The 136,019-nt window shown below is 33.5% G+C and overlaps 6 protein-coding genes and 1 pseudogene across 12 annotated transcripts; 5 read left to right on the top strand and 2 right to left on the bottom strand.

Moving 5' to 3' along the window:
* Nucleotides 1–11,555, bottom strand: part of LOC134263794 (ATP-binding cassette sub-family C member 5-like) — a 22,810-nt pseudogene extending 11,255 nt beyond the window's left edge.
* A 4,027-nt stretch (nt 11,556–15,582) lies between these two features.
* Nucleotides 15,583–25,227, top strand: LOC134263793 (uncharacterized oxidoreductase YrbE-like). 2 transcript variants are annotated; one of them, XM_062746176.1, is made up of 8 exons: nt 15,583–15,627; nt 17,552–17,808; nt 18,114–18,184; nt 18,267–18,375; nt 18,845–18,972; nt 21,741–21,979; nt 23,626–23,791; nt 24,466–25,227. In XM_062746176.1, exons 1-8 carry the CDS (start codon nt 15,601–15,603, stop codon nt 24,567–24,569), a joined length of 1,101 nt encoding a protein of 366 aa, XP_062602160.1. In that variant the 5' UTR covers nt 15,583–15,600; the 3' UTR covers nt 24,570–25,227. The 2 variants fall into 2 exon arrangements, with proteins under 2 accessions (XP_062602160.1, XP_062602159.1); XM_062746175.1 differs by having other exon boundaries at nt 15,610–15,727.
* Nucleotides 25,228–36,035: 10,808 nt separating this feature from the next.
* Nucleotides 36,036–68,346, top strand: LOC134263791 (ATP-binding cassette sub-family C member 5-like). The gene is given in 31 exon segments (XM_062746174.1): nt 36,036–36,153; nt 36,381–36,494; nt 38,982–39,140; nt 39,988–40,135; nt 40,276–40,423; nt 42,226–42,311; nt 43,415–43,588; nt 44,921–44,983; nt 46,471–46,555; nt 46,738–46,886; nt 48,147–48,254; nt 50,794–50,947; nt 51,728–51,846; nt 51,954–52,025; nt 52,356–52,480; nt 54,911–54,983; nt 55,414–55,617; nt 55,748–55,898; nt 57,511–57,729; nt 58,027–58,214; nt 60,700–60,843; nt 60,944–61,073; nt 61,349–61,631; nt 62,294–62,474; nt 63,184–63,273; nt 63,746–63,935; nt 64,240–64,399; nt 64,852–64,930; nt 65,624–65,737; nt 66,005–66,169; nt 66,412–68,346. Coding segments are annotated over 31 exon segments (4,257 nt in total). The 5' UTR covers nt 36,036–36,064; the 3' UTR covers nt 66,505–68,346.
* Nucleotides 68,347–71,281: 2,935 nt separating this feature from the next.
* LOC134263790 (uncharacterized) lies at nt 71,282–77,773 on the bottom strand. Its single transcript, XM_062746173.1, has 8 exons — nt 77,546–77,773; nt 76,328–76,475; nt 75,134–75,457; nt 74,184–74,376; nt 73,208–73,347; nt 72,906–73,067; nt 72,190–72,321; nt 71,282–71,923 (listed from the first exon to the last, which is right to left on the bottom strand). The coding sequence occupies exons 2-8, from the start codon at nt 76,443–76,445 to the stop codon at nt 71,574–71,576; spliced, it is 1,419 nt and encodes a 472-aa protein (XP_062602157.1). The 5' UTR covers nt 76,446–76,475; nt 77,546–77,773; the 3' UTR covers nt 71,282–71,573.
* A 3,638-nt stretch (nt 77,774–81,411) lies between these two features.
* LOC134263789 (methanethiol oxidase-like) lies at nt 81,412–98,215 on the top strand. Of its 6 annotated transcripts, none has more exons than XM_062746170.1 (11): nt 81,412–81,442; nt 93,082–93,251; nt 95,072–95,257; nt 95,391–95,511; nt 95,607–95,783; nt 96,091–96,272; nt 96,359–96,437; nt 96,605–96,726; nt 96,999–97,064; nt 97,189–97,334; nt 97,721–98,215. In XM_062746170.1, exons 1-11 carry the CDS (start codon nt 81,427–81,429, stop codon nt 97,908–97,910), a joined length of 1,455 nt encoding a protein of 484 aa, XP_062602154.1. In that variant the 5' UTR covers nt 81,412–81,426; the 3' UTR covers nt 97,911–98,215. The 6 variants fall into 6 exon arrangements, with proteins under 6 accessions (XP_062602154.1, XP_062602153.1, XP_062602152.1 ...); XM_062746169.1 differs by having other exon boundaries at nt 93,079–93,251; XM_062746168.1 differs by lacking the exon at nt 81,412–81,442 and adding an exon at nt 85,078–85,200.
* Nucleotides 98,216–103,551: 5,336 nt separating this feature from the next.
* Nucleotides 103,552–107,638, top strand: LOC134263786 (uncharacterized). Its single transcript, XM_062746163.1, has 7 exons — nt 103,552–104,013; nt 104,176–104,369; nt 105,012–105,120; nt 105,802–106,087; nt 106,762–106,916; nt 107,180–107,279; nt 107,365–107,638. The coding sequence occupies exons 1-7, from the start codon at nt 103,732–103,734 to the stop codon at nt 107,541–107,543; spliced, it is 1,305 nt and encodes a 434-aa protein (XP_062602147.1). The 5' UTR covers nt 103,552–103,731; the 3' UTR covers nt 107,544–107,638.
* Nucleotides 107,639–111,943: 4,305 nt separating this feature from the next.
* LOC134263788 (uncharacterized) lies at nt 111,944–122,696 on the top strand. The gene is made up of 7 exons (XM_062746166.1): nt 111,944–112,329; nt 118,248–118,450; nt 118,670–118,778; nt 118,935–119,211; nt 119,354–119,508; nt 121,567–121,666; nt 121,946–122,696. Exons 1-7 carry the CDS (start codon nt 112,105–112,107, stop codon nt 122,149–122,151), a joined length of 1,275 nt encoding a protein of 424 aa, XP_062602150.1. The 5' UTR covers nt 111,944–112,104; the 3' UTR covers nt 122,152–122,696.
* Nucleotides 122,697–136,019: the final 13,323 nt, after the last annotated feature.

The following is a 136,019-nucleotide window of genomic DNA, read 5'->3' as shown; positions in this document are numbered from 1 at the left end:
CCATGGGCCTTGACAGTAACCTGGGTATAAAAAGCATTTTAATAAAACTTAATTAAGAGCAACCTAAGAGTAATATTTAGGTTAATTTGGGTGTGAAAAATTTATTGTAAAAACAAATTTCAGTTTTTTTTTTTTTTTTTGGAAAACTTCTAGATGTTCTCTTTAACCAAATAAAAATTTTAATACCCAAGAATAATTTATACTTTTCAGAAAAGTGGTCTCAGTTTTGTCTCACTTTGGAGGATATTGATGTGGCTGGGGTTAGTAAGAACAATTAAATAGGGTCTGGTCATAATTCAAGAATTTTGAAAGATCATCCCCCCTCCATAATATTATGCGTTTTGAATTATTTCCAGCCTATCCCTACGCTGGTACAGTAACCCTGTACACTGGGTTGGAAAATTTCATAATTTTAGTAGAGGGATTACTGCTCATTACAATTATGCAAAAGGACTGTCTGCTAAATATCTTGACATAAAGTGGAAGATATTTTTGATTTTTGGCTGATCTTGCCATATCTTTGGAGGGGGAAGAAGAGTCAACGCTGCATAAAATTAAAAAAAAAAATTATAGACAAGACAAAAAAACCCGCATAGGTCACCTGAGTGATTTAATTTACATAGGAATCTTTACATCTACAGGTGTTCATTACACGTGCCTACCTGAGCTGCTGAGAGGGGGTTCCCCGTCATGACATGGGCTGTAATGACAAACACAGAGGCCATGACGGGGACCATAGGGGCCACTGAGGTACTGATACTGTTGATGTACGCCGCCTTCTCCAGCACTTTTCTCTCCTGACTTCTGATTCCTACAAGAGTATAGGGATCTACACGTATATCAGAATTAATGTTCATTAACTTAATAGCTTCTGTAACCACTGCATCGAAGGAATCTCTTGGACAGTACTGCACATAAACCATATAATCAACTAAGACCTATAAATCCTTAAAATTAATTGCAGCCTTTGATTTATGCACTGTCCATATCCATTGTTCATTGATATAAAAAGGTTTTTACTATAAAATGTAAAGTCACAGACAGTATTGTGGCATGTATATACTTTATATCTACAAAATGCAGTGAATCTCTGGTCATATGATTTTATTTTCTTCAATATTTATCACTTTTTAAGTCAACATGTATTGATAATTGGGTAAATATAAACATCTCAATATTTCATTGAATTCAGCATGGCCATATACATGTAAGAAAAAATGGTGAGACTTCATTGAAATTTTGACAAACCTGCAATGGTTTTGGCAAATGATTTTTCCCAGGCATACATCTTAATCAATTTGATACAATTCAGTAATTCTGTCATCATCCTCACCTAGATAGTTAAACAAATATTCAGCCATGCATGTAATTATTAAACAAATTCCTTTTCTCTTAATTAAACATATATTTATTTAAATGACGGAATTAAAATTATTAAGAAAATTACCAATTCATTGTAAAAGAGGCTTTGCTGTTATGTAGGTATGACACTTTGGAGAGTTTTCAGATACATAGAGAACAGTTAATGAAGTATTCCTGCTTACTCGCTTATCTGTGATGACAATTCCTTTCCTCCTAAAACGGGCTGTGAATTTGCTAATGAAAGCCTGTAATATCACAATCACAAATGAAAACTGAGCTGATATTAAATACAGTTGAACTTCGGTATCTCGAACTCAGATATCTCGAATACCATGGATATGTCAAAGTGATTTTGAAGTCCCAAAAACATAATTATTCTTTAAGTATTTCACCTTGGATATCTCGAATCCTCGGATATCTCGAAGTTTTTTTCTCAGTCCCATTAGGTTCGAGATAACGAAGTTTGACTGTACATGTATCAATGTTGATTTTTACTGGCCTTCAAAACGACCTCATTTTCACTTAAAATGTACAATTCAGATTGGGCAAAAGTATAGATTTCAGTCTATACAGGTGTCCTTAAATTCTTTATATAATGGCAGCTATTTTTTTTTCAGAAAAAATTACCATAAATGGATAAAACATGAGGTATGTAACACTGCCCACAAAAGCCCATGGACCAATCAGGAATGCTGTGTAGATAATTCCATACAATAAAATGACTGGTCCACCAATCAGGAGAGGGCCAATAGCGAAGGCGTCGTACAGTCTCTGTCCATCATTACTACAGATGTTCACAAGCTGAAACAGGTACAGAAGAAGATACACTCAATATCAATTTTTACAAAACATGTCTTATAAGGGAGTAATTTTTATGATACCAAATAGCAGTACATATGAATGTACATGTTAGAAACTTAAAAATCATTCTTAGATTAGGTAATCAAGTTTATTTCAAGATCATATAGTTGCTAAATTAATCCGAATTAAAAAAAAAAAAAAGAGCTAAGAAATGATCTACTCTACAGTTGTGTAAAAAATAAAACAACATATACATGTATTTGCACACATTAAATGTTTGATTGCCACTTACTTCACCAACTGTTTTGTCTTTTAAGCCACGAAGTCGAAGTATTTTTCCATACAGCATGCTCAATACAGCTCCTCTCATGCGTAAACCTACAAAGAGTGATTTCAATGAGTGCAAAAAGGAGAATAAAGTGTCAATATTATAGAGTAGAAAAATCTAGCAAGGTCTTTAACTGATTCTACGTTTTCAAATGTTAAAACAGCAACTTCTTGTGTTTAAAAAATCTATTTTTTAAATTACAGTCACAAATACAGGGGGTCACTTTGAGAAGGGCAGAAGGGGTAAGAATCTAAAATTAGATTTCTTTGACTTATGACATACAAACCTGTAGTATAATTAGTCACCCAGCCAAGGGCAAAAAACATGGAACGACAGAATTCCATAGCAGCCATTAGAATCACCAGGCCGATTCCAAAGCCAATGTCATTGTTACCAGCTGAAAGGTCATCTAAAATCCTCCTCAACACAAAGGCCTGGCACAACAAAGGAATTCAGTAATAGATTATATATGCCAAATGTAATGTAAATCATGAAAAGATAACAATAGAAAATTTACGATTTTAACAATGCATTTCTACTTAAAGTTCATACCGGTGCAGCAAAACTAAAGGTCATAGAAATGATGAAGGTCATCCCCCCAAAAATAACTCTGGTCCTTCCAGCTCTCATCAAAGTCCTGGCAAAAGATGCTTTTTCTGGACCCTTTGTCTTCAGTTCATTCTTCCATATTCTCTCAAGTCTATAAAATTTATAGCGGAGTAACCAGTATAAAAAAAAGTCATAAAGAATTCTAAAAAAAATTTCAGTGACCTTGATTTGCAAGGCACTTTATATAACAATATTGTGTGATATTGCTACATTTGATTTAATTTTTTTCCTATCAAAAATCTTTATGTAAACCAAAACAATACTTCAAAGTATTTATTAAGTATACTTTATAGATTTTTTTATGTTCATTAAATCTTTTCTTTCATTGATTTTTACCAGATGTCCATTAAAAAAAATCTTTTTTGCCTTTTCACCCAGAGATGACTGCAAAATTATTTGTGAAAATTTCTGCAAAACACAGAAAAAGTCTTGGGTGATTCAAGAATTCTTATATCATAAATTACATTGAGAAAAATTAAGCTTTCAAGTTTTGTGTGTGTGTATGTGTGTGTTCACTTCAAAATCGTTAGCAAGCCTCAACCTTTCTGCATTAATTTCTGCCCGGTTGACGTCGGGACACCTCATGTGTTGTAAAAATTCTGTTCCTTTTCTGTTAACTTTCCACATGATTGGAGTCAGCCATGCATAGGTCAACAGTGAAAAGAAGCCAGCAGTTGCTTCTGGTAACTCATCCTTAGGCCTACAGAGTAAGTGTAAACAATTACATTTCCAGACATAGGCATCTTTTACGATAATAATTTTATTTCCATCAGATTATGACTTCATAAATCAAATTTGCCCATTTAAGCTTTTGCATCTTTAACTTTGAGCATATAGAAACAAATAACACAATAAACATATGATTTCCTGCATACTTTAAAATAACAAATCGCAGTATTTGACAACACATGCACAAATGGATTATATGAACATGTAAATAATTATTCATTGCAATCAAGATATTCTTACTTATTCTATATAGGACTGGAAGATGACAATTCACGTTTCACATAAATGTATTCTTAACAGAATGGAGAGGGGGATCCATTAACTCACGTTTTCTGAAATCTGATAGGTATCAAAGACTTCATGGCTTGTTTGTATCTCCCTCTCCTACGTGGGTAACGGATATCCAGCCCTGAGGTGGCCTGACACTCCACATCTAAAAGTCTGAAATCAAAATCATCTTTATCAGGCATAGTCTATATTACATACAGAAAATGTATTACCTATAAAAATAACATCAGTGATGGTGAAATATTTGTATTCCACAAAAGAAACTAACATGTGAAATAGCCAAGGAAGTATTTTTCCTGTTATATATAAAAACTTACTCCTCAATTTCTTCTTCATCCTCATCCACTCCCTGATTTCCAATAGGATCCTCCTCTGATATCAGTGGATCATCTGGCTTCGACATCTTTTTTAACTGATATGCCAAGGTCGGTATTTATGTATCTTTATAATATTCTGTAAATACAGAAGTAAAAATAGAAAAATATTACTATTAACATATATCATTAAAAAGGAAAGCAGGTGATAAACCTACAAAAATTATCAGCATAATTATCATTTGAAATTCTTAACAGTTCAAGGCCCCAGGAATGCATGCTCATCTTTTCAATAAGTAGAGAAATGTAAAGAGAAGTCACAAGTTATTAAACAAGGTCAGTCAACAACCCGATTTGTCTTTTAGAAATACATGCATGCAACCATCAAATTCCAAGGACAAAATTACATACATGTATCATAATCAAAGCTTGTAACTTAATAACTTTGTAAACATCATCAACTCACATGCTAATATGGTACAAAGCTGAATAATTATACATGTATCAAACAAAAATACATAGCTGGAAAATGAAATTTGTTCGAATCACAATAATTGCTGCTTCATAGTTCAAAAGTTCTCATTTTTGACCCCTAGAGTATAATGCTCCAAGCAATCTTAAATGCACATTACAAATAATTTGGGTAATATCCTAATCTCTTCAGAAGATTTTTTGGCAAACAAACCTTTTCTAGAATCTTTTCTTTAAACCAATCTCTAATATCAGTCTGGGTCCAGTTTGACAATGCTGCCTTATCATGGGTTCTTCAAATATTCCCTAAAATTTCAAACAGGTTAAGCACACGACTTGAGGCCAGTCTTAGTATAAGCACATAGGCCTCCAGTGCTTGTAAACTGCTATCTTCCTATCTTTAAAAAAAAAAAAAAAACTTACCAAATACAGTATCTTGTTTCATTCTGCTTCTTGTGTTGTGATGTATGGCCCTGGACACCTTATAATTTTATTTCATCAAACCCTAGCTGGATATCTGGGGAAAAGAAGTTCAATTCTATAAATTACACATGTACATGTAACTCAGACACCATACATGTATATACCTACAAACATGACAACTGAAAGATTTAAAAATTATCCTAGTTGTGCAGTTCCAACATAATCTATTTAATTATTTACACATCAGCTGTTGTGCACTGTATACATGTGAATACATACATTATCATTGCATGTCATTCTCTTTTAGATTTCTTAATATGAAACATTTTTTTTTAGTTCACAAACTTGTCAATGAACAATAAACCCTGGGGAATAATAATACATTGTATAGATAGATAGACGGTCTTAAACTTTACTGGGGAAAATTAATGCTCGACAATTTTTCAGCTTCTGTGCTTGTTTTTGTGTGATTGAATGAAATGATAAAATAGTTGGAACATAAATATCAGTTCTAAAATTTCACAAAGACATAACCTGATATCTTCCCAGGCACTATGACATGAATCAGAAAAAAAATGCCTGGGTGAATTCGTGCACATGTACGTCTTGTTTACAAAATCTAGAGAAAGAATTCTTAGGTGACCCTACCTTTAAGCAGTTCAAATTGTAATGCCAAGCATACACAAATAAAACCCTCCAGTACCTTATCATGAACATGTAACCTTTTATTATCTCTGACCAACAAAGTTGGATAGAAATAAGAATTTTTATCAAAGTTTTTAAAAACAGCTAAATTGACATCTATTTAGGTCCTCTCTGAATTCCAACAATTTCATATATATATATTTTTTTTAATAAACAAGCAGATATTCTGAAATATAATACATATCACAATATGTAAATAATTAGACTGAATTTTCGCTTTGGCAATTCTTTACCTTTCTGCACTATTATGAACTGCGAGCACTTATTCAAGAAAATGACAAAAGGCTTTACAAGGTATAGTCATTTAAAATGGACAAACATGTCACATAAAAGTGACATCCACAACATATAGACCCCCCTGGTCCTATGTATAGACCTAAGGCATTTATCCCTCTGCTTTAGGTCTATGTTCTATATACCGGGGTAAGTACAAAGGTCATTGGAACTCTCAGTGTTTTGCTAGATCCTTGACTAATGTACCACATGGAAAATCAAGCACTGAAATATTTAAACATTCTGCCTTTCTTGTTGTTATTTTTTTTTTATAGGGTAGTCTGATTATGTAAGGAAAAGTTACTGGACTTGAAAGTGCTTAAAATAGCTAAAACACTGCAGTATCAGGATTACTGGACTTGAAAGTGCTTAATCATGTTATTTATATGGTGCACTAAAACAACCTGTTAGGCCAAAAGAAAATATACTCAGGATTACTGGTATTTTGAGATTTTCAAAACTCACATATAGCATGTAATAACAAGAAAATGATATGTTAACAGTTTACAAAGCAAGTTTGTTAATCAAGATTTATAAAGTAAAAGTATCCTGTACACTTGTGATGTATTATTTCTGTAAATATCGTTGGTCGACTTCAGTATTTTAGAAAAATAGTTACCCAAAAAATAAAAATGTAGTAAAAACTTTTAGGGTCGGAGGGTAAAATGTAGGGTAGGTCAGGTGACAGGAAACAAGAGTATTTTTTATTTTGGCCTTACTAATTGAAGCAGGGTTAACATGGTTAATGCTTTTAGTACAGTGTATTCATATTTTCACAGATATATGATAAAAGCTGGAATAATTTTAGGGTAATACTTAACATGTTTGTAGGGCCTATAATTAATATTAATGAATTAAACAAATCCAGGTCACATTTTCTCCATGGATCAGACTAAGTGACAGAACTCGATCTAGACAGTTTTAAACTTGCTGTTTAAGGAAGAGACTATTTGCTTTTTGAAGTACAAGTATAAGAATTTGATTTTTTGCTGAATCAATGTTTACCAGAATTAAATATGTTGCTGAAAAAATCATACATGGAGAATGCGAAAAATCTGATTTTATTGTTGTTCAAACTTTGCACATCTTGAATTCATTGGGCACTTAACTTCTCCAAAGGCAGAATATACCTCAAACAAAGGATTTACAGAATGGTTGGCTTTGACATTAACATCTGACCTCTCACTCCACATTAAGATACTTCTTTAGGTATTATCAAGTTGATCGAGCCAATTTAGAGAAGGAAATATTCTCTGGACAATGACGTCACACACAGAAGCTCTTCTGACCTTGAACTTTTTAGCTGAAACTTTGATGAAGGTCACTACACACCTTTTACCCAAGTCACTCTGGTGAACCATGAACCAGTTTAAGGCTCAGAATACGTCCCTGATCAGAATATCACTCAAAGACTATTTTTGATAAACAGGTCTAGGAGTTTCATAGAAGCACAATTAAAACATTTTTTAAATCATTTTATTTTTAAGCTTTGAGATTTTTATTTTATGACACTAAAGTTTTGAATTAAAGTGCTGAACTTAAATTACTACATGTGTATTGACAATTTTCAGTTGGACTTTAGCTGTTAAATCCAGGAAATGCTATAATAATAAAAGTGAGCAAAGTTTATACAAATTTATGTAGGCATTGTCATCTCTTGTTGATTCATATATGTATTTTATGCATAAACTATTTATTATTTGGATGTATTATGCAATAAACTTAAAGAGATTATTAGATTATTTATGATCATGTTGATTAATTCTACCCATTGATGTCATAGTATATTTAACCATTTAATATCTTGTGTATTTTCACAATAAAAAAAGTAGAAATCAAACAGAAAAACTGGTAAATAAAAAGTACAAATTATAGAACATATATTTTTCATCCAATATATATATCACAGGAAGAAATTGATATTACCGGTATACAAATAACAATTTGATATTTGATGAAGGAAATAATATCATATAATTATGTGACACACATAGTACACTGTTTCTGTAAAAAGCAACTAATGAAATTCAAATTTATATATTGTTTTGTTTTTTTATTTGTTTTCTTTTAAAGTGTTTTGTAAGCTGTGAGTAATTGCAATGATGCTTTTTTCTGTTTAGTGTTTATACTATATCTTCTGACTGTATAACTATATTTGATTTGTGTTAGATGCCATTTTTGTTCTTCCGGTGCATGAAAACAAAAAGAAGACAAATTCTAAATGAATTTATAATACAAAATGTTGCCCCTCAAGCCTGGATCCAGTATGATACTGTGTGACACTGTCTACTGATGAAAACCCTGTACACATCCTGGAAATCAACACCAGACCCATAATTTTAAAGTTGTGGAAACTAGACTGGGACAAATTGTTTCTAGTTGGGGGATCTTAATCATTAGCCCCCTATCCCCTCTCTTATCAAAATGACCAGGATTTTTAGAAAAATTTCTAGGAAGAAAATATTGGCTCTGGCGATAAAACTTAGTTGAACTAACTGTGCATCTCTGATTCACTTTTTCACAATTAATTCAATATGACTTATTTAATTTGTCAAACTTCATCTACTTGTTAAATGTGCAAGCCTTGATCATAACTATCTATTTAACCCAACTAATAAGTGAAGTAAGATCAATATTGTACATTTTTTAAATTCCTTGATCTAAAATTACAAGCTCTCTATAAGTGAGAGAGCCATTAAAGGACCATGGCTGATACACACAGATATAGACCCTATAGTCAGGAAGTAGTGCACAAAAGTCACACTGTAAAACTGACCTGAAGTTCAATAATAGTGTACAGATACAGTAGTTGTTTCTACTTTGTGTCTATTCTCTAATGAGAAGTTGATGGTTTGTTTTAATACACCCTCCCTCCCTAAAAGTGAGCTTTAATGAGCCATCAACTTATCATAGAGAACACAAATACTTTGTGTCAATAATCTAAATTTTTAGTTCATTCCATGTGTATAAAATTAATATCTTATAAAGATATATAATACTACCAGTATTGGCTATACGTTTACAGGAAGCATATATCATATCAGCCTGCACAGCTGGTGGAGCAAAACCCTATTCACAACCATTCACATCACCAGTAAACAAAACTATTTCTTTAACTGCGATTCAGTTTTGAAAGGTCACATCAAAGTTCATTTTCTGAGTATGCTTTACTCACATTGGTCAATATTTTAATGAGATATTCTCTTGTCTTCATCGCCAGAAATGGAAGAGAATAGTTATGGTATGCCATGATGGCTCAATTTCTGTTATGTTTAAACTATCTCTACTTTGGATTCTTTTTTAAATTATCCATATCATGAATACGTGTACTTAATAGTAACTGTAAACATTTATTTTCGATTTTTTGTTGTTGTCTTTTTAAATTAAAAAGGAAAAATGTGAAAAGTTGCATCGAAATAGCCAAATAAAGCTACTGAGGTAGCTAAATAAAGCTACGGTAGGTAATTCTAGCTACATATCTAAATGAAGTTATTCAACTAACTGATTATGCTGGACATGTTATCAGGTCTGGTACAATCACTAGATTTAGCTACGTAGCTTGATTTACCTAAATAGCTTTATTTACCTACCTGAGGTAGCTTTATTTAGCTACCAAATCAATTTATTTCTATAAAAAAGCATTTTTCTCAGGGTGTGTGGAAAATATCCTTTTGATGCAGTGATCATTTTCAACTTTGAACTCATCTGAAAACAATTCAGGAAAAAATCATTCTTGAATAAATGTCTTTCTGCGCAACTGCAATCAAAGTTCTGAAAGTTTTGGGGCTATGTATGACCATACATGTTAACTCTCCCGATTTAGGCGGGAGTCTACCGCTTTTTCATTCCATCTCCCGCCTACCGATTTAATGCAGAAATCTTTTTCTACAAAAGCTTCGTCTAAAGTATTTTTGGTTCGCTTTATCCATTTTTGAAGCCACTCTCATAAAATCTCGCTAGATATCGCGTGATTTGACTCGGAATCATACAAACGCTTTTTTTGTACTTAGATTTCAAGCACGGATTTGACAACGACAACAACACAAGACTACCAGTGATTACATTGGTTACGATAAATTAATCAACATCCCTGCCATGAAAAAGGAGATACAGCTTTTAAGAATTAGATGAAAACATTTGACATCGTTTTTAAAAGCACAGAAGCTCACAACTTTATCAATAAAGTCAATAGAAATCACTCGATTGACCAAGCCATGTTGCACATCTCTACTTTCGTTTTCGATCATCGCGGGAAATCTGATTTATATAACGAAAGATAGGAACTTGTTTTAGATCTAGATTAAACCATTTTATCATTTGTTTTGTTTAAAAACTGAATGAATATTTTGAATTATTGCTTCTAGGCTAAATCAGCAAAGATCACTCTTCACAAGGCTAAGTAAAGTACCAGATGAGCATGAAAAATATTTGAATTTGTACATGTCAAACTTAAGGTGTTTCTGTCTTCTTCTTTGCTGTTGATATTTAAGATTAATTAGTGTAGGTACCTGATTTCATTTAAGGCTTATAATATACATGTATATTACATGAAAGATATCGATAATCCAAGCGTTAAACAACACGCGCGCAATGCTACCGCTTTTGAGGTCTGAATCTCCCTCTTTTTCATCACAATAGGTTAACATGTATGGTATGACAGTTAGAACAGTTACTCCTTGAATGAAATGAAAAAGAAGTCCAGTTCCGTTTAACACGATAATAGGTCAGTAATCATTCAGCACAATGTGAAGTAATCATACTCAGTCATGCCTCACCGCACGCATGAGAAAGAAGACAGTAATCAAACAATGGAATTACATGTTTTGCTCTAAATTGTCCAAACGCAGCAATGTTTAAACTATCTCTGCTTTGGATTGTTTTTATAAGCCTCCCTAGTATGAATATCAATAGTCTCTTAATTGCGATTTTTTGTCTCTTTTAAATAAAAAATAAAATTTTGAAAAGTTACATTGAAATAGCTAAATAAAGCTACCTGAGGTAGGTAAATAAAGCTACGTAGGTAATTCTACCTACGTAGCTAAATCTAGTGATTGCACTGGACCTGGTTATATAAAGAAGTCAAAGGTTTTGTGCCCACCTTTAATCTTCAAAATAATCTATCCATTATGTAACTTCTTCTAAATTGTAGCAAATACTAAAGACTATTATCATTTCTTCTTACAACTATTTAAAAAATACTCTAAATACATGAAAATGAAACTGAAAATTACAAACTTTACCTTTGGGGTTAGGGACCTTCTACATTACATACGGAAACATTCACATGTCGCTAATTTTCAAACTTTCCGAAAGGAGATCATTTTCCCGGAAAAAAATTAAGTTAAAAATTCGATTTTGATGGATGATTCGATTAGAATTTATTAGTTATTGTTGAATATCTTTTATATGCACAAATAATTAGTTGAAATTTCTTGTATTTAAGAATGAGTTTTATCAATTCATATAAAAATCGTCGCCCAAGGGCGCCTTGTACATGCATACCTGTCACTCTCATGACTTTGTTCCAATTTTCGACACATACATTGCATCACAATGTAAACAAGACAAACTGATAAATCATGCTTCAAAGTATATCATTTTTACAAGTCTGTTATGTTCTCGGAGTGGTAAATGTTTTATTACAATTTGAATTTATAAAGACTACTTTAATTGATTAATTTAAAAAATAGAAACATCAATGATAAAATTTTTCATATATCACGAGCTTTTTATGAAAAAAGTGCTGATTATTTAGAAATGATGTAATTAATAAAGTAAGCAATCAAAATTTGGGAGAAATGATGAAAAGAGGAGTTAGAGGATTGATCAAAATCGACGAGCAAAATATGTCTCGTGCGAAAATGATGAAAGTAAAAGTGACAAGATTTTTCTAGATACATTGTATTTCATGAAGAAAAAAAATTCCTCAGTTTGCAATAAAAGTTGAATAAAATGGCAAAAAATCAAAAGCAAGGTCTAAAAATGATAATATCCAATTTTCCACACGAGTTTTTTTAGATTATAACCAAAGTACACGTAAAAAAAAAATCTTTATTCAGGTAGGCCTATCTTTTATAGGCCTAATTTATAAATCATAGAAATTCTGCCAAAAGAATTTTTCGAAGAAAAGTTCTGTCTGTCATATTTTTCTCATACCTTTCAATCAATTCATGTTAAAGTCATGTAAGTGATAATTATATTTTATATTATTTCTAGATACTAAATTCACAGATCGAATATGACCGATTGAATAGTGATGTACATATATACATTGGCGGATATATTTATTTTTTGCCAAATGGAGAAAGAGAGAAAGAAGGGGGATAAAACGTTTCCCGAGAATAAGTATTTGTACGTCTAACTTAAATATGTATTGAACAGATGGATTCTCAACATTTAGTTTTTCCATTCAACTATTACTTTTTATGAGTGAATGGTAGAAAATATTCTACTTATTTTTATATATCTAATATATGATATGTAACATGCGAGGTTAAATTTGATATTAGATTCCCGCGATCTTAATTTGACTGTGTTGGCTATATACAAGAAGGTGCCGTTTTTTAAAACTAAATCTTATGAAGGAACTAAAATTTAATTCATTGTTTTATACCCAACCCAAAAAGGATTTTCAAATTCTTTAAGAAAATTCATTCTACTCTTCGGAAATGCTACAAATCCATTCAATTTTAAGGCTTCAGTAGTTTTTTAAATGTGTTTAATTTTTTTTTATACGGACTGGGGGTACCTTTTCAAAGAAAAAAGGACGTAGAACATATATATATATTTTTCCATTGTGTGTGTGAATCTTTGCCTGAGAGTGTGTAAAGGGGGGGGGAGGGTTAGAGGGAGACACCCCTGGAACCCCCCTTTCAAAAATTGCTGGATCCGCCCCTGTATATATATATTTAATTTGAACTGTTGAAGATAAAGTTCTACATGTAACTATATATGTAGTCATTTTACCATCGTTGCTAACAAGAGCTATGAGCAAACTCCGGACAATGGCTTGATAACATATGGTTTATTAAACCTATATATATTTTTAGTCACGAAGAGGGGGGTGGGGTGGGGATGACTCCCTTTAAGTCCGAGGGTGTTCAAATTATTTCCTCAAGGGCATCCACTTCTAAGTACTAGTAAGTCAAGAACTCTGATGCTTAAAATCTTTTTGAGCAACAATTTTCATTTCTTGCATCCCAGTATGATTCAAGGTTCAAATTTAGAGTTTTAAAAAAGGTCTTGCAAAAATATGACATCTCTACCGCCGTAAAAATGCAAAACTAGACACATTTTTCGAGAAAAATCGATGGGTGGATCTAGAGGGAGCCCTCCCCCTTGGAATTTGAAAAGTTTTTAAATGCATATACTAATCCAACTAAAAGTGACCTTGGGCATATCATGACCCCAGGGGCTAGGATGGGGCCTCAATGGGGTATCAAAGTTTAACATAGGAATACATATATAGGAAAAATCATTAAAATTTTTCTTCTCAAGAACAACTAAGCCAGGAAAGATGGAAGCATCCTCATGTAGTTTAGATTCAAGTTTGTTCAAAGCAGGACCCCCGGGGGAAGGGTGGGGCCACGTTGGGGTATCAAAGTTTTACATAGGAATACATAGGGAAAATCTTTGAAAATGTTCTTCTCAAGAATCACTAAGCCAGGAAAGACGAAACTCATGTGGAAGCATCCTCATGTAGTGTAATATTAATGCTTCAAGTTTGTTCAAATCAGGACCTCCGGGGGAAGGGTGGGAACACAGTGAGGTATCAAAGTTTTACATAGGAATACTGTGACATAGGGAAAATCTTTAAAAATGTTCTTCTCAAGAACCACTATGCCAGGAAAGATGAAACTCATGTAGAAGCATCCTCTGGTTGTGCAGATATGTTTGTTCAAATCATGACCCCGTAGGGTAGGGTGGGGCCACAATTGGGTATCAAACTTGAACATAGGAATACAAAGGAAAAACCTTTAAAAATCTTCTTCTCTAAAACAGCAAAGCCATGATTGGTCATGGATATATGGAAGCATCCTCTGATAGTGTAGATTCAAGTCTGTTCAAATCATGACCTTTGGGGTCAGGATGGGGGGCACAATGGGGGATCAAAGTTTAACATAGGAATACATTATACGTGTATAGGAAGAATCTTTAAGAATCTTTTTCTCAAGAAAAGCAAAGCCATGATATGGAAGCATGCTCTGGTAGTGTAGATTTAAATTTTTCAAATCATGACTCCTGGGACAAGGGTGGGGATATTATGGTTGATTAAGTAGGATTACATAGAAAAAAATCCTTTAAAAGTCTTCTTCTCAAGAACAGCAAATTAAGCTGTAATTGTCCATAATTATATGGAAGCATCCTTGTGTAGTGTAGATTAAAGTTTACGTAGGAATACATGGGAAAAATCGTTAAAATTCTCCACAAGACTTGAAGAAGAACAAATTAAGCCGTGATTGATCATGAATATATATTTATTATTCCAGATTAGGGCCCTTGTGGGGCATATTACATACATGATTATTAAACAGATCATATATATAATAGTTATTAACAAGGTGTGATATAATAGTATAGTATTCAGCATATTAATATAAAAGCATCAAAAAAGATAATGTAGAATTAAATTTGTTCAAATCATGACCAGTCAGGAGAATAGAGGACCCATTAAAGTGGTTCATAACAAAGGAACGTATTTTTTACTATTGAAAATGTTTATTGAAAGGCAGGTACCCCCCCCCTTTATACTACGGTAAAGCGATGTAAGGGAAATGTAGATTAATTGTAAGCCAAACAAATCATGCAAATTGGTACTGAAAGAAGTTGGCCTTGAAAAAAAGTTGGCCTCTACACCCTCCCCCCTTTATTTGCCTGTCAACTTTTTCAGGTACAAGAAAAAAATTCTCTGGCTCCCCCTTTCAAAAACGATGCTACGTCACCGCATTATTAAGAGAGAAAAAAAAACAATTTATTACGATTTCATCTCATACTAGTGACATTATAAATAGAGTCTATTTATATAAATGTACAGTAAAGTTTTTTTTATATGTAACGAACTGATAACAGCTGCACGGGCAGTGGAAGTTAATGTAATTTTTTTTTTATACATGCACTTACTATATTTACATTAACTTCCAGTGCCCGGGGAGAAATGTATGGAAAACGCAATAATACATTGTAACAAACAAAACATTAATCTCAGCGGGATAGTCCCTACGACATCTCGCAGAGATTAACAAAACATGGATCCGCCCAAGTATTTCATCACTCTAACAGTCCAAGAAGTAGGTCTTCATGTTCCAACTGAATGATAGATCAGAGGTAAATTTTGCTTTGGCGTCGCAAACAGTTACTCATAATGATTAGAAGACTATCATTAAGCACAGTAAGCAAGGAGGCTGGCTTATCGCGCAAGATAAGGGTAAGTTCATTGATCCTCAATGTGTGACAGAGATTCAGCGACTTAACTCGAATCAGGAAAATTATTCCTTTTCTTGACTTGTTTTATCAGTTATTGGTTGGCGTGACACAGTGATAACCGTGTTGAATTAGGGCAAAATCTCCTCGATTTCAAATATATAACGATGAGACAATATCTTTCATGCAGACCACTGGATATCATACATCATTAGGCCTACATGTAGATATTTTGGATAATCACGCAAAAATGCCTCTTGAATAGTGTTGAAGGATAAACATTGGATATCATATATAGGAGGGAAATGTAAACAAACCAATCTTTGATAGGTCATTGACCTGACAGTTATGGATTAAAAAAAAAGAATTATACTACTAATAATAAAAATATACATGCATTCATACAAGGTAAAATTTTTAAAAAGGCAACCTAGAGCCTGTATTTTTTTCTTTATTGTCACAATTACAGATAGCTCATAATTATACTTTTTTCATCCTCGCTATGCCAGGGATCCTCAGAGTTATTATATTGCCATACTGACTCTGAGGTCATCTCTGGCTGTTTATTCATATAAACTTCTATTTTGACAATAATTTTTAGCTCACCTGAGTTTAAGGCCCAAAGACAGAGGGGGCTTCAGGTGCTATAGTCACTGCACAAAAAAGTAAAATGACAAGCATCCCAATTTTTTATTGGTGCCAAAAGTCACAGTATGTACATATATAGAAATACATTGTACCCAAAATTTAATGCATGATAAAATTATTTAGTTTTGTAATTACATGTAACTTACAATGAAGTGCATTTAGAAGTGCATGATAAAATCGATCTGTTTGGATGGAAAGAAATATTTATCATTGTTAATTCCTAAGACATATATCCCAGTACTCTTTAAATGCAACTATAGCAGCATGAGTTACACTGATTAGAAATGGAGATTTTAAGAGTTAAAAAAAAATAGAGGGAAGGAGTCCCTCGCTTCTGTACTACACTATAGACCCTTTTCTTATGATGTATATTGCCTAGGAGTTATTCCCCTTAGCTGCCATCTTGTAGGGCAATTAGTAAGTTTTTTCTCTGTTTACCTCTCTTTCAAAAACCTAGCAACACAAGCCAATTTTAAAAAGTCATAAAAATGACGCATTTGATCTAACTAAACTGCTTTAATAGAAGAAATATCTATTCTTAAGCAAAATAAGGGATTAAATGCTTAAAATATTTGTACAGAATTATTTGTATTGACAAAATTCAAAAATTTCGACTAAATCAATTGATTGTGTGTTTTTTCTTATTAAAAAACAGAGGCTGTAACAAATGTGAATTTACCTCTTTTGAGCAACCAATTTTAAACACGCATGCAAGAAATTATGAAAAATAGTCTTAAAATTATTTTTACTGTAACAAATGTATATTCATAAGAAAAATAGTGTTATCTAGCTTTACCTCAGTAACCAGTATAACAAATTGAACTTAGTTGAATAATGATTAAATGGATCTGGAAATGTTGACCTACAATATGGAGGCCATGGGGAATAACTCTTGCTTAAATCACCTCAATGGAAAACACTATTGTGGTACAAAGATCAAAGTAAGATTTAAATAGGTTGTAGGGATTGATTTCATACCAGAAGTTTGACAATCAGAATGAAAATGTTCATTATGATTGGTACATATTTAAGGTCTAAAAATTCTGATTTCCTAAATCGGAAGACCTTTCTGATTTTCATGTTTCCTATGATAATTATTCTCTTTTAAGTACAGAGATTCCTTAGAAACTACTATATATAAACCCATTTCAAGGATTTTTTTTTCTTTTTCAATCTTAAGGAATGCCAAAATTCTCTATTCTCTACTGTGGTGGAAAAAACTAACAAGAAACGTCGCCTGAATGTTGGAGTTCTGGGAGCAGGGCGCATTGCCACTTCTGTCCATATCCCCAATATTCTCAGGGACAGGAGATACAATATAAACTGGATCATTGAGGAGAGTGACCAGCAAACTCAAAAATGCCAAGAAGAGCTCTTTATTCAGGATATACCATTCTTCAAGGCCATAGAGAGAAAGCGATTACTAGCTGATAAAGGGTGACCATTAGAAAGGAATTTTCTTCTTTGTAGATCTTTTTCACATGTGGTCTTTATTTTTGTCCACATTCTAAGAAAAAATCCTGCTGTTGAAAAAGCAACCAACTAAATTTGATATGATTAATGATGATTTTGGCATTGCTTAATTACAATAAATTTAATGTTTAAAGACAAATATTTTTGAAGACTAAAGCATGAAGAGAGAAACAATGTTATAGCAGTTTTAAAATTTTCAAGTGCACTGTAATTTACATATTTTAAAAGTTATTTAATTTGAAATCTGAAACAATCTTGTATATTTCCAGATTAGATGCCATTTTTATATTTAGTCCAACAGCAACCCATGCAGAATTCATTTGTGATGGCCTAAAAGAAGGTTTGTGGAACATTCAATTTTAACACATTTCTTAAAATTCAAATGGATGTGTGAAAATTAAAAGATAATATTTTTTTGACAGGTAAATCAGTCATGGTGGAAAAGCCAACTGCAGAGTCTTACACTGACATTAAGACCTGCTATGAAACAGCAGAAAAATATGGGGCAGTTCTCCTAACATCTTTTCAAAGGTTACAAAATAATTAGGGTTAAAGTGTTACATTGTAATATATACATGATATAGAAAAAATTTAAAAATCTTCTTCTCAAGAACCACAGGGGCAGAAAAGCTAAGACTTATGTAGAAGCATCATTGGGTGTAGATTCTAAATTCATTTGGTCAAATTATGACCCCCAGGGTAGGGCAGAGCCACAGTAGGTATTACAAAGGGGGGAATCTGGTAAAGAACAAAGTTACTCAGGTGAGGGATGTGGCCCATAGGCCTCTTGATTAAATATGTCTGTTAGTTAATAATCAAAGTGACTTATCTCTTTACATGTATTAAATTATGTCCATGAAACAATGATAAGGAAAAAATGGAATGTAATATATATAGACTTGAAATGCATATATATATATATATTTTTTCTTACTTATCAGTAAAACAACTTTAATGACCTTTTAACATTTACTGCAATAGACCTTTCTATCATTTTCAGGAGATTTGATTCAGCTTTTTCTGAACTAAAAGAAACAGCCCTGAGTGGACGTTTGGGGGAGCTGCAGTTAATTAGACTCACCTCTCGAGATAATCCTAAACCCTCATACGAATTCCTGTCTAATGCTGGTTAGAAGTTTGTCCTTATTTCATCTCACCTGAGTAAAAAGGCTGAAGTGAGCTTTTATGATTGCATGTCTAAATTGTCAATATATTTTTTATGAATACCGGTATGTCTGAGGCATATAGAGTTTGTTCTGTCCATCTTCTGTCTGTCCTTCCGGCCTGCTTTGTGTTCAGCTCAGTTTCAAAGAAACTGTTCAAGATATTTTTATTAGACTTCAGATGCTGATACATATTGATGAGAGCTATTCAACTGCATCAACATTTTTCTAATCCTTGACATTTACTTTGACCTTGAACTCACTTTTCTTGAATAAGTGTTTAGCTTAGTTTAAATGAAAGCATTCAAGATAGTATTAATAAACTTTATACGCTGATACTTGTTGATGAGAGCTATTCAACTGTATCAACATTTTTTTACCTTGACCCTTCCTTTTACCATTGCTTCATTTTTAGCTCACCTCAACAAAGTTGGGGGAGCTTATGTGATACCCTCGGTGTGGGTGTCGGCGTTCCAGGTTAAGGTTAAGTTTTTTGGAGCAGTTTTCTTTTGAAGTATACTTCTATGTCCTATATTGATTAGACATGCATGGAAGATGCTTCTAGTGTGTTTCATTGTACCATTCAAGGTTTCAGATGCTGCAATTTCAGCAAAGGAATGACCAGCTTAATGTTTTTTGAGCAGGTTAACATTTTTGCTGCAGTTTTTGGTGTAGGTCTCATTTCCAAGTAACTATAAGCCCTATGTTGACCAAACTTGCATTGATGATACATCTTAGGATGCACACTACCAGACATGCTTCGGATGCTGAATCTGACCTACATTTTCCGCATGAGTGAACAGGTTAATGTTTTTGGTGCAGGTCTCATTTACAAGTAACTATGAGCACTATTATGACCAAACTTGCATGGATGATGCATACTACCAGATTTGCTTCGGATGCTGAATCTGACCTACATTTTCTGGTTGAGTGAACAAGTTAAAGTTTTTGGGGCAGGTTTCATTTACAAGATACTATGAGCCCTTTTACAACTAAACTAGCATGGATGATACATCTTTGGATGCATTCTACCAGACTTGCTTCGGATGCTGAATCTGACCTACATTTTCTGGATGAGTGAACAGGTTAAAGTGTTTGGTGCAGGTTTCATTTCCAAGTTACTATGAGCCCTATAATGACTAAGCTTGCATGGATGATAAATTAAGGATGCATACTACCAGGCTGGCATCGGATGCTGAATCTGACCTACATTTTCTGGATGAGTGAACAAGTTAAAGTTTTTGGTGCAGGTTTCATTTCCAAGTAACTATGAGCTCTTTAATGACCAAATTTGCATGGATGATACATCTAAGGATGCATTCTACCAGGCTGGCTTTGGATGCAGAATCTGACCTACCCGGTACATTTTCCGCATGAGTGAACAGGTTAACATTTTTGGTGCAGGTCTCATTTCCAAGTAACTATGAGCCCTATGTTGAGCAACTTGCATGGATGATACATCTTAGGATGCACACTAATGGACTTGCTTCGAATTCTGAATTCGACATACAGTTTCCAGATAATTGACTAGGTAAAAGTTATGGGTGCAGGTCTATTACCAAGAAACTCTAAGGCTTATATAAACCAAACTTGCAAAAATGATGCATCAAGGGATGAAAACTCTCAAACTTGCTTCAGATGCTGGATTTTAATTACATTTTCATGACGAAGAACTAGGTTAAAGTTTTTATATAGATCTATTCCAAAGTATCAGATCAAAATTGCAAAAATTTTGCATTTTTGGATGTACATTTTTTGTTGGTTAATTGTGTGACTTTGTCTAACTTAAAGACAACATTCGTTGAGGTGAGCTCTGTAATCTCTGATTACCTATGTTTCTCTTCTTCTTTAATGAGAATATTTAGCTAAGTTTTAAAGAAACCATTCAAGATAGTGTTATCAAACTTCATATGCTAATACACATTAATGAAAGCTATTCAACTGCGTCAATTTTTATTTTCCTTTGACATATTTTCTTGACATCACCTTGACCTCACTTTTCTTTTAATTTGCAGTTCGCTTAGTTTTAAAGAAATCATTTAAGATATTTTATGTAAGCTTTTGCACTTGCACATAATTTGGTGAGAATTTAAATCATATTTATCCAATTTCTTAGATTATAATTTCAGTTTTAAAGAAACTATTCAAGACATTCTGATCAAACTTCATACAATTAAATGTGTACAAATTTTCAGGTTGCATTACTGATATACCCTTGGTGGGGCATTCATGTCCTATGGGCATATTTCTAATTTTGGTTTGATTTTCACAAATTGACTTATTCTTTAGAGTCTTTTACCCAAACCTTTGGGGAAAAATATTTGGCATAAATATTCGTGAACATAAAAATGGATTCAGATGACATAAGCCTCTTTTAAATTACCTGCCCCCCCCCTTTCCCGTTGCCAAAGAGATGCTGTATCAGTGGAAATTTTAGCGAGATGCAAATTTAGCGATTTCTACCTAAAATCTGGTATTTTATTTTTAGCGATAAGTTATTTTAGCGATTTTAAAATAATAACTAAAGAAACTTATACAAATAATACGCAATTAATTTTTAGTGATATTCAATTGCACCATCGCTAATAATGCCAAAATTAAATCCTCGCTAAAAATTCTACTTATACGGTAATATATTTCATAGATCTTTTTAAAAAATTTTTGCAATTATATGTTCTGAACTCCAAACTTTTACCTATAAGTAATGTAATTAAATCTGTTGCTTATATTTAGACAGCACTGGTTGTAACCTGATTTCTGACATGGCCGTACATGACGTTGACATGATGGTTTGGTTAACATCCTGTTCTAAGCCAAGATCAGTGTTTGTCATGACACATATCCGAGACGAGATGCTTCAGAAGATTAAGGAGCCTGATGCTGGGGTCATTTGTGTAAAGTTTGAAAATGGAATGATTGCCACCATTGATGTGTTCAGAGAGTGTGTATACGGCTACGATATCAGAGCTGAGGTATGTTTATAGAGTGTTTATAGGGCTATGATATCAGAGCTGAGGTTAGTTTAGAGAGTGTGTATATGGTTATGACATCAGAGCTGAGGTATGTTCAGAGAGTGTGTATATATGTATGGCAAGCCAAATTCACAGAAATGAGCTATAAACATAGTTTCACAGTTGATAAACTAGGTTTATCGACTGTAAACTATAGTTTACAAACCATGAACAATAGTTAACAATTCGTTAACTTATATATCTGTAAAACTATATTTAACAGTTGTTAACTATAGTTTGAATTCATCTTAGTTTATCTGTCTGTAATAAAACGTTAATAATAGATTTTGTTGATAATCATAGATACATGTCTGTAAACTATAATTTACAACCGTGAACTATATAGTTAAGAGTTGTTAATCATAGTTTCACAAATCGTGAAACTATATTTATCAGATCATTAACTAAAGAGTTGTAAACCATAGTTTACAAATTGTGAAACTGTATTTATCAGATAATCTATGTTTTGCAATCGCAAATGATTGTTTTCAGTGTTAAGTATAGTTTACGATTCTGAAACATAGATTATCACGTTAACTAATGGTTTACATATGTTAAATATAGATTAACGTTGTTAACTATAGTTTACAGTCCGTAAACTATAGTTTAGCAATTGAATGAGTTTATGACTGTGAAACTATGTTTAGCTCATTTTTGTGAATTTGGCGTTACGATATCAGAGCTGAGGTATGTTTAGAGAGTGTGTATATGGCTATGACAACATTCGTTGAGGTGAGCTCTGTTATAACCTCTGATTACCTAATGTTTGTTCTATCCATCCATTTGTTTATTTAGGCCATAATAAATAAATTGCTAGATTCTCATCTGAATTTTTTTAAAAATCGAGGCGGGCGGGCGGCTTTTATTTTTATATTTTTTATTTTTTCAATTTTGTAGATTTTTTATTGACCTGGTCAATCGGTGTAATTTTATCTACAATACCCGAATAAAAGTCAAAGTAAAGGTTCAATTATCTGATTCTCTTACTTCACATCTTCACCAATCTTTTTCAACCAATGACCCCTGTTCAAAATATATATGCATGTATTACACCGTCTTTTCAGCTGTCAAAATCATGTTGACTTTCGCGGGATTAAAAACGAAAGTAGAATGGTAGATGAATACCGATCCCGATCAGAATTAAGATGAAGAAAAACAGAAATAAAAAAAATCGAGGCGGGGGTATAAAATCGGGGCGGGCGGGGATGAGAATCTAGGAATATTTTTATTATGGCCTTATCTATTTGTCCTCAAAAACTTTTAACTTGTCGGGTCTTGCCCGAAACTGAAACTGTGGCTTTCATATTTGATTTGTATATTTCTTGTGACAAGACCTACCTTTTAGTACCAACATATTTGACTCTTGACCTTGAAGTTTGACCCATTTTTAAAAAAGTTTACTAAATTTTTATCTTGGCTATAACTAGGGCTTTCATTTCCTTGTAACAAGACTTTCTTTAGATTTCAACATTTATGCACTCTTTTCCTTGGAATTTGACTCACATTTGAGAAACATGAACCTCCACCATGAAACACATCTTGTTTTCATCCATATGAAATATATTATTGCAGAGATTTATTTTACTGCTATATTTAATTTTTTGTAGTTATTTGGTACAAAGGGAATGGCAATGGCCGACAACCCTCGGAGGTCCTCATTCTGTGTGGATTATTTAGAGGGCTCAAATATGCCCCCGCTACATTACTCCTTCCCCCAGAGATTTGAGAAAGCTTTTGCAACTGCTGTGTCCCATTTCTATAGCTGTCTTGCAGGTAGTTATGAATTCATCCCTTATCCAGCTAAGTGATTTTCATTCTCTGTGGTTTTGAAAATCATTATAAACTTGTTTACATGAATAATGAATTACATTTATGATGAATCAGAATTGTTCATGTTCCTTTAGTCTTTACTATAAGTATGTTTTACTGAAACAGTTTCTGTAAAAACTCTTGAGATAATCATAGGTAACCATAATGGCTGATTATGTCTTTTAATATTCCATTTCCAGGGAAACAAATTACAATTGTTTATTAGAAAATAATAATCCCTGTGTCTTTGAGTTGGAAGGGGGGTCCTTAATATTTAAAAAAAAAACTTCTTAAATCCAGTAAAAAAGATGTACTTGTGTTTGTGATGATCTTCTTGATCTTTCGTTTGGACCATGTGTATTATATGGTACAATGTGTTGATTTAGTTAGAATAGGGAAGTGAATGAGATTTGCATTTTATTCCTAAAATACAAAATTTATAGACATTGGCCAAGTTTTAAAAAGACTAAGATCTACTATAATAGCTTTTGTATATAATTAAACCTTAACACTGACAAATTTGTACTTGTGATGTTAGACAATATTAATGGCATGTGTTATTGTATCCATGTATATGAGAACTCAGAATTTCACAATGAAATGCTTTAATTAACTAAGGTGCTGTTGAATACTTTTAGGTGAAGTTAAACCTCTTATAACAAAAGAAGAATGCTTAATGGTGTCCCAGATCATAGATAAAGCAGTGGAGTCTTACCAAACAGGACAAGTGGTGAACTTCTGAGTGGTACCAAACAGGACAAGTGGTGAACTTCTGAGTGGTACCAAACAGGACAAGTGGTGAACTTCTGAGTGGTACCAAACAGGACAAGTGGTGAACTTCTGAGTGGTACCAAACAGGACAAGTGGTGAACTTCTGAGTGGTACCAGTGGGACAAGTGGTAAATTTCTGAGTGGTACCAAACAGGACAAGTGGTAAACTTCTGAGTGTCCCGGAATACTAGTCTTGTGTTCTGACATATTATTATAATATTTTTTTTTCTAAATGTCATATTGTTGTGGTTGTCCAAGATAGAGTTCTTTAGCAGTGAGAAACTGTTTACACTGTATCTCATGTTGACATGTTACATGTAGCAGAGTCCAGAGCTAATTAGATAACATATTAGTGGTACAGAGAATGTAGTAACAAATTATTAAAGTACTTTATATTTACATTGGGGCATATATATAATTGAAAAGGAGCTGTATATGTATTGAAAATATCATAATGTCTTCCATTAATTTGTATAAGTGAGATGTTTGAAATGAAATTCCCTTGCAAACTATGCATTAGCCCTTGTTTTTTTTTCATGAATCCAATAACCATGATATTTAAAAATGACAATATGTATGTTTTATGGGCATAATATTTTTTCCCAGTGAGGTCATCTGTACATTTTTTTTATAAATGTCCTCAAACTGGTAATCTATTGGTGGTTGTACAAAAAAGTTCTTAGATTTTAGTATTTTTTGTTATACCTGGTGTTCGTGATAAAACATGTTTATTAGGGCCCCGCAAGGATTTGCGGGTGCCCTATAGTAATCACTCTGTCCGTCCGTCTGTCCGTCTGTCTGTCTGTCTGTCTGTCCGTCTGTCACTCTTCCGTCCACAAATTTTCTGTTTTTTTCTAATAACTTTTTTTATGGTTGCCCAGTCAAGTTCAAATTTGGTATGATAGTTCAGTAGGCAGAAATACATATTTTGATGCTAAGTTTGGTTCTCTATGTCTTCTGGTTTGGAGATGGGGTGGTGGGGTAGATTCCTTAACTATGCATAAGAATGAATGGGCAACTTTTTTTTATGGTTGCCCAATCAAGTACAAATTTGGTATGTTAGTTCAGTAGGCAGAAATACATATTTTGATGCTAAGTTTGGTTCTCTATGTCCCCTGGTTTGGAGCTGGGGTGGTGGGGTAGATTCCTTAACTTTATTTACGAAAGCATTGGCAAAGAGAGATAACTGCTGAAGATGTTCCCATTGTAAATTGAATGCTGCTATGAGTCCCTTGGGATTAATTAGCTTTCCTCCTGAAGAAAATCCAGAGCATTACCTTTATCTGTGAAATTGAGATGAATTACCACCTCTGTCTGCAAATGAAGTTTGTTTTGAAGTTAAGTCAATTTGGAATGCTATGAACACTCTGAAATGTGGATTTAAATATAATTTTTTATAATTTATTTTTGTTTTATAGTTATGATTTCATTGAATTCTAATAACAAGAAATAGATTAAAGAAGATTTTTTGATTTACTTTTTTCACTTTATGTTAATTCAAGAATATTATTAATTTTTAGGATAGTTGTATAAAACAGGACAAATACTGAAAAAGTTCTTATTGTAACTTAAGGATGAATAACACAAACAAACTTTTTTCAGAAATCAGCATTATTTCTCATAGATTTACATTTAAATTGACAACCTGAACCTGTTTACCAAGTTAGATTCTAAATTATATCAGATTTTGTGATAAGGTTAAAAAATTGTCAAAAATTTCATGGAATTATATAGACATAAAATCTACATGTTGCAGAGGAAAACCTGCGATTTCTTTATATTTCAGATTTATTATTTATGTCATTTCAAAGAAAATCATTCAAAAAATATATATAAAGTACATTATATTTTGTTTGTGGCATATATATAAGAAGAAAATGATGAGAGAGTATAATTAATCCCTTGAATTAATATCATAATGCTGCCAAAATTAATTTTCTATAAGTGTCACTTTAAGATTAATGAAAACCTTTGCAAACTGCTGTTTTAAGCCTTCATGATATTTTTTCATTGAATCCATTTTATAAACATAAGCTTCATAATTGTTTAAATATACATTCAATTTTAAGTTGTTTTATGGGCTAATGTAAATACAAGGATATTATTTTCAGGTTTTTGAATATTCAGGAATTATCTTGAAATTTTAAGAATACAGTTGCTGGTTGTATTCAAAAAATTTTTAGATTTTAGTATTTTTTAATTCTACCCCATGGCGGGGCCCTCAATGCTGACTGGTCAGTTTTCTAGTTTTGTATAATATATAACCAGAGTATATTTTATTACCACAGAACTTTACATGATAAAAAATTATTAAATAATGTGATTGTTATAATACATGTATGATTCTTTATTTTACCTCCATTATTGGAGATCTGAAAGTGTATAGTTTTTAGTCTATTGACTCTATTCCTTTCTCTGTGAGTGTCTGCAAAATTAACTTTGGCCATAACTTTTGAACAGACGGTTTTAAGGATTTCATATTTCATTTGCATCCCTTAATTGTAACATTGTCTTTCTTTTTTTTTTTACCTCACACATGCAGTTTAGAATTCATTATGTTTGACCAACATGTACTTAAGTAAAACTTTATCTTTTGAATGGTTGGTGCAACTGGGCTTTCATATTTCACTTATGTATTCTTTGGACATCACCTTCTTTGGTCACCACACTTTTAACCTGACAGCCTTAAGTTTGACCTACTTTTGAAACACTTACTTTTGCCATGAGCTGCCATATGAGGGCATCAGTTTTTCACAAACACATTCTTGTTTTCATAGTGCTTTTACCGGTATTTACTCTAAACATACATACATGTAAATGAATTATGAAATAAATCTATTCTGTATTACTAAGTCTTCATATTCAAAATTTGAACTTGTACCTGGACTTAGGATTTTGTGTGCAGCAGTCTCAAATTCCTTTCTAGTTCACCTTTAAGTTAAGGTTATATAGGGAGTTTCAGTTAAGGAGTGTCACCAGGTCTATGTTCAAGCAACAAAAGCCATACCTGCATTAAACCCATGTTCAATCTGGGAATGTTCACTACCAGATATACCAAAAATAATACTGCTTTATAACACAAGGTTCGTGCAAAATCAAATCCACACAAATTAATCTAAAGTTAAAATTCTTACAAAAGGGTATACCTATAATTTCAGAAGGAGAGACTATATATAGATTTGTTTTTTGAGCAAGTTTTTTCCTGTTGGACGATCCCTCTAGGGATTTGAGACTTTGCCTAACTTATACCTAACAAGATGCCTTAAGGGGGGACCTATGTCGTTCTACGTCAAGGCAGCGTTATGTGACGTCACAATAGAGACGTTTGTTTTTACCTGTTGACTTTTGCAACTGTGATATAGGCATAACATTGTTGATAATCAATTACGTACAAAATTTACAAATAGGAAAATTTATTCAATATTAATCACAGTTTTATTTGATTTATGGAGTTTGTTAATATTAGAATTCTCTTCATTTGGTTGATAATTCATAGCAATTTCTGTTGTGAAAAAATACCCCGATAATATGCTGATATAATAGTGCAAAAAAGAGATAAAATTCAGGAAAGAAAGCGGCTTAAATCAGGGGAAAATGTTTAATTTTATAATTACCATTAATCGATTTTCTGGAGAAAACTAAGAAAAAAATTAAGAAATGTACTTGTACGGGTGTATATTTGCTCATTGATTTATATAGTACATGTAGATTTTATTGTATAAAGTCATTCCTAGGTTCTAATAGGCATTGTTTGTTGACGGGGAAATGGGGGGGGGGGGGAGAGAGAAACAGAATGAATGGAATGTAGAAAAAAAATTATCTATTTAAATTGTTTCTAATCAAAACAAAATACTCTTTTTCCGCAAAATAGTTTTATATTCAGGTATTTGTCAGTGCTTACTTACCCTTTTTTAGTGCAGAAAGGTCAATATTTATGACACAAGAGTACAAAAATAAAAGGAAACGTCATATTTCTCGTTTATTTTATCATAAAGGTATACTTTTTTCTTTGTTGAAATAAAGAGACGAATCATTTCTTTCAAAAAACATGAATTACAAAATTTTCACACAAAGACTTTTTAAGATATTACCTGTTATGCATGTCGGAATTGTAAAAAATACGACAAGAAAAATTGGGTAATACTTACATTGTGCTCCATTATAATTTTTCATGCGAGATGGATTTCAATGAATTTGCCTCCATTTTAAAGATACAAGTCATATAAATTAAATAAGTGCTGATTTTGAATATGATTTGACATTTTTGGTTCTTTTTAGCGCATATTTGGGGAAGAACAATAATGACTGAAAATAATCTATTTTTAGCATTTCACACTGTTTTGGCACGTGCTCCCGTGTAAAAATAAGCATATAAAGGTATTGTTTTTAATACCTAAAAATTAAGAGCAAGTGGTCTGGAAGGAAATATCAAAATTTCGAAAATTTCACACAAAGACTTTTCAGACATAGGTCCCCCCTTAATGTAAATTTGTTTTTACTCATGCATGTTTGATGTGATGATCCCCAAGTCAAAGTGGAAGGCAGTTCTTTAGCAGTTTTTTAACCTTAACAGTTCAGTGCTTTAGCAGTTCTTAGACAGTTTACTAGCCTTCTCCTTTTGGTGGAAGAAGGTTTTTGTCATACTGATCATTAGGCAGTTTTCAAGTAGCAGTCCACAATTTAAGCAGTACTTAGCCAGTTCATTAGCAGTAACTTAGCAGTTGCTTAGCAGTTTCCTAATAGCAGTATCTTAGCAGTCAATAGGAAGGTTAAGGAGAACTGCTTAAAAACTGCTAAACAACTGCTAAAGGTGTTTCCTTTCGTTTGCGCTACTTATATGGAAATGACTCTGAGTGACCTACATATAAATTTGAAAATTTATTAACTGCTTTATAAAAACCGGTAAAAAAAATGCTATAAGCACTATTCTTGTCTACTTATAAGAAGATAACACCACCCATATATGGTACATAATATATGAATACAAAAATGCATATAATTTTATGATGCTTCCAGGGTGATTTATTGAAAAAATAACATCACATATGGGAATTTAACTTAATTAGTATTGAGATTTAGATCAGGTATGAATTGTAAATAAGTCATTTCATTAAGTCCATTTTCGTGCATAAACGAGTGGCAACTTTAGAGCTTTGTTAATACAGTGGACTAATCTACAGATCCCTCTATCGGTAGCTTAAATTTATCTGCAAATATTTTGAATTTATATTAAGTACAAAGAATTAAAATACAAACTAGATTATACATTTTATTATTTAATAGTTATCCAAAATGAGAGAGGGGATGACTATAAATATATCACAAGCCCTCACACTTACCATATTTTCTGAAGCATACTTTACTGCCAACAAATCTTTTAAAAATTTTCCTATCACCCAATTCCATTGTTGCTATATGCATGTATGACCAGATTTTTATAATAATGATCTCCCATCTCATGGAAATTAATTCAGATACACTTAATTGTCACTAAATATTATGTTCACATCCAATCCAATGTGGTGATCACAGATAATTGTATTTTCCAAAGCCTATTTTACTTCTTCACTGTATGGGTATAAATATATATAATATTCCAGACCATCACAAACATCTTCACAATTTGTAATTTTGAACTGATGTGGAAAAGGCGCACAAATCTTGACTGGCTTTCCTCATTGGATACAACCCTTTCGTTTCAAGCAACCAAGGGGGACACAGCAGGTTGTTAATGTAACTAGAGGACTGGATTTGCAAGTTGATGGGATAAAGATTAGAAGCTCATATGCACTTGCTTTTTATAATATGAAGCCTCAATTTATTATAAACTATTGTATCATTTCTAGTAAGATTTTTAGGATATATTTTTTTCTTTTTAATTTTATTTTCTGTATAAGAAACTCCTGCCTGGCCCCCACCTATTTGTGATGTTATCATCAGGAAGCATTAACAGTAACACATGGGCAGTAATGATAGTAGACTACACTAAGAACATAAAGGCTAGTGAAAGTTAGGACCACCAAGAGTGAAAAAGTGTTGTATTACTTCTTGTAAGTCGAAATGAATTAGTTGCACTTTTAGCAGTTTTGAGAAACTGCTTGTTTGACTGCTTGAGTTTGTTCAATACTGAACTGCTTACACAAATTCTTAGCAGTTTTTTAACCAGTCTGTAAGCAGTTTTAAGGAATGCTAAGACTAAGACTGTTAAGAACTGCCTAAAAACTGCCAAAAAATTGCCAGACTGCCTAATAACTGTTTATAAACTGCTAAAATAAGCAGTTCACTTTGACTTGGGCGATGCCTGTATGTAGTTTGTTATTAGCTCCTTTGTGGTTCACTTAAAGAGATTTCAGCCAATTTCAACCAAGCTTTGCACAAAGTATCCTTGGGTATAGAGAATTCAAGATTGGCTAAACCTGCTTAAAAGGGTATAAATTAAGAGAAATTAATAAAATTGTTGAAATGGCCAAAGTTAAATTTTCAATATTTAAAGGTTTAAGTATTTACCATTTGTAATTGTGAGAGTTGTGGCCCTTGGTACATGTAAACTCAGGTGACCTATTGGTATCCGTTTCTTGTCGTGGAGCGTCAACATCCATCATGTGTTAACATTTGAACAATTTTAACTTCTTCTCTGCAACCGCTCAACCATATTCAACGCACAAAGCATCTATGGGTAAAGGGGAACAAAAATTGTGATATTTCATAGGCCCTGCCCCCTGGGACTTGAGGGTTGGGGCCAAAACCACTAAATTTAATGCAATATTTAAACATTTTCTCCTTTGCTCGGCTGGACATTAAGCAGTCAGATTGTTGGCATGATTGTAATCAGCATTGAGTCCTCTACCAAAATTATGAATTTCATAGCCACAAGGTCAGGGGTTCTGGTGTTAGGGTGGGGCTCTAGCTATTGATTATAACTGAAAACTGCATAAATTCTTTGAAAATCTTCTTCTCTGCTCCTGGGTATTAAACAAACTAACCAAGTACATGTACATATAGTTATAATGAGCATGGAAGAATGCCTCTTCTAAAATTGTGAATTTCATGGCCCCTGGGTCAGTGGTTCTGTTGGTAGGGTGGGGCTCTATTGATTATATGGTGAAAATACAAAAATTTTTTGAAAAATCTTCTCTTCTCTTCCTTGGTATTAAACCAATGAACTATGTACATGTACACAGTAATGATGAGGAAGGATGCTTCTTTCAATTTGTGAATTTCAGGGCCCCTGGGTCAGGGGTTCTGGTGTTAGGGTGGGGCTCTAATGATAAAAAGTGAAAATGCATGAATTCTATGAAAATCTTTTCCTTTGCTCCTGGGTATTATATGCCAATGATCTAAGTACATATTTATGATGAAGAAAGGTGCCTCTTCCAAAATGGTTAATTTCAGGGCCCCTGGGTCAGGGATATGGGGGTTAGTTGGTTTCATAGTCTGAAAATATATTAATGCTTTGAAATCTGCTTTGAAATTGGGTATTAATCAACATTTATGATCAAATAAAATTTATGATAAAATTTTGAAATACGTGGCCCCAAGCTCAGTGGTTCCTGTGGGGTGGGGTGCACAACTGGTTGTTATAAAGTGGAAATGCATTTCACGGTTTACTAAATTTAACCCTTGCATATAAAGACTGAAAAAAACGAATTCTGAAATATTGGAATGTCATTCTTAGAAATCCAGAATGCACAATTTTATTTAATTCTCAACCAATCATATTTATTGTTTACAGCAAACACAAGAACGTAGGTGACGAGATAATCAGGTCTCACCTAAAATGAACATCATGATTTATGTCTGTGACCCCTGATGAGGCTATACTTAACAGCGAAACACTCTACAACTACTTAACTACTTGCATAATTCAAATTTATCTGCTCTATGCAAAAAAAAAATATATATATCTACTATAAGTGTGGTTTGGGGTGTCAGGTCCTAATAAATCTCTTACAAGTTTGGTTGATTGATGTCGCTAATTTTCATACTCTGATCTACCTCTGGGTATTAAGTAGTCAAAGTAAGCATGCTAAGTGTCTAATTATGATAAACAATGGTGCCTCTTTCAAAATTATGAATTTCATGGCCTTTGGATTAAAACGTAAACCAAAATTCAATTGTTGGAAAGCTGTTACGTGATACTCAGGTGATCTATAAGGCCCGTGAGCCTCTTGTTTATATTAATACATAATGAGTCAAAAGCATGTATTTCTTTCAAGATATCTGTATCATGGAGCGAAAGATTTATGAAAAAAATTATTATAGCAAAGATATGACAACTAAACTGAACTGTAAAGCATAAATGGCGGAAAACTTGAAAGGTTGTATCTACCGTTTCGTTGTTTTCGTGTATGTCAAGGTCACGACAATTTTATTTTTAGTTCAAACTTGAAAGTATCAAAATATGTAAATATTCAAATGGAGCATGCAAACGTGAGGAATATGTTCTAACAACTTTTTAAAAAATTTTTGTATCAAAAATTCTTGGTCTATTTACATTCATTCATAGGTACTTGAGACCACGGTGACCATGGTAACTTATTCAACTTTTCTGCGCACGCGTACAATAGATAGGAAGAAGTAAAGCAATATTTTCGTGCTGGGGCATACTGAAATTATTTTTACTTATATTTTTCTCCATTAAAGTTGAATTTTTAGGTTCTTAGTTAAATTTGTAATTTTCTGAAACCTAATACATTTGGGAATTGAACAAAATTTAAAAAATTCTACGTTTGTTAACTTTTCCCTTTGTGTCTCACGATGTCTCTTTAAAGTAAATTATAGGAAATTTAATCATATTAACGGTAATAAAAGTTGTCTTTATTGTTAGTGTGATCAAAGGTTCATTTGTCAAGTTCCTGCCTTTACAATATGGAAACTTGATCTATTTGATACCATAGTGATACCTTGTGAAAAATTTATAGAGAAAAATGCAATAAACTGTACTCTATTTAAAAAAGATTACTGGATGTTCCCCAAATGCAGAAGCAGGTCCTTTGACGTTCAACAAACATTTACCCCCTACCCATAATAATGATCTTTGCAATCTGCTTAAATGTAACATTGTTTAAGGAATCACTGTTCAGTTAGTGTAGTATGCCAGGGCATCAACTATAGTAGGAAACATAGGATAATTTGCATAACAGGCGAAGCCCGTTATGCAATACATCCCATGTTTCCCCATTGATACATCCTGGCATACTATATTAACTAGACAGTGATTCATTATATTTCCATTTCATTGTGAATAAAATTGTGCATTTACATTTTAAATATGTAGACACAGAATTTAAATTACACGAGAACTTCACTGCCAATTTCAATAGTCCTCGGCCACTGACGTCAAACGCAAAGGCAGTCTCACGAGATTTACCTGCATATTTGGCCTCCTTAGCGTCAGACACAGAGACAGATGCGCATTATGAGATTTGCATGCATATTAGGCCTCTTTAGCTCCTGACCTATCGACCTGCCTAATTTACATTCCGGTAGAATTAGCAAGAAATCAACTCTGCTAACTTTCAAAGAGTTGTCACAGAGAGAAAAATTAGAAATGGAAATATAAGTAAATCAATTTTAATTTGATTGATATTTATTTCATCTCAGTTGTTAAATATCATTTGAGAAAAATCTGAATTCACATATCTTGAAATTGCCAGAATATACCATTATCCCAGAATATCTTTAGTGCATAATGTAATGTGTTTTGAAATATCTTACTAATATGTACATGTTGCACTTTAGAAAATACGAATCTCATGAAGATTAATAAATTCTACAAGATAAATGCAGTATTGGATGTTTTGATTTCGGTATACCTGTGATGAATATCAATCAACTTTAATATTAAGTGCATGCACTATTTGAAGTCGTCTCATATTCAACTTGGACAGGGGCTTGATGTACATGTTCATATTTTATATCTTAACTTCTTTAAATCATACACGTTAAAATTACATCTTTCTTGTATTTTTGGATTTGGGCTCCCCACTTTTAAGTTTGTGACTACGCCTTTGAATATATATAATTCTTTATTCAATAACTTTAAGCCGTAGGCTCTTCAGTAAACAAAGACAAATGGCGAGATCTATCTAGAGACTGCGGGGTGGCTTTAGGCTTTAAAAAATCAAGGACTAACCCCCCCCCCCTCCACACGAAAGAGGTTTTTGACCTTAAGAAAAGAGTTTATTTTTTTTTTGCTTGTCAAAAAGCTTCTGAATTTGATTTTTTTTTGTCTGGGGTGGAACCCCTAGAAAAAATCCTGGATCCGCGTCTGGAGTGACTACTTAATGATATGCGTCTGTTTCTGGGTCAATATTTCGTCAGAATCTATGGCGGACGGTTAATGCGATATTAAGGTAGGTTGCGAATTTTCTTTTGTCATCAGTTTTAGTACATAATTTGGATGATTCGAGTGGTTGTTTTGAGCACATTTGATTTTAACGTCAGTTGCGTCATAAAAGCGAATATTCTTCTAAGAATCACTTTACATATAGAATCTAGTCCTTACGAACCGTGGAAAGTACAATAATGTTATTAAGTGCGTTACGAGTTCATCAAGGGGTCATCATGATAACAAAGGGAAGACCATTAACATAAGGGGACTTGTGATGAATTTTATAAAAAGATAATTTATGAAATATAAATGAAATGTACAACCAAAAATAAATCGAGTAAAGTCACATAAAACACAAGTGACGCTCACACAACATAATTTTAACGACCTTCACTCAAACTTCAAACACATTGCGTAATTATCATGCACACGTAAGTCACATGCATATAAGTCACAGGGTTGACACGAATTCCTTCAATATTTATTGAGTGAAAATTTCTTCTTTTGCTGTCTAAACATTAATTGTAAGATAAATGAATATGTTAAAAATAAATATAAAAAAAATCTTTTTATAAAATTAAATTCTATTACATTATAATGAAATTTTGTAAGGTTTACTTCTAGTATGTGACAATCCTTCGATCCATCTTCGAGAAAGACTCTGTCCAAAGAGTGTACAAATTATATTATCCGACCCTTTGTAAAGAAATTATCTCGGTAAAATTGGTTTAAAAACGTTGTTATCCATATATTTTAATAGTAAAGAGTAGAAGTAGTACAAAAAAACTATATATTCTGCGTTTACAGTAATATACTACTCTAGTAATAATTATCACCTAGGTAAACATAAGAATTGCTGGGAATTAAATTGGGTCGATATGTGATCAAATTTTCCGAGAAGGCCTTAGACCTTCACAGGATTTGATCACGTTACCAACCCAGATTCTTAGTGAAGTTTTTTAAAACTTGTTGTTTACTTCTTAAAGGATATTTATGCTGATCATCTTTGTAAGTTAATCAACTTCTTTCTTTTTTAATGATGGATAGTTAAATCTCTACTTTTTCTGCTGTGTTATAGAGTATTATGAAGATATATACATGTAAATACTGACCTTGACACATTAGTTAAAAAGATGCCGAAGTCAGATGATCCATTGATATCAGAGGAGGATCCTTTTGGAAATCAGGGGGTGGATGAGGAGGAAGAGGAGGAAATTGAGGAGTAATACATAAATAAATATACATATGTATATTTTGTAATTGTTTGAAGATCTATTAAAAGGCAAAAATTAAGCGCTTAAAATTAACTAAAATGATTATTCGAGTCATGATAAAATATCTTGATTTTTTTTTCATTGGATAATTACTATATGATTGTATGCACAGGCAATATTTGAACAGAACTTGTTTAGTAGACTACACCTGATGCAGAATTGTGCTTGATTTCAGACTTCTAGATGTGGAGTGCCAGGCCACCTCAGGGCTGGATATCCGTTACCCCCGCAGGAGAGGGAGATACAAACAAGCCATGAAGTCTTTGATACCTATCAGATTTCAGAAAACGTGAGATAATACATCTTCTGTGAAAAGTATATAACTTTATATGAAATGTCATTAACAACTCTATATGAATTAAGAGAAAGAAATCTTGAAGAATGATTATGTACAAGTTTTTATAAGATATTTGTGTATGTGTTGTTATTTTCTTAGAGTCATTATTTTAAAGATTGCAGGAAATCAGCCGATATTTTCTGAGGGCTACAATTCCACAGCATGTTCGTAGTTGTGCAAATATATTTTATGCCCCCTTCGGAAAAGAGAGGGCATATTGCGGCTACAATTCCACAGCATGTTCGTAGTTGTGCAAATATATTTTATGCCCCCTTCGGAAAAGAGAGGGCATATTGCTTTAATGCCTGCTGTCTGTCGGTCGGACTGTTTGTCTGTCTGTCAGCCCTCCAAGTTTCCATTCATTTTCTTCACAACCGTTGCTCAAAATGAAATTTGGTATACAGTAACAGATATATCATAAGTCATCATAAGAGTATCTAGGACAAGTTCTGTTTTGGGTACGATCGATTGCGAGGCAATTTTGACAGAGTTATGCCCCTTGGACATAGAAAAATTCCAATTATTTGCAGTTTCCGTTCATTTTCTTCACAGCTGATGCTCATATATACTGAAATGAAATTGACATATGCCTTCAAATTTATCATAAGAATATATAGGTCAAGTTCTGTTTTGGGTACGATAGCGTTATGCCTCTAAACGGACTTAGACAAATTCCAATTATTTGCAGCTTCCGTTCATTTTCTTGACAGAGGTTCGTATACAGATTCATCATGAGAATATCAGGACCAAGTTTTGTTTTGGGTACCATTGAGCAGTTCGGGACAGAGTTATGCCCTTGGACTTAGAAAAATTCCTATTATTTTGGGGGAGGAGGGGGGCGGGCAGGCACTTGTTTCGTATACCTGATACCCCGTACTTATTTTTACGTAGTAAAAATAAGTCGGGGATGCCCTTTTTACGGAACAAGCCTGTGGGGGGTGGGGGAGCAAAAGTGTTTTACACACATCTCTTGTTTAAATACTGGTGACTGCAGGCAAAATAAATTGTTTTTACACTCAATTTACTTTTTAAAAGACAAATTTTTAATTCACTGTCACATAGTTCGTTAAACGCAAAAACCTGATACTGATTTGCCTAAAATAACTTTGCTTGTTTTCCAGTCGAATCGATCTCATCAGAAGCCATCAGACAGGTCTCGCGTGATGCACTGAGATTTTGTGCTTGAAATTTAGAAAAACTTAACGAAGCAAATGTTGGGGTTACTAAATGATTGTGCTGTATGACATCAAAAACATTGATAAATAAAACTATTCCATGTGACATTTTTTTCGTAAACATCTATATTTATGCCTAAAGTAAGGTAATTTCTTTAGAGATCCGCTCCCTATAGATCCCTGCATGTAATCTCATTGGCTGTCCAAAAATAAAATCGATCAAGGTCAGTAAACATGGCGGATAAATTCAAGTGGTGATGTTGACATACGCAAAAAATAACCGATAAATGGATTGTTCTGAGTATTTTTGGAGTGATATATGTCTTACACAACTACATTTTTGGAGCATTGGTAAGAAATGTGTGTGGGAGTAAATCACTCCCAGCTTTACTTGCACCATTACCAGTCTTTGATTACGGAGATGCAAAGGAGTTGAAGCGGCCACACTCTCCCCCCACTCCTCCAAAGGAAGAGGGCTATATTATTGCAGCTATTTGTTTCTATGCCCAGGGTTAAAGACGCAAAGTAGCTAAAATAAAATCTCAGCGAGATGTCGTGGGGACTAAAAATTTTCGTCTGATCATGCTGACATTCACTAGGCCTACAGCGATGTCGTAGTGGACGTCAGGCCAAAATTTTTAGTCCCTAAATTCTCAGTGCTTAATTAAAGAAAAATAAGCAAATGTAGTTTCATTTTTCACACAAAAATGAAATTATTTATTAAAATATATAGTATGCCAGGGCATCAAAACCTAAATAAACAAATCATATCGCTCGGCAGGGTCTGTTTCCCACTATCGTTGATGCCCTGACATACTATACTAACTAGACACTGATTCCTTATATTTCCATTTCATTGTAAAATAAGATTGTTGATTGAGACTTTAAAAATGTAGACATAGATTTGAATTACATGACTCCCATGCGAATTTCATTAGTCTTCAAACCCACTGATGTCAAACACAAAGGCAACCGCAGGAGATTTACATGCATATTTGACCTGTGATTATTGCAGCGTCATGCCACAGAAAGACGCAAAGTAGCTAAAATAAAATCTCAGCGAGGTGCCGGATGCATAATTTTGGCCTCCCTACGTTCACTACAACGATGTCGACCTGCCTAATTTACATATCGGTAGAATTATCTGAAATAACTCAAATTAACTTTCAAAGGGTTATCATCGGAGAAAAAAAAATTATTTGTAACATAAACAGATAAAAGATGCCTCTGTCTGGAAATGTAATTTTTTTTACTTACTCTGTAGGCATAAGGATGAGTTACCAGAGGCAACTGCTGGCTTCTTTTCACTGTTGACCTATGCATGGCTGACTCCAATCATGTGGAAAATTAAAAGAAAAGGAACAGAATTTTTACAACACATGAGGTGTCCTGACGTCAACCGAGCAGAAATTAATGCAGAAAGGTATACTAGAGGCTTGTGAATGATTTTCTAGTTCATGCAAAAGCTCAAAGCTTTTTCAAGATATCATGTGGAAGCAAAAATATTACAGACAGACAGAAATACAGCTAGACAGAGGGATGGACAGACAGACCGAAATTAATATCCTCTACTTTGGGGGGAGGGGGGGGGGGGCAAAAATGGAATAAGATTTGAAAACCTAGCTAATGCAAGAGTGTGCTGGGAAAAGCTGAAAAATGTCTCTGGCACACTTTCTCTGTGAAGTTGACTCATTTATTTTCTGTGCAGAAAAATTAGATTTAAGCAATGGCATATTGTAGCAACACAACATAACCATTAAACACAACACTTGATGCATGAATTCAAAAAATTCTCCACTTTCAAACAAAACACACATTGACAGACGTTACCTGATTCAAATCTAGATTTTCGTAATACTTGTTTGCAAACCTGATCTATAATAATTATGTCATTTTAACATAAAAAGAGAGATTTTGAAAGTATAAGGTTAAGCATTCAACTTATTGTCAACTTAGTGAAAAGCAGTCAATTGATAGTCAACTGACCATTTTATGCAAATCAGTTGACAGTCAGCTTTTCAGAAAAGCATTCAACTGCTAGTGGTCAACTGTTTTCAAGTATTCAGTTGATGACTAGGCTTGACTACTACATGTAGATGATGGTCAACTAGACATTTTGGTATGGGGTATGAATTTTTTTTAAAGGCAAAAAATATAATCATAGTGGTGTGATATGGAGTGCCTTAGCAAATGGAGGTCACTGAAAAATTGTTAGAATTCTTTGTGGAATTTTTTTTTTAATATTAATGACTCCACTCTAAATTGTATAGGCTTGAGAGAATATGGAAGAGTGAATTGAAGAAAAAAGGTCCAGAAAAAGCATCATTTGGACAGGCTTTGTTGAAAGCTGGAAGGACCAGAGTTATTTTTGGAGGGATGACCTTCATCATTTCTATGACCTTCAGTTTTGCTGCACCGGTATGAACTTTTAAGTAAAGCATGCAATGTCAAGATGGAAAATTTCTATTTGTTATTTAATCATTAACAAACTTTTTCATGATTTACATTAATTACTTTTGGAGTTCATAATTTATTACTGAATTCCTTTGTTGTGCCAGGCCTTTGTGTTGAGGAGGATTTTAGATGACCTTTCAGCTGGTAACAGTGATATTGGCTTTGGAATCGGCCTGGTGATTCTCATGGCTGCCATGGAATTCTGTCGTTCCATGTTTTTAGCTCTTGGCTGGGTTATTAATTATACTACAGGTATGTGTCAGGACACAGAAAACAAATTTTTAGATTCACACCCCACCCTCCCTTTTTAGAGTGACCCCCTGCATTTGTTTCAGTGGTTTTAAATTTGAAATTATAAAAGCACCAGAAAAAAAAAAAGAAATTCAGTCAGCTTAAAAAATGTCAGAACATGTGTACAAGCCTTTTGGAGGTAATTTTGTAAATATAATTATTTAAAAGTGGAAAAATGATTTATATACATTTACATGTACATTACGGGGGTTGTCCAAAAAGTTTGTGGACAAGGGCATTTTTGTCAAAATGAATGGTTCAAAATATAATTATTATATACCAAAATATAAGTTTTAAAAATCGAAGCCGGAATAGTTGTTTTTTATTGTTTAAACTTCATATTTTTGAAAAAAATTGCTGTCATTAAAGGTCACTGATAGTTAGATACACTTTATATCGATTTTTGATTTTGATGAACAGGGTTAAGTTTCTGTGAAATACTTACACCTCCTACAGTTTTGGTCTGATTTATAAACCTTTAAATAAAGTATTGTGATTAAAATGATTATTTTCTTTATAAAACTAATCAAAGCTTAATAAAAATTAAATGTATCACAAATAAAGTGATTATCATAATTTTCTGATACCTTTAGTATCACTTATTATATAGACAGTGAGAATATTAAATTTCAAAAACTGCTACACCTCCTAAGTTTTGTCTGATTCAATAAATTGCACACAAGTAGACTACACTAAGACATTCTGACCATCCAAATGGGACAGCATCCATTTATATAATTTTTGTTCAGTATGGTTGAACCGACGTCAGACACAAAATATTTATTCAAATAACTTGAGATCATTGTCCTCGAATATATTTTGTCCATTGATTTGTAATTAGTGTACTGCATACAGGGAAATTTTCGCTCTTGTTTTATTTTCGCCCCTTTCGCCTTAACCTCAATTGGGCAAATTTAAAGTGGCGCGAATTCAAAGAATACAGTATCATTTCTTAAACAAAAAGTATTTCTGGATGAATTTAAGAAGGTATCTCCATTTCATTACTAAATTGATAAGAATACTTTAAAAATAAAATAAAATCACACACAAAAAGTCCTTTCTTTTCCAGTTAAATTTAAAAATTGAATTTATATAGCCTTATAATTGTTATCATTGGGATCAGTTAGAGTTCTTGCTTAAGGTCTTCCTGCTCTATACAGTTGAAATCCACTTGTGACACTGCTCTTTCGTTTGAGCACTACATTATTTTTCAGGAAAGGAGAGTTGCAAATTTCATTGAAAACGGTATTTGTTATGTCCAGATACTCCTGCCTGTGCCTCTGTTGAGGAAAGAATTAGAAAATTTCATTAATTTATTTTCATATTTAGAAATAATCATTCTGGTACCTCTGAGAATCGATTCTGGTACCCTCACCATGATAGTGAGATGCTTATCTCACAAAGCCATCGAAGCCGTTAACAGGTGGAGAATTTAATTAATATATCACTAATTCACTTGCCCTAAAATTCGCTCTCTCTCTCTCTCTCTCTATTTAATACTACTAATATATATATATATATATATATATATATATATATATATATATATATATATTTACTGTGTAATTTTATATATTTTTAAATTATGTATTGACAAACAATAATAACAAGCATTTAAAACAGTGGATTTTAAGCGGGTTAATAATACTCGTAGCACATCATGAATCCATTACTTTTAAGGAATGGAGCGCTACTTGTACATTAACCCTTACATATTGACACTTTGTTCTCCTGTTTCCATTCATTGAAATCACTCTTTGTAGGTATACGTATGAGAGGAGCTGTACTGAGCATGCTGTATGGAAAAATATTACGTCTTCGTGGTTTAAAAGACAAAACAGTTGGTGAAGTATGTTGTAATCAAACACTCAACATTCATGTTTCCAAGTATTTGTTTCTTTTTTTGTTTTGAAAACAACCATAGAGTAATATTTTCTTAACTCTTATATTTTTTAGGTAAACTCAGGTGTCCTATTGCTATCCATTTTCATCTGTCGTCGTGCATCGTCCTTCGTGTGTTAACATTTGAACATTTTCAGCTTCTTCTCTGCAACCACTCAACCAATTTCAACCAAATTTGGCATAAAGCATTTATCTATGAAGGGGAACAAACATTATGAATTTTATGGTCCTTGCCCCCCTGGGGCCTGAGGGGTGGGGCAAAAACCACTAAATTTAATGCAATCTTTAAAAATCTTCTTCTTTACTCCTGGACATCAAGCAGTCAAACTATTGGCATGATTGTAGTCAGCATTGAGTCCTCAACCAAAATTGTGAAATTCATGGTCAGGGTTTCTAGTGCTAGGGCGGGGTTCTGGCTTCAGGGGGGGCTCTAATGATTTCCATGCCCCCTGGGTCAGGGGGGGGGGGCTGAAAACAATCTAATGCTTTGAAATCTGCTCTTTGGTATTAATCAACCATTAATGATGAAATAAAATTTATGATAAAATTTCCAAAATTTTGAAATATGTGGCCCAGGGTCAGTGGTTCCTGTGGGGTGGGGTGCACAACTGATGGTTGTAAAGTGGAAATGCATTTTCTCTTTGTTACTCTGATCTACCTCTGGGTATTAAGTAACCAAAGTAAGCATGCTAAGTGTATAATTATGATAAGCCTTGAATGGTGCCTCTTTCAAAATTTTGAATTTCATGGCTTTTGGTTTAAAACACGAATCAAATTCAATTGCTGGATAGTTGTTACATGATACTCAGGTGACCTATAAGGTCCATGGGCCTCTTGTTTTTTGTTTAGAATCTGATTAATTTAGCAACTATATGACATTTACATAAAGCTTGATTATTAATCCAAAAATGCTTTCTATAACTTTCTTATCCATGTACATTCATATGAACTGATTCTTTTTTTATAATCACAAAAATACTGATTCCTGAAAAGGTATACATATACGTGTGTTATGAATTTTGAATATAACTCTTTCTGTACCTGTTTTAGCTTGTCAACATCTGTAGCAATGACGGACAGAGACTGTACGACGCCTTTATCACTGGTCCTCTTTTGATTGGTGCACCATTAATTTTATTGGGTGGAATTATCTACACGGCATTCCTGATTGGTCCATGGGCTTTTGTGGGCAGTGTTACATACATCATGTTTTATCCATTTATGGTAACTAAATTACATTTTCTGAAAATATTTTAATAGGTGGCATTATCAATGCCTTTCTGAGGAAAAATGTGTATGCTTGAAATCTATATTTTTTGGCCATTTTTATATATCAAAATGTGAAATGTACATTTTAAGTTAAAATGACACACAAGTGTACACTAAGATCATAATTCTGTATATCGGTTTTTGATTTCATAACGGTGTTGCACTAAAAATAGAATTTTTTAATGAAAATCCTGCTTTCCTACAGTTTTGGTCAATTTCAATAAGACTTGGTATACAAATAGATTATACTAAGATACATAATTCTGTGCATCGGTTTTGATTTCAATGAACGGTGTTGCCATTGTTACTAAAAATAGAAAAAATTTTGAAAATCATTCAAAATGCTTCTCCTCCTACAGTTTTAATCTGATTTCAATATAACTTGGCACACAAGTAGACTACACAAAGATTTTCTATGTATCGGTAAATTGTTGCCGTGGTTACTAAAAATAGAAAAAATTGTGAAAATCATTCAAAATGCTACTCCTCCTACAGTTTAAATCTGATTTCAGTATAACTTGGCACACAAGTAGACTACATTAAGATACATAATTCTGTAAAGCGGTTTTTGATTTCGATGAACGGTGCTGTCATTGTTACTAAAAATAGAAATTATAAAAAAAATACTTTCAAAATGCTACTGTTTTGGTCTGATTTTATTATAACTTGGCACACAAGTAGACTACACTAAGATACATAATTCTGTATATTGGTTTTTGATTTCAAAGAATAGTTTTGCCGTTGTTACTAAATGTAGAAAATTCTTTGAAAAACATTCAGAATGCTACTCCTCCTACAGTTTAAATCTGATTTCAATATAACTTGGCACACAAGTAGACTACACTAAGATACATAATTCTGTGTATAGGTTTTTGTTTCAATTAATGGTGTTGCTGTTGTTACTTAAAAAAGAAATTTCTTTGAAATAAATTTAAAATGCTACTCCTCCTTCAGTTTTGGTCTGATTTCAATATAACTTGGCACACAAGTAGACTACACTAAGATACATAATTCTGTATATCGGTTTTTGTCATTATTCTATTTATTGCTTTTGTAAAGTTTTATATCCCAACTGCTACTTTTCTCTTTCTTTATTATAAGTACAAACCAGTAGAGCTTCAGTCTCGACAGAGACTTCTGGTTATATATCAAAATGTGAAATGTACATTTTAAGTTAAAATGATGTCAAAGATCACCAGTATTTATAAGCAAGCCTGTTTTGGCAAGGCCAGTAAAAATTAACATTGATGTTTGATATTAGTGCAGTATTTAATTGTGATATTTCAGGCTTTTATTGGTAAATTTACAGCTCATTATAGGAGAAAAGGAATTGTCATTACAGATAAGCGAGTAAGCATGAATACTTCATTAACTGTTCTCTATGTATCTGAAAACTCTCCAAAGTTATCATATCTACAGTGGCCCCTTTATTGAATTCATAGAATTGAAAATTTTCTTACTAATTTTAGCTCTTTCATTTAAAAAAATATGTCTAATAGGAGGAAAAAAGCTGTTTGATAATAACATGCATAGCTGAATATTTGTAAGCTCACCTGAGCCAAAGGCTCATGTGAGGTTTTCTGATCGAGATTTGTCTGTTGTCTGTCGTTGTTGTCAAAAACTTCACATTTTCATCATCTTCTCAAGAATCACTGAGCCAATTTCAAGCAAACTTGCCACAAAGCATCCTTAGGTAAAGGGGATTTAAGTTTGTTCAATGAAGGACCACACCCTGTTTCACGAGGAGATAATTCAGAAATAGTAAAATTTTGATGGTGTCTTAAAAATCCTCTTCTCAAAAATCACCAGGCCAAAAAATCTCTAACTTAAAGTAAACCTTCTATGCATAGTATAGATTCTAATTTATTCAATCCATGACCCAGGGGTGGGGTGGGGCAACAATGGGAGATAAAAGTTTTACACAGAAATAAATAGAAAAAATTCTTTAAAAATCTTCTTCTCAAGAACAGCATAGCCATGATTAGTCATATTGACATTGAAGCATCATCAGGTAATATTTACATTTCCAATGTCTTTGTCCGAGATAAAATTACCAAATGTAAATGTACTTTAAAATGTATTGGCGCGGTTCTGTGCAGGGCGGGACAAACAGCTAGACAGAAGCTGGGCTTGGAGCATGTGGATTTGCGGAATCAAAGCATGTAAATATAAGGAATAACTGTCAGAATTTTCAATTTCATGAAGATGATCAATCGATTGGCTTGCGTGATAATTTTATGCATAAACGCCTTCGGCGTTTATGCAAATTATCACACAAGCCAATCGATTGATCACTTCATGAAATCGAAAAATAAGACAGTTATTCCTTAAGTGTATGTAAGTTTGTTTGAATAATGACCTGCAGGGGTAAGGTGAGGGCACAATGGGGGGTCAAAGTTTTATATAGCTATATATAGGAACTATTTTCAAAAAGGTACCCTTCTATAAAAATAGTGATCTGACCTATAGGGCTGGGACTACAGGTTTAAATTGTCTTTACAAAAAGCTTATCCATTTACATTGACCCTCCAGGGTTAGTAAGGAGGAGCCACAACGGGAGATCAAATTTTTTAAAGGAATATATATAGGGAAAAAAATTTTCAAAAGAAAATCTTTAAAAATCTGATGATATAGAACAACAAAGCCATATTTAAAACTGTTAAATTGAAATGAAATCTTCCTCAATTTGTGTTAAATTTAAATTTGCCATCAACCCCCCCCCCCTCCCCCCACCCTAAACTTTCCAATGCTGAAATGTTTTGCACTTTTTCATATAAAATGTGCTCAGGTGAGCGATGTAGCCCTGTAGCCCATCGGCCTCTTGTTTAACTTTTTAGGTGAGGATGATGACAGAATTACTAAATTGTATCAAATTAATTAAGATGTATGCTTGGGAAAAGTCATTTGCCAAAACCATTGCAGGTAATCAAGATTTCAATGAAATCTCACAGTTTTTCAGAGGGTTCAATGAAATTTTGAACTGTTTATTGTCATCAAACTATCTGTACTTGTTGACTAAAAAGTGAAAATTTTTGTTTATAATAATTCATTGTTTAAAGAACATTGATTTTGATATTCTTGTATACAGAGATCCCTACTTGTAGGTATCAGGAGTCGGGAGAGAAAAGTGCTGGAGAAGGCAGCGTACATCAACAGTATCAGTACCTCAGTGGCCCCTATGGTCCCCGTCATGGCCTCTGTGTTTGTCATTACGGCCCATGTCATGACAGGGAATCCCCTCTCAGCAGCTCAGGTAGGCACATGGAAAAAACAGGAAGCTAATCAGGGGCCTGTTTTACAAAAGAACTTATGACTAAGACCAAAAATTAATACTGCATATAACTCACTTATATTCAATATTTTGAGAATGATTTTTGTTTTTTCAAAAAGGAATATAGGAATTAAAGATATTTTAAATCTAGCAATTTTAAACAAAATCATTAATTCTGCAAAATTTTACAATCAACTGAAGTTTTTGGTCTTAGTTTTAAGTTCTTTTGTAAAATGGGCCCCTTACTACAATAATAAAAGGACCAATTCAAAGTATCATAACATAAAAAAAAAGAATTGTTTCAAATACTGTAGAAGTACATTTTTCCGCGTGGTATTAATTTACGCTATGTACGCGATCACAAATTTTCCGCGGAAATTTGTCCAAGCGTACTTAATGTAAGGCATATAATGACAATCTAAAAAGTCCACGTAATTTTTTACCCGCGGATTAAAAGAAGAAATTGTTTCAAATAGCCAATTGAACTACATAATTCCCTTAGGCACATGTCTCTGCACTTGGAAAAAAAAATATCCTTGCCAAATGGTCATGAAGCCTGGGCCACATGACATTTTTTATCGTTTTTGTCTGTCTCGTGTTGTCCATAAACTTTTTCAATGCAAATTTCACCCTCCTTCCTCCTCCAGTGAAAGGCACGATTGATCATACATCGCATGGAAATACATGTATCTTGCATATTAAGCCTTGTGCTAAAATTCTGATATTCTTTAGCCCAAGGTACAGGGTTTTGTCCCCAGCTTAGAGATAGCCTAGAAATGTTAATTCAAAATACATAAAATACAGGAATAAAGAAAATCTTTTGAAGACCTTCATCCATTACCAGACCCAACATAATTGCACTTACACCCCCTTTTCCCATTATATCCTTGAAGGTTATAGTAAGGCAAGGCTGAGGTCACCATACTGAAAGTATGAATTCCTCTGGGGCAGTCATTTTTTAGCACCAATAAAAACTTGCACATGACTCTTAGGTTGCTCTCGAAGTCTTCAGATGTATGGAAATGCTTTTATACTCAGGTGACTTTCAAGGTCCATAGGCCTTTTTGTTATGATTCTATAATGTATATTTCTTTACTTGATACACGTTTGAGGAGTGGAATGAACAAACACATGGATTTGATTGGATTTGATTTGATTGTTTATAGGTATGTTTGTACACTATCGTTTGAAAGTTTCAGTTTATTTATTGCATTAATATGAAGTTTTAATGTAATGTTTTAGGCCTTTACAATGATAGCAGTGTTTAATGCAATGAGATTATCTCTGGGGAACATTCCTTGTGCTGTCAAGGCTTTAGCTGATGCTTATGTATCCATGAAGAGGTTCAAGGTAAAAACAGAATAGTAACTATAAAAAAAATACTGTAAATGTATTATATTTAGCGTGTACAATATTTGGCAGAAATTGACTTTTTAATAAGTTAGCATAGATTTGATTTAGCACAATTCTTCATACCTTTATTTAAATGTATATGTGCAAGACATTTAGCTTTGTACTTGATTTAGCGGTTGCTGTGTTCTGCCAAAGCCGCTAAAAAAAATACACAGCCAAATGTAATACGTTTACAGTATTTCACCTGTCCAGGTGCATCGCACAACTTCACTCTGCAATCTGTATGTCTTGGAATAAAAATCTTCCATTTAAAGATTATATGGGAGGTTTTTTTCGCCACGAGATATTAACTTCTGAAGAATTATGCTTCCATAATTTTTAATCTGCCACAGAAATAAAATTTGTTTAAAAGATTCCTTGTAATATCAAACATTACCTTTCATGTGAAAATACAGCATTGTAAGGGAGAATGTGTGCTTTGACAACTGAATTGCATGGCTGCTGGCAGGCTGAGTAACCCAGAAACAAGAAGCCTTTAAAAAATTTAAACAACTTCATTCCACTATATTCTAGCTAGCTCTTTTCTTTTTGGTTTTGTTTTGGTAGCTATTATCAACAAATTAAAACCAGTTTTAAACCACATGGCTCAGCTAGTCAAGCAATTGTCTGAAGTCAAAGTTTGTTCTGAAAGGGTTAAAGTACTTCATTTAATTCTGACAGTAACGATAGCCTAAAAGTTCGAAAAAAAGCCAGAATTGATGATAAACATACCGGGGAGTGGTAATACAAGGTTGCTGTAGGGAAGTAAGCTACAACATCAGTATATCTGCATATTTCAGCACAAATGTGCATTCATAGCTATTAACTGATATCATGAAATTTAGGTCATTGACTTTAGAAAATTTATTTTCATGTAGTTAAGTTATTTCCAATAGGCTTATCTGAACACTTCTAATGCTTGCCAGTTCTTCATCCATAATTCATTGCTAAAAACATATACTAATGAATCCAGAAAATGCAAAATTTTGATCATATTACATGTACTAATTTCCTTCCACATACTCCTATATCAAATACATTAAGTTACATATTTGTCATAGACTCATATTTGTCTAGACTTCTAGCTGTTTGCTAGTTGACTGTATCATCATCAATGTAATGTACAGTTGAACTTTGTTATCTAAAACACTGTTAGATCGGATACCAGTCCTCAGGATCATGAAAGATCTTAAGCTTAAGACAAAAACTTTATCTTGTATTGAAATGTTGTAGTATTCAGATAGTCCAAAATGAAAACAGCAATTCGGAGATGCAATTAATTAAATAATACAATATAAGTTCAACACTGTTGAACTTTGTTATCTAAAACACTGTTAGATCGGATACCAGTCCTCAGGATCATGAAAGATCTTAAGCTTAAGACAAAAACTTTATCTTGTATTGAAATGTTGTAGAATTCAGATAGACCAAAATGAAAATATATTGTATTATTTAATTAATTGCACCTCCGAATTGCTGTTATCCGCAAATATAGAAATTTCATTGACTATTGATAAATATAACCCTCCAATTTTGACTGTCCAAGCAGTGCCTTATTATTTTGAATTGACCATAAAAGATATTCCAGTTACAAAATTTTTAAATTTTGTGTATAAAATGTTTATTAATTATTGACAGAGTATAATCAATATTTAGCTTAATTTATGTTGCCATTAAATTGTTGGAAAGCAATATTTTTATTTTTATTGATATATAACAGATTGTTGTAAGCAGTAATTTTATTTTCGTTTTTTGCTTTATGAATAGGAGATTCATTCCCAGATTAACAATAAAGTTTGCCATAGTGATAAAAAACATTTTTATTGTTGTCTAAGGGCTTCACAGAAAACAGTTAATTTTTCCACATTTTTTCTAGTACAAATGTTAAATTTTGACTTAATTGAGCCATCGGAAAATCACACACATTTGGGACTGGGATTTTCATGTGATGCAAAGTGGAAATCTGGCAGTCTTACTTAAAAAAGCACTTTGTTCAAACAATTTTTTTAACCCTCCTTATTTTGTATTTTCAGAAAAGGAGTATCTTTATTGAAGTTCAAATTTGCAAGTTAGTGAGAGTGAACTCATCAAGTTTTTATATGATGAACAAAGTTTGACTATATTTAGTTTACCATTTTATTTAGCTGGTAAGAGATAACCCTCCAATTTTGACTGTCCACATTTAGCCTGAGTGCCTTATTATTTTGAGATTGATCATTCAAAAGATATTCCAATTACAAAATTTAAATGTAAATTTTGTGTAATAAAAGCAATATTTAGTGTTATTTAAGTTGCAATATGACAGAGTATAAGAAACAATATTTAGCTTAATTTATGTTGCCATGTAATAAATTGTTGGAAAGCAATATTTTTATTTTTATTGATATATAACAGATTGTTGTAAGCAGTAATTTTATTTTCGTTTTTTGCTTTATGACATATGTTGTTTTTTTTTCCTTTTCTATCTTTACTCATGTCTTCTTTTGATGTGTCTGAGGATATATAAACCTGTTACTATATGTGTATTAATTAACCACACACTTCCCAGATTAACAATCCAAAGTTTGCCATAGTGATAAAGAAGGCGTGTTTTGCCTGGGACCCAGAAGTCTCGGTACAGAGTCTTGGACTACTGGATGTCCAGATCACAGGTAAGGGCTTATAAATGTAAGACCATTAACAATTATTGCTGTCAGTAAATTTTATTAGACTAAGAGCAGGAATTAAAACTTCACTAAAAGATTTTAATTAAGTGTTAATTGATTCTTTTGCTTTTTTGCATGACAGTCCTTTAAATGCTAATGACAAACAACTAGAATTTAAGATTTCTAAATACACTTGATGCACTAAACTACATTTTCCAAAACTCAGTTGAACTTTCATGAGGTTTTCTCATCACTTTAATACACTGTTATCTCAAATATAATAAATTTGTCAACAAGAACTTCCAGTCACTTCTTTTTGTAATTTTTGCTGCAAGTTGTACTCCATTTTCAGAAAAGCTGACTGTATATCAGGGTATATTTTTCCTCAATACTTTGCAATATCATAATTTTAGATCCATTTGCTTACCTATATTGTTTTGGTATTTTTGGTATCATGCCCTTTAGATGTGTGACATATATTGTGAAACTTCCAAACTTTAGCCCCATTTTAAATTCTCCCAGTCATAGTTCTGTTTAATAAATTATACTGTATTCTTTGCATTCACCCCGTTTTAAATTCGCAAAATAACGAAGGTCGGGCGAAAGGGGCGAAAATAAAACGGGGGCGAAATTTTCGAGGCATACAGTAAATTCTCAATATCTCAAATCCTTGATGAGATTTTCCTCGGTCCCATCGAGTTCAGGATAACAAGTTCTGACTGTAGTAAAGTACATTCCATCCGATTTTTTGCTAGAAGGTGCTATGACCATTTGTGTAATTTTCAGTGCCTAATGGAAAACATGTGATTAAAGATGAAGAAAAAGAAGGCCTAAATAAGAACACAGAGGGGGATGAATTTGTAGCTCCTCCCACCCTCCTAGCTATTGATCTGACACTAGAAAAGGTACGGGAAGCAATGCAAGGGACATAACTCTTACAATAGACATTGAAAGTAAAAATTGATATAATAGTTACAGGGTAATATTAATTTGATGATTTTTTTTTTGACAGGGTAAGCTGATAGGAGTTTGTGGGAGTGTAGGATCAGGGAAGAGCTCCTTAATATCAGCCATATTAGGAAGGGTAAGTTTAGATTTTGTGTAGGATCAGAGAAGAGCTCCATTAAATATCAGCCATATTAGGAAGGGTAAGTTCTTATTTTGTGTAGGATCAGAGAAGAGCTCCTTAATATCAGCCATATTAGGAAGGGTAAGTTCAGATTTTTTATATGTATAAAATCAGGGAAGAACAAATTGATACTGACCATATTAGAAGAAGGTTATTTTTCAAAAATGTTGACAGTTTTCAAGCATCAGATGAAGACTGACAATTTTAATAAATGTTTTAGAACATTGGATCAAACATGAAATTTCTTTATAGAAAAGATGATTTAAATTTTCTTTTCCACTATAGATGGTGAAAACCTCAGGTAAAGTGGCAGTAGGGGGAAGTATAGCCTATGTCTCTCAACAGCCCTGGATACTGAATGCCACCATCAGGGAGAACATCCTGTTTGGGGAGATGTACCACGAAGACAGGTCAGTGTCACAGAAACTAGGACTGATAAGACAATAGATATCAATGTCACAGAAGCTAGGACTGATAAGACAACGGATATCAATGTCACAGAAGCTAGGACTGATAAGACAATAGATATCAATGTCACAGAAGCTAGGACTGATAAGACAACAGATATCAATGTCACAGAAACTAGGACTGATAAGACAACAGATATCAATGTCACAGAAGCTAGGACTGATAAGACAACGGATATCAATGTCACAGAAGCTAGGACTGATAAGACAATAGATATCAATGTCACAGAAGCTAGGACTGATAAGATAACAGATATCAATGTCACAGAAGCTGACTGATAAGACAATAGATATCAATATTATACTTTCATGTAAATTACTTGAATCTGATTCGTCGAGAAACATTTGATAAAAAACACTACTACCCGCTGAATAATGAAGCCACGCCCTCCTGCGTAGCAACAGTCAACATTGCTTGATGACGGGTGGTATTACAAAAAATAGCGACTGCGCGGAATTTATGCGAGCACGGTTAACTGTAATATGTATTTGTACAAAACATTCTGTATAATATAATAAATATTGCATGTAGTTGAGTGTAACATTAAAAATTTTCACCCCTCGAAATTCATTATCAACCTTAGTTGCGCCTCGGTTGACAATGGTTTTCTTGGGGTGAAAATTTTCAATGTTACACTCAACTACATGCAATATTTATATAATGTCACAGAAGCTGACTGATAAGACAACAGATATCAATGTCACAGAAGCTAGGACTGATAAGACAACAGATATCAATGTCACAGAAGCTAGGACTGATAAGACAATAGATATCAATGTCACAGAAGCTAGGACTGATAAGACAATAAATATCAATGTCACAGAAGCTAGGACTGATAAGACAACAGATATCAATGTCACAGAAGCTAGGACTGATAAGACAATAGATATCAATGTCACAGAAGCTATCACTGATAAGACAATAGATATCAGTGTCACAGAAGCTATCACTGATAAGACAACAGATATCAGTGTCACAGAAGCTAGGACTGATAAGACAACAGATATCAATGTCACAGAAGCTATCACTGATAAGACAATAGATATCAGTGTCACAGAAGCTATCACTGATAAGACAACAGATATCAGTGTCACAGAAGCTAGGACTGATAAGACAACAGATATCAATGTCACAGAAGCTAGGACTGATAAGACAACAGATATCAATGTCACAGAAGCTGACTGATAAGACAATAGATATCAATGTCACAGAAGCTAGGACTGATAAGACAATAGATATCAATGTCACAGAAGCTAGGACTGATAAGACAATAGATATCAATGTCACAGAAGCTGACTGATAAGAAAACAGATATCAATGTCACAGAAGCTAGGACTGATAAGACAATAGATATCAATGTCACAGAAGCTAGGACTGATAAGACAATAGATATCAATGTCACAGAAGCTAGGACTGATAAGACAATAGATATCAATGTCACAGAAGCTGACTGATAAGACAATAGATATCAATGTCACAGAAGCTGACTGATAAGACAATAGATATCAATGTCACAGAAGCTAGGACTGATAAGACAATAAATATCAATGTCACAGAAGCTAGATAAGACAACATATATAAATCTCACAGAAGCTGACTGATATCAATGTCACAGAAACTAGGACTGATAAGACAACAGATATCAATGTCACAGAAGCTAGGACTGATAAGACAACAGATATCAATGTCACAGAAGCTAGGACTGATAAGACAATAGATATCAATGTCACAGAAGCTAGTGATAAGACAATAAATATCAATGTCACAGAAGCTAGGACTGATAAGACAACAGATATCAATGTCACAGAAACTAGGACTGATAAGACAACAGATATCAATGTCACAGAAGCTAGGACTGATAAGACAATAGATATCAATGTCACAGAAGCTGACTGATAAGACAATAGATATCAATGTCACAGAAGCTATCACTGATAAGACAATAAATATCAATGTCACAGAAGCTGACTGATAAGACAATAGATACCAATGTCACAGAAGCTGACTGATAAGACAACAGATATCAATGTCACAGAAGCTGACTGATAAGACAATAAATATCAATGTCACAGAAGCTGACTGATAAGACAACAGATATCAATGTCACAGAAGCTGACTGATAAGACAATAGATATCAATGTCACAGAAGCTGACTGATAAGACAACAGATATCAATGTCACAGAAGCTGACTGATAAGACAACAGATATCAATGTCACAGAAGCTGACTGATAAGACAATAGATATCAATGTCACAGAAGCTAGGACTGATAAGATAACAGATATCAATGTCACAGAAACCAGGACTGATAAGACAACAGATATCAATATATAGGGACATGTATCTGGTGTTATTTTATTGTTGTTTTGTAGATACAATGCCACCATTGAAGCATGTTGTCTACAGGAGGACCTGGAAACCTTTGTATCTGGAGATGAAACAGAGGTATATCAGCATTGTAAATATAATTAAATCTTACTTAAAATGTATATTTATATGTCCTTATTTAGATCTCCTTTTTTAAATACAAAATAATCAGTTTGCCAGTCACATATCTGTAGAAATTATGCTCCAGCTGCTTGCTTGCTTTCATTCTCTGCATTTACAGATATATTGAGATTCACATGACCACACAGATAAATGCATGAAATAAGATGCCCCAAGGAACCTGCAACATTTTAGAAAAGATATGAGACTGTGTAGGAGCTGAGGTGCATTGCATCTAAGTAACTGAGAGGCCTTAGGAATCTGTTTCTCTATCTTGTTTCTCTGTATACATATCTGCTACTGCATTAAATGGCTTATTTTCCTTAGGGTTTCAAAACAAGATCTAAATTTTGTTGTATGCATTAAGTTTTATGTTTGTAAAATACAGATTGGTGAGCGTGGTATTAATATGAGTGGTGGACAGAAACAGAGATTGTCTCTGGCCAGGGCCCTGTATGCTGATAAAGACATTTATCTAATGGATGATCCCCTCTCAGCAGTAGATATACACGTGGGCAGACACATCTTCACAGAGTGTCTCCTCAAAGCACTGAAAAATAAAACTGTCCTGTTTGTTACACATCAACTTCAGGTATGTAAAGACATGTATGTAAAGCATGTCTTTACAAGTATTCATGTGAATAAGTGAATTTTAATTTTTGCTTTAATCAGGTACCGCTACCTGAGTTTTTTTTAAAAATATCTCTGTTTTCCACTTATAGTACCTGAGTTCCTGTGATGGGATCATTGTCATCAAGGATGGGATGATCACAGAGCAAGGAAAACATGAGGATCTGATGAAACAAGAGGGGGAGTACTCCAGCCTCATCAACAGATACTACAAACAAAAGGAGGAGGAGGAAAAGGTGGAAGGTGAGTCAACAGGTATTACAAACAAAAGGTGAAGGTTAGTCAACAGGTACTACAAACAAAAGGTGAAGGTAAGTCAACAGGTACTACAAACAAAAGGTGAAGGTAAGTCAACAGGTACTACAAACAAAAGGTGTAGGTAAGTCAACAGGTACTACAAACAAAAGGTGAAGGTAAGTCAACAGGTACTACAAACAAAAAAAGGTGAAGGTGAGTCAACAGGTACTACAAACAGAAGGAGGAGGAGGAAAAGGTGGAAGGTGAGTCAAGAGGTATTGCAAACAAAAGGTGAAGGTACAAACAAAACAAAAGGTGAAGGTAAGTCAACAGGTACTACAAACAAAAGGTGTAGGTAAGTCATCAGGTACTACAAACAAAAGAAGGTGAAGGAGAGTCAACAGGTACTACAAACAAAAGGTGAAGGTAAGTCAACAGGTACTACAAACAAAATGTGAATGTGAGTCAACAGGTACTACAAACAAAAGAAGGTGAAGGTGAGTCAACAGGTACTACAAACAAAAGGTGAAGGTGAGTCAACAGGTACTACAAAAAAAAGAATGAGGTGGGTCAACAGGTACTACAAACAAAAGGTGAAGGTGACTCAACAGGTACTACAAAAAAAGGTGAAGGTGAATCAACAGGTACTACAAACAAAATGTGAATGTGATTCAACAGGTACTTCAAACAAAGGGTGAAGGTGAGTCAACAGGTACTACAAACAAAAGGTGAAGGTAAGTCAACAGGTACTACAAACAAAAGGTGAAGGTAAGTCAACAGGTACTACAAACAAAAGGTGAAGGTAAGTCAACAGGTACTACAAACAAAAGGTGAAGGTGATTCAACAGGTACTACAAACAAAAGGTGAAGGTAAGTCAACAGGTACTGCAAACAAAAGGTAAAGGTGAGTCAACAGGTATTACAAACAAAAGGTAGAAGGTGAGTCAACAGGTACTACAAACGAAAGGTGAAGGTGAGTCAACAGGTACTACATACAAAAGGTGAAGGTGAGTTAACAGGTACTACATACAAAATGTGAATGTGAGTCAACAGGTGCTACAAACAAAAGGTGAAGGTGAGTCAACAGGTACTACAAACAAAAGGTGGAGGTGAGTTAACAGGTACTACATACAAAATGTGAATGTGAGTCAACAGGTGCAAAAGAAAGGTGAAGGTGAGTCAACAGGTACTACAAAAAAAAGGTGAAGGTGAGTCAACAGGTACTACATACAAAATGTGAATGTGAGTCAACAGGTGCTACAAACAAAAGGTGAAGGTGAGTCAACAGGTAGTACATACAAAAGTAGTGATCCTTGTCAGCAAATGATCAAAAATAAACCAAAAGAAAAACTGCCTTTAAGTAAATTTTTTTTTTTATTTAATATACTGAAAGGTCTAAGAATCAAGATATTTATAATGTTTATGTACTGGAGTATTTAATTTGACTATATTTGTCATTTTTCTAGTAGTTGAAGTACACTTTTCTTCAGAAAGTTAAATACAATATGATATAGAATAGCCATCATCATTTGAATTTTGTAATTATACATATTTTGCATTTCAATATTAAACTGTGTCTTTTCATGTCATGGCTTTAATTATCAAATTTACTTTGAAGACCCAACATCACCTTCAAGCCTCAAGGAAAAGCCACCATTGCATAATGGGAACTGTTATAATAACCGTAACAGGACATCCTCTGTGAAATCTGGGGAATCCGAGCTGTCCATGAGTCCAAAGTCACAGTCAGGGGTACTGGACTCAGGGGGTAGAGATCCCCCAGGGGTGGATAAACAGGTGTCTGTCATCAGCAACACACAGGAGGAGAAAACAAACAGTAAGATCAGGGCATTTTACCCGATAATTATATTTTGCTTCTACTATATCTTTAATGCATGAAATACTTTCTTTGTTTTAATGTACAAAAAGAATTGTGACATTGAATCATCACTTCCTAGTGTCAATGTAATGGTACTGTCAGATACATGTATGTAGATACATTCATGCACAAAAATGTACATGTGATAGATAATAAATCTATGAAAAATATAAATTCATAATTTGTTTTCAGTTGATGTAATTTAAAAAAAAAAAATTCTGATCATAAATTGTTTCTTGTTTACCTTCCTTTCAGAGGGAAAACTGATTGTAGCAGAGGAAACTAGAAAAGGGAAAGTGAATTTCCATACTTATGGCACCTACATGAAGGCAGCGGGGGGATTTATTGTGTGTTTTGTTGTTCTGTTGGTCTACATCATCAGTATAGCTGTGTCAACAGGAACTAGCTGGTGGTTGTCTTACTGGTTACAACAGGGAGGAGGGGTGAGTTATCTTACTGTTATAACAGGGAGGAGGGGTGAGTTATCTTACTGTTATAACAGGGAGGAGGGGTGAGTTATCTTACTGTTATAACAGGGAGGAGGGGTTAGTTATCTTAGTGTTATAACAGGGAGGAGGGGTGAGTTATCTTACTGTTACAACAGGGAGGAGGGGTGAGTTATCTTACTGTTATAACAGGGAGGAGGGGTGAGTTATCTTACTAGTTACAACACGGAGGAGGGATGAGTTATCTTACTGTTATAACAGGAAGGAGGGGTGAGTTATCTTACTGTTATAACAGGGAGGAGGGGTGAGTTATCTTACTGTTATAACAGGGAGGAGGGGTGAGTTATCTTACTGTTGTAGCAGGGAGGAGGGATGAGTTACCTTACTGTTATAACAGGGAGGAGGGGTGAGTTATCTTACTGTTATAACAGGGAGGAGGGGTGAGTTATCTTACTGTTGTAGCAGGGAGGAGGGATGAGTTATCTTACTGTTATAACAGGGAGGAGGGATGAGTTATCTTACTGTTATAACAGGGAGGAGGGGTGAGTTATCTTACTGTTATAACAGGGAGGAGGGGTGAGTTATCTTACTGTTATAACAGGGAGGAGGGATGAGTTATCTTACTGTTATAAGAGGAGGGGTTAGTCTCTTACTGTTATAACAGGGAGGAGGGGTGAGTTATCTTACTGTTATAACAGGGAGGAGGTTTGAGTTATCTTACTGTTATAGCAGGGAGGAGGGATGACTTATCTTACTGGCTAAAACAGGGAGGAGGGGTAACTTATCTTACTGTTATAACAGGGAGGAGAGTTGAGCTATCTTACTGTTACAACAGGGAGGAGGGGGGAGTTATCTTACTGGTATAACAGGGAGGAGGGGTGAGTTATCTTACTGTTACAACAGGGAGGAGGGGGGAGTTATCTTACTGTTATAACAGGGAGGAGGGGGAAGTTATCTTACTGTTATAACAGGGAGGAGGGGTGAGCTATCTTACTGTTATAACAGGGAGGAGGGGTTAGTTATCTTAGTGTTATAACAGGGAGGAGGGATGAGTTATCTTACTGTTATAAGAGGGAGGAGGGGTAAGTCATCTTACTGTTATATCAGGGATGAGGGGTGAGTTATCTTACTGTTATAACAGGGAGGAGGGGTGAGTTATCTTACTGTTATAACAGGGAGGAGGGGTGAGTTATCTTAGTGTTATAACAGGGAGCAGGGGTGAGTTATCTTACTGTTATAACAGGGAGGAGGGGTGAGTTATCTTACTTTTTTAACAGGGAGGAGGGATGAGTTATCTTACTGTTATAACAGGGAGGAGGGGTGAGTTATCTTACTGTTATAACAGGGAGGAGGGGTGAGTTATCTTAACAGTTATCTTACTGTTATAACAGTGAGGAGGGGTAAGTTATCTTACTGTTATAACAGGGAGGAGGGGTGAGTTATCTTACTGTTATAACAGGGAGGAGGGGTGAGTTATCTTACTGTTACAACAAGGAGGAGGGGTGAGTTATCTTACTGTATCTTACTGTTATAAGGAGGGGGGGTTATCTTACTGGGGAGGAGGGGTGAGTTAGGGGTGAGTTATCTTACTGTTATAACAGGGAGGAGAGTTGAGCTATCTTACTGTTATAACAGGGAGGAGGGGTGAGTTATCTTACTGTTATAACAGGGAGGAGGGTTGAGTTATCTTACTGTTATAAAAGGAGGGATGAGTTATCTTACTGTTATAAGAGGGAGGAGGGGTGAGTTATCTTACTGTTATAACAGGGAGGAGGGGTGAGTTATCTTACTGTTATAACAGGGTGGAGGGGTGAGTTATCTTACTGTTATAACAGGGAGGAGGGGTGAGTTATCTTACTTTTGTAACAGGGAGGAGGGATGAGTTATCTTACTGTTATAACAGGGAGGAGGGGTGAGTTATCTTAGTGTTATAACAGGGAGGAGGGGTGAGTTATCTTACTGTTATAACAGGGAGGAGGGGTGAGTTATCTTACTGTTATAACAGGGAGGAGGGGTGAGTTATCTTAGTGTTATAACAGGGAGCAGGGGTGAGTTATCTTACTGTTATAACAGGGAGGAAGGGAGAGTTATCTTACTGTTATAAGAGGGAGGAGGGGTAAGTTATCTTACTGTTATATCAGGGAGGAGGGGTGAGTTATCTTACTGTTATAACAGGGAGGAGGGGTGAGTTATCTTAGTGTTATAACAGGGAGGAGGGGTGAGTTATCTTACTGTTATAACAGGGAGGAGGGGTGAGTTATCTTACTGTTATAACAGGAGGGATGATGTGCCTGTGTGTAAGTGAGTGTTTGCTTAAGGGAAGTTAATCAAAAAATATTTATATTGAGATCAGTGCTCTTTTTGTGAGGGGATGCTCTGCTTACCAACAGCCTTGGTTTTGGGGCTATTTGCAATCCAAACTTTGTACCAGTAATTAAAATTTAATGGAAAATCAAATATGAAATACTCTTTTTTTTCACAGAATACAACAATTATTGGCAATGTTACTGTGAAGAATATGAATATACAAGACAATCCAGAGCTAGATTTCTATGCTCTGATCTACGGACTGGGTGTCATTGCTGTGGTGGTGTTTACTGTATTCAGAGCCTTTCTTTTTATGAAGGTAAAAATAATAAAAATTTAAAAATATGAACAAAGCTACATATGTAGTGCATTTAATGTATAATGCACAGTGTACTGGTATATCATTATATCACTTTTAGGTAACACTTCATGCTTCTAGCAAGATGCATGACAGAAATTTCAGAAAAATTCTAAAATGTCCCATGACATTTTTTGATTCTACTCCAGTTGGGAGGATTGTCAATAGATTTTCCTATGACATGGATGAAAGTAAGTTTTTACTACAATTGTCAAGAATTTTTAATTTTTTCCAAATGATTAAAACAGACCAAATACTTTTTTTTACATTTGGTAGTTAATTTTTCAATGACATAGACAAAAATAAGTTTTCTCATTAAAAACATGAGTTTCTTAAGCCCTGACAGTAAAAAGTAAGTTTTTTTTTTATTAAGAGAGTTATTTTTCTTTAACTGTGATAGCAGAAAGAGATTTACTATGAAATAGTCTGTAAATTATTATATTTTTATTTTTAACTCGTATTTCAGTTGACATTCGGTTACCAGCCAGTGCTGAAGTTTTCCTGAGGAACATTCTAATGATAATATTTGCAGTCGGTAGTATCGTCTATGTTTCCCCCTATTTCCTTATTGCCATTTTACCGCTTGCCATTGCATTTTTTGCGTTGAAATTTGTGTTTAGTACCGGTGTTCGTGAATTAAAGAGATTGGATGCCAAAAGTCGGCCACCGTTGATCAGCCATATTACTGCTACTGTGCAGGGGATCAGCACCATTCACGCCTTTGGAAAATCTACAGAATTTAAGGATAGGTGAGAAACTTTGGAGATAAAAATAAGGAGAGAGGAATTAACAAGGCTTTTTATGAGTCACAAAATTTAGTAATTCTACAATTATTGTAAATGTATTATATTTGGCTGTGTATTCTTTTTAGTGCCTTCAAGCACAACTCTAAATGTCTTGCACATGCATATACTCCCAAATAAGAACATTAATTAGAAATGGGCTGAATCAAATCTGCACTAGCTTAGTCAAAAATCAATTTCAGCCAAATATCGTACATGCCAAATATGATACATTTACAGGATGCTTATTCCAATTTGCTGGCACCTGTACTTGTTATTATAAGTTATGAAATTTGAAATAAAAAATTTAATTGACCAGACTTATATGCACAGTGATTATGACATGGCTTAGTTCCTTTGGGAATACTGTGGAATCATCGTTGTTCTTGAGGGACTAATGTTCTTAACCATGAATTTACATCACCAGAAAGGTTTATTTTGTAAACATATTGATTCATTGAATCTACCCTATAAACAAGTAACCCACAAAATTACATCTCCCACAAACCCCATGAAGTAAAATTTTGCTTGCCCATGAACATTGAGCCCTATGAATTAAAATGATTTCACAGTAGAGAAGTTAATCTTTCTGTATTTCTGTACATACATAATTTTTATATATCTTGTAGATTTCATCAGCTGCTAGACACCAATTCGGTGCTTTTCTTCCTGTTTTCAGCGTCCAATCGCTGGCTTGCCATTCGCCTTGATCTCCTATCTGTTATTGTGGTAGGAGTGACAGGTCTTCTAGTAATTGTTACCAACATTCCAACAGCATTAGCAGGCATGGCCCTGACATTTGCGATACAGGTAATTAAGTCAAAAGTCTTGATCTGCTTAAATTTGTTGTACTGGAAAAATTATTTTACCTTTTATTTTTTGAGCATCTGAGGGTCATATAGGTTTCTTATAAGCCCATTCATGATTAATGCTGTCAGTTCATTTGATGTACATGTATATACATATGTATAGACTTGCTCAAGTCTCTATGTTTTAGTGCTCTCTTTCGTACTTTTTGATAATGTCAAACATAGACTTATATGTTTATGTTTGATAACATTTAACTATGACAGAGAGCAGAGGACAGCAATACAAAGAAGAACACAGAATTTAAAAAATATATTAATGGAAAAAAATTAACAATAAAAACATAGAGACTTGAGCAAGTCTAACGTATTTACTGAGGTATGTGAATTCAAAAAGTAGGCAATCATGAATTAGCAAACTGTATACATGTATACTGTAGAAGTACTTTTTTCTGCGTGGTATTAATTTACGCTATGTACGCAGTCACAAATTTTCCGTGGAAATTTGTCCAAGCGTACTTAATATAAATGTAAGGCATAAAGTGACAGTCTAGAAAATCCGCGTAATTTTCTACCCGCGGATTAAACAGAAATTTAGATTCTGCGGAATTATGACCCCGTGGAAAAAAGTACGTCTACAGTAAATGGTATATATGTATGAGATGGTAATACATGAATTGTGTTATGAAGAAATGTGTCCCTTATAATTTCAGATGACAGGGTTATTCCAGTTTACTGTGAGGATGGCAATAGACACAGAGGCCAGATTTACCTCTGTGGAGAGACTCTCACAGTATGAAAAGGTACACTGCTTACATGATTGCTAGGAAATTCATTTTACTGTAAAGGCATAAGTTTACAAAATTGTTTATCCATCAACAAGAGTGTGAAATTTTCCTTTCATAGTTTGTATTTGAGAAATAACTGACTAGAAGGCTACTAGTACATGTGCTAGTAGATTAAGTAGCTAAATCTCAATCTTTATATTCTTTATACTGTGTACATTCTAACATCTTTTTGTCGTTTTGAATTTAAATTTGCATTAACAATAGCTATAACTTCTGAAAAGTTGCTACCAGGGCTTTCATACTTGACATGTATATTCATTGTGACAAAACCTTTCATTGGGTGTTAAAATATTTGAATTTTATTTGTTTGGCCTATCCTTCAATGAAAAGCTCCTTTCTAGGGGCATCAGTGTTTCATAAACACATTTGTTTCCAAGTGAATAATGACTGTTTTGCAGATCTACACGTTTTTCTAATGTTGTTACAGGAAGCAGAATCAGAGGCCCCAGTTGTCATCAAGAAAAGCCGTCCCCCAGAAGACTGGCCACACAAAGGGACATTAGCCTTTAAGGGCGTCAAGCTCCAGTACAGAGAGAACCTCCCCCTGGCCCTGAAGGGCGTGTCCTTTGATGTTCTTCCTCAGGAGAAGATTGGCATTGTGGGTCGATCAGGCTCAGGTATATCTCAGGCTTTCTACACTTTCTTAGCCAAGGAAGTGTCTTGTGCTACACATAAAAACTTGGTAAACAAGTTATAAAATAGTAATGTGCCATCTTTTTAGCATGTACTTTAATAATAAATGCATCTAGCACAAATGCATACATGAATTTATTTAGATATCAGAATTTTAGTATCTTTTTTAGTTAAACTAATTTTCATTTGGTTAGTCTGTAATCTGCTTGCATTTATTATATACACCAAATCCTAAATACATGTTCAATGCACAATGAAGAAAATTTGCATTCTTTTCAATTTTTCTAGGAAAATCGTCTTTGGGTGTGGCTCTGTTTCGGTTGGTGGAGCTAGATTCTGGGACCATTAAGTTAGATGGTATTGACATATCAACACTAGGACTAGAGGATCTGAGGTCCAAGCTGGCCATTATACCACAGGATCCTGTCCTCTTCATAGGAACCATCAGGTCTGAGAAAAATATTCTTTTATTGAGCCTTACAAACAAAGACAATGTTGTGACCTCAGCTGGGACCAGTATATAATGATTATGTAATCTCTCTAATTCTTTTCTCAATTCATTAAAATTGAAGACAGAAGGTTAGATTCATATCATACAGCTCATCAACTAATAAGTGTGATGGCATCATTCTGTTTTAACAATTAAGACTGTTTTGAACAGTATAAATGTTATAACACCCCTCCACTGTGGTGGATCCAGGAATTTCATAACTGGGGTGCGCAGTAGAAGGCAGGGGGTTGAGGGGCTACATCGAAGCCCCTGGAAGCTGACAAATTCTTACAAATAAGAGGTTTAACCCCCTTGATTTTAGGGTAATGGACATATAACTTCTAATTATAGGTATAACTTATCATTACAGTTATAACGTCTAATTATAGGTATGACTCTATTCTTAATAGGTATAATTTAGATCCTTTTGGAGAGTACAGTGATGAAGCATTATGGCCAGCTCTAGAAAAATGTCATATAAAGGAAACTGTAAGTATTATACACATTTATCTTAATTTTTAACATGGATGGCTCATGAATCACAGTTACATGTAATATACCTTCTTATGATTGACTAATGCAGAGCTAGCTTATCTTGGACTAAGCATTTAACCAGACTGAGTGTTTTATATCTTCTGTATATATAGTTGCATGAGAAATGTAGTAGTGATCATTACTGATCAATTTACAAAAAATGTTAAAGTACATGTACAAACATTGTGTCAAAGGATGATAATATGCTTATTTTGCAGACACTTTTCTTTTAAAAAAAAAAAATGTTCATTAATTCACAATAATTAAATTTGCATCATAAAGGTTGATGTGGGAAATGTTCTACATGTATATAAATTCAGTAAAACACGGTTATACATAGCCAAAACACTTATAATGAATCCATGCTTACAGCAAAGTGATTTTCATTTCCTATGGTTTTAAAATGTATTGTTAATTAAACAGGTATAATGAATTATGTTTATAACAAATCAAATTTTTTCATCCTTGGCACTTCTCTATTTTAAACGTGTTTTACTGTGCATGTACAGATATATGCCATGCATTTTTGAAATATGAATTTTTGTTTGATAGCAAGATTATTAAATTGTCAAAAGTAAAATATGATAACAGATTTAATCATGTAAATCGATGAATATTTATTTAATGCATTTCTTTTATTAAAACTAGATTGCTTCCCTTGAACATCAACTAGACTCTCAGGTGATAGAAAATGGGGAGAATTTCTCTGTTGGAGAGAGACAACTAATTTGTTTAGCCAGAGCTCTGTTAAGGCACAGCAAAGTAAGTACTCATCTTAAAAATTTTCTCAAGTAGATTTTAACAGTCTTGTTTGTATGTAAATTGTTTAAACATATGATTTTCAATATCATGTTTTGTATATACTAAGACAATGACCACCAATATTTCACTTATAACAAATTTTGTGAAAATCAAAGAAATCTTAAATGTGAATTTCACTAATGAGACATTCAAGGAGAATTATTTTTGTTTATAATAAGAAACAATTGTAAGAGACTTGTTGTATCTACTCTGTTTTCTGTAATCCAGGTCCTGATGCTGGATGAAGCTACGGCAGCTATAGATACGGAGACTGACGCTCTGGTACAAACAACCATCAAGGAGGCTTTCTCTGACTGCACAATGTTAATTATAGCACATAGGCTGAATACTGTCTTATCTTGTAACCGTATCCTTGTTATGGAAGAGGGAAAGGTGAGTTACAAAACCAGATCATAAGAAAAAAGCCAATTTTTATATACCATAGCAATAAGTATACCCTAGTTTTATCTTTTTTTTTAGCTTACCTGAGCCGAAGGGACATTTTTTTCCTTTTATTTAATCTAACAGTGCAAGTTTTTCATAAAAGTTTTAATTCCATAAATGAACATTACGTGTATATGATGTATACATATTTAGAATCATGCAATTCTTTTGATTTTTTAATTTATTAACAGGTGGTTGAGTATGATACCCCAGTGAAACTGATGTCAGATCCTAAATCCAAGTTTAAAATGATGCTGGATGCCACAGAAAACCATGATTTATGACCATACGCTACGATAGATTTTATTTAAATCAATATTATAATTATATATAGTTATAGGAGAGCTGAAGGCAATTTAAGATAAAATGTTAATTTAATGAAATTTTTCATGCCAGTTTGATAGATTAAAATTGTATAATTTATGAATTGAGATACCAATAGTTTACAAATAACATTAGATAATGCATATGTACCCCAGACTGCAAGAGAGAGCTTATAGATGTTTAAAAATCTATGTATACTATATATTTTTAGAACTACATGCATGTATTGTTTTTATAATCAATATATAACCTCTCCTCTTTTGTAAATTGCAGGATTTTTTATCCTCTACATTTTTTAGGACTTTTCTTGTACTTGTACTTTCAATTCTTCCATTTTGACTTCTCTTCAAATTTATTTGCATATATATTACCAAGTATGTGCTTAAGAATTACATGTATCTTCAAATCTAGAAGAAACAATGACTACAAACATACCATACTTGTGGAATTTTTAGTAAGAGACAAATTTATCAATTGGCCATAAATGTCAGTGTATGATTTTCACAGTAAGTCATTTCAGAGATTTTGTAATTCAGTAAAGACAACTATTACCTATGAAATGAAATAAATTGTTAGAGATATATAGAGAAATCTTGCTAATAATATCAAAATTGAATTTTACTGAATAAAAATTACTTATTAAAAGGTCCAATCTAATTAAAATTAGATGTTAAATCCACTCGCAAACTCGCTACACTAACATCTAACAACATCCCATTGAGGGTCACGTCAGAGGTCAAATTCTATCAACCAATCAAATTGTTGCCAGCAAAATCATAGTATATTGTTGAAGGGAATAAGTCTAGAGCTGCATGCTCCGAATTTGACCTCTGATGTGACCCTCTATGGGATGTTGTTAGATGTTAGTGTAGCATGTATGCTAGTGGATCCAACATCTAATTTTAGTTAAATTGTAAAAGGTCCAGACATGTATTGATTGAATCCTGAGCTTGCTTGAACTGAACAAAAATTACTTATTAAAAGGTCCAGACATGTATTAATTGAATCCTGAGATTGCTTGAACTGAACAAAAATTACTTATTAAAAGGTCCAGACATGTATTAATTGAATCCTGAGCTTGCTTGAACTGAACAAAAATTACTTGTCAAAAGGTCCAGACATGTATTAATTTATTATTATATGTAGCATGGCAACATACCTGTATATTATATGTTTTATTTTGTTTTCTCCTTTGATAAGATCTGCTACACAAAAAAATTGATAATGTATCGTAAATTAATTTTCATTTGCTAAAATTTTATTTTTGAGTAATTACCCAAGACAGTGTCTTTGTGGAAATTTCATTCTCGCAATTATATTAGTATTTTGTAAAATTAGCAGTAACCGCAATTCATATGAAAATTTGGTCTCGCTAATAAGGAGTTACATGTAATGAATATCTTGTGAAAATAAGGTGTTGCAAATAATTATTATTCTACAGTTTATTGCTACATGTACTTTTATACTGATGACATTGGTTGTAAGCATGAATATTGTGATGTGTATATATATCGTATCTTATGGTTTAACTGTATGGCAGTGTTTTAATATACATGTTCCAAAATGTTTCTCATAAATAAGTATGTTTGCAGATACAAAAGTGTATATATCTTATGGTTTAACTGTTCACAAGTTTAAATATACATGTACCTAACTGTTTCTTGAAAATAATTATCTTTGCAGATGGCAATTTTCCATGTATGTCATCATTTTTTTAACTGAGCTAGAATATCCCATGTTTTTCTTTAACATAAAACAAGCCTTTTATACATATTTTTTGATAAATTTTGGTGCTACATGTACATGTATCTTCAGCTTTTAATTACCTAGTGTTAACCAATAAAATTGTGACAATTTTTAATGGTACAATATTATGACTGTTGCATGGAAATTAAATATGTACCTTGGTTTTCTGTTTCCAACCTTCATATCATAAATGAAATTCAATAATATAAAACTTGTATATACATATTTGACATGAAAATTGAAACTGATTTGTATACGTAAATTATGGTAAGACATGGGAAAAATAAGAAAAACATTCCTTTTCTCCTTTTTGAGGCCATTTTACACCAAAATCAAAAATGGGAAGAGAAAAACAAGCAATAAGCTCACAAAAGCTAGATACCCCCATGTCCTATACGGATATAATGGCAAAGTCCATGTTTTGCTCTGGTAGACTCAAGTGTCAGATCAAAAGGTAAAGTAGGAGGTGCACAATGGCATTATGTAATAAAGAATCAATGGAAGTATGTATCATTCAATTCTACTCAGTGGTTTTGAAGGAGTTAATTGTGGATAAGAGATGGGTACCCTTCAATGGTATAAAAAAAATGGCAGTGTCCATGTTTTGCTATGGGAAACCCAAAATTGGTCGGATCAAAAAGTAAAATAGGAGGTCACAATGGCACTATATGTAACCAAGATTCTGTGAAAGTCTCATTTAATTTCATTCAGTGGTAAAAGAGGAGTTGCGGATAAGAGATAGGTACCCCAAAGCATAACAGACATACAGACGTATATCCAAATCATTATATACCCTGCCACTTTTCAAGTGGGGGGTTTCATAAAATTCATTACTATAACAGAAAGTTTGCTTATCCATTCAGTATTTAGAATTATTGAATTGTTATCCTTAGTTTTTTTAAATATCTGAAATTGCATGTAATTAGGGTAAATAAAAGCTAATATTCTAAATATTGTACATTCATGTGTGATATTTAGTTATTTTCCATCAAATGTGCCTCTTGATCATTGGGACCATATATCAAAAATTCCTAAATTGCAAAAATAGCAGGACCAGAAGAGATGTCATATAAAATAAAAAAAATATGTATCTAGATTTTTTTTTCTCCAACAGACCCGAAAGCTTCATGAAAATCTAGTGAGTGCTCATGTGCCAAAAATCGGTAGGGAAAAAAACATTAACTAGAGCAAAGCTCTTTGCAAAGCAACAAGGAGGTCTTCTGTCCCATTTTCAATATCACTGCTTGTAAACATGGTTATTGGAGGAAACCATTTCAACATGAAGGCCACTTGACTAAATATTATGTTCTGTCTTTGGTATATGTTAGTGATTGAAATCTACTTTGATATATGTGATATAAAACAATTTATGACTATTTCTGGTTTGACCGAAAGTGATGCTCATCGACAGCAAATGAGGTTGGTAATCTTGGTAAATTTTAATTATTTAATTTCATGTCATTTCAAATTTTGAAAAAATAAGTCATTTCTGGCTACTTCAGATTTGAGAAAGCTTTTGTAATGACTGTGTCCCATATCTATTATTATAGCTGTCTTGTAGGTAATTTCAACAATATGGTAAAAGAGGCTACAGCAAACATACTTATGAATGATTTTCATTGTCTGTGGTTTTAAAACTCATTGTAAAGTTAAATACATTTATAATGAATTACATTTACAATGTATCAAAATTGTTCATGCTACTTTACAATTTACTGTTTGTTTGACTGTAACAGCTAGTGTCTGTAAAAACTTGGAAAGCCAATTGTTTATTAGTTAAAATTAATTCCTTTCCAGGCGCGTAGCTGCCTATACGCAAGTACGCAAGTGCGTACACATCATTTTCCAAAAAAAAAAAAAAAAAAAAAAAAAGGGATAAAAGAAAAGAAGGAAAAAAGAAAGAGAGAATTTTATTCGAGAAAAAAGAGGCACTACCCATGTTTCCAATTATTTTGCGTCTTATTGTTTAGATTCAATTTTTTTTCAGCATGTCTGCACATTCAAATTTAGTCCTTTATAAAATCAATTCCAAAAACATCTTTCAACATTCTTGAGGAAAAAAAATTGTTGAACCAAAATGTTAATCCGCGTAATCATGATTATCCGGACAAATATTTGATAAGGAAAGCGATCTAAGGGACTTTGATCGAAAGAAAAAGTTACAAAGGTTTTGGACGACTATCCAAGATTTTTAATTTCCGTAGAGGTAATGAATAAATGTCGTTAAACAATTTAAATTATGGTGAACAAAATAAATAATAATATAGCTTCTTTTACTGATGTTATATACCAATTTAAAGAATTACTAGTATATTATAATTTAAGCATTCTCGAATCATTTCAGCTATCAAATATGAAGGTAATCAAAAGACAACAACACCCCCGTTTATATTTTGAAATATTTAAACTCCATGATAACGATATTGAAATTGCTACTCTGTTTTATCTTGATACACTTGGAAACTTTTTTCCAATACCACAATATGCGTAAATTAATTTGATAAATTATCCTTCTCTTCCCGAAGTATCAATGGAAGCAGTAGGGTTATCTTATAGCTAAGTGTTTGCTCGAGAAAAGTGATATCATTATGATTTCTTTTGCGAGAAAATGACTGAAAAATTTCGTAAAATCCAGGAGCTTCCGGGGGCTTCGCCCCCTGAGCCCCCACCAGGGCTTTGCCCTGGACCCACTGGGGGCCTCAGGGCGGCCCCCAGACCCCCGACCGTTTTCTGCGTACACTTCATTTCCATGCTGGCTACGCGCCTGCTTTCACTTTGAGTTGGAGAAAGTCCTTTATATTTAAAAAAATATCTTAAAAATCCAATCAAGTATTTAATGAACATGTAATTGTGACAATGATCTTTATTTTGCACTGGGACCATGTGCATTATGGTACAAGTCCTGATTTAATTAGAATTGGGAAATGACAATGGCATGGTAATGTATCCATGTATAATGAGGGTTCAGAATTTCGCAATGGAAAGCTTAACTAAGGTGCTAAAAGGTGCTATATATTGCATACTTTTAGGTGAAGTTAAATCTCTTATAGCAAACATAGTACATGTTATGACAGTATTGTATGATTAATTCAAAGGGGTTGATTTACACAAGAGTTTTACAAAATAAAGAATAATAATATAATGTGATTGTTATAATGTGATTTTTTATAGTTTTGTATAGTTTTTGGTCTTTCCCTCTGTCTGTTTGTCTGCTAACCTTAACTTTCACAATAACAGTAAATCATAAACATATAATTTCAGCAGAGTGATGTCTCTATCATGTCTATACTGGGGGAGTAAGCAATGGTGTAGTTTCCTCCAAGTTACCATGACAGAAAGGTTTTGGTAATCGCAGCTGCAGTTGTTTAAAAAACCTCTGTTTCTGCATCTCTGTACAGTCTTCTCCCGGCCAATCTAGTCTTTTAAGGCCCTTGTATTCCACGGAATCCATTAGTGAATTCTCTAATCCTCTTTGCTTAATTATAGTAAATCCAGTCAGAGATTCAGACATATTTCTCAGACTGGACTCAATAAACACACGAAATTTGTTAGAATCCTCCGAATTGTTCTCCATGTCAATGATGATAACTGAGGCTGAACGCTCTAAATTACAGCCAAAATGTGAAAATACACCTAAAAGATAAATTTTTTATTCATACAGAAAATATCTCATCGATAAAATTGCTCATAAAATGCATGCAGTGAAACCTGTCGAACAAAACAATGCAATAATATTATTTCAAATCAATAATGAAGATCTATGAATTAATGTTACAATACTAATTTTGACAGAAACTTGAGGGTAAAGTCAGATGATCAATTTCTATCAAGTCCTTTCGATACATACCACAGTAAACAGATATTGATTTCATTAGTAATAAGCTTTTCCCATAACATACCTTCACCATAGCCCTCTATCTGAGTGATCTTGTATCCCTCCTTCTTCAGAGTACTAGTTATTTCTTCAGCAATGACATTATCTTCCTTCCTGGTGTCATCATGGACTAACAATGCATGCAAATCATGTCCTCCTAGAATTGTACAAGAAAATCTGCATGACATAAGTAAAATCTTATTTAAAATCAGAACTTTGTGCTACTATAGGAAATTATGATGGTTGCTGTAAAAAGTTTCAACCATAACAAAGATCTATACATGTACATATTATAAGATGTTTAAGAGTATTCAAAACTTAAATAAACTGAAACTGCAAATAATGAAATTTTTCTAAGTCCAAGGGGCATAACTCTGTCAAACGTAAAAACAAACTCTGAACAGAAAAGAACAGAAACTGTTGGTGGACCGACAGACAGACCGACAGAAAGCAGCATAGCAATTTGCCCTCCCTTCTTCGAAGAGGCCCCGGCATAAAAAACAAGACATTCAAATTTACAAGGCATAATTTCTTATGGGTCCATAGAAAATTTCTTATTATGCAATAAAAGAATGAAGTCTCTACTTTATATTGATATTTGAAATTCAAGACAATAATATATATGCTATTTTTTTCTTTACGTTAACCCAAAACCTAAATATGTCCCAGGCCTGCATATCTGAATGTTGTGTAATAAGTTAAGGACACTGAGTTAAGGACACTGGGACGAGATCGACTCACCCATTTTTGGCAGACTTCCCAGTAGACCCCGAGATCTGAAGTAGAACTTTATCTGCGGCCCGTAAACATGATGTACAACCTTAGAACTGGTGGTTATTATCACGATGAAGAAAAGGCATGGCAGCACAATAACCAGGATTATTGTTATGTTAACCTGCACAACTGTTAATTAAAAGGAAAAACAAATAATTTAATAAAGTAAGCTTACGAAAAAAGTCAAGTAGAAGTGCGCGTACTGACCTTGAATTTCAAATCCTTCTTGCAACAGTCATTTAAACTTTCTACTTAAAAAAAGCACATGCCTTTTTTCTGAAGTTTGACAAAAAATTTAGGTGTCGCTATGTCATAATCAGACTCAATCCAGCAAGAAAATGTCTGGTCAAAGTCTTTTTGTTGTACATTCAAGATTGTCAGGTTTGCTTGCACAACTGCATTAAAATCTCTGAAAATATAAAAGTCCATTGCCATTGTCATTTTTGTTCAATTGAGATAAATAAGTTTTTTTAAACATGTAAAATATGTCTTGTTATGTAACAAACAGTTAGTTGTAATTAATACATGTATGCAATAAATGACTTTGACCTAATTTGTTTAATACACTTGTATATCATTAAGTATTAGGTAGGGGTCCTGTGAGCAAGCTCACAAAATAATAAACAATGCCTATATTTTTTAAGTGTTCACATTCAAAATGTTCTACATGTGTACACACTTCCAACTTGCTGGAATAACCTTGGATCAAACACAATTGCTCCTTCAAGATATAAGTAATATTTGTGTGAAGTACGGTATAAACTTTCAATATGTATACATTAAGTTAATTATTGAGTGGAAACAAATTAAAACATTTTTTCTGATAAGTGATCTTTAACTTGCCAGAATGAGTCTCTATTTAAGAGTTAAAGACAAAACACAAATTAATTCCTTTATATGCCAGTCACCTTGAACTAGCTAGAGTATTCTTTGGTTATGGTCTACACATATCTCAAGGTCATAAACACTTTTTTTTTTTTATATGTTTGAGCCTCTGATGTTCTCCATTTCAAGATATGATCAGACAGGAATTGAGCATTTTTCTATAATTGACCTTGAACTTGATCAAATGACATTGAATCACAGTCATCTCACACCCTCAAGTAATAAGGAATCTTTGTACATACTTTCAATGGGTCTCAATAAAGAGGATGTGGACCAAAAAATAATGCTAAACATTTCTTCCCGAGTTGCAGCCTGTGACTCTAAACTTGCAGGCATGACCTTCATTTTGAAAACCATTACCTGTTGTCCTTGGTAACGACATAGCGCTTGTCAATATCGTGGACATTGGTGGTTCCTATATACCAGCTGACGTCTCTCTCGTAGCTAGGTTTGCAGCCAAAATCTGCAGCACACTGGAATGTGGCATTCTGTCCTACATTTGTAGGAACGTTGTGGGGTGGAATGGGTAGAGGTTTCACCCTGTCAGTGCAATCTGCAAGGGACAAACAACTGTTCATTTGTCCAATGTAACCTTAGTACAATTCTCTGTTATCCTTGGACTTTCAGTAAGGCTTGGCATTCTCAATGTTACATAATTAGCGTCCGAAATTTACATAGCCTTAAGCTTTCATTCACTGTTGAAATATACATGGAATAGAAATTTGGGCGAATGTCAACGAGTGTAGCAAATATTCAATCACAGCATCTTGTATGGTAAAGAGGTGGGGCTTAAGTCATCTCATCATTGTCAACAACGATTTAAAGTTGATGACGTTATTAATTTCTTAACCAACGATAATCTGACAGATGCTAATTATGTAGCTTCAAGAATGCCATGTCTCACTGAAAGTCCAAGGATGACAGAGAATTTTACTAGGTTTATAGTAAGCACATACTAGGATTTTTAATTCAGGCATGAGAAGAAATAAAGAACAGCATTGAGAACAACATGAAGTATAATCAGACAAATCCAAGTCCTTTTTGTAAACACACACAAGTTGTGAAAAATAATATTGAAGGCAGGCAAGTTCCTCATCTGAGATACAACTGAAAGCATTACTTTGAACAGACTGTGACCTTCACCAATTTTAACTGAAATAACTATCAGGTAGTTATTTATTTAAAATCTTTACAAGCTGGTCCAAATTTGGAGATGTTGAACATTGACATTCACAATTTCATGATCAGTTCCCTCTTTTAAATAATTCAGATGTTAACAAAAAGTGGATTTCCCTCAACCAAAAACTTACCATACACTAATAGCTCCTCTTGATGTGAAATGTTTTGCCCAGTGCTTGAGTTATGAACAACACAAAGATAGGAGCCCTCATCATAGCTTACTGTTGCCTTTAAAATTTCCAAAGTCTGGTTTATTGAATCTAACTTGGGGCAGTATTGATTGGCATTACACTCTTGATAAAGAAAAGGATAAGGAATCCAGAGGTTTTTGGTATTGTTATTCTTGAAGAACCATGTGATGGTATTGAAGCCTGATGCACAGCAGTCTAGGAAAATAACCTCTCTGGCTCTAACACTGTCAAGGTCTGTCAAATTCCTTGTAAAATGTAGATAATCTACAAAAAAATTAGCAAGTTAAGGTCTAAAATTAATTTTTTTCATCTAAGAATCTATCCACTAAAAATGCACCTGACCCAAAAATATTTCAGCAATTTTTTTTATATTACTTTTTTTGGGTGGGTGAAGTTTTAATTTCATATAGTTAGAATACTGAAATTATTTTATTTTCTATTTTTGATCTTTGTTTTCATCAATATATGGCTTATATAATAAGTGGAATTTAATGTCATATAGTAACCCCATGAAAATCTCTGATAAGTTATAAGCCCCCCCCCCCACCTCAAGCTAAAATATCAAAGAAACAAACAAAAAACCACCTACCTACCGACTCTTAAAATTATTGGCTGGCAACTGCAAACGAAAAATGTTTTAAGCTTGGCCCAATAGAAAAACTGATTGACTCTTTACTGTTCATGTTCTCATTAAGTGAGATGCTATAGAAGTATACTTTTTTCCAAGTGGTGTTAAAGTGTGCTAGGCACATGGACAAAAATTTCAGCGGAAATTCTCCTCAGCATGCTTGAACTACACATAAGGAATATAAACAGCAGCAATTAAAAAATGGGCGTAATAAATTTCTACCAGTTTGAACAGAAATTGAATTGCTATTCTGCAGATGAATGTCCTTGAATTATCCGAGATTACACATGAAATAATATAAAAGCAGGGGTAAGAGTCAAAAAAAATTTGGATTTTAATACCTTGAAGTCAATTCTTAGTCCCACCATTAAAAACAATGATGCTTAATTCCCAAATCATTAAACATGCAATTCAGACTGATGACATTTAGAAATTTAGAAATGTTAAAACATTTAGATATTGAGAAAATAACATATAATGGTGCAATTTCCAGTAATTTGACATACCTGTGGATGGTGTCTGGCAATCATTCATGGCTATACTGTAGGTCAGGATCATTACAACAGTCGTCAGGGAGTACAAGAAAAAGTGACGGTAACACTTGGACACATTGATGGCACACATTGAGTCTGTTTAGTCCAGTATCCCTGAAAACTATTGAGATAACATTGAAAAATGTGATATTATTAAACTCAATGGACAATGAACTTTATACCTTACCAAGTCTTTATGTTCCTGGCTCGGAATTTGAATATTATTGACAACAAAGTGTCAGAGTTTAAGTGTTTAAATTATTGTCTACAGTATGCAGTATATGATCATGTATATAGGATAGATGCAGTTCAAGTGTTTCCTGAGTGAATTTTTGATAATGGAGTATGACATTAAAAACTACTGACAGTTGACAGCTAGTAATACACATTTTCAGTCACTATAAGAGGACTGCTCTTAAAGATACATAATATTATGTTAGTTTTATAACTTTAGCTTCAATCTATCAAACATTTCCAGACTCAGTTTTTGAGAAATCTCCAAGATTTAACCGCCTTGATTTGATGTATTTATACAAATACAATTGAGAGAGAGAGAGAGAGAGAGAGAGTTAGCATTTTACTTTTTTCATAGGCCAGTGATGGGTTTATAAAGGTTTTAGCAATTTTAGCCATCAGCATAAAAATCTGTATAAGGTCATTTAGTTAATTATTATTTAGTAAACATGCTTAAGCCACAGGTGCTTTGTGACAGGACCCCCGCCCACCCCATTGTTCCGTACTTGAAGGGTTCTTTTTAACTTTTTTTTTTTTAAATAAAGTATTTTTCTTTGACATATTCTCAAAGTATTAAAACTTAAAATTCAAATTTTAAGCTAAAACTAGCCTTTTATAAAAAGACTGATATACATGATGTATACAAGTTTTTTTATTTTAATAATATTATATTGGAGATTATAAATTTTGGATGTTTTAGTTATAATGATTTGTAAAATTTAGTTAATAAATAACAAGTCAAAGAACACTTGCGGTACGGAACCCTGGCTGGGTGGAGGGGGGAGGGGAGGGGGTGTCCCAACCCCCAGCACCTGTGGGTTAAACGGCTGCAATAAAAATTCAAGTACAATTTTACACATACAAATTTACGAAACATGTTAACCAGGATGGAATCTTAATTAATTGCCTGTGCAAAACACAATGATTGAATAAAAATCACGTAGGCCTAATTCTTACCTGTCAGATAGTCATACACACACACAGGCTTCCTGTCAGTACCCGATGGGTGAAAGCGAAAGTAGGTAGCTGTTTAATGTAAAATATGATCTTATTAAATTTTATGGGTACTTATGATTTGTAAGTACGGAAAATGGTTAAAAACTCCAACAAACTTACTTAAGAATATTTACAAGTCATCAGCAATGAACAAATTCGAGAAGTAGGTATTAGGTGGCCAAGAATCAGAAGAATGACAACCGGATATTCCAAGGTGAAGGTTAAAGGAAAACCCTTTGGAGAGTTTGTGTGGTGGGAGGGGCTGGACAAGAAGTGGATCAGGAAAGATACGTTGTCTCAGTGGAGGTTCAGTTAGAATAATTAATACAAAATAAAGTTATCAGGGAATAGAGCCCAAAAACCATATTTAAACAGAAATTTAAATCCACTCCCTTTTCAAATAGATCAGTAGTTCTATCTAGGCTCGTATAGGAAAATCCATTGATCTAGATAATATTTTGCGCTAGTTTAAAACTAAACGTATGGAACGGCAAATTAACATATATATTCAAACATTTCAACTTTTAAAAAAATTAATTATGCCTAACTTCAAATCATGAATGAATTGAAGGTATTAAAGAATTGTAGGTATTTCGAATTAAAGATGGGTGCAAGATATCATACAATGTATGCGAGAGATCGTGCAAAGCTCAAACATTCCTATCGTAAAAGTGTTGTAAAGTGCCCGCGTGTGCCAATTGTGAACGGGCCTTAAAAAAAAACTGTAATTGCAGACAAGGTCATTGTATCGACCAGATTTTACAAATGATGATGATAAATAAGCTTGTAGTGTCAACGTATTTGTTAATAGCATACCTCGGTGTAGAAATTACTCAGACGCACAGAATGTGTTCTTCAGTATCACTATCAAATTAACCTAGAGACCAAACGTCCTTTCCATAATGGATTCCAAAACTTCATAAAAACCTTACAAAGATACACATAGCGGTCAGTAAGTATTCTACTAAACCTCTTTCTTTACCCTTCAATAAAATATTAACAGTAATGAAGGAGAAATTTCAGGAGTACTGTGCAACAATATATTCGAGAAGTGGTGTGAATCAGATATGGATACTTAATCGTCAATTTACTTTGTCATTGGTCATTTGAACAAATATGTCTTTATAAAAAAGCATTCTGACTGTGAACACAAGTACTCAGAAGTTGATATTCAAAAGATGCTCGAGTATCTGATTGGCAATAGTCTATGTGGGTTTTTGGAGACCAGGTCTTCCAACAATCTATTGGAATTCCCATGCCCGTTATTAGTTAATTAACTCGACATTTATTATAGATATATCGACGACGTATTGTCATTTCATTCTCATGTCGATACGATATATATCCCGCTGAGCTTAAAATCGAAGGTACGGCAGAGCCGTCTGTTTCATATTAAGATATTTTACTTCAAGTACTTGAAAAAGACATTAATGGTAATCTTACAACAAGCTTTATAATAAAACGTGAGGACATTAACTTTTCAATCAACTTCCCTTACTTATAATATGCAGCAATTTGTATGGCACGCCAAATTCACAAAAATGAGATAAACATAGTTTCACAATCGATAAACTAGGTTTATCGGTTGTAAACTATAGTTTGCGGACTGTAAACTATAGTTAACAACGTTAATCTGTATTTTACATCTGTAAACCATAATTAACGCGATAATCTATGTTTCACAACCGTAAACTATACTTAACACCGAAAAAAATCATTTGCGATTGCAAAACATAGATTATCTGATAAATACAGTTTCACGATTTGTAAACTATAGTTTACAAACCGTTCACGATTTGTAAACTATAGTTTACAAACCGTTAACTATAGTTAACGATCTGATAAATATAGTTTCACAATTTGTGAAACTATGATTAACAACTCTTAACTATAGTTTACGATTGTAAACTATAGTTTACAAACGTGAATCTATGTTTATCAACAAAATCTATTGTTAACGCCTTATTACAGACAGATAAACTTAAATTAACATTCGTAAACTATAGTTAACAACCGTTAAATATAGTTTTACAGATGAAAACTATACTTAACGAATCGTTAACTATAGTTTACGGTTTGTAAACTATAGTTTACAGCCGATAAACCTAGTTTATCAATTGTGAAACTATGATTATCTCATTTTTGTGAATTTGGCGTGCCATAAATATGTATACCTTCATCACCTGCATACGGGGTTTATATCTCCCTCAGTTGATTCAATACGTAAAAGCATGCTGTACGTCTGAAAATTTCTGAAACGAGGTAAACTATTGACAAACAAGTTGATGAAACAAGAATACCAGCAGTCTCGTTTATAAAGTCATCATTTCGTTAGTTCTATGGTCGATACAATGACCTTGTCAGGAAATGCAATTTATCATAAGTCAAACACTGACTGACGTTTTTCATACTGATTGTCAGGCCATTGTTTTCCCGTTATTTCCCGATAATGACAAGGAGCACACGGCGGGTATGACCGCGGTCGGCAGGGGATGCTTACTCCTTCGTGGCACCTTTTTGTTTTAGGTTCATGTTCGCTATGCTCCAATTTTGTATTGTTTCATGGATTTTTGAGCTTGAATGCTGTTCATTATCGCCATACATTTCATGCAAATGATCTAGAAGCTATGAAGCTTTACTAATCCATTTATTTTAACATTACATTAATTTTGCTTTTTATTTACGGGAGTTAATGTTGCAGCTGTAAAAAAAAAAACCTGCGCAAACGGTATACGTATTTTTTTTCTGCAATAGCTGCAATGTGAATAAAAGAAGGATATTGTTTTACTTATATTTATTTTGAAGAAGACTTTTGAGCGTGAATATTGTTCGTTATCTTCATATATACAATGTATTTCATTCAGACAATACTAAGAAATTAAGAAAATTGTCAATAAATCGCTATCGCGGAAGATCAAATGATAGAGCTTTTTTGTGAGAGACACAAATCTATCAAAACAGTAGCAACTGTTTCTTCGCTTATCGCTTGGCATCTTTAAGTAAAAATTCCAGGTCTTCGAGACAACCCTCAAAACCGAGGCTCCATGGTCCATGGATGTTGGAACGATTAAGACCCCTCATTGCCCGATGGGCCTGAGTGCCAAGTAAAGGTCTGCTGAAGGTCTTTACAGGTAAATAAGGTGATGGCCCTATATCAGTGAAATATTCTTGAATAAGACGTAAAGCAACAATCAATCAACCAAACAAAAATCAAGAATAAGTGCTCATTTACTGCATGAATAGGTTTCCTGTAAATACTTTTATTGAGGGTACTATGAGAATGGAGGAAGTTAAATGATATATTTTGTTCAAAATGTGAACTGTATCATTTCATTACATTTGTCATCTCACCAGAAATATCGTGACTTATAGGAAATACTACAGCTTCAGAAAGAATGTGTTGCTTCTTAATTGAAAACGTCTCTGATTTCAGAAAGATTCCAGTGCTTATGTGTAATTACGCATTCTACTGGTAATTTGTTTAATGTTAAATTGTTATTTCAAACATACATATACCTTCACCAAACAGTGTTCAGGTGCATGACTCTACCTTACTAATGCATTAGTACTGGTATCATCTATTTTGATAATAGAGTGAATATTCAAAGTAAATATTTTTCAAAATGTAAGTTAAAGGAATTCATGCATTAAACAAATTCACTGAAAAAGACCGACCGAATTGTGAATCCCACATCAAAAGAAATTAATATAATATGTGTTCCTTAGAAACAGATAAAACATGACAAAACTAATTAAAAGAACATGATAATACGTGTATACACAACTGTAAACATTTGGATAGAATTGTATTGTCTAACGTGATTCCATTCCCTTTACAGAAAATGAAAGAGGAAGAAGGTAAGTTTTTGTACAACTATTCTCCTGAGGATTGCGCAATGTGAGAAAAATAATGCGCGAGGCCTATTTGTGTTTATTTACTGTTTTAACGGCCTTTCTTTTCATCTGTCTTTCAGAACTTTAATTACATTTTTCTTAACTGGTTGTGGCCCATGTGGCGCAGTGGTTAGAGCGTTTGCTCTAGAGTCGCGAAGTAAGGAGTTGATCCTTATTCGAAGTTGGTTCGAATCCCAATGTGGGGCTTGGAGACTGGTCGTTCGGATGATATCGTATAAACCGAGGCCCCATGTCGCAGTAGGTACTGGCACGAGAAAGATCCCTCCCTGCTCAATGGCCCTAAGTGCCGAATATAGGACTAAATTTGCAGAATAAAATATATATTAAACTAAATTTGCAGCTCTCCACCGGCAAGTGGTGGCGTCTCCATATGAGTGAAAAATTCTCGAGAGGGATGTTAAACAATATACATCAATGAATCTTAACTGGTTAATCTGATCAATACATAGTGTTCATAGCTATAGTGTGTGGACCGTAGACACGAGATACTGCCTACAGGCTCTGTTCATGATGGTTTCCATGTTCTCGATTGTTACCGATTATAGACGATAAGCGCCAAGTAACTACCAAATTATATGACAAACGAGATGCGCGCGCGCGCGCGCGCGCGCGCGCGCGCGCGCGCGCGCGCGCGCGCGCGCGCGCGCGCGCGCGCGCGCGCGCGCGCGCGCGCGCGCGCGCGCGCGCGCGCGCGCGCGCGCGCGCGCGCGCGCGCGCGCGCGCGCGCGCGCGCGCGCGCGCGCGCGCGCGCGCGCGCGCGCGCGCGCGCGCGCGCGCGCGCGCGCGCGCGCGCGCCGCGCGCGCGCGCGCGCGCGCGCGCGCGCGCGCGCGCGCGCGCGCGCGCGCGCGCGCGCGCGCGCGCGCGCGCGCGCGCGCGCGCGCGCGCGCGCGCGCGCGCGCGCGCGCGCGCGCGCGCGCGCGCGCGCGCGCGCGCGCGCGCGCGCGCGCGCGCGCGCGCGCGCGCGCGCGCGCGCGCGCGCGCGCGCGCGCGCGCGCGCGCGCGCGCGCGCGCGCGCGCGCGCGCGCGCGCGCGCGCGCGCGCGCGCGCGCGCGCGCGCGCGCGCGCGCGCGCGCGCGCGCGCGCGCGCGCGCGCGCGCGCGCGCGCGCGCGCGCGCGCGCGCGCGCGCGCGCGCGCGCGCGCGCGCGCGCGCGCGCGCGCGCGCGCGCGCGCGCGCGCGCGCGCGCGCGCGCGCGCGCGCGCGCGCGCGCGCGCGCGCGCGCGCGCGCGCGCGCGCGCGCGCGCGCGCGCGCGCGCGCGCGCGCGCGCGCGCGCGCGCGCGCGCGCGCGCGCGCGCGCGCGCGCGCGCGCGCGCGCGCGCGCGCGCGCGCGCGCGCGCGCGCGCGCGCGCGCGCGCGCGCGCGCGCGCGCACTTCAGCTTGTTCATCTTCAGCTCTCCTTATTTATAACATACAGGTCTCTATCACCTGCATACGGTGTTTACATCTCACTTATTCGACATTCGAGTGCAGGCTCCAAGTGAGATTAATTTTTAAACCTAGTCAGACTACAGACAGATAAATTGATATTACAGGGATTTCAACAACTACATTTAAAGCCAGCAATTTACAAATTCTATGGTCTTTGTTTTGACTTTGTTAGCAAATATAACCCATCGTCAGTGCCGGTGTAATTTAGCTGACTTGTTTCATACCATTTATTGTAGGAATTTGTTTTTATACTAAATTTGACTACAGACTGTTCCGTTCACCTGATCAGTATTCTATTAGGGCTCACGACAGGTGTGATTGGTCAACAGGAGACGCGTACCCTTCCTGTACCTAGGCACAAGATCTTGCCTCTTGAAGATTGACCACTTTTAGTTATCTTCACAATTTTTTTATGATAATGATCGCTTTTCATCATGTCCTCATTTTTATTTCTGGTTTTCAATCTTATGCGATCGTATGGGATTTGGTGAATATTTCAGAGGAGGGATCAGAAGCCAAGAAGGAGTAAGAATTCCTGATTGACCGGTCAAGTATAGACGGTCCATTCCGTAGTCAAATTTAGTACAAAACCAAGATATAGTTCAATTGGTATGAAAGAGTTTAACATTTTTAATATGAAACAAGCATATCAACTGTCTCGTTTGATATCATCATTTTGCAAGTTCTATGGTCGATACAATGACCTTGTCAGTAAATCTATCATTAGGTCAAATGCTAACTGTCAGTGATTGATGTTTTTCATACTTATCCCGGTATTGTTAAGCCATTTTTTTTTACACATTTAATTGTCTGCGATTTTTTCGGCTTTTCCGATCATGTCAAATAACACACGGCGGGTATGATGGGTCTTCAGATGTTCACTCCTCCAAGGCACCTTGTCCCACCTCTGATGTTTTGGAGTCCCGTGTTTGCTTTCCTTCCAATTTTTATTGTTTTAATGGACTTAAAGATTGAATACTGTACTTGATCTCCATATTTCAATCTATCAAATTATTATACATGAACAAATAAGTGGGGTCAATTAAAGATTGTTGATTTCTTTTACTTTTACATTTTCTTAATTGATCCTGAGTTCCCACAGGCACTTGTTTCCTTATTACTTTTTTAACCCATAGTATAATAGATTATACTATGTCCAAGGTAACAATTTATTAAAGAAACAAGCGCTGTGTGAGTTCTTCGTCTACAATTTGCTCGTTTCATTTTATTTGATGATTTAATGAATTTAAGATCTTTCTAAAAGTATCTCATCCGATAATAAACGTAATAAATACAAACAGAAAAAGGTTAGTATTGAAAGAAAAAATATCAAAGGTCCTATTCCAACTGCTCACTCATAAGTCATAAAGTCATCATTTCGTAAGTTCTATGGTCGATACAATGACCTTGTCAGCGAATACAATTTATCATTGAGTCAAATGCTGACTGACGTTTTTCATACTATTTGTTAGTCCATTATTTATACACTGAATTGACGACGGATTTTCCATTATTTCCCGATCATCACAAGGAGCACACAGCGGGTGTGACCGGTCGGCAGGGGATGCTCTTTCCTCATTGGCACCTGATCTGACCTCTGATGTTTCGGAGGTCCGTGTTTGCTCTGCTCTTATTTTGTATTGTTTTATGGACTTTTGATCTTGAATACTGTTCGTTATCTCCATATGTTTCATATAAAATGTAGCTTTAACGTTTACAATTTTCCAAAGGAAAAGTACTTCATGAAAAATTAAAACAATTATAGTATATAATGTATAGTAGAATATTTAAGTTTCATTTTTTGGTAGGAATCTATCCGCTGTCATGGCCAGTAATCCCCCCCCCCCTACAAAAAATCCTTTAGTTTCAGCTCACAAAAAGGCTAAGTACCTTTCCAATTTTAAAATATTTCACAAGTAAATGATCAAGATTTTTCACATAAAATTACTTGTAATAAATTTTCAAAAATGACACATCTACTGTCTTAAAGTTTTTTTTTATTTATAATGTTGACAAGTATAAATTATTTTGAGAACAATATCTTATACTGTCATACTAAGCTTTTCTATCAATCAAATTTAAACACAAAGACCTTTTTATAAAATGGAATCGTTAAGTACTCTTCGGCAGAATGAAGATTTATGCGCAGACGAATATTTTAAAAGGAGGAGAAAAGGTTGATTCGTGTAGATCTACTGAATAGAGCGCATTTAAAGTCCGCGTCGGGCTTCCCTTAACAGGCTGTAGAAAATGAGCTCATCTGAGGAGGAAGGTACGTTTTCTGTATTACATAACTAACGTGTAAAAATACGCAGTAGAAAACGAACTCGTATATTTTGCATAAACTTGTATTCGAATTCTGTTGTGAAAATTTTTCTATAACGAAAGGTATTCAAATGACAGAAAGTTCGCTTAAACTAGAAATATTGAATTATAAATTTCACGATATTAATACTTGAAAATGAATATCTTCATCATATATATTCTCATAAACGTCTTTATGCTATTTAATGTTTTTCGGTTGGAAATGGAGAGAAACTGGCAAAATGGACAGAATTTGATCTCAAAATTAAAATTAGAGATTTACAATTAGCCAGAATAGTGTCAAAATTTTATGTCAAAGTCTTCCATAACTAATAATAAAATTAGCCAAACGGAGGAACAGAGAAAGCACTTCTGATAATTGAAAACCAAAATATTCATTACACTGGGTTAAAAAAAAAGATGGGTCACTGTGTTCATCTAGAGTAAGTATTAGAAAACATCCCTAAATTATATAGAGCAGAACAAATTCGTGTACTGTCTAACAATATCGCAATGCTTTGGAGGATTTGATATTTGTATAGTTTTTCACAACAATATGCACACATTCTTTAGGGGGCCGATTGTGGTTTTCATTGCGCAATATTTCGCGCATCATTGTAAAAAGAAGCTTATTTACTGTTTTAAAGCAACTTACCCTATATATACGGCGAGTTTGATGATCTGCATGGTGTAAGCAAATATATACGAGTGCACTTACATAATATATCCAAAAAAAGGCACAGTTGCATTAGTCTGGGACAAGCACAATATGCAAACACACACATTGTGTTCTAATAGTTCAGCTATGGCATTTCGTTTTACTAAGTTTTCTGTTGTGCAACAAACTACATGTATTGAAAAACTTTTTAGCTTAAATTGTGCCCCTATATAAGCCGACCTGTTTTAATATTCCTGTGAAGCAGAATTCAAAAAGTTTCAACACGAGAAGAAGAAATTAATAGTCACTGTCATTCATATGTGGATTCGACCTATCCCAGTGACATAAAGGACATCACAGAGTTTGTTACTTCTGTTTCATATTTGGTGGTTTACTGAGTATAGATGATGAGCCAGGTATATTAACTAAATTGTATGATTGACGAGATAACTAGCATTTCATCGTTAACTTTTCCTTAGTAGTATTTATCTTTTTATACCTGAATATAGTGTTTACATGTCCCAATTTATTCAATACTCTAAAGCATTCAGCGAGTACGATCAATTTAAAAACGAGGGAAGCTAATCACATATAAGTTAATGTTACAGGGATTTCATCAACCTCGTTTAAAGTTTTAAAGTCAGCATTTTGTAAATTCTATGTTTGTTATAATGGCCTTGTTAGCAACTAAAAACTATCATAAGATTGTATTTTTTGTTGGCTTGTTTCATACCAACTGTAAGAGTTGTTTTGAAATACTGAATTTGACAACGGGATTTTACGTATAACAAATCAATACACCGGACTCACGACGGATGTGACCGGTCAACGAGATGCTTTCGTCTACCGGATGATTGGACTCACGACGGATGTGGCCGGTGTCGCATAATATTTGGTCCGCCTCGTTTAAAAGTCCGGCCGGACCTAATACGATAACATATTAGGTCCGGCCTGGCCGTATAAGAAAAGGTCCGCCCTCGGCCTTTTAAACAAATTGTATCACAAGAGATGCTTATTCCTCAGAAGCACATATATAGTTACACCTCTGGAACTTTCGGGGTTCCGTGATTTATGCTTGCCTTACAGTTTTGTATTACTTAGATTTTTTGTAAGACGGGTCACTGTTCTTTATTCTTTTTTCCCCCCATTTCTCATTTAGATATCTGTGTATCCGTCATTTTACTGTAGTATTCTTGTACTTAAAAAAGATATTTTCTACAAAGAAATTATCCAGAGACATAAATAAGATTTATTATGTCTCTGAATTATCTTTTTATTACCGACAGAAATCTATAGTTTTATTAAAGGAATTTCTAATTTTTTACTAGTAGTCTTAAAGTGATGTTTGTTTAAAAAGCATTAAAAGTCAGGAGAACAAAAGAAAAAGGTAAAATAGGATCGCTTCAATTTTGATAACAAATCATATATTTTCTAATTTTTTATGCCTTACATTTTTAATATTAACTTAACTTAAAATTAAATTGAAAAATATTTTTATTCTTATCAAAATTTTAAACTAAAATTGAGAAAATGTAAACATATCAATAAGAATTTTTTTTCATAGATGTGTACAAGTGATGACAATCATTCAAGATTTACATCTTATCAATTGCACCTGTGACATGTACACAACACCTGTGACTCTCTCTCATTTCCCCAAAGAAAGTCTTAAACGAGGGAGATTTTTTAATTTTAATTTTATCATATTTAAGAGTTTTTCTTTTATTTTAATAAAAGAAAATGTAAAAATTGCTTTATTGGCAAATAAAATGCTTTAAGATAGAGTTTTAAATTTGACGTTAATATTAGATCCTTTGCTGCTGAGAAATCTATTAAGTTATCAATTTACTTTGTACATGTATGTGATCAAATTACACACATTGGTCACCGAAGTACACACAAAAATGTTAATTATATTAATTTTATTTCAGACAATTCTGATTTGATTTTTTATGTGATTTAACTCCTTATGTTTTGTTCAGGAAAAACAATCTGAAACTTTTAAACGCATTTGTCCACCCTGCTATCTTTGAAATTTAAATTTTTAATGTGTGTGCAATATATGATGTTATATGTGAAAAAAGTGTTTGCATGGGTGAATTTAATTTTGGTGGGAAAATAAAATTACGAACACTCATTATTATTATTTTTTTTTTATTTATCCCCATCCGTTAAAAATAAATAAGAAAGCATAAACATACTCCCTTCCCCGTCCCACTTATTTCAACTTTGGCCCTACCTGTATATCACCACACTTACGCATGCACGTGGTCCCCCTATCAGTTTAAAGTTCCCGTTATTGACATTGATTACTTTGGTCTATTTACCTACGCCACCGACCCCCAAACATTGACCGATGGCGCTCGGTAAGTCAGTCTAAATAATTAATGTTCTCTGTGCATTGTCTTAACCTGTCCACTTTAACGTGTGCATTAGTTCAACAAGCATTTTTTTGTTTTGTTTTGCTTTCATATTTTGCGTGCTAGATATACAATGAACCTTATTTCGCATACCAGCCATACGTATGGTCTAGACCAAGAACTCTCTGTTATATAAGAGCACCACTGACAAATACCTTCACCTAGTAGCCCTAGTCTTTTTGCTATAAGCTTAAATCATAGTTTCAGTGTTAATCAGTATGAAATGCAACAATGGTTATTCCATAATATCTATCATTTTTTGCAAACCTAAAAAAAAAAATACGGTGGCTCAAAGGTGTCATTCGTTTGTTGAAAAAATACATATCAAAGAATTTTGGAAATGCGTACAATGTACTGTTCTTGACGATAATTTGATTCGTACTGGAGCTTAAAGTTACATTTAAGTTTAGTAAACCTTTTATGTATTTCATTGGCTACCACCTTTCTTTTTCATCATCTGCCATCAATTAAAAATTATGCATCATATGAATATAATGTGCACTTTTATGTCATGCACTTTTGTCTGCTTACATAATAAGACCATTATCTCCATAAATGGAATGCATTGTCATGCTAGATAAAAAGATTATTTATTTTATTATTGATATTGTTGAAATGACAGATTGCAACTATTGCAGAAAAATGCAAGTTTTGCATTAACAATGAGAGCAAGACGTATATTCTGTAAAATAATCGTATACATTATATTTTCAAGTATACGTAAGATGATGTATTATTAGCTGTACGTCATGGTATTGTCTTCTGAACGAGAAAAAAATATGAAAATTAAACATTACATCGAATTTTATTTTCATTAAAAACTTCTTGGAAGAGCTCACTGCTCAAAAAATCTTTATTTCAGAAAAAAAAATGAATCGAGCTAATTCAGCGTTAATGGATTGATAAGCAGCATTGTTGCAAAAAAAATTAAGGGAAGCGCTTCATGAAAAATATGCCTACGTGACAAGTCTGTGTGATTCACACATCAATAACTCACACAAAACTTAAAAACATTCCTTAACTATATTTAATATTTTCAATCCTCCATCGTGTAAACTTTTTTTCACTTTTTTTTCTCCGTTCACTATAATGAAGTGGGGAAGAGTGTGGATTCCTTTAAATGACGGGTATATAAATAACACTCAACTCCATAGTTGTTTATTATTACTCAATAAATGTATGCAAAACATATGGTGGTCCTAAGTGCCATTTTGACTTTGTATTAAATGAACAGGAGCGGATCTAGAAATTTTTCAAAGGGGGTGAAGAGGAAAAGAGTTGTTATATATAACGTACGTTTACATACATTTTGTAACTTATGTGATCTATAAAAAGTGGATGCCGATGGACTACCAGCCTGGAAAAAAAATTATTGATTAAATACTAGTACCTGAGAGTTTTTGACAAAGCAAGGAAAACAAATCTCCAAACCCGAAAATCCTATTTTATACGGGGTTGAAGGTTCCGTGTTCTATTTTGACAACTAAATTTCTTCATATTTATTGTAATATTGCTACATGAACTGTTTCTATAGAAAACACAACAAAAATTTGGGACTCTATTCTTTCTCTCTCTTTTACGCAAATCCAAAGGAAGGATGTGGGGTTGCAACCCTCGTAACCCCCCCCCCCCTCGCCCCCGGATTCGCCACTGCATGAATTGTATGAAGTCATGTTACTTCAATAGAATAGTTCAACAGCACAGTATTGGTAGTCCTATAGCCATGGCTTTACTTTAATAATACCGGCTCAGTTCACAGTTGATGAAATATATGGAGATAACGAACAGTATTCGAGCTCAAAAGTCCATTAAACAATACAAACTAAAAGCAAGACAAAACGGACCTCTGAAATATCATAAGTTGGTATCAGGTGCCATTGAGGAGTGAGCATTCCTTCAAATCAGTTCTACATATCTTTTAAGAAAATGAAGATAGTTTAAATTCGTTTAAACCTATCTTTATTTCTTTTGGTGATGGCTACAATTATTTTGAAGATAATATAAATGAATTGAAGATAGGAACATTTCAAATACTACGAATTAAAGAGAAACCAAGATTGATTCAAAGAAAGTCGATATGAATTGAACTTAGGTTTTACTGATCTATACCGATCTTTAAACTTTTGTGGGGATGCATGAAATGTATGGAGATAACGAACATTATTCAAGCTCAAAAGTCCGTTAAACAATACAAAATTTGAGCAGAGAAGACACGAACCAAAATTTCAGAAGTGGGATCAGGTGCCATGAGTATCCCCTGCCGACCGGCCACACCCACCGTGTGCTCGTTCTCTTGATCGGGAAATAACGAAATAATTTGTTGACAATTCAGTGTGTATATTTATAATGGCCAAACAATTATCATGAAAATCGTCAATCAGCATTTGATTTAATGATAATTTGTATTTGCTGACAAGGTCAGTATACTCACCATAGGACTTACAAAACGATGACTTTAAACGAGACTCCTGATATTCTTGTTTCAACAACTTGTTTGTCAATTATATTGCTTTAGAAACTGTCCATACGTAGAACATGCCCTCGCGTATTGAGAGGCATAAACCGCGATACAGGTGATGAATTTTTATCTATCTCTAAATGAATTGAACATTTCTTTGTATCAGTTGTATATTTTTTCAAATTATGAAGAGATAGAGATAATTAATGCACCTATCTTTAACTGATTAAAAAAATAATTTGAATTTTGTATTATTTATTTAAAGTTTGGTGTAATTACTTACACATATGTCTAACTCATATTTACACTATATTTAGATCAATTGTACTTATCTTAAATTTAATAGAAATAAGTTCAATTATTTGAAGATGGTTACAATTAGGGATTTGCTTTATGACTACTTTAGTTATTTGTACCTATCATCAGATCAATCATGCCCAATATTAATTAATAATAGGTTGATTTATGCATATTTTTGACCTCCAAATTAGCACAATGAAGTTGGAGATAGATTTAACAGATTTCATGATATACTAGCGTACAGATACTTAGAATAAAATACAGGTATTGATTTAATGGAATCTAGGTATAAAAGACTCTTACCTATCTTCAAATCATTTGTGGGGATTTTAAATTGTACGTTTTTTATCATGTATACTAATGTATTATTTTTCATACGATTGTTAGGTTATTGTATACACACTGAATTGTTGACAGACTTTTCTGTTACTTCACGATCATGATAAGGAGCACACGGCGGGTGTGACCGGTTGGCAGGGGATGCTCACTCCTCCGTGGCACCTGATCCCACGTCTGATGTTTAAGAGGTCCGTGTTTGCTCTGCTCCTATTTTGTATTGTTTTATGGACTTTGAGATTGAATACTGTTCGTTATCTCCATATCCTTTGTATCATTTAAATTTAATTGTACCTGTTTTGAATTCATCTGAAGATAACATTGTATGTTCAGTTATTTAAAAATAGGTACCAATATTTCGAGAAAGTTACAAATATTTGAATACTCAGTATGTATATGTTAATTTGGGTTTCCATATAGTACGTGGTATTAGCGCTAATCATACAGTTCTTTTGATACTTTTAATCTTGATGGCATTATCTAAATATTCAGGTTATGTCAAGATTCAACGCTGTTCATGTATATATATAGATGTTCATATAAAGTTAGTTTCAAAATAAAGTCTTCCGTGCAAAACCATGAACTACATGTAGGTATGTCGAGATTGTGAAGATTTCCGGTAAACATTATGCATTATAGTATATTTTATTTACGACTGAATGGCAGCTGAAAGCCGCCATGAACAGATACACTAGTGTAACAAAATATATATTTACATCTACTGAATATTTTATTCTTTTATTACTTGTGAAGACCATTGCCTCTAATCAGTGCATGAACAACACTAAGTAAGCCACGTGCGTAAATTTCTTGAACAATGACTGTTACATCAGTTATGAATACAATTATATTTTCATAAACAATAAAATGCTTTCTTTGGTTACGCGGGTTGTGTATTTTTTTTTGCAAAAGCTGCGACGTTAATTCCCGTACTACCAACCAAAGAAAGCATTTTATTATTCAAATATTACCCAGATCATGCAAGTTTATTTTCGAGCTGTGAAGAGTATGAGTCGCTTTCGTGCGAAGATATTCGATAGACTATGTAACCCCTCCTTTAAAATGACATTCTGGAAACTCTTACGCAATATATTCATTGCAACTTTGATAAAATACGAACACATTGTACACGTCAACCGTCATTGTAAGAAAAGCTGCATTGATAATTGTCATGGAAGCTAGAGTTTTTACGCTTATCTATTTTCTCACATGTTTATTGTACAGTTATGTGTGGAATGTATTAAATTTTTCATTTTATTGTTGATGCTATTTTTTATGAAAAAAATTTTGTCGTGCAGTTTTTAAATAAGAATTACCGATGTTTTACTATTTTTTATTACATGAAAAAAATTTTATTGAATACTTCAATAAGTGCAGTTTTTAAATAAGAATTTAAATAATAATACTTGTACGTAATTGAAAAATAAAGATTCATGTTTTTTAGCAGTATAATATTTCAAAAAGATATTCTGTTACATATTATTTAAATTATTTTGTCTTAACAATATACAACTTCGCTGGCCAAGGGTTTCTGATACGCTATACTCTCCTGATTATGAGGAGAGCAGCATATCAGAAACCCTTGCTAGCGAAAATGAACAATATAAGGCAAAACAATTGTAAAGTATAAATTTTCAACTAACTTACATTGTGAATAGATATCCCCTTTCTCAGCAGGTTGTTGTGGTACGGGGCCGGGGTATGCCACGCCCCTGGATGCTATGAAGCATGGGCCCAGGGAGAAGATTGTGTATCTCCCCTGCATAACCCCCGTAAGCAGAAAGAAAGACCTTTCTGACTATCTGGCAACAGTAGACGTGGACCCTACTTCACCCACCTACAGTAAAGTAAGAAACGAATCATTCAGTACTCGGAAAATGTATGTTTCATCACCAATACATGTATATAGAAATATTGAGCGAAATCACTTAAAGATCTTTAAAAAAAAATCTCAGCTTGAAATAAAAGATCTCACAGAGTCTGGCTCATCTGTCTCATATTTTGGATATTTTATTAGAATAACACGTTAATGGTAACCTAAAACAAAGGTTAATGATAAACGTGATAAACAACTTCTCAATTGTCAATTCTCCTTGCTAAAATATACCCTTTTAAACTCCATATATCGAGTTTGTGGGTTTTTTTTTTTATTAATTTGATACACATGAACATGGTCTATGAGACAAGGTACAATGTATTGGCTAACAAGTTGATAAAACAAGAATATTAACTGTCTCGTTTAAAGTCATCATTTTGCAAGTTCTATGGTCGGTACAATGACCTTGTCAGGAAATACAATCTATCAGAAAGGTTAAAGGTGAAGATAGCGAACAGTGATCCATCTAAAAACACTATGAACAATACAGATATGTGAAGATTAAACACGGACCCCTGGACATTGTCTGGTTGGACAAAGGTGCCTAGAGGAATAAGCATCCCCTGTTGACCAGTCACACCCGCTCTATTGATCAGTCAAATCCTGACTGAACGTTTTACATACAAATTGATAAGCCATAATTTACAAATTGAGTTTTCCATAGGTTTTCCCCCGTTTTTATCGATCATAACAAGAGGTACATGTTCATGCAGATGTGATCTACCGGCAGGGAATGGCATCTGATTTCACCTGTAAGGTTTTAGAGATCCGTGCTTGCTCCGTTTCTGATCCGTAGGATTTGAATGACATATGAAGTTGAATTCTGTTCCTTATTTCCATATTTCACAGTAAAATCTACCTGTAGTATGCAATAAGGGGTTTTCTTTTCAGTTCAAATCTTTTGGAATAATTCTTTTTTTTTATGAATTATTTTTTCAAAACATTGTACAAATTGAACTTTTTAGTTGAAATTAAACTAAATTCCAATTTTTTACTGCATTACTCATCAAGACTAGTAAAGTTTTTTTTTTTTTTTTTGCAATTGAGACTAAATGAAAAGATCGTAATTCTTAATGTTCAGTTTGCAGTAAGTGCATGTATTGCAAAAAGCAAACAAATCGTTATACTGCGTAGAGGTGATTTCTTTACCTTGAAGATATAACAACCAGATTTTGATAAGAATTGTTTATCAAGGTCTAAATGATTACAGATAAAAGTTGTAACCGGATAATCACCAGAGTGGTTTATTGCATTTTTATTAAGACATGTTCATGTAAATCCAAAATAATTTAAATACAAAATCTGTTCTTTGCTCTTTCAAAATGGAAAGCACGATTCCCAAATTTAATTTGGGGAATCTTCCTCTATCCTCAATCCAGTAACCTAGCTTACCTTGCAGATGGTGTCTTAAGATTTGAATACAATGGAAGGTCCATAGCAATTACGCCTGATTTCCCTATGATAAAGATTAGAATTGTACAAATGGTAGAAACAAATCAAATAGGGAAAAATACACTATATGATTGCATCATTGTATAGTAAAAAGCTATATGGGAGAAATCTTGCTTGTATGGTGAAGATGCATGTCATATATAAATTGACATTAGTAACATTGAAGATATTCTGAAAAGATTAAAAATCACATAATTGACGTACTGGTAGACACACTGCATAATTATTTTGCATATTGACATACTTATTTCACATTTTGACGTGATTTATCTTTTATTTCGGAATAGAATATTTCAAGTAACACCGCAGCCCCACTGACTATAACAATAATCATTTCAGGTTATACATCGTCTTTACATGCCGAACAAAGAGGACGAATTGCACCACTCTGGTTGGAATGCCTGCTCCAGCTGTTTTGGAGACAGCTCCAAAAGTAGAAACCGTTTGATCCTCCCCTGTATTAACAGTGATAGAGTGTATGTGGTGGATGTGGGAACCAATGAGCGACAACCTCGTCTGTTCACGGTAGGAATTGCAACTGAAAAATTCACAAGAGTTATCTTTCTTTCCAATCCAAAAATCTTTTTTTTTATTTCATGCTAAAAGATTGACTCTTTTAAGTAGGTTTATACATGTATATTATGGTTTCGCATTGTAGAGTGTTGAGCCGTGGCAACTACATAAAAAGGCAAACTTGGGAGCTCCACATACCACCCATTGTCTTGGGTCAGGCGAAGTTCTTATAAGCTGTCTTGGAGATGAAAACGAAAACGCAAAAGGTAGGCAGGACCTTTTTATATGAAATATTTGAGCCAATACGTTAAGATTTCAGACAATTAAATTGAAAGGTAAACATTGTTATTTTCCCATCCAGGTGGTTTTATCCTGCTGGACGGACAGTCGTTTATTGTGAAGGGTAACTGGGAGACGAAACCGTTAGAGTTTGGGTACGACTACTGGTATCAGCCTTACCATAACGTGCTGATCAGCACAGAGTGGGGAGCACCGAAAGCTTTCAGGAACGGATTCAACCCTCAACATGTGACAGACGGTATTCACCCTAACAAAAAACAAAATAGTAAACTATTGTTAACTACACGTATACATGTATTAGTATATTACAGTATCAACGATTTTTAAAGTCAAATTACCAAAGTTAGTAGGCTAGAGTTAACATTTGTGGATTTTGTGAGGGTACACTGTATATCTGAGATTCACTTTACCTTCATGGGTGAATTGCAAATAATATTCTCACCAGAGCATTATTATTGAAATGAGTACCTTCTAAAAAGCTAAGGATATTATTTAATAAAACATGGTGGAAGAATCTGAGAATAATTAACCTTATTTTAACAAAGGTCTTTATGGCCACCATTTGAATGTCATGGACTGGACGACACACGAACTCATCAAGAGAATTGACTTAGGTCCGGACGGTCAGCTACCTTTGGAGATTCGTTTCCTCCACGATCCTACCGCCACGGAGGGATATGTAGGGTGCGCACTCAGCTCAACCATCTTCAGATTCTTCCGCGCTCCAGTGAGTTAACATTTCTTTCTTTATCTGTTCGATAGAGAAAACAATTGTAATCAATAACTTTCATGTGATATATTTGTTAATTATAGAATGGTCAATGGGAGGCCGAAAAAGTCATAAGTATTCCTCCAAAGAAAGTAAAGGGCTGGGCAATGGAGATGATGCCAGGTATGACATAGAGTGTTCATTGTAGATATACAAAGTAACATTGACGTAGTTTAATATACATTTGTATTCTTTTTTAATATCAAAATAATATTACGATTTAAGGCATTTAACAGCTTATCTCTCTATGGCAGCACACACATGGGTAAACTTCTGTCTTTAATCGTTAGGTTTGATTACGGACATTCTGATATCACTTGATGACCGATATCTGTACTTCAGTAACTGGCTTCATGGAGATGTTCGTCAATATGATATCTCTGACAGAAGGAATCCGAAACTCGTGGGACAAGTAATATCTTTAAGAAATCATATATTGTTATTACTTTAAATATTGGGAGAATAAGGGAAATGTGAAAGAAAAAGATTAGATGAAATGAGGATGAATTTTGAAGACATTGAAAACATCAGCAAACTATATTGACTTCAAGTTAATTAATTAGACAAATAATGTCAAAATTTAACTTGCAATCGTTCCTTTTATAAGGCATTTCAGGATTTAGAACTAATCATTTTTTTCCTCATGAAGGGTTAATATTTGTTTCATAAATGTTTTTTCCTCAGGTCTTCTTGGGTGGAAGCATTTGCAAAGGTAGAAAAGTCAAGGTGCTAGATGACCCAGAACTAAAGGTAACGATACTTCTAATTGATAAATTGTTCATTTATTATATATTTCACATATCATAATTTCTCCAATCCAAATTCAATATTTTTAAAAAAATTATCCCGCAATTATTTTACATCCTCTCCTCAGACTCAGCCAGACCCAGTGTATGTGAAAGGAGAGCGCCTGCGTGGTGCCCCTCAGATGATTCAGCTGAGTTTGGACGGGAAGAGATTGTATGTGACAACATCTCTCTACTCCAAGTGGGATGATCAGTTCTACCCCGAGCTTACCAAGTAATACTGAATTGCAAGATAGCTCCAGATCTCTTATTACAAGATGGCCCCACCTTCTGTGTGTGGTTTTATGTATCCATCTCCAGTTTAAATATTTTAATAATAGAAATTGGCATTGATTTGTGACTTTGTTTCAATTGTATATTTACTTTGAATTTTGAATGTTAATGTCACTTAGAATCTTTCAAGATGCAATTTTTAGAAAAGGTAAAAAAAATCTTTTGCTATGGATGATATTGTATTTAGTATTAAAAAAAAACAAATAAGAAAAAAAAAGAAAGAAAAAAAATATGAAAAAAGATCAATTTAATTTGTTTAAGGCTTTGAATTTTTTGAACCCTATTTAAGATACTATATACAGCCTATATTCTTCTAACCTTTCACAGAGAAGGATGCCAGTTGTACATATTGGATGTTAACAACGTCAATGGAGGTTTGTCCTTGAATCCAAACTTCTTAGTGGATTTCGGCAAAGAGCCCCAGGGCCCCATGCTGGCCCACGAAGTGAGGTATCCGGGAGGGGACTGTAGCTCTGATATCTGGCTGGCTCATACTGCCATCAAGAACAAGATGTAGACATGACTGAGATCATACAGAAACTCTGTACAGAACTTTGAAGCATTGTGCTTTCTTAGAATTTCAACGCTGCAATATTTTGATATACAATTTGATTTGCTTTGACATTTTAATTTCTATCATCCTGCATATCTTTGAAAAATGTGTTCTTTTTATTCTTGAATTACATTTGTTTTATAAATGTATTGTAAATTTTTAAAACCAAATTTTATATATATTGTTGTCTGTTATAAATAGCATTGATTAATGAATACATCTATGATTAGATATCTATATGTATACAAGAATTAAACTTTTGAAGCATTTTTGTTATCTTTTACTGCAAACCTTCATAAACGATTTACATAAATTACAGAGGGAAACTGTGATATGTAATTGCCATTACGAACAAAGACGTACCGGAATCTAAATTTTTGACTGATTACCAATTTATGAATTGCAAGAAATACATGGATGAATAGTTTATAAAAATGTAAACCTGGAACTCCGAGTGAAATATACGAACTCCATAAGACATTGTTTTTCAGTAACTTCTGATGACAGATTACTGTGTTTGGAATTAAAGTCCAAGACGATTTTTTGCGTCAATGTACGTATAGCACATATTCCTTCCCCCAACGAAGTGACACTACCGAACTGACTGAAATATTGCCGATCCGGCGTTAACCAACAAAAATCAAGCAATCCAACGCAGTGAAAAATCTCTGACGACCATAGGGGTTTGGGTTTCATTGCCATATACTGTCTCGAATCGAAATCTGGAAATATGATTCATCTGAGATTCATAAGGCTTCCTTAATAAAAGGAAGATTTCTGTATACATTTGAAAAAAAGTTTAACCCAGAAGTTTAATTTTACCAATATAAGGAAGTCATACTGTCAGCGCAAAGCAAATAACCTGAAAGAAAACCAGGAATACTAGTTTTTTTCTTCTTTTTTAAATGCCAGCAGTTGATTAGGATTTCATTGATTGTCGGGAAGGACCTCCAATAGAAATGGTCTCAATTAAAATATTGATTGATTATTTTGTTTCTGCAATATTTTAGCCATATTTTGGCGATAAATTACATAACCGCATGTAATTATAAAAGTTTCATTTTATTTCAGCATTCGAGTCCATTCAATTAAAATAATGAAACTTTTAATTACATGCAGCTAACTGTTATACAAGTGTACAATGTAAGATCTGTTAGGAAGATCTGTTAGGATTTTAGAAATCATTATTAGATTATCCTTACAGATCTTTGTGAATAGCTTTTATCGTCTTCGACATTTAAAATTCACATTGTATGAGATACACAAATTTAATGAGCGAATTCTTATTCAAAATAAGAAATGGTGGGAAGGGAATAGGAAGAATACGTTGAGAAAACTTCGAATAAAAGAAATAAGAGCAAAATTGAATAAATCCAACATAAAATTTACATTCTTGCTACAAAAATACAAAAACAAATATTAAGTGGGCGAAAAAATAATGAAAAACAGGAAGATTATTCTACAAATTAAATATAAATCTTCCATAACAATTATCTTTTATTCATACATTGATCAAGTGTAGGTAGAATGGATAGAAATTACCGAGATTATCATTTGAAATAATAAATGAACGTGTGTATATGTCGAGAAGAAAACTAAAAGCCGAGTTCCTCTGTCTCAAAAAGATGCTCTAAAACACTATTGCACTAGAAGAATGAGAGAAAGATGCTCGTATGAAATGGACCATGAAAAAGACCAATTTGAGGGTATTAATTCATCATCTTCATCACCATCGTCGTTGTTGTCATAATCATCTTCATCAGTAAGTAGAATTTGTTTCATTTCAATGATCTTTCTATTAAAATGCATCTAAAAGTTTTCTACTGCTTTGTCTCATTTCATGTATAAGAATATGATCAACTGTTGTAAAATGGGTATGTTTTAATGAAGCTTGCCAATTCCTCTGTGTAAATCCATTCGATGTATCCCGGTGAATTTAAAATAAGATACCACAGAAGAGACACGACTGTTTCATGTTTTGGGATATTTTACTATAAGAGACGTAATTTAATGGTAATCTCACAACCTCAAAATGATATATAATATGAGCTATATTAACTCTATAAAGAAGGGAGTAAATATGTGATTACCAGTAATTATTACATTTAATCGGCTCACGAAGTCCGAAAGTTCAAGAATCACGGAAGTAAACACCAATGAACTGGATATACTGGACCCGTCCTCGTTTAGAGTGTTACAAGAGTGCACAAGTCTTATCTGTTTATAGACTCTTAAAAGTTAAAGAAAAAATTGGTCAAGCATTTAGCCACAGGATATTGTTACCAAATAAAAGATAAATCATTTATATGTAAATATTTCCTTTTCAATACGAATTGTACTGTTAAATAATTTCTGCAAATGGAAGGAAAAAGTTTTATTTTAAGTCATTTAGACTTTTGAGAGGGATTTTGTGTCAGAGTTATTTTAATAGAAATTCTAGACCAATTTTGCAATGCAGTTAACCTATTTAACATTTTTCTTCCTGAATAATAAATCACCTCAAAGTTTATTCCATGTAAATGATCTAATCTTATTTTTCCTCTTTAAATTAAGACCAAAATATGTAACTATAAAACATCAGCAGGCATGTTCACGACGCTATCTTAGGACTACAGTGTGTCCTAAGAACGTCTTAGGAAATGTCCTAGTCTTAAGCCAGTTTCTCGAAGCTTTCCTAAATTTGTGAACTTGCCTAGGTTTTTCCTAACTTTAGGACAACATAAAGCTTGTCCTAAGATCATCCTAAGTTTGTTGTGGTGCTTTTGATTTTGAACATTGCAAGTATTACCTACAATTTCTTGTTTCTCAGCAGTCCGTGCACGAGCTGTTGATTTACACAAATAATAAAAAAAAATGTTAACATAAGGCCTCTTCTTTGCAACATATATTATAATTTTCGATAGTTTTAATACAGAGCTGCAGGCATGTTTATGAAACTTTCCTAAGATTTGTCCTAAGATTATTCCTAAGATATGACTTAGGAAGAAAGTTAGGAACATCCTAAGATCAACTTATTTCTAGGAATAATCTTAGGTCAAATCTTAGGAAAGGTTCATGAACATGCCTGCAGATTGACAATAACTTTTGTCCTACTCAATAAATCTGGTAGAGCAAAGAAAGCAAAGGAAGCCAGTATTAACAAGACATGGAGAAGCTTGTATTCGAAGGGTAGAAAGTATTAGGATAAAGATATAAAAGTACCCATTAGGAGAGAGAAAACAATATTTACTATATTCTTAAATTGGAACCATTATTTCTTGTTAGATAAATAAATTCTGAACAAATTTTTAAAATTGTGATTTGTGAAATGATTACTGTAGAAATACTTTTTTCTGCGTGGTAATAATTTACGCTATGTACGCGGTCACCAATTGTCCGCGGAAATTGCCCCATCGTACTCAAAATAATTATGAGGGTTATAGTGAGAGTCAGAGAAATGGATATTCCGCGTTATTATGACCCCGTGGAAAATAGCACGTCTACAGAATTACATAATTTCCCGATTTTATTACAATATTTCCTCGCAGTTAAAGTATGTCGTTTTATTTGAAATGAAAAATATGTCTCTATCTTTATTTACTCAGTGGCATTTTCACTTGTATTAAATTTGTATTTTTCTCCATATTTAAAACGCAAGTTTAACCAAACTTATAGCACTAATTATCCTTCAGATGTGGTCTTAATATTTATTTTACAATGACATAGAGTCATACCGATGCAAAATATAATGTAATTACGAAGTCCAATCACCTACGTAAAAAGAATTCTTGTGAATTGTTGGTTCATAAGAATAATTACAATCATTCCATAAATGTAATAAATGAATGTATCAATTTTGTATTATATACATTTATATATAGAACAATCGAAACAACATTATATTTTTCTTGAAAATCAATATGTTGTATAAAACAAAATAAATAAGGTAATTGTATTAAAAATCGATATTTTGAGAATATCATTAATTTCCCCTTTTTTAATCTCTTGCTTTTTGGTGCTACCCAATATCATAAGAAAATAACAACGTCGACCTTTACAACAGAACAGCATTACATTTTCTTTGAAAAAAATATGCAGGAAAAAAAAATCAGTTACATATATATCATTTCCTACTATATGATTTTTAACTTTTCTGGGATAGAAATACTAGAACATGAGATTACTTTAGAAATGGGTGTGTTAGCATAAAAAATATCATAAAAATCCCCAATTTGACTACGGAATATTCCATTTAGGGTTACATCGGGTGGGACTCGAGGTGAATGCTTATTTTATCTTGGAGTCTCGTCCTATCTCGGGCTTCCTGCATTACATGTATTTCCTGTTCATGTAGATATGTATTGTTTCTAGACTTTTTTTAACATCTATCACTGTGCCTTATCTTAATTTTTTCATTACACATAAATTACATGTTCGCAGAATTTCCTCGTTACTTTTACAAAAAGTAATATATAAAGTTCATCGTATCTTCACACTCCCTCTGTGTATCGTAATCTGGCAAACAGAAAATCCGTAGACAATTTATTGTGAACAAAAATGGTCTAAAAAGTTGTATGTCAGTCAGTATTAGAATTACTCAGTAATGATTGTTAGTATTTCAGAGAAGGTTTCTGTATCGACCATAGAATTTGCGAAGTATTGACTTTAAACGAGTCTTTTGATATATGAATTCTTGTTTAATCAATTCGTTTGTCAATAGCTTCCCTCGCTTTAGACAAGTTCGAACGTAGAGCATGTTCTTGCGGACCGAGTCAGAACTGAGATATAAACTCTACATGCACTTGATAATGGTATATTGCTTCGTATATGTAAATGAGGGAAGCTGGTAATACAGAAGTGGAATTCATCACGTTTATCATAAAGTTTTGTGGATAGTTTACCATTAACGTCTTTTTTTCTGCTGGAATTTTCAAATATGAAACGAATGTTCCTTTAGGCTACCCCAAAACGCGGTCACCCTTTATATAAAATTTCATTTATAGAAGTTGTGAGGTTTTTATTGAATTTATGGTAATTGATTATCTTTTGAGGAAAAAAGTGGAAAAATTTTTTAAGTAAAAAATGTGAAAGTAACGAAACTACAAAAAAGGAGAAACATGCACAATGAATTGACTGTTATAAAAGGCCAACTTTTTTACTGAGTTATTTATGCAATAGAAATACTTCCTTAACACTAATTGGCAATAATTAATACTGATTTTGAAAGGAAACATTTATTACATGCAATTGTTAGACATGTTATGAGCAATAAGTGAGATCTATACAGGAAATGAGGAAAACAATGTTAAAAAACACACAAAATACATTTTGGATGCTCGATAACCAAGTATCATAAGTTTCAATTGTAAATGCTTAAAATGACTTTGTTTATGTATTCTTTAAACCTTAAGTTTGTCTTTTTAATGTTACCATTGATATCCTTGAATAATTAAATAAAAAAGAACGAAAACAAACTCATTTCTTCTCGAAAGTACTCTTATTTTCATTTTTTAAAAAAATATTTTTTTCATTTAATACTAGAGAAATGCTATTTAAAACGAATTCCGAAGTTTGAGATATTAATCTCAAACACAATTTTCAACTGATTAGTTTATTTCAGAAATTCTTTTGTTGTCCAAGAATATTTGGGTTACGCGGAAGTTCAAGTTACGGTTTTTCGGTCATAGACTTGCCGGAAGATTTCTCACGTAGTGCAATTGCAAAGAGTTACAAGCCACGAGGAAATTCGTTAAAAAGTATGTTTATATATACATGAGTGTGACATCTACTTCAACATTCCATATCTATGATGGAGGAGTGCAGTAAGAAAACCTGGATATGCAGTGTTACGAGAGACTGCTCTTTGATTTTAGACAGATTTGACATATACACGACCCCAACTCCACAGGATGTCCTTGAAATGGGAGATGACTTCTTCAGTGATGAGGACGACTCATCCAGTCTGGAGCAAACTGATGGTTTTAGTTTGGGATCTGCAGCCCTGGCCTCCAAAGACAGCTATGCAAATTCTGATGAAGTAGACGGGCTGTTTTCTTGCATTCATTTTAAAAGGGGTTCGGGTTCATCAGTACGTATCTTATTCAGCAGCTAAATATTTTTTTCATTAAAGAAAAATCTCAATGTTAATATTTTTCAATAAAATCCATCGATTTCATTGAAAACTGGTAAAATCGAGATAGATCTTCGGTCAATTAATTTGCATAAAATTAGAGAAATTTTTTTTTAAAAGACTTCAAGTAGTTCAAGCAGTTGTTCAGACAAAGACTCCAGGCCACGGACACGGAGAAGAAGAGCTAGACAATTCCAGAGTCTTTGGAGTCGAGAACCTATTTTTAGCTTACAATCTTTCAAAAATCCCAGAAGTCGTAAAGACATATTCCACGTGGTCTCAGATGTTCACGGGACTATTCAAAGTGGATTGCGGTAGGAAAGAAAATTATAAATGAAAAATAATTAAATATATATGCACTCTAGTTTAACAAATAAACATTTATTTGAAATTCAAAATAAATTATTTGAGTTATAAACACTTCCTTAGAAATTTTTAATTTTTTTTCTTAATTTGTCTAAGTAATATGAAGGTTAAAATATGGAGGGGCATATATTTTTGTAATTTAAAACGAAGTTTATGCCATGTTTGTTCAAACAGAGTCTGACACACCTGTTTCATATTTGGGTATTTTACCTGAAAAAGAACGTCAATGGTACCTAAACACCAAGCTTTATAGTAAACGTGACTTTCATCTAAGTTTTATCGTTTAATTACATTTACAATTCTGCAACATCAGTGAAGCTACAAAGTGTCTGAATAAACGGCATGAAGCAGTGCAAATATGAAAAAACGACCTTGCATTTAAATTGTAACCTTTAAAGTTGAATAAACAACTTTTGAATTTTGGAATTACCAACTTTGAAAAAAACATTGCATGGCACTAATCCGCTTCCGTATATTGAAGAGCTATCAATTAAAAGTGAACTCTATTTTTTCATTTGATTTTTAATATCATAAACCAGATTATTTATATCAAACTTAAACGCTTTAATTTTTATTCTTTTTCTTTTAAGGAAAAACGATAGGGTCATCGAAATTAATGAGAGAGACGTGCGACATGAAAGTCCAAACAATGTTGACATCATATGGCGAGGACTCTCAAATGTGTCGAAGGTAAAACTGGTAGGTGATCATGACATTATTCAAATTAAAATTATCGTAAAAGTAAGAAAAGACTATTTATTCTTCATGAATGTTCTAGATATTCAGTAATAAAAAAAACTCTTTCAAATTGACATCCATTTTATTCAATTTCCTTTAAGACTAATTTTGTCCTTTTCTTTTGCTAAAAAATTAATTGTAATGCTAAGAGTAAGAAAACTTCATCCTAGAAAATATTTTTAGGAAACTACAGTATATACAATGTATTCTGTCTCAATATGACAAGAGAAATCAAACTCAGAAGCTGTAATGATTGATTGATTGATTGATTGTATATTGTTTAACGTCCCTCTCGAGAATTTTTCACTCGTATGGAGACGCCACCACTTGCCGGTGGAGAGCTGCAAATTTTGTCCTATACTCACACTCAGGGCCATTGAGTAGGAGAGATCTTTTTCCTGCCAGCACCTTCTGCGACACGGGACCTCAGTTTATACGGTCTGCCTTACTTAGCGACTCTAGAGCAGACGCTCTAACCACTGCGCCACGCTGGCGACCAGAAGCTGTAATGTCAAAAATGTATATTTAAGCAATTCAAACTCAGAAGCTGTAATGTCAAAACTGTATATTTAAGCAATTTTTGTACTTATTTTGATACTATTTATGCGAAACGGAAACATATTTTTATGATTAATGTTTCAGAAAGTGTGGCGTTGGGAAGAGGATGAAAGTGGTCCAAGCATAAGGGAAGTGAGGATGGTTTATCACCCAGTGCAGCCTGACTGCCTGATACGACAAATATCAAAACTTCCTCTGAGTGATAGAATACGCAGGAAAGCAAAAAGTTTTACATGGTCAGATATGTCATTTTTACCGTTTCACATCCGCATTGCAAGTGAAACAGGACTATATGTTTCTGCTAACACTGCAGACATGTCTTTATATGGGGAACAAATGGAGTTAATACCGGCAGGAGCCACAGATCGATGTAATCCTTTATTTCTTCTTGAGCATTTTTTTCTTTATATTTTTCTATTAAGAGATATAGAAATAGGTTGACAGGGAATGCTCACTCCTCCATGACACCCTAACCCACCTCTGATTTTCTGGAGGTTCGTTTTTTGCTCTGCTACAATTCTGTATTGTTAAATGAATTTTTGAGCATGAATATATCCAAATATTTCATTTTTGATATTCCTACAATGTTTTTGAGACACTTAAAATTCTGTCGGTAATGGACATCGTGAATATTTTATTTATATTAAACATTATGTTTGATACATTGAGAACACGGAACACGGAAGCCGAATAAAGGACTATGTTAATAATAATGATTTCTAACTGTAACTGTTCATTGATAATAAACAAGATAAGAGAACAAAATTATTCTGAAAATTAAAAACTTTATTATTAGAAGGAGAAATGTACAAGAAGTACTCGATTTGTATCATTTATTAAAATACTACAAGTGTTAATCTGTTATGAATTAATTTTCCATTTAATATTGTGTCTTCTTACATTATGTTTAAGTATTAAAAGAAAATACAGCTAAGCTGTCTTAATAAAATTCAATGGTATGATTCTTTCTTCTTAATGTATGAGAAATATAGAAGGAGGATATGATTTAAATAATAAGTGGTAAGCATTTTGTTATCATTTTAGTTCGCTTCTCTGCGAAGTTCTTCAGCTGTATTTTGGAGGACGAAGATCACGGCACAAATGCAAGGGTTGGCTTTGTCGCCCAATTTATTGTACAAGATAAATGTTTTGATGTTACATCCGTCATTGCAGAATCGACTTCCTCCATTAAATTGAAGGTAAAATTTTGTTTATAAAACAACAGTATGAACACAGATTTACATACATCAATATGTTGATATAAATAAATGGTGTTAATCGAAGCAACAAAAGTGTTGTGACTTACATTTTTAATAGTAATGTATGGGATGTTTATAACAAGTATATGGATGTAGTGTTGATTACTCTTTAACTTCTTGCTTTAAAAATTTAGTTAATTTTGTAAAATTTTTAATAATTCCTCTAAGTAAAATACCAATATTCATTAAATGATTTATTTCAGCCACACGTTCCTTATGACACAGACAACTTGGATGAACGGTTCATATTGAAACTCGAAGTTCCCAACGAGGATAACTTCTTTGAATCTCTGGCATACAAAAGTAAAAATTCATTCTTAATTAAAAATATAAACATTGAACAAAACAAAATTAAAATAAGATAAAGTCTTAAGGGTTTTCATTCCAGATGTGTTTATGAAATACAATAATGACTCCAAGAAACTGTTGATGCGTCAATGTGAGGGTCCTGGACCAAACTTCTTGTTTGAAATGTTTGAGACACGAGGACCGAACTTTGACTCTACACTAAACATTTCCAGCAGGTCAGGCATAGACGCCGATATCTTTGTGTTTGAACCGATTTGAGTAAAAAATGAAAATGGAAACTATAAATTATGTGGAATATTCTTGGCCTTTTGTATTTTTAAGATTTTTTTTCTCTTCGAATTCAAGGTACAGTATTATTAAAAAAACATTGTGCAAAGCTTAGTCGTTTTTGTTTAATCATAGCATAACAAAATGATCCAAAGTTTACCAGCTACTTATTTACCATTTAATATTATTTTAGTCCTTTGAACATCATTCCATATACTGTATATTGGATCATAAATGATAAATAGAAATATTGATTACCGAAAGGATCACTGCACTTAACGCCGGTTTTTGGGTCTTTCTCAATCTCTGTTGTCACATTTATTTTTGTTTTTATTTTTGCCTTAAGTCATTTGTTATAGAGTTTGGTCTATTTTCAAATGAAATGCGATGTCAAATTGGTTATACTGCGTTGCAATAAAATAATTTGTTGTTTTCTTACTCCACCTCTCTGCAAATATTGGGAAATTAGGCTTATCTGCCCTTGATTGAAGATAAGATTTATAAATATGCATAATTATGAGTTGGAGCTAATATTGTAATGAGTGGTCTAAAATTAGAATAGTTACTGTATATATATTTAGTGCATTTCTCTCTCTCTCTCTCTCATATGTTTGTCACTATTATTTTTTTAAGTTTTCAAATAAAGTATATAACTAATAACAAATAACATCGACCGGTAGAAGTAGCCATTGATAATCAACAGCAATGGCTGATGTCAACAATTCGCGTGTTCGAATATAAGTACCAACTAGCTCAGTCGGTAATGCAGAGAATCAATAATATTGAGGTCTGGAATTGAGACCCTCTAACAACAGTAATACGTGCTTTGTTTTTCCCTTTTTATAAAAAGAAAGAAAAACATCACAATTACTTAAGTTTTTTAAAAGTTTCTTTTATAACTACTTTTCCCCATAAATTAGCGTGCTGAGGATGTTACATGTATGATTTCATTTTTATTTACTGGATCTTATTTTGGATGTTCATGTTAAGCAATGGTTCAAAACATTATAAATAAATCTCTTTTTTTCTTGTAAACTACGAACATGTAGAGACATATAATACACTCACAAATATATAAATATAGTAAAATGAAACGCTTTTGAGATAAATATAAGAATAATCTTATAGATATCTAAGAGAAAAAAAAGAATAGCCCGTGGTTCGATGGGAATGGATTGAAACAGATATGGACAATCACTATCGCCTAGCAGTATGCGTGTTTCCTTACACGTCACGTGATGGAATTTTAGTATTCACAGAGTTACCTGGGTATAGAAATCATGTGGTTAAAAATGATATTCAACAGGTAAAACGTGGTCAAAATGACCTGTTTACCATAGAGAAAGTGAACACACGAAGAAACAGTTTTTTTTTCTTTTTAACCATGAGCGCATGTTTGTCTATTGATCTCCTTCAAATTTAAGGTAATATATATAAATATACAACTACCATAAAAAGGAGAACAATAGACAAACATGCGCTCACTATGTATTAAGCCTAAAAAAGGTGGTCGTACTCATTATCCTATGGACATTGCAAAATATGCGATGACCCCTCCCTATAAAAACGACTTCGAACTTCGTTAATACGAACTTTTAATTAACGTAATTACACAAAGTTGCAGTTAAGACATTGGCCATTTCTACCATTAAAAGAAAAATGCCCATTTTTGAAATTATTTATGTCGCAATTTCTAAGTTTCCTTAAGTGCAGTCATCCTTTATGGACAGAACATACTAGTCTTTAGTCTAGTATGTACTTTAGTCTAGTATGTACTTGTAAAAAAAAGTTGGAAGACGACACGATACTAATTGGATTCTTAAACTGAGTCAGTCAACGCGTCTTCCATTGGAAACATTTAATCTATTTAACAGCATTTGTCAAATTCACCAGTTTTTCATTCAGGAGTCATATATTAAGAAAATATTATGGTTATTTCACCCACTACAAACTATAAAAAAGACAAGGAAGTTAAAACGCATGAATTGGAAATCACTATGATTCATCCTTATTGAATGTGTTACAAAACTATACGTCGTGTTTTTTCTGTAGTCAGATATTTAAAGAATAAAAATGGGGTCAATCATCTTTGCATTCTCGAAGATATGAATTATACAATAATTTAAACACTCTAGCAAATTTTTCTGAAATTTATAAATCAAAGGTCTTTAAGGATACACCACGTCTACTAAAGCAACAAATATCTTATTTTAAATTTAGGGAACCCCTATCTTACTAAGGTCATCACATTTGCAAGATCAATACGAATTCAGCCAAAATTAATACCATAGATGTGCCAAAAAGTGAAGACATAAACACGTTAATTTGTCATTATAAAATAATAGTATCAAAAGGATTTTAAAATCTGAATAAAACTATTTAGAGACAATTTAAAATCCAAATATCCATTTGCCTTCAATGAAACATATGGAGTTAAAGAACAGTATTCAAGCCCAGAAGTCCATAAAACAATTCAAAATATGAGCAGAGCAATCACAGACAACCAAAACATCAGAATTGGGATCAGGTGCCATAGAAGAGTGAGCAAACCCTGACGACCGGTCAAACCCGCCTCGTGCTCCTCGTCATGATCGGTAAAAAACAGAAAAATCTGTCGTCAATTCAGTGTGTAAATAAAGGCTTAACAATTAGTATGAAAATCGTCAGTCAGCATTTGACCCAATAATAAACTGTATTTGCTGACAAGGTCATTGTATCGACCATAGAACTTACGAAATGATGACTTTAAATGAGACTGCTGATATTCTTTTTTCATCAAATTGTTTGTCAATAATTTACCACGTTTTAGAAATTGTATATACGTTGATCATGCTTTTGAGTATCGAATCATCTGAGAGATATTAACTCCGTACGCAGGTGATGAAGGTATATATATGCTGCATAATGCATAAGTAAGGGAAGTGGATGATTGCAAAGTTAAAGTCAAAACATTTATCATAGATCTTGGTTAAGGAAAAGCATTAACGTGTTTCAAGTAAAATATCCAAATATGAAACAGATGTGTCAGACTCTGTGGTATCTTTTTCCTCAAGCTCACCGGGATATATCGAATGACTTAAGAATGGAAATAAACATTGTTATAAAAACAATTGCCAAGGTTACTGTACATAATAATATACTGTATGTTAGATTGATTGTATAGTGTTTAACGTCCCATTCGAGATTTTTTCACTCATATATAAGATGTTTTATGATTAATTGCGATCGAACATCACATCTTTCGGTAATGTATCAATTTCGTATTGAAGAATATTATACTTATCTTTCAGACAATTTTAACTTTCATTTGGTATATTACTTTGTTATTTAGTTTTCTTGATCTTTGAAGTTAACATATTCAGTATCATACTAAATAACTGTTTAAATGCACACAAATGCACTGGCTATATGATAAGTCATTTTCCGGCATCTGTCAAATTGTCTGAGTGTCTCTTAACGTTTACATTTTGAACTATAGGAGGTATAAATTTGATATTTTGTGTATGTTATATTTGATTAAAAATTTTTATATCTTCATATTTCACGGAAAACCAGGTAGTTATAACAAAGATGTATTTATGCAAAGTTGATTAATTAGATTATCCACTTTAACATAATACATTTATGCGGAAATCCCAACAATCACTTCACCCTAGTACCGGAAATTTATTATTTAAGAAAATATATTTTTTCTCAAGTACTTTACTGATAAGAGGAAGGAAAATATTTCCCGCCTTGAAAAAGGGATTGGTGCTGGAAAAAAATCAATTACAACAGGTATTCTTTCTTTTAGTCAACTATTTTATCTGATTCCCAGCATAAATTTCTTTTTAAACCCACCTACATACATGTATAATAATGATGTCAAACATCTTTACAATAGTTGAATCAATCATGTAGGTTAATCAATTTAATTTCATATCTAATCCAAAGTTCTTTTTATTTTTCAAAACAAAACATGTCTTGTACCCGTATAGGTAACCCAATATCATATCATGCAATATAACTTGATCAACCTCAAGAACGGAACTTTTAGGATAAACAGGAGATAATTGAAAATATTGTTATCTACTTGGACAGAAAAAAATCTCTATAATGTTTTTTTTAAGATTGGTAAATGACATTTAAAATCAGAATAATACTGTTTCGAGGTTTAACCCGTAAAATCATATCTTCTGATCTCAAATGTGAGAACAATAAACTTATGTTAGACAAGTGTAAGTGGTCATAGCATATATCATTGTAAATGCTCGATTCAAAGTCTGCGTTTGATTTACGAATGTTTGATCCCAGTTTTACTGTGCCCAAAGGTTAAAACTTTGGTGTGAGGAAATAGATTTTTAAGGAATGATGTATTCACGTGTAGATCATTCAAGGAGTTATGATTGTTAAACACGGAAGTACATTCTATCTAAGCTCATTACAAAACTTTTGAGTGGGGGATAACAGGAATTTAACTGCATGCGAAGCTTTAAATTCCCTTTAATCCCATAAAGGTGATCACGGTAGAACAGACAAATTTCTATGATAAATCGAACGTGTAAATTAAAGCATGGTGGACATAACATCACTATCGTGGACATGTAAGGTGGAAGGCGACCTATCGCCGGTGTTTGACGACTATTTCTCGTATATGACCACCCCTTCACCAGATGAGGTGCTGACTACAGGGGAAAGATCATTCAGTATCCCAAACGAGGAGAGCAAAGACGATGCGACAGACGAAGTGGATGGTGGTCTCTTCAGCTGTTTCCCTTCATTCACAAGGGGAGATTCGGTAATATTTCATTTTATACTAGTACCTTAAGTGAAATCATGAGATGATGTGAATTTAATGCCCTGTTCACACGGAGAGTTTAATTCGAATTAAACATTGGTTTACTGCGAATTAGCTTCGCTTGGCGTTCACACGGAGAATTTAATGCGAATTAGTTTACTTCGCATTAGTTTACTGCGCATTAAATTACTTCGCATTAGCTCCGTGTGAACGCTAAGCGAAGCTAATTCGAATTAAATTTTGGGGCATGCGTAATGGCAAAATTAAGTCAAATGCGTCATGTCGGTGGTCAGCTTTAAGTACTTGTGCTATTTTTGAGTGAAAAACTAAGAAAAAATGTGTTAATCACTAAAGTATGTCCCCAGACGCTGTGACATTATGTCAAATGCATCTGCTTCTGCATAAGGTGACGTGATTTGCAAATGACGTCATAATAGCCTTCCTCACGCCTGACTGTCGAAGAAGTAAAATTTTAATTCGCATTAGTTTACTTCGCATTAGCTGTCGTGTGAACGCAATTTAATTCGCATTAGTTTGATTCGCATTAGTTTACTTCGCATTAAATTACTGCGAATTAAACTTGTCGTGTGAACAGGGCATAAGGTGATTTAAAAAGAAAAGTCCTTTTGTGTTTCATTTTATTTCTTGTGCCCTGAGACGGAGAGTTTAATTCGCAGTAAATTAATGCGAAGTAAAGTAATGCGAATCAAACTAATGCGAATTAAATCGCGTTCACACGACAGCTAATGCAAAGTAAACTAATGCGAATTTTAAAAATTTTACTTCTGCAGCCCGGCGTCAGCACGGCTATTATGACGTCATTTGCAAATCACATCACATTCTGCAGAGCTGATCCATTTGACATAATATGTCACAGTGTTTGTACACACATTTTCATGATTAACAAAATTTTCTTTAGTTTTTCACTCAAAAATAGCACTAGTACCTATAGCTGACTATGGACAAGTGGTATTTGACTAAATTTTGCCATTATGCATGCGTCAGAAGTTAATTCGAATTAGCTTAGTGTTCACACGGAGCTAATGCGAAGTAATTTATGCCCTGTTCACACGGAGAGTTTGATTCAAATTAAACGTAAAGTTACTGCGAATTAGCTTCTCTTAGAGTTCACATGGAGAATTTATTGCGAATTAGTTTAATTCGAATTAATTTACTGCGCATTAAATTACTTCGCATTAGCTCCGTGTGAACGCTTGAGCAAAGCTAATTCGAATTAAATTTTGACGCATTCGTAAGGGCAGAATTAAGTCACAGGACACGTGTCAGTGGTTATACATAGGTCAAAAATTGAGGGAAAGTATGTTAATCACTAAAATCAATGAATACCTGTAGCCACTACATGATGTATCAAAGATGGATCTGCATACATGACGTGATTTACAAATGACGTCATAATAGACTTACTGACGCCTAAATGTAGAAGAAAATTTCTAATTCGCATTAGTTTACTGAACGCTGTCGTGTGAACGCAATTTAATTCGCATTAATTTGATTCGCATTAGTTTACATCGCATTAATTTACTGTGAATTAAACTCGTCGTGTGAACAGGGCATTAATGCGTAGTAAACTAATTCGAATTAAGGGGGGACCTATGTCGTTCTACGTCAAAGCAGCGTTATGTGACGTCACAATAGCGACGTTTGGTTTTTTTTTCCGCAGACTTTTGCAACTGTGATTATAGGCATAACATTGTTATAAAATCAAAAACGTACACAGTTTACAACAAGAATTTTTTTTATCATTTATATTTATAACAGTTTTATTTGATTTATGGAGTTTGTTAATATTAGAATTCTCTTATGGTTGATAATTCATAGCAATTTCAGTGGTAAAGAAATATCTCCATGATATACTGATATAAAAGCGCCAAAAAATATAAGATAAAATTCAGCAAAGAAAGCGCCTAAAATCAGGGAAATTTGTTTAATTTCATGTTTACCATTTATTGTATTTCCTTGATAAAACTAACAAAAAAATCAGAAATGTACTTGTACCTGTATTTACTTATTGATTTATAGTATATGTAGATTTTATTGTATAAAGTCATTCCTAGGTTTCATTTAGGTGTTGGTTGTTGACGGGGAAATTGGGGGGGATGATTAGAATGAAGAAGAAAAGAGTTTATTTGTTTAAATTATTTCTAATCAAAACAAAATACTCGTTTTTTGCAAAATAGTTTTATATTCAGATGTTTGTCAGTGCTTACTTACCTTTTTTTTTAGTGCAAAAAGGTCAATATTAATGACAAAAGAGTACGAAAATAAAAGAAAACGTCATATTTCTCGTTTATTTTATCATAAAGGTATATTTTTTTCTTTGTTAAAATAAAGAGAGGGGTCATTTCTTTTAAAAAATATGAATTACAACATTTTCACACAAAGACTTTTTAAAATATTACCTGTTATGCATGTCGGAATTGTAAAAAATACGACAAGAAAAACGGGGTGATACTTACATTGTGCTCATTTATAATTTTTCATGCGCAATGAATTGCAATGAAATTGCCTTCATTTTAAAGATTTAAGTCATATAAATGAAATACCTGTTGATTTCGAATGTGATTTGACATTTTTGGTTCTTTTTAGCGCATATTTGGAGTAGAACAATAATGTATGAAAATAATCTATTTTTAGCATTTCACACTGTTTTTGCACGTGATCCTGTGTAAAAATGAGCATATAGAGGTATTGTTTTTAATACCTAAAAATTAAGAGCAAGTGGCCAGGAAGGAAATGTCAAAGTTTTGAAAATTTCACACAAAGACTTTTCGGACATAGGTCCCCCCTTAAACTAATTCGCATTAAATTCTCCGTGTGAACGCGAAGCGAAGCTAATTCACAGTAACTTTACTCTCCGTGAGAACAGGGCATCGAAATCTAGCAACGTATGTATCATTTAATAGAAAATCTTCGCAATTATTTATTTTCAATTTCAGATTTCATGCCCTGTTCACACAACGAGTTTAATTCGCAATAAATTGATGCGAAATAAACTAATGCGAATGAATGCCCTGTTCATACGGAGAGTTTAATTCGAATTAAAGGCTATTTTTGAGTGAAAAAATAAGAAAAATTTTGTTAATCATTGAAATGTGTGCACAAACACTGTGACGTTATGTCAATGGATCTGCTTCTGCAGAAGGTGACGTGATTTGCAAATGCCGTCATAATAGCCGTGCTGACGCCGGGCTGCAGAAGTAAAATTTTAATTCGCATTAGTTTACTTCGCATTAGCTGTCATGTGAACGCAATTAATTCGCATTATTTTGATTTATTTAGTTTACTTTGCATTAATTTACTGCGAATTAAACTCTCCGTGTGAACAAGGCATAAATTGCGTTCACACGACAGCTAATGCGAAGTAAAGTAAAAATTAAGTAAAGTAAAATTTTAAAAATTCTACCTCTACGGCCAAGCGTCAGTAAGGTTATTATGACGTCATTTGCAAATCACGTCACCTTATGCAGAAGAAGATGCATTTAAGGTCAAGATCTAGTAAATGAAAAGTGCCTACAGTTTTATCAAATTTAAGAAATAAATTCCTGTAATGATGCTTTATAACATTAGCTTGGTCAAATAAGGTGTTTCGGGGCAAAATTTTTAGGAAAACAAGATGAAAATCCATACTTTAAACTGTCATTTTCAATGAAAAATTAAGAAAACCAGTCTTCAATATGGGAGTTTTTTTCCATATCATACTAAGAAAATGTATCCAGATTGCCTACAGTCTTTCAGAAAACGGTAATTTGTATCTTCTGAGTCTCTTTTTTAAGATAATGTCAAATATAATATAGGTATCGGGACTACTTTTTACATAGTTTCCAATTGAATTCTATGAAAATACTCTATTTTCTACATAATTCTAAGAGCCGTAAAGTTCGGGAAAAAGAAAGTTGAAAGTGATTATGACGTCATAATGGATCTAGCACCAAAAAGTTAGTCTAGGGACATTTACTAGATCTTGACCTTAACTTAAGGTATGTCACTCGTGAAATTTCCTAAATCAAGGATTTTGTGAGAAGTATATTTTGGATAAGTATTCATATAATAAGACTCTAAATCGCAGAGAAAATAGGGGGTCACTGTGTATCTTACTGATCTATGGTACAATTACGTTGACCTTTTTGCACTTAAATTTCAACTCTTTGGTTAATTACTTTAACCTTTATCATATTTTACTAGATGTTACGTTGGCAAAAAATGTAATCTTATTTTACGTAAAATAGTTTGAATAATATTTATCGTTGAACAAATTTTGCTAATTAATGCGCGTAAATTATTACGTGACTAAAAAACAACATATTTGGGGGTATTGAAAATCTAAATAGACAAAAAAATATTTTCTTTTACGCCACCTCTGTTGATTTTTCCGTGAAATCCTGGCTTACGATTGGTTGAAGTCTGTCACGTGAAAGCGGTGGATTACTTATACCCGGTCAGTTGTAAATCCATACCCGGTCAGTAAATCTATACCCGGTCGATGTATTACGTCACAAACACAAATGGACGTCATAATAGGCACAGTATAAGCGCGATGTAGCATTTATAAGAAGAGAAAAGAATTTATAAACTACAATTAAAACGTAAATGTTTCATCGGTGGGGTAAATTCGTTACATAGTCATTTAGTGACAGGGTATGGGATGATACCTGGTTAGTAAATTTCATACCTGACTCGGCTCCGCCTCGCCAGGTATGAAATTTACTAACCAGGTATCATCCCATACCCTGTCACGAAAAGACTATGTAACTAATAGTATCAAACTTTTTACGACTTAAGTGCTGATCAGTCAAAAGTATCGAGTGGTTTAAAATACCGAAAGAAAAAGTTGGGGTCAGTGATGTTAATTTTGAAATATTGGTCAAAACATATGATTTTCAGGCAAAAAACAGTGTAAATTATCTTGACTTCTTCAACATATCTTCATTTCTAAGCAAAGTTTGTTGAGGGAAGGTGTAAAATTTGTTCTAAAAATATAAATCAAGACCTTTATTAAATATTCGTAGCATATCATAGCGGAAAATATTCCCCGAGTAAAAGTATGTGAGGCTAAAGTTCCAAGACGTTAAATTTAATAAATGTGCAGATTTTCTGCAAAATATCCTTCCACCACAAGAAATAGTTCCTCATAAATCTTGCTTCTTTGTGGATTTTTGAGCAGTTTTTTTTATTTAATATTGAAAAATATACTGTGTTGAATTATGATATGCTATAAATATTGAATTATAATAAAAAGGTTTGAAGTAAGAGGTTCTGCGCGAACTTTTCTAAAAAGCTGACGACTGACCTACCTTAATGTTGCTGTACAACTACACGTGCGTACACCCATTTTAGTGATTAATACAATTTTCCTCAGTTTTGACTCAAAAATAGCACAAGTACTTAAAGCTGACCACCGACATGTGGCATTTGACCTAATTTTGCCATTACGCATGCCTCAAAATTTAATTCGAATTAGCTTCGCTTAGCGTTCACACGGAGCTAATGCGAAGTAATTTAATGCGCCGTAAATTACTTCGAACTAAACTAATTCGCATTAAATTCTCCGTTTGAACGCTAAGCGAAGCTAATTCGCAGTAACTTTACGTTTAATTCGAATTAAACTTTCCGTGTGAACAGGGCATTAATCTCCATTGTTATAATTTGTTCGGAAATTGTAGAGAAATCTAAACTGGTATTGTTTTTTCTCTTTCGGTTAAAAATGTCTAGCTAGTTGATATCTTCAGAAATTATTCAAAATTTCAAAAGAATTTCTTCCTTAACCTTTTTAATTTTTCTATTTATTTGTTCAGATGAAAACGAATACTGAAAACACGTTTTATTTAGATTTAAATTTCCTTTGATTGTGAAGCAAAATTATTTTTAAAAATGACTATAAATAATTTTATTAAAAACAGAGCTCCAGTAGCTCGAGCAGCAGTGACGCAGAAGAGGCAGAGGCGGAGACATTACGTGTAAAGAGGTCCCACTCCGGTCGGCTCCGGAGTTTCTGGAGCAGGAACTATTTGTTCCGTTTGGAATCCGCCTGTAATCCGATGGACCGGAAGGATGTGTATCACGTGGTGAAAGAGGTGAAGGACGTCGCCGAAAAAGAATTAAGGTAGTTATAATTAAGAATTCCATGAAAAGCTTCCTTTTGTTTTATGTACTCTTATTGGATATAAATACTGATTGAGCATATATATTTTACACGATAAACATACACACAATAGTCATGTATTTATTTGCAAAAGAGATATGAACTTTAGGAATCCTAATAAAAATTGGCATCCCAGAAACCAATTATATATATGTATAGCTATAACTTAAATATTTACAGAATCAATGACAGATTGGTAGCAATTAACAACGAAAACACAAAAAACAAATCATTGACAGACGTTGAAAACATGTGGGAACAGCTCCAAAGATGTCCAAAAATTCAACTGGTATGTATTTTCCAAAAGAACATTGGTTACCATGGCTACAATGGTTACCAAAACGGGAATTTTATATGCATATACTGTATATCATTTCAATTCCAAAGAAAAAAGAATTGAATATATCTTTTGACTGTTTTGACTGATTTCTTTAATATTTTGCAGAAAGTTTGGAGATGGTTATTCAGTGAACATGGTCTACAGATATGTGAGGTTATCATAGTATTTTATTCCATTCATCCTGAGGGACGGTACAAAGAGCTATCTGCTAAATCACTTGATGGTAAAGTTCCACGAAGGGTCACAAGTCTTCGCTGGACAGCCTCCAAATTCCGACCTTTTCACTTACGGATCGCTTGTAAAACTGGGATATACGTGTCAGCCCATGTGGAAGATCTGGCGCTGTATGGCGAATCCATCCACAAGCCACAACAAAGCAGATGTAACTCAGAGATTTCTAAGAATTTTTTTTTATAATTATATGTTTTCATGAATTAGAAAAAAATTAAACTAACATATTTTCAACATATTTTTTTTGCATATATGGTGAAATTGATATTTTAGAATAAAATCTTTTCTTCCAGTTCGCTTCATGATCAGGTTCTTTGAGTGTGTGGTAACAAACAAAGATGGGACGTCCGACCAGAGATATGGATATGTAGCAAAATACAAGGAGAATGGAAAATACTTTGACATTTCGTCAATTATCACAGAATCTGCGTCCACAGTTGTTCTTAGGGTAAGACTAGTCAAAGAAAACGGTTAAATCACACATGCCTAGGTATAATAGTATGCATTCACTGCTAGTTAAATATCTAAAGATCTAGCTGTCCATTTGTATTCAACTGCCCATCGATTGGATATTTGAATGATTAAGCAATGGCTGAAGGATTTTGAGATAACGAACAGTATTCAATATTAAAGTCCATATTAAAACAATACAAAATATGAACAGAGCAAACACAGATCTCTAAAACATCAGAGGTGGGATCAGGTGCCATGGAGGAGTTAGCATCCCCTGCCGACCGGTCACACCCGCCGTGTGCTCCTTGTCATGGGCGGGAAATGACGGAAAAATCTGTCGTCAATTCAGCGTGTAAATAATGGCCTTACAATTAGTATGAAAAAAGTCAGTCAGCATTTGACTCAATGATAAATTGTATTTGTTGACAAGGTCATTGCATTGACTAAAGAACTTATGAAATAATGACTTTAAACGAGACTGCTGATATTTTTTTTCATCAACTTGTTTGTCAATAATTTACCTCGTTTTTAGAAATTGTTCATTCGTAGAGCATGCTCTTGTGTATCGAATCAACTGAGATATATAAACGCCGTATGTATGTGATGAAGGTATTTTGCTGCATAAGTAAGGGAAGGTGACGATAGAAAAGTTAAAATCATCGCGTTTATCATAGAGCTTGGCTGTTAGATTACCATTGACGTCTTTTTAAAGTAAAATATCCAAGTATGAAACAGATGTGCCAGACTCTGTGGTATCTTTTATCTCAAGCTCACCACAAAATATGGTATCGACATAGGAATGGAAATTACCATTGTTAATTGACAATACGTCGTCGAAATATCTAAATGTTGAGTTGAAGGACACAACAAGTGTTTTCTTCTTTTCACGCATAAGATTTTGTACAATTCTGCTTCATATGAATACAAGAATATGTCTGCTAATAACGGAGCGCAATTTACCCATGGAAATTCCAATAGATTGTTGGAAGACCTGGTCTTCAAAAACCACATAGATATTGTTAATCAGAAAAAAGCATCTTTTTGATGTGAACTCCAGAGTACTTGTGTGTGCAATCAGAATGTGTTTAAGGTCAGACGTCACGTTCCTCAAATACATCTTTTGTGTTTCTTGGTATTATATAAAAATTATGAATATTTGTCATTATCTTGTGATGTCTACATTGTTTTCAATATGTTTTTAAATATAAGTACATCAAAAATGGTGATATATGCTATTCAGATGATTACCTATATGGGATTTATAAGAAATATCACCCTGTGGTATCTTGTCCAAATGCCTGGTTAGGTACCCTAATTTTTTTTTTAGGAAACTTTTTTAAGTGCCTAGACTTCAATGACAAATTCTTGGGGAAAATTATATATTTTTGAGGAAGGTGTCGTCTGACCTTAAACAAAATAATATTGCATCTGACCAATGACCAAGTAAGTATATTTACGAGTTCAGTTTTTGTTTAAAAAGCAGTTGTCAATGATATCAAAAAGCCTGGACTTTAATTTACCGAGGGGAATTTAACGAGTTTAAATTACCGTGGGGAGTTTATTGAGAGAGCCTGTTTTATTAAGAAAAACTAAGAATTTTTGACACTATCAGAATCTTGCCCTTAAATGAAACACTCTATGGATGTCCAATTCTGTTTCAATATTATTTTTTTTATAAATTTTGAGTTTTTGAATATTTAGAATGACACAAATCACTTTAAAAACATAATCACGTCCCTCCGTGCCACTCAAAAGATATTCAAGGCGTCTATTGTCAAAAATCCAACAATCCAATACGTATCCAACCGTATCTAATTTATTATTTATATAAACACATTTTTATAAACAATTCAACAGTTATACACCATCTCCTTTTTTTCCCTAAAACCAATCTACCTAAATATCCTAATTTTTTGCTAATTATCACTTTTTAAAAGTGCCATTAGACTATTTTTTGATAACTTATTATATGCAACGTAAGCCCGTTCATAATTTTCCATTGATATACAACGACGCCATTGCTAAGAAACTTAGTGTATTTTTCTTTTCTCAGCCACACGTTTCCTTCAGTTCTCTGACACCAGACGAGCGGTTCTTTATAATGTACGAAGTAGAGGACGATGATGACGTATTTGAATCACTTCTTTACGAAAGTAAGTTGTACATTTTTACAGTAAAGCAAACAGATTGTTGGATATTTAATTTTGCTTTTTTAATTCTAAAAAAAAATTGTCACAGCAGATTTATTTTAAATCAAACATGAAATACACCCAAACCATTTTGTACTTAGACAATTCAAGCTTGAAAAACTATATTGAAGGGATTCTTTTACCGTATTTATTTCATTTTTTTATAAAGAAATCTTTTAGCAAATTTATCAAATCAGTAAAATAAAATTAATGCCAAACAATTAAAACAATGGCATATTGTAGATATGTTTATGAAGTTTAACAACGAGACGAAGAAAATAACAATGCAGGAACGACAAGCACCGGGACCATTCTTCCTGTTTCAAACCTTTGTGGCACGTGGAAATAAACAACCACAAGTTGACATAAATTGTTTTTCAGACGGAGGGCGTTTATTTTCATTTGAACCATTAACTGAACCAATCGTTGAGGAGAAGAGTGATCCTTGAAGTGTAAAAGTACAATGTGTCTATAAAACTATTTCATATATGTTAAAATAACTTATAATTATGACGTTGTTTATATAGATTTACAATCAAGATTTTTATCGATTTAATAATGTCAATTAAGTGAGATAGTTAAAACAAATGTTAACGAACAAATTTTACCGATATTCATAATTAGCGAACTTGTTATCCTCAATAACAATGCCAATTAAAATTTAATCCTCGCTAAAATTTCTGCTTATACGAGGGTATATTTATGTTAACAATCGGAATCTTTATTGCATGATACATTGTGCCTTCTAACACAGGATTTCAAATACATTGTAAATAAAACATTAAATTGTATTGAGGTGAAGGTTTAAACAACAATTAAAAGGTTAAAAATGGTTAAATCATGAAAAGAAAAGATGCACTCTTTCGTTTATCTGGTGACTTCTAGCTGTAAAATCAATCATTCGTTTTGAATCCGTCCTCTATCATTATTTTATATTCGTTACTTTTAACCATTTGAAATACCTAAACCCAGAACGTTCAAAGCAATTTGAAATCAGATCCAGCTGACAAAATTGTGAAAGGGGTTTGAATTCATTATTTTGTTGAATCATTGTTTCTCAAAATGTAGGTATTGTATTTATTGATTGCTACAATTTTGAAAATAATCATAAAATTTGAGTACATAGATTAGATTGTCTCTTTTGTTTTCAAATATTGTCTATGATGTCTGATTTAATAAAAAAGATTTTTGAATATGTTTTCTTATGCAAAAACGTCACAGAATGATTATTTGTGCAAGAACCTATTCTGCAGTAGTAAACATTGAGCATGGATCGTGGCATGTACTTCTAGAATGACGTGTAATGGATGTGCAAACTAAAAATACCGGAGATGTCGATGAGAGTTATGACTGATGTATGAACAAACGCATAAATTTTAGAGATCAGAAATTGGACTCGACTGCAATACTTTAGATGGATTTAAGGAAAAGTTACACAATGCTCATTGAGAAGAACTTATTCCTTTGCTTTGGCCTTCAACTCGATGACGTATTGTTAAATAACAATTGTTATTTCCATTCTTATGACAATACGATGTATACCTTGGAGATTGAAATTAATTAAGGATACCACAGACTCTGATACATCTCTTTCACATATATTTGGATATATTTTGCCTCAAAAAGACATTAATGGTAATCTAACAACCAGGGTTTATTATAAACGTGATGATTTTAACTTATAAATCGTTAACTCCCCTTACTCATGCTTTGCAGCAATATACCTTTTATCAGCTTCATACGGGTTTATTCTCTCAGTTGATTCAACTTGAAAGAGCATGGTCTACCTATGAACAATTTCTAAAACGAGGTAAGTTATTACAAATCAGTTGATAAAACAGTCATCATTTCGTAATGATCATGTCAGACTGTCATTTGCAATACTAATTGTTGGGCCATTTGTGACAATTTTACACACTGAATTGTCGATGACAAGGATAAGCCTGATCCAACATCTGATGTCTTGGGGGTCCATTATTGCTCTGCTCCAAATATGTATTGCTCCAAATAAGTACTGTTTCAATAGCTTATCAGCTTGAATACTGTTCGTTATCTCCTTATATTTCATTTAATGTCAGAGTGATCTGCTTCATAATATATTTTATTTTAATGCAATAAGTATTTTGATAACCCGATTACCCATCAACTAGCTAATTTCTTTCCATAATCCTTTCAACGCTAGCACACCTTATCTTATCCTCCTTCAATGAGTAAAAAGTCTGTAAAACAGTTTGTCGTGTGTTGCCACCTTTGTGACGTTTAATAATTTGTTTGAAATTCTAAAAAGTATTATTAACAATGACATATAATTTTTAGCAGACACAAAATATCAAGATGAGAAATAAACCAATTTTGTAAAGAGAGATAATCCAAATTTACAGTAATCACCACTTAGAGTTAACAGAAAAATGCCTATAATACTGTTAAAATCAAAAAATGTTAGATAATTTCAAAGAATATCTATCTGAAAAATTGACGGACATTAAAAGTAACAAAATGGTGACACACTGTTATCATTTTCATGAATGTCTATTTTCTTACTGAAATTAATGCTCCCCTTATACTCCTATACAAACGTACATTTCCCTGTCTGTTCAGATGAACCCCGTCGTGAACAAATTTACGACTACAATCTCCTTCACGGGGAGAAACGAAATAATTCCCATGTTCCCAAAACACACAGTAACCCAGTGACGGCAATGCATCTCTCAATATTGCATTTACTCTGTCTGCGATATCATTGTACCCAAAACGAACACAAAATCGTGGCAATAATTAACAAACAATTATTTTCGCAACTTTATAGCGTCGATGCATTACTGATACCAAAGTTTCAATTACTGCAGCTAACAAGGTAGCGTCGGTATTAAGACTAATTAATATCGTTCTCCCCAATCATTAAAACAACTACATCTGGACCTAAAGCAAATACACTCTCCATATCCTTATATATTACATTACGAATCTTCCTTCCACCCACACCCTTGAACAAAACGGAATGCGTTTCTCCAAGACCAAGGCTTGCAGAATATCTAATGTCGCCATGTTTCAAGAATTCGTGAAAACGACGCACAATTGAGTGTCCAAGAATGACAACTGAAGTTTTGCCCATTGAAGACATAATAAAATAATTTTACTCACCAAAATCTTGATAAAATAAATAACAAACTTTGAAAAACGTCCGTTCTCCAAGGGTGTAGATGGGAGAAAAGGCAGAGTGACGCACCGCGTGGTCGGAATTTCATTTGTTAGATTTTGATTGGTCAATCTCTGCCCCTCCTGACATGAAACAAAATGACCATTATAAAACACAGCTATACAACAGCTATACAATGTTTCAGACTTTCACATTCAAGGAGGACTCTTATTGATTACAATAAAAAATTTTAAGTAAACTTAAATTTATAAACATGTAGAGATAAACACTGTTCCTTAGCTTTGGTAAAAAAAAAAACTAACATTGTTTCTTAGCTTAATAGTCGAAAAATAGCCGTTCAGAGCTAATGTTTTTTTTTGTTGTTAATTTACCTTACTTTAAAAAATATTATCTTCTTGTTTTACCTTCACTTTTATCCTTTTTCAGCGAGAGTTATCTTTCTTTTTTCATATCTTTGACTTGTTTAAGTTCGCGCATTTAATCACAGTGAGCTCTTGCAATATGTAATAATTAGAAATTCATTTTAATATAAATTATGTAGAAACAAAATGAAACGAACATTTCATATTGTAATTATGTAACTATTCGAGGGACGTTCAATAAATGTCATCAGCTCGATGACATACAACATAGAAATCATATGCCATTAAGCTTGACTTTTTCAAATTATTGAATCTTTAATGAGTTGATTACAGTTTATGTGACCTCTTTTCATCTCATAGTTCCATTGTGAGAAGCTTGAAAACAAGATTATATAGTATACTGTATATTGGCAAATCCGTATAGTATAGTCCATTTGCCGTTACATTCTCTGTCTTAGGCATCGGAAGCAAATTGAAAAGAGGGGAGTAAAACAACAAAGAAAAGTAAATACCAAATCTTAATGCCTATGATATTATGTTTGATACATTAAAAAAAGGCGGGGGATAAGCCCCCCCCCCCGGTTCCGGCGCCTATGTATTTCACTCTATCCTCTTGTCATGTGTAAACACCCTGGGGAATTTTCCCCGTTGAGCTATGAGTCACCAAATATCTAACATGGAATGTGATTGGTTGATTTTTCACTTAAGTAAAAATATTTAATTGTGAGTAGAAATGGCCAGTGTCATATTTTTACTGCAGTAAAAATATTTTTACTTGGGTAAAATTAATTAATTGTGAGTTAAATGGCCACATTGTATTTTTACTCCAGTACAGAGGTAAATTATTTTTACTGGAGTAAAATTAATTTTACTGGAGTAAAAATATTTTTACTGGAGTAAAAATATCTAATTGTGAGTAGCAATGGCCAGTGTTTTATTTTTACTGCAGTAAAAATAATTTTAGTGGAGTAAAAATCAATAATTGTGAGTAGGACGGCCAACCATACAAAAGAGGTTTAATACTCAAAGGTCACCGAATATTTTTGAAAAATGAGTGAAAACGACAGCGTGTAGGAATATCTAAACAATTATTTTAAAAATTAAAAAATTGCACTTATCAATGTTTGTCTGAAATTTAAACAGATAATGAAACTTGAATCTATTTACTTTGAACCCTCAAAACAAATTTATAATGAAATTCACTTGACAAAACAACAAAGACGTGAAAAAGACCTGAAAAGAGTAAAGAATTGAGCACAAAAACAGTTTTATATGCTATTTTCTTAAATATTAGCGGTCTTGTTGTTCAAATTCTTATTGGGGGAGTAATTTCAATTTCTGGAGGAGTCTAGAAAGCAAAATTTTTGCAAAAAAGTGAAAGGTTTATGAGAAGGAGCCAGAATGAGGAATTTACTGCATTAAATTTCTTCATGACAGCGACCAAACCCACAGGCCATGAAGAGTAAAGGGGTTCTTGTGATAAAAAAAGTTAATGTTTTGTCACACAATATTGGCCAGCACTTTCAACCGTTGACTTGTTTCAGTTTCCAATCTTGAAAAAAAAACACCTTTCAGAAAGCAAAAACAAGTACAGGAAATCATAGGATCTGACATATTCCAGTATACGAAGGGTCATACTCAAAAATATGTTCTAAAAACAATTAGAAATTGAATAAAAATGTAACGGACATGTGTTTTAATAAAAGAGTATATTTTAGTTTAATCATTAAGAATAAATCTTGGAAAAGCGTTTTTTTGTTTATTTCCGAGCACCGATGACATTATTTATTGAACATCCCTCCTATAATTTGCAGAAAGACATCACAAAAACTATACAGTGGTTAAATACTATAAATCGTGACGTTTCTTTCTTATATGTTGATATCGATTTAGAAGACAAATGTCATTTTATTTGGAGATGTACATGTTACTCTGATACAAAATGAAATGCCTAATCTCTGACACTGTTTGATTTTTGACTTTTTATACATATATATCATTGTATCATTGTAAGCATTTACCCCATGGCAAATTCGTTTCTGTTTATGTGGTAGAAAGCTGTGGTAGTTTGTTAAGTTCTGTTTCTATAAATAGTGATTAATATAAATAGTGTAATCCAAATATAAAGTCATTCAGTCCAGAAAAGATAAATGAATTCAATAAAGGTACATGTATAAAGAAAAAGGTAGCGACATTAAGGTCAGCAGAATATATATTCTATGCAACGCGTCTAACTATAAAAATTCAGCACAGAAATTTTTATGGAAATATTTGTTGATGTTTTAAAAAGACATTGTTTTGAAATAGAGTGATTAATGTAATAAATAGGAAAATGAACATATACAAAAAAGATACATTAATTCATAAAAATGAATGTCGGTCAAAAATACAATACTAGAATCCAAGTTAAAACATTAAAAAAATGTATAAGTTGTAACCTTACAGAAATTTATTGAAATTCACATTGAATTGATTTATTTTGTTACATGTAATTGTTACCGATAATCTTTGAAAACAAATTATGTATGAACACATAGCATACAGGTATAGACCTTCAACTCGACAATTAAATACATTGACGACTTATTATCAATTAACAATAGTAACTTCCGTTCATATAGCGACCAATATAATATCTCAGAATAAAATATTATTTTAAAAGAGTCTGATACAGATAAAATGTTAGTGGTTATCTCACAACCAAGCTTTATGTTAGGCTTCCAATTTCTATCGTCAACACCCTTACTTATGTAACAATACACCCTTATTCTCTACATATGAGGCTTATGTCACCCATCTGATTCGATATACAAGAGCATGCTCTACCTACGAATAGTTCCTAAAAAAGTTTAGCTATTAATTAACAAACAATTTTATGATACAATCACATTTGTCAATTGCCCCCCTAAAAGTAATGATTCCTCAAATTCTATGGTCATTACAATGATATCTCAGTTGATTCGATACGCAAGAGCATGCTCTACGTATGAACAATTTCTAAAACGAGGTAAATTATTAACAAGGAAGTTGATGAAACAAGAATATCAACAGTCTCGCTTAAAGTCATCATTTTGTAAATTATGGTCGATACAATGACCTTGTCAGCAAATACAATTTATCATTGAGACAAATGCTGACTGACGTTTTTCATACTTTTTGTTAGTCTATCATTATACACTGATTTGACGATGGATCTTTCCGTTATTTCCCGAACATGACAAGGAGCACACGGCGGGTGTGACCGGTCAGCAGGAGATGCTCACTCCTCCATGGCACCTGATCCCACCTCTGATGTTTCGGAGGTCCGTGTTTGCTCTGCTTCAATTTTGTATTGTTTTATGGACTCTGATATTGAATACTGTTTGTTATCTCATATTCTTCTTATACAGTATATCATTATCGATAAGTCGAACGCTGACTGATGTGTTTCATACCCATTGTTGGACACAATGAAATATCTAGGATTTTTTTTTTCAGTTTTCACTTTCATCCTTTCATGACAAGGAGCACATTGCAGTTGTGACTGTTAGATAGGAGATTCTTATGTCTCTATAGCACCTGATCCCACTTCTGATATTTTAGAGGTCCTTGTTTAATATATATTACATTCAAAGAGGGAACAGCAAGTGTAGAATGCCTCTCTTGATAGAGTTTTCTTTCTAATTAATTATCCACTCCAAAAGAGAAAGAAAACTGCATCAAAAGAGGCATTCTAGAATTGCTGTTCCCTCTTTTAATGAAATATATTATTTCATATGTCCAATGCGTCATAATTGTTCTTCCATTCTAAACAAGTAATTTGACCAAATGATAAGTTTTATTATTATTAAGTTAGAAGTTGGTCCTTATCGTCAAAATTCAGTAAAACATTCAACTCAAAACAAGTTTGGTAAACTTGTGTGAGGTGTGCTACAAACTATTATTACCTTTTTTTTTGCCTTATCTAGCAATTTATTTTTTTTAAATAGACTGAGTCTCCATTTCTTTCATTTCCGTTGCAAACAGCCCCGTGGGGATCCGGGTTAGAATAGGTCCTCAGTACCCCCTTGCTTGTCGTAAAAGGCGACTAAATGGGGCGGTCCTTCGGATGAGACCGTATAAACCGAGGTCCCGTGTCACAGCAGGTGTGGCATGATAAAGATCCCTTCCTGCTCACAGGCCGTAAGTGCCGAGCATAGGCCTAAATTTGCAGCCCTTCACCGGCAATGGTGACGTCTCCATATCAGTGAAATATTCTGGAGAGGGACGTTAAACAGTATACAATCAATCAATCAATCCGTTGCAAACATAACATTTTATTATCATATTTTCTCTGTCCATGAAAACGTTTCTAGACTTGTGCATGAAAAAAGAAATTAATTTAAAGATTTTTAAGTTAAATAATGTATATATGTCCTTCCCAAAATAGTTTCGAGATAATATGGTAATACTGAGAGGAAATTATCTTTATATAATGAAACAGAACACAGAAAAATATTGTTTTTTTGTAGACTTGCCATGCAGCTCCAAGTGCAAGTTTTTATGAGATTACTTACCTACAACGCCCATAATATCGGTTTAAAATTCTTTTATACATTTGTTACACCTACTATATAAAGTAAATTAAAAATACGATCTAGAATGTAAGTTTGTCCTTTTGTCTGTTTGATAATTTGTTTCTTTTAAATCCTTTTGAGAAACTGTCACTTATATTGAGAAGCCGGTCGAAGTCTGTAAATTGCCTTTACTCGGCATTTATTTACGGCCTTTGAAAAGTGAGGGATATTTTTCGTGACCGCACCTACTGCACAAGAAACCTAGGTTTTCACGGTATCATCTTAAATACCCATCTTATAAATGAACTGTAGTTTAAATTTGTTTCTCTTTTTAAATTAGTGTGTATCTATCCCTTTTAACATAGTTATCGTTTCTTTATTTTAGTATTATCATAATTCAGTTAAATAATGCAACATACCATAGACATAACAGAATAAGGTTTGTTTGTGAGATCTATTTTAGAGAGTGACATACGATATCTAAATAAATATGCTAACGATCTCCTTATGACTCTTTGTTAACATCTGTATCGAAATCTGCTCTCTATCATACTTCTGAAATCATTTTACTTTTAAGAAATATTATTAATGACACTGGACTTACAGAGCGGGACATAAGTTTAATATAAAGACGTCTAACACCTTGCTCTGCCAAAAATATTGCTCTAGAATTCAGAATAATAAAAAATAAAAAAGAACATACTTTGACACAGAGTTTTAAAATATTGATAAACATTGTCCTTGCTGCCCGGTCCTTATTCTTTCTTGGTTATTATTCTTGAGGGAAAAAAGAGTTAATCTTTAAAGGTAAAGATTAAGAATAATTTTTGTTTCTAAGTCAAGGTCAGGAAGTTAAAAAAAATCCTTAAGGAGTTTAATACTCCCTTAAAATGTAAAAACCATATCTTTTTGTCATAAAAAGTCAGGCATAGATCCAGGAATATTTTCCAGGGGGGGGGGTCATCCCTATACTCCTTTTCCCAAACTTAAAAAACCTATTTCATGTTGATGGTGATGGGGGGAGGGTAGTCATTGGCTTTTAAAGTTTTATCTATGACTTTTCATACCAACTTAAAACCGAGTTCTCCAGGAAGGGTCCACGTTTTCTAGGGGGACTAAGATTACATTCACTTGATTAAGCGTGTAATTTAATAACTCTGCAAATTCCAAGAGGGAGAGGGCGAACCCTCAACCTCCTCTAGATCCGCCCAAGAAAAGTTATAACCAATGGTGAAAAAAAATAAATTTCAGAATCTTTAAGCTTCAGGAATAATTGCAAAAACCGTAGTATTTCTGTAAAGACTTTCAATCATAATACACATGTCAAACTGGGCACCTTATCCTCTCTTATTCAACTTTTCAACTCACTTTACTTTCCTTATGAAGGACACGAAGATATGGAAATATGATTTTGTTTAAGTTTGTGTTTTTTAAAAAGAGTATACATTATAAAAAGAATATCATTTTTTTGGGTCAAAGAATGTAAATTTTCTAACGACTCTGCATATATGAAGTAAAATTGACATCTCTCGTCAGACAGGTGAAGTATCAAAGTCAGTGGAGCGTTAAATATTGTCATACCTTCACGTGTCCTTGAGACTTTACACATGAAATAGGGTATAAATTCAAATAAACAAATTATCAAATGATACGGAAACTCTACTGGAGGAAGGGAAGAAGGTTGACCGCAAATTCTGAAACAAATAAAAAAAACTTAGATTAGTTATTGGTCATTTCTAAAAAGGAAACTATATGAATAAATTGCAATATGTCTTTCGATGTAACTTGACGCCTCTACATGAGTGAAAAATTCTCGAAAAGGACGTTAAACAACATACAATCAACCATGAAAAAAGAAATATTAATAAATTCTTAACAAAACAAAGCATTATTATACCCCCCGCTTGAAAAGCGGGAGGGTATATAGTAATCGGTATTTCCGTCAGTCCGTCTGTCCGTCCGTCTGTACGTCCGTCCGTCCGTCTGTCCGTCCGTCTGTTACGCTTTGGGGTACCCATCTCTTATCCGCAACTCCTCTCATACCACTGAAGGAAATTTAATGAAACTTTCACAGATTCTTAATTACATATTGCCATTGTGCACCTCCTATTTTACTTTTTGATCTGACATATATTTTTGATTTTCCAGAGCAAAATATGGACACTGCCATTTTATTATTCATATGGGAGGCGGGGGGTATCATTTAGTGAGCTCATTGCTCACAGTACCTCTAGTTTCTACTTTGATTTGCACATGCATTTTGAAAGTTCAAAGAGAGACAAACACAAAGTAACCGTCATTTTATGTTTAGACTTAAAAACAAGCTTAAAAAGAGCTTATACGTTCAGCTTGAATGAGATATTGTAGTTCTTATGCACCGGTAAGGCAATAGGTTTCTCGGCGAAATCCATTCAGTTAATTTGATAAGTGTACTTATCATGTATGTAATATTGCAAGTGTAATTAAGCATGAAAATTTTATAAACAAATATATGAATCTGGTTTGAAAATGTAGTTAGTCATTTTTTGGACCTGAAAGGTTATTTTTCGATCCTTTGTTTACTTACATTAAAGTGACTCAACATATTATTTCAAAAACCCTAAAAAACCAGACAGAGAAACCATAAAGGTGTGCTTATGCCAGTAAAACACCGCAGATGTGGTCCAGCTGGTCACTTTATTGAAAATGATAGATTCTGATGTGGTTTCTTTACTGTAATTCAAAAAATCGGTCAAATTACTTGTTTTTATTAAGGGAACTATTAAACATAGAATCAATATTTAATGGAAATGAGTTAACTTGGTCTAAGTAAAGGAACATGCTATAAATAATGAAATATGGCATAAATTTCAAATTGTAATTTTTAACCATATGCGAAACTTTTTATAGTTAATTTCTTAGATACTAGTAATGATTAACTTTCATATTGATATGTGTAAATTATTTATATTGAATAAATAGAGTATCAAGGAACCATTATATAAACAAAGATTTCAGAGATATTACAATGTTCATCGATTTTGATAATCCTTTATCAAAGAAGATAATAACACGAAAGATTTGAATCCTTCAGTTATTGGGCACATTATTTGCTCCGTATGGTTGTCAATGATCTAACTGTATCAAAAGCTCCATAAAATAGATTGACTAAAGGGTATTTTTCCTTCAGTTTAGAACAATTTTGCTAATTAGATTAAGGGAAAAAGGATATTGCTTCCGGTTTCGAAATGTATTATAATTGCCCTAACAGTCTTCGACCTCTCCATTTTTTATAAAAACTTTTAAAATAAGATTAAGGATGAGGAGATTCTTTGAGTTATTTTGGCTCCAGTGAACACTAAATATACTTCTAATTTAATGTTGATTCAACCGCAGTACCAAGATAAAAAGTACCTCTAGTAACATCTGTGATTGGTTGTAAATTGTTCAAATTCCATGACGATGTGTTTATAACTGTCAGCGCTACACATCAAATTCTATTCACCATGCTTACCACTAATAAAAAGCAAAGCTAATTACACACATTCATAGCCCTACTACCTCTTTTATAAGATATATAAATCAGAATTTCAGAAAAATCTAATCTAAAAATTGCTTGATCATGTCAAAAAATGTCCACCCCATTTAATAACTATTCTATATTTAGCAGAGATTTTTGTTTCATCCCAAATTGTTAAATGTGATGAACAAAATGTATGTACTCTATTTTAGAATGATAATAATTAGAAAGAACAGCATAATTTGCAATGATATTATATTGTGTAAATAAACGCGCTACCTGAGACGTTTGCCTCTGTTTCTAATTATTTATGTCTTAGCTTAAACTTTAAATAAGTTATTTAGGTGCATTCAATTTTGTTCAAGGACTTTCTTGCTCAGTTAACATGTATCATTAAATGAGGCATGTATGTCAATACGTCAAACTTCTGTACAATACTGGGGATTTTCTTTTTCTTTTTTTATCTTTCTTTGAAAGTATTGTAGAACTCTTAGTTGTTTTGAAGCATCTAATGCACTTTATGGCAGATAATAAAGAAAAATTAGAAGTCAGGATTACCGGGGGTATTGTCTACAAATTTTGTTTCTTTCTTAAAAAATCAAATTATGTTCATTTTGTTTATAATTGATTGTAAAAAATATATTTTTTAAATGTACATAGAATTTGCCATCTCTAACAAAAACAAATTAAACAGTATGTTGAGATTTTGCATTCATAACTTTATTTCGAACGCTGCTAATTTTTTACCACTCTTTGATTTGAACATATTTTATTGCACAAAATATATACAATGGGATTGGGCACAAGTTCTAAAAACTTAAATCGCCCTCTCCCTACATGAGATATTATAACAGGATGAATTAGAAGTGTTCAACAGTTTATACAAAATAAATAACAAGTAAATTAAATAAACTCTCATTGTGGACATATATAGACTGCTACATTATTGTTTATACAAATAATTTAAAAAAAATGTGTACAATCAGTTAAATCTACCAGAATGCTGAATATAAGAATGTACAATAGAAAATAGATATTCATTTTCAGCAATACTGAGTGATGTATCCCCCCAGAGTAAAGTCTGAATGTCAACAATATGGACTTTATTAAATCTCAAGAACTTATCGAAAAACTCTTTCCTGGCCTCGTTGTAGTTAGGGCACGAGAAAAAATAATGATGTGTATTTTCTACCTTACCGCAGGAACATAATGGACTAGATATTATATTGATATATAAATATACTCTTTTATACTTACATGTATATGCAATCTTATAATAAATCATTTTCGTTTCATTGATTTGAAATGCGTCCTCTTGGTACTCGCTGAGAGAAAAAAGCTCTTTTTTTAAAAAGTGTAGAAATGGGTTTGATGTATTTTATATTTGAGCACTGATGTTATATAAAAGAAAATAAATGTTAATATATGTTTTAACATGTACAGGTGAAAAAGAAATATTCCTAGTTTTTAGAGAATATTGTTTAATTATTTTTTCGCATTCTGCATTCTTAAAAATAATTCAGAAATAGACTGAATATTCTATTTACCCCTATTTATCAGCTGTTAAGCAAACAACATCATAAATGTAAATAATTCAGAAATAAATGCAAATAACGAAAACACCATTATTTAAAACATGGGCTTTTGACATAGTATGTTCAACAACATTAATGATTTTAAAAAAATCAGTTAATGATCAGTACATCATCAGATGCCCGATGTGTGATCAAATTAGTTTCATTTCTGATATATTTATTCAATAATAAGCCTCAAATTTAACTATGATAAAATTACGTTTGAAATTTCTTTCTTGTGTGACAAATACAAAGAAAAACAAAGAAATATTAACAGATACATGTACATGTACTTTTCATGAGAATCTTTGTAATGTAATGTTCTAGATGAGCTATGAAATCGTCATATATTCTACGCACGGTGGGGATCGGAGCTATTTTTCTCTGTTTCTAAATATAATGCAAATCTCATCCAGACTCAGCGTGAGATATACATGAAATATACAGATTCCTGAGATTGCACAAGATTTAATCAGTGATGATCTTTGCATTGGTCCGAGATGATGCGAAGATTTCCCTGAATATGAAACAGGAATTTCTAAATGGCTTCTGAATACGATTCTTGGAAAAACGGACCTTTTTATTGAGGGTTTTCAATATTAATATTAAAAACAACTCAATAACAATTTCCAGCATCTGTTTTTTAAATATTTAATTACTTTGTAAAAAAAAAAAAAATAGAAATCAATGCTACTGGCATTTTGTAGGTTAGGTGCATGGTTACACGTTTTGTAAAAGTAAACAATACTAAATACAATTTCAAGAAAGTCAGAAAGGGCACAGTACCAATCTTTAAATAAATTGTGATTTATACTTTGACATCTCTCAGTTTTTTGTGGGTGAATATAATAGATTAACTTACAGAATGAGGAAAATTATTAATCTAAAAATGGAATTTTTATTTGTTTAGTTTTTATTTGTTTGTAGCGTTTAAATCATTTCAGAACATCATGGTTTAAAAACAACAGCCATTCAAAAGAATACGAAACATTTACTGGGAAAACAGCAAGACTGATTAAGGCATACAAAACATCATTTGCATCGGAAAAATGTTTGTGACATTACATATAAATTATAAATGACAAAGAAAATTGACATGGAAATAAAATTATAGACGAAAGAATCTCTTTGAATGATTTTTTTTATTTCGATTCTTAATTATCTATTAGTTTGTGGACTTTTCATTTATG

The sequence above is a fragment of the Saccostrea cucullata genome, unplaced genomic scaffold (assembly GCF_032062105.1).
Source record: "Saccostrea cucullata isolate Sc308-1 unplaced genomic scaffold, CSIRO_AGI_Scuc_v1 ctg824, whole genome shotgun sequence".
NCBI lineage: Eukaryota > Metazoa > Mollusca > Bivalvia > Ostreida > Ostreidae > Saccostrea > Saccostrea cuccullata.
The sequence above is the reverse complement of the archived record's forward strand: the minus strand, read 5'-3'. Positions and strand labels throughout refer to the sequence as shown.

What these genes read in the sequence shown, in the direction of transcription:
- LOC134263790 (XM_062746173.1), bottom strand. Translation starts at nt 76,445, where the DNA reads ATGTGTGCCATCAATGTGTCCAAGTGTTACCGTCACTTTTTCTTGTAC. An exon ending in AGAGGAGCTATTAGTGTATG is followed by an intron (nt 74,377 to 75,133) that starts GTAAGTTTTTGG and finishes TGTCCCTTGCAG; the next exon opens with ATTGCACTGACAGGGTGAAA. An exon ending in GTCGTTACCAAGGACAACAG is followed by an intron (nt 73,348 to 74,183) that starts GTAATGGTTTTC and finishes TTATATTTTCAG; the next exon opens with AGATTTTAATGCAGTTGTGC.
- LOC134263788 (XM_062746166.1), top strand. Translation starts at nt 112,105, where the DNA reads ATGGTGGACATAACATCACTATCGTGGACATGTAAGGTGGAAGGCGAC. An exon ending in CATTCACAAGGGGAGATTCG is followed by an intron (nt 112,330 to 118,247) that starts GTAATATTTCAT and finishes TATTAAAAACAG; the next exon opens with AGCTCCAGTAGCTCGAGCAG. An exon ending in GATGTCCAAAAATTCAACTG is followed by an intron (nt 118,779 to 118,934) that starts GTATGTATTTTC and finishes AATATTTTGCAG; the next exon opens with AAAGTTTGGAGATGGTTATT.
- LOC134263789 (XM_062746167.1), top strand. Translation starts at nt 85,179, where the DNA reads ATGAGCTCATCTGAGGAGGAAG. An exon ending in TGAAAACGAAAACGCAAAAG is followed by an intron (nt 95,512 to 95,606) that starts GTAGGCAGGACC and finishes TTTCCCATCCAG; the next exon opens with GTGGTTTTATCCTGCTGGAC. An exon ending in TCAGATTCTTCCGCGCTCCA is followed by an intron (nt 96,273 to 96,358) that starts GTGAGTTAACAT and finishes TGTTAATTATAG; the next exon opens with AATGGTCAATGGGAGGCCGA.
- LOC134263786 (XM_062746163.1), top strand. Translation starts at nt 103,732, where the DNA reads ATGATGGAGGAGTGCAGTAAGAAAACCTGGATATGCAGTGTTACGAGA. An exon ending in AAAGGGGTTCGGGTTCATCA is followed by an intron (nt 104,014 to 104,175) that starts GTACGTATCTTA and finishes TTTTTTTAAAAG; the next exon opens with ACTTCAAGTAGTTCAAGCAG. An exon ending in ACTATTCAAAGTGGATTGCG is followed by an intron (nt 104,370 to 105,011) that starts GTAGGAAAGAAA and finishes TTTTCTTTTAAG; the next exon opens with GAAAAACGATAGGGTCATCG.
- LOC134263793 (XM_062746175.1), top strand. Translation starts at nt 15,665, where the DNA reads ATGATTAGAAGACTATCATTAAGCACAGTAAGCAAGGAGGCTGGCTTA. An exon ending in GCTTATCGCGCAAGATAAGG is followed by an intron (nt 15,728 to 17,551) that starts GTAAGTTCATTG and finishes TTCAATCTTAAG; the next exon opens with GAATGCCAAAATTCTCTATT. An exon ending in GCTACGATATCAGAGCTGAG is followed by an intron (nt 21,980 to 23,625) that starts GTATGTTTATAG and finishes AATTTTTTGTAG; the next exon opens with TTATTTGGTACAAAGGGAAT.